At 40.1% G+C, this 121,896-nt stretch overlaps 11 protein-coding genes across 19 annotated transcripts; 3 read left to right on the top strand and 8 right to left on the bottom strand.

The window, feature by feature from the left end:
* Nucleotides 1-2,073: 2,073 nt before the first annotated feature.
* dpr10 (defective proboscis extension response 10) lies at nt 2,074-45,110 on the bottom strand. Of its 5 annotated transcripts, none has more exons than XM_036815753.3 (8): nt 45,028-45,110; nt 41,083-41,291; nt 12,282-12,493; nt 10,260-10,470; nt 8,565-8,702; nt 5,872-5,999; nt 5,221-5,389; nt 2,074-4,333 (listed from the first exon to the last, which is right to left on the bottom strand). In XM_036815753.3, the coding sequence occupies exons 2-8, from the start codon at nt 41,120-41,122 to the stop codon at nt 4,005-4,007; spliced, it is 1,227 nt and encodes a 408-aa protein (XP_036671648.3). In that variant the 5' UTR covers nt 41,123-41,291; nt 45,028-45,110; the 3' UTR covers nt 2,074-4,004. The 5 variants fall into 5 exon arrangements, with proteins under 5 accessions (XP_036671648.3, XP_016934794.3, XP_036671649.3 ...); XM_017079305.4 differs by having other exon boundaries at nt 44,939-45,104; XM_036815754.3 differs by having other exon boundaries at nt 44,943-45,104.
* Nucleotides 6,845-7,926, top strand: LOC108013437 (venom allergen-1). The gene is made up of 2 exons (XM_017079307.4): nt 6,845-7,083; nt 7,136-7,926. The coding sequence occupies exons 1-2, from the start codon at nt 6,958-6,960 to the stop codon at nt 7,751-7,753; spliced, it is 744 nt and encodes a 247-aa protein (XP_016934796.3). The 5' UTR covers nt 6,845-6,957; the 3' UTR covers nt 7,754-7,926.
* On the bottom strand, nt 23,584-24,775 carry LOC108013435 (antigen 5 like allergen Cul n 1). Its single transcript, XM_017079306.4, has 3 exons — nt 24,592-24,775; nt 24,120-24,526; nt 23,584-24,060 (listed from the first exon to the last, which is right to left on the bottom strand). Exons 1-3 carry the CDS (start codon nt 24,739-24,741, stop codon nt 23,784-23,786), a joined length of 834 nt encoding a protein of 277 aa, XP_016934795.3. The 5' UTR covers nt 24,742-24,775; the 3' UTR covers nt 23,584-23,783.
* A 5,484-nt stretch (nt 45,111-50,594) lies between the features above and the next one.
* ect (ectodermal) lies at nt 50,595-62,770 on the bottom strand. 3 transcript variants are annotated; one of them, XM_070995966.1, is made up of 8 exons: nt 62,593-62,770; nt 57,002-57,237; nt 56,601-56,753; nt 56,146-56,409; nt 55,591-55,689; nt 52,072-52,306; nt 50,985-51,618; nt 50,595-50,915 (listed from the first exon to the last, which is right to left on the bottom strand). In XM_070995966.1, exons 2-8 carry the CDS (start codon nt 57,225-57,227, stop codon nt 50,766-50,768), a joined length of 1,761 nt encoding a protein of 586 aa, XP_070852067.1. In that variant the 5' UTR covers nt 57,228-57,237; nt 62,593-62,770; the 3' UTR covers nt 50,595-50,765. The 3 variants fall into 3 exon arrangements, with proteins under 3 accessions (XP_070852067.1, XP_016935063.3, XP_065720636.2); XM_017079574.4 differs by lacking the exon at nt 62,593-62,770 and adding an exon at nt 62,356-62,509; XM_065864564.2 differs by lacking the exons at nt 55,591-55,689; nt 62,593-62,770 and adding an exon at nt 62,356-62,510.
* Nucleotides 62,771-78,214: 15,444 nt separating this feature from the next.
* LOC108012651 (uncharacterized) lies at nt 78,215-79,613 on the top strand. Its single transcript, XM_017078076.4, has 2 exons — nt 78,215-78,900; nt 79,015-79,613. Exons 1-2 carry the CDS (start codon nt 78,313-78,315, stop codon nt 79,333-79,335), a joined length of 909 nt encoding a protein of 302 aa, XP_016933565.3. The 5' UTR covers nt 78,215-78,312; the 3' UTR covers nt 79,336-79,613.
* Nucleotides 79,614-81,231: 1,618 nt separating this feature from the next.
* Nucleotides 81,232-83,082, bottom strand: LOC108012643 (insulin-like growth factor-binding protein complex acid labile subunit). Its single transcript, XM_017078067.4, has 2 exons — nt 82,409-83,082; nt 81,232-82,352 (listed from the first exon to the last, which is right to left on the bottom strand). Exons 1-2 carry the CDS (start codon nt 83,021-83,023, stop codon nt 81,363-81,365), a joined length of 1,605 nt encoding a protein of 534 aa, XP_016933556.3. The 5' UTR covers nt 83,024-83,082; the 3' UTR covers nt 81,232-81,362.
* Nucleotides 83,083-83,326: 244 nt separating this feature from the next.
* On the bottom strand, nt 83,327-84,425 carry LOC108012647 (phospholipid scramblase 1-like). Its single transcript, XM_017078073.4, has 3 exons — nt 83,925-84,425; nt 83,658-83,813; nt 83,327-83,540 (listed from the first exon to the last, which is right to left on the bottom strand). The coding sequence occupies exons 1-3, from the start codon at nt 84,423-84,425 to the stop codon at nt 83,520-83,522; spliced, it is 678 nt and encodes a 225-aa protein (XP_016933562.3). The 3' UTR covers nt 83,327-83,519.
* A 26-nt stretch (nt 84,426-84,451) lies between these two features.
* On the bottom strand, nt 84,452-85,570 carry LOC108012649 (phospholipid scramblase 1-like). Its single transcript, XM_017078074.4, has 3 exons — nt 85,009-85,570; nt 84,724-84,879; nt 84,452-84,659 (listed from the first exon to the last, which is right to left on the bottom strand). The coding sequence occupies exons 1-3, from the start codon at nt 85,435-85,437 to the stop codon at nt 84,603-84,605; spliced, it is 642 nt and encodes a 213-aa protein (XP_016933563.3). The 5' UTR covers nt 85,438-85,570; the 3' UTR covers nt 84,452-84,602.
* A 342-nt stretch (nt 85,571-85,912) lies between these two features.
* Nucleotides 85,913-91,547, bottom strand: LOC108013552 (phospholipid scramblase 1). Of its 3 annotated transcripts, XM_017079462.4 has the most exons (5): nt 91,179-91,547; nt 89,841-90,237; nt 87,083-87,573; nt 86,865-87,023; nt 85,913-86,618 (listed from the first exon to the last, which is right to left on the bottom strand). In XM_017079462.4, the coding sequence occupies exons 1-5, from the start codon at nt 91,338-91,340 to the stop codon at nt 86,559-86,561; spliced, it is 1,269 nt and encodes a 422-aa protein (XP_016934951.3). In that variant the 5' UTR covers nt 91,341-91,547; the 3' UTR covers nt 85,913-86,558. The 3 variants fall into 3 exon arrangements, with proteins under 3 accessions (XP_016934951.3, XP_016934953.2, XP_016934952.3); XM_017079464.4 differs by lacking the exons at nt 89,841-90,237; nt 91,179-91,547 and adding an exon at nt 88,506-88,858 and having other exon boundaries at nt 87,083-87,560; XM_017079463.4 differs by lacking the exons at nt 89,841-90,237; nt 91,179-91,547 and adding an exon at nt 88,506-88,796.
* Nucleotides 91,548-110,139: 18,592 nt separating this feature from the next.
* Nucleotides 110,140-111,641, top strand: LOC108012656 (importin subunit alpha-3-like). Its single transcript, XM_017078083.4, has 2 exons — nt 110,140-110,491; nt 110,547-111,641. Exons 1-2 carry the CDS (start codon nt 110,192-110,194, stop codon nt 111,558-111,560), a joined length of 1,314 nt encoding a protein of 437 aa, XP_016933572.3. The 5' UTR covers nt 110,140-110,191; the 3' UTR covers nt 111,561-111,641.
* Nucleotides 111,642-114,589: 2,948 nt separating this feature from the next.
* On the bottom strand, nt 114,590-116,827 carry Or67c (Odorant receptor 67c). The gene is made up of 4 exons (XM_017078186.4): nt 115,982-116,827; nt 115,730-115,928; nt 115,518-115,673; nt 114,590-115,462 (listed from the first exon to the last, which is right to left on the bottom strand). The coding sequence occupies exons 1-4, from the start codon at nt 116,779-116,781 to the stop codon at nt 115,403-115,405; spliced, it is 1,215 nt and encodes a 404-aa protein (XP_016933675.3). The 5' UTR covers nt 116,782-116,827; the 3' UTR covers nt 114,590-115,402.
* Nucleotides 116,828-121,896: the final 5,069 nt, after the last annotated feature.

Below are 121,896 nucleotides of genomic sequence, written 5' to 3'. Positions count from 1 at the left end.
CAGTTAAAGCTGCTTAAGTCGTAGCAAATCGATGGGAAAATCGCTTGGATGCAATTTAAATTGGCCAATGGCATTCGCTTTGACATTCGAATGGTCGAGGGGATCAGTTCGAGTAAAATAATGTACAATATTCCGGTTGGCAGCTGGAGGACAATTTTCGGCAGCTCCTGACAGGGCTTTGGTCCTGCCAGGACTCACAGCCATGTCAATAAATTATGTACTGGATTTTCGCCCGGGCTGTGTATGTGTTCTGTGCATCTGAAGCCTTAGACGTTTGATTTATGCCCAATAAGCGACTTTAAATTGCAACTTCAGCTGCAGACGTATAAATGTGTTCGGCTGACTCAAATAAAATCAAATCATACTTTCGCATTAAAAGTGTACGCGGCAATTTTGAGGGTTTCTCCACAGGAGACATACGGCACATAAAAGGCAAACGTGTTTACTTTCGTTTTTTATCTTTTTCGCCCGCCAAAGTGAAGTGAAATTCCTGGCCAAATTGCCAGAGTTTTTTCCAAAACGTTAATGTTGATCATGCGGCAAGGGGAACAGCGAGTGTAGTGTCCTTTTAGGCTGCGCAGGAATGCGACACGGGAAAAATTACGTTGACAAATGAAAATGTCACAATGATGATAATTTATTTTCCCTTTTGTCGATTGCCTTTCCTCGGACCCAACTGTGTGCCACATTCCCGGGCATTCCGGCTTTCGTCTCCACTCCGGTCGACATCTGCGACCCGAGCTATGCGCAATTAAAGGTAATATCCGACAATTGTGTTGGCGCCCTTTTGGGGAACCTTTTTTTGGCATACCATGAGTAGCGGAACTCATACGTGATATGAGGTGGGTATATGTTTGGAACTAGAAGATTGAATCTAAATTTAAAGAGGTATTTCAAAAGGTGTGTGGTCTCTATTCAACAGAAACCAATTTTTATTTTTGATTTTCTATATTTTCTATTTCCAACTTTTCTTAGTATGCTGGGATGTTTACTAGTAAGAATAGAAATATTTAATACTAGTACTTAATAGTTAGGTACCGAAAAATGGCAATAAAAAGTTTGTATTTTGAGAACAAATAATATTATTTTATTATCCTGACTAAATTTTTTATTTTATAAAACATAATTTTCTTCTTTTTTAAGAATTTTAAGGAAAATAATTTAAAGATACTTGTAAGATTTTTTATATTTTATATTAATAAATTTATTAAAGGTCTTGTTATCAACTGCTTTTGATCAGATTCTTATTCGGTTTCCCATATATCCTCATTCCCGTAAATAGGTAATATTCAAAACTTCCCCGGCAGATCCTCCGATTTATCGACTCCCACCAGTCCATCCATCTTGCAGGCCTGGCTGCGGTTCCGAAACCAAAGTATTCCAATCATCGTCGTCGTCATCTAGGGTAATACTCTCCATCCGGCTGGGGGCGGGGGAGCTTTCCGCTTCATGAGCCTTATGCGCCTTATTCGCTCCTTACGCTTTCCACTCAATGGATTCGGTGGAAAAGTGGGCTAAGGAAAGGAGAGGTCCTGGGTTGACGCGTTGTGCGCTATTAAACTTTTTGGCATGATATTACGGGCCGGCACACAAACACACACATCCATACTTACTTGTCATATAATAAACTTTTATGTTAACGGCTTTTGATGTCTTACCAAAGCGCAAACAGAGTCCTGCCACACATGGCCCACTGCTGGTCTAAGGATTCGTTGGATTCGTAGGATTCGCTGGGACAGCTGCCAGCCAGGCACTTAATGCCCATTCTTCTTGCCATCAGTTTTCCTGGCTGCCTTTTGCATTGCGGCTTTATTAGGCTGAAAAATGGAAAATGGCAAATGCCGCCCGCCCGAAAAGAAAGCGGAGAAAACTTGCAGGCCCCCGTGGTTCCGCCACCTCCGAAATTCCATTGTCTGTGGTCTTGTGCGTGTGGCCCATTAAAATTCCCAGGCTAAATGCATGAATGGCAATGGAAAATATTTGCATAAATCTTACCAGGATTCCGGTCTCAGCATGTGGTTTCCCCAATCCCCCAACCATTACCGAAATTTAAAGAAAACTCATGCTTTTGTTATACATATTTATCATTTGGATGGTAGTAACTAAAAAAACTTTATTGAAATTTTCCATACCGATTTCCATATTTACGTGGCTACTCGCTTAAAAATTAAAAACAATTTCATAATCTTTATAATGCGTTGCCATTTTGTTTGCAACAAAAGTCAACAGAGTTTGTTTTTGTTTTTTGTTTTTATTTCCGCTTTCTGCTTTTCGGCTTCTGTTATAATACTCGCTATTTTTCCCCATATTATGCTTATAACATATATTATTTTATTTGCTTAATTGCAATTATATTCATGGTTTTTTCTGTCCCGCTTATGGCAACATTAATTTACCCATTAAACATTCATTTACATGTCGCGACTAATTTTGCATGCGTTGGGTTTACACTTTTAATACCGATACATCCATGTACGTATATAAATCCATATCCATATATATATATAAAGATATATATGACTGATTCGCGCGCAGTGTGCATTATGTGTTCGTTTTAATATGTAATGTACGACTACCACACGAATACTTGAGTACAGTTTATAGTTTATTCATATGGTATATATGCAGGTTTATTTACAATTTTGATCAGTTAAACTCAGCCCCATTTAAGGGCCAGGGCTCCCAGTGCCCCATACATTTTTAAATGTGGCACAGGATGAAGGAGCCATCGCTCGGCTCGGTTTCCCGGACAAAGTCCTTCAAGACAAACCCAACCTGAACACATTCGACCGCCTTGGCGAATGGAAATGCAAATATTTTGTTGACAAGAGTGAAAAGTGACTTGCCAGTTGTGTCTTCCCCCTTTTTTCCGGAGGAACGGGCAGGGTTTGGGTGTAAAAATGCAACCGGACATGCTGAAATGGGAGCTCTAAATTTCACTGGACTAGCGGAGCAATGAACTCGTACTGGGCGTTGGTAAATGGGAACAGGAACTGCCCACATGACTTGGAGAAATTCTTCTAAATAAATTGTTAGTCCGGAAAGTCGCACTTCAAACTGAGGCGGGTTTTGGCAGGAATTTCCCATGAATTCTCCACAGTTCCCTATAGATATTGGGGGTCACCAGTGGACATGTAAATTTGTTCAAAAATTAGTTTAGGAACCTTCGAAGAAGTTCGTGTCGAAACAGTTAGCTACATTGTATCTCTAAATATTTACATTGCTTAAATGCTAGGCTATACAGAGTAACCCAAGGACAACACACAAAACAAGAACGAATCCCAATATTATTTACAACGATCTGAGTAAACTTTCGCTACGTATATACTTAAGTTCCTAATCAGGGGTCTTTTTGGAGATCTGTAGATACTTAAAAACAGTGATAAGGTGTCCCAGGCACTATTTACAAATTAAATTTCTTTTCTTATACTTATAGAACAAATAATGTGATACCTTGGGTTTTTAGAGCGAATTACTTAATTGCCTTTCCTGGGGACACCTTAAATGCTACCTCCAAATCTCTGACATTTTGAAAAGACCCCTGCTTGCCATTTTATTCACTTTAATATTCCTTTAAACACCTAGGCCTGGCTCTATAAGCAAACCACTTGAATATAGTTCTCTAATTTGATGATTCGTTCGAAATGCTTTCCATTTAGCTAAGTTCGCTAGTGTGCTGGCAAATTTACGTGAGAAGTTTATGTACATGGCTCTGATTTCCGCCTAACTAACTAATCCCCAGCCCACTTAATTAGAAACACACTTACTTACAACTTTGGTGAGGTGGAGACGAAGGAGCAACAGCAGGAGCATCTTCCATCATTAGCATAATTAGTTGGTTTTTCAGAAAGGTATTACATGCAGCTGGAGTGGAAGGACCTCAGGTGCTGCTCCTTGCAGCTCCTTGCAGCTCCTGCTGCTCCTGCAACTTCTCCCATAAATCATTTCTGCTGCATTTGGGCGCTGCATTGGCGGTGGAATTCCAACGGGGCGACATTAATTTATCACCGTGCATTCCGGCTGCCATTATTGACACGCTCCTCAGACGTCGTCGAGGGTTCCTTAGGGTCGGCTGGGGATCTTGGGCAAGATTTCTCCTGTGTCTCCCTGATTTTAGCAGGTCCTCCGCCTGCAGGACATCCACCTCCTCCTCCACCTCCACCTCCACCTCCTTGGAGCAACAGCGAGGAGCAGGCCTCCAACAAAACAAGTGCCGCCACCATTGTGCTAATTACCCTGACCGCCTGCGTGGCCTGGCCAAAGTGACAGGACCAACAGGCCAGGGCGACGGCTGCCGGGGCCGCGTTCGTTTGCATCGCCTCGGGTCGCTCGCCTGTCCGGCAAATGGCAAATGGAAAATAGAAAACGGAGAAAATGGAAAATGGTTAGAGTCGCGGGGAGAGAGGCACTAAATTTGCGCTGAATGGGTAACAATTTGTAGTTTGTCTGCCTCACAAAAAGGCTCTACATTCAGAAATAAATTTGGCAAAAGGGGAGCTACAAGAAAAATATATTTTCTACAACAACTTTAACTTTTTAAAATTAAGAACTTTTAAACTTGGGATAACTAGTTTTAAAAACTACATATTATTCAAGTACACTCTATAAAAAACCTTCTATAGATAAAGAAAATTAATCAAAAATAAATCAATATACTCACATGATTTTATTAATCTAATTGACAAAAATAAGTCTATCGAAAAAAATAAATCCAAGAATTATAACAACTTTCATAAAAAAAATCTAAGAAATGTTTCATGTTACTTAAGTTATTACAATATTAAATAAAGTAGTTACTTTGTATTTGAATGTATATTAATTAAAATAAATCTAGCAAGAGAAAAATATTAAAAATAATTAATCTCTCAAGACTTGTAAAAAACGGATGATTCTATGTTCAAGGTTTCTTAATTTTCATTTTAAAAAATTGATTATATAAAATTATTATTATTTTAATATAATTTAGACAATTTTCCCGTAAAAATATTAAGAGGGATAAAACATAAGTTTCTCTAAGTGTACTTCTGTTGTGGCCACTAGTTCATAAATTGCGCAAAAGTTGGCCCAACAAAGCGAGAACGAGATGCAAGTTTAATGCATACAAATCGAGGTCAAGCAGATGCATGAATGTATAATTCACATTATCAAACTCGAGCATCCAATTAAGGCCTTAAAGAGACCGGGACATAGAAAAGAAGCGCTACAAAAATTGAAACTCACCCTGAAGGACGTGGACGCGTATGCTGGCTATCTCCGTGTTCGAAGGATAACAGGAGTACTTGCCGGAATGCAGGAGATCCGCATCGTAAATGAGCAGAATGGATTTGGTCTCCTCCGACTTTATGGTCTTGAATTTCAGCCGACCGCCCGAAGTCTCCTCGCTGAGGACCTGTAGATGGTAAATAAAAAAACCCGTGGGTGAGTGTCGTATTAAATGCGATTTTCCCTCGTTCAAAGGAGCCAGGCTCTGTTGAGTGCTGAGCTAAATGCAAAAGCATGTTTTCTCATAATCATAAAAGCCAAAATTAAATACGTTGCGTATACGACGCGTAAACAGACGCGAGCAAACTCACACACACACTGGAGAGGTGCTCGCCCAAAGCTCATAAAAGTTAAAAACGTTTATCCTGCAGCAATTGGCTGGGCGTGGCACCGCCCCTCGGCAGATTCACCTCCCCCCCCCCCCCCCCCCCTCCCTCAACCAACCTGCCCCACTTTTGCGCTTTTTACTGCGCACAAACTCAATTATTGCAAGATAATTTGGCACCAAAAAGGAAAACCTTAAATTGGTTTTTGCCCCTCGCGTCCTGGCCTTTCCGGTTTTTTTTTTACTTATATTTTCGCTGCAAATTGATTTTAAGAGATATTTACCTTATCCTGATGATACCAGAAGATATGGGTCGGCGGCTCCGGGCTGAACTTGATGATGCAAGTGAGATTTATGGTGCTGCCCTTGTCCACGTACAGATCGGGTCCTCCCAGAATGGTGGCCGTGGGCACTGCGAATGGAGAGCGGGTTGGAGAGAGATATTACCATCCATTATGCAATCCATTTCCCATTCCCCATGCCCTTTATAAATCCGAAAATTCCCGAGCTCTGCTAATCACTGCGTTACGTCGCCTAATCAGCGCCGTTCACAGGTCCCCGAAACTCTGACGAGTTGTGAAATTGCAAAATGGTTTGTTTTCCCAATTTCCAGCAAAGCGGAGCACAGCAGAGCATAGAGCAGTGACATGTGCCCCCTGTTCCGGATCCACCCACGCCCATGTCGCCCACCTCCTGACCAGGCCAATCCGGTCCAGCTCGGCTTTTGTTGCCAATTTCCATGGCCGGTAGTTGGGAGCTGCCGTGCCAGTCAAAGTCAGCACGTTAAATAATCGATTACCGCCTGTCAGGCGGCCAGAAAACGCAAAGTTTCGAAAGGACAAGGCTGCACAAAGTTGAAGGCGACTTTAAGATGGGTAACGGCTTCATTTTATGCTACCTTGAGAGCTTTATATATATCTAACTATCTATCTTTATATCTAAACACCATACCTGACATATATGGGGTACTCCCCAAACTTTGGAATTGTTAGTAGAAAATTCAACCGACAACTTAACTAATAATAAAATAAATTATTTTATTTTATTATATCCCTTAAAAATGGTCCAAGAAACAATTATAATACGTATAAACTTAATACTACGTTGTTTTTCTGCTTAAAAATATTTTACTCATTTTTAATTTAGCATTTTATTATCCAACACTGTATAATCATTTTGCCACACTAAATGAAATGTCATTAAAAAATATTTTCTAGCAGATTAGTCATAGTTTGCTTTGCTGTGTTGCCTTTTTTTTTGTTGAACAATTTTCAATAATTTTTTTTGTGTTAATTTAATTACTTCTAGGCAATTTTGCCTTTCTCATTACTCTTAGCAGTTCACTTGTTAGTTATTAGTTCCTAACAGACATGCAACGATTGCAGTTGGCATTTTTTCTAAGCCCCCTTTTGTTCCTGAGAACCATTCTGGCCATAGACTTTTGTGGTATTAAGTCCTGCCATGACAAGCGGCATATTGGATGTGATAACAATATGGTAAGGTATTCACTTTAAAGATATTGTGCATTCTTTAAAGAACTTTTTTTAGATGTTCGATGACAGCTGCCTGCGTTTTCATAGCCTGGTCAATATGGTGTATTTTCGTGAGTACTTGCTCGGTCTTCACAATGGATATCGTCAGGAGGTGGCTAGTCATGGGTTTGTGGACCTGCCACCTGCCCAAAAGATGCCCGAGTTGGCCTGGGACAACTACCTTTCGGTGGTGGCCGAATACCATCTGAAACGCTGCCAAATGGAGCTACCCGATAACTCCTGCCTGGCCACCGATGATTTTGACGATCCTCACTTCAATTATGCCGAGGATTTCTATCCAAGACCACAGATTCGACAATCGAATGTCCGGGAAATGACAATCCTAGCCGAACAATGGCTGGATGAGCTCTACGATATGGAAGACCTATCCACGGAAAGTGCGGAAAGTGAAATCCGGAATATCATCAACGATCGGAGCACCTATATGGGCTGTGCTGCTGGCCAGGATTACGATCTGTGGAACACACACTTCATGCTCATTTGTTATTACAGTGCAGGACCTGCTCTCGAGGGAAACCTCTACGAAGAGGGCCAATTCAATGCCAGCCTTTGTCCCTTCGGAAAAAGTGATGAATACCCCGACCTTTGCAAAACACTGACCCTGACTGACTAAGTCCCAGAATCTCCTGCAAAATAAATATTGCAAAGGCTTTGGGTATAATTAAATGTGCGAACCACATGGGCCATAAATGCGAAAGGGCAGTGCTGAACTTTTGGATTTACTTATAGCTAGATGTCAGTATTCTGGTAACCAGAATTGCCTAAATTTGAGTGATAAATATGATAACTATGTGGTTAAAGAATAAAGTAAATTAAGTTTTAATTTGAAGGAAATAAAATTAAAAGCCTTAAATTATAAAACATCAAAACGAAATCCTTATGATAAAAGATAATTTCAAAAGGACACAAATATTTAATTTGCATACGTCTACCTGAAATATTTTGTTTTAATTTTCTGCATGCCATTATTTTCGAACATAAAACTTGCTTCCATTTTCATTGCAATTCCTTACTATTTTGGCCCATATGGCAATCATCTGGCTCTCAAATTGCGGCAACACTAGAGAAGCGAGACCGAGAAATTGCGAAAAGGTAGAAAATAATAGGTGGAGTAACAGTAACCGTAACAAGCTGGCAAAGTTAGTGGGTAAAAGCTTGTTGGAAAGCAATTTGTTCGTCATGAGCCAGAAAAGTGCTTGCCTGGGGCGCCCAGCACTTGACTCCGCAAACACCCCACCAATCCCCCCACAGCTGGCACGAAAAATGTAGTAAAATATTAAAAAATAATATGCATGCATGGCAGCCCTCGAGCAGACCTCTCATCTCTCCGTCTGGCACCTGGCTTTTTTTTTTTTCTCTATCTGCGGTCGGACTTGTCCCTCGGCCAAAAGGTGTGCTACGAACTCAACGGCAGTTTGACTAACCCGCAACTGTCTGAATGGGTCCAAACATCCCGGCGAACTCATCATTACTGGACTGATACACCCGATTCTCGGCTATATAGAAGGCGTCGTCGTTATAGTACTGCTGCATCATATCGCTGGTCTCCGAGTCTATTAGATCTTTTCATCACAACGTCGAATCATCGGGCGGGGGTAACCAAAAATATAAAAAAAGAAAAACAAAACAAATAATATTTGGAAACAAAAGTATAATTAGAAATGGAAAATAGAAATAGAATAGTTATAAAAAGCCACGGGCTAAACAAATCAACTAAAGTACTTTGGCGCACATAATGACAAAAATAGAAATTCACTGTCCATTATAATTAGGGGACTAAGACCACCTGCTGAATAATTTATATTATTATATTATATTATTTGGGCGGAAAAAAAAACTAAAATTTTTATTCCATCATATTGCCTTTCTAATCACGATTTCAAATTTGTTATTCAAGCTTTTTTAGCACCAGGCCCGCTTATCTGGCTCACTGAGTGCCTGTCCGTTTGATTTAGAAAAACCATAAAAATAATTCCATCAAAATAGAAATACGCTCTGTGGTCCCAGGATTAAAGAGAACGAATGTTTTTTCTGTAAAATTGAATGGCAGCGAAATGTTTTTCTTTCGCATACTGTTTTTCCTGTTATCTACACCTTAATTCCATATATAAATATGGTCGCCTGTCGATATCCATTTATGTGTGTGCGTTGCAGCTTTTTGGCAGCTCCTGACAGTCCATCAATCGGCTCACAAGAATTTCGGAAAATTCCTCTGTCATATTTACCGGAAAAGTCGCGCTCCGCTTTTATATCCTGCTGCGACGATTGCCAAGTGTGCATAATTTACACTTTTGAAAATTGCATGAATATGCAAAAACAATACTGAAAAATATGCGAAATTCCCCAAACAAACAGGACCCCCTGCCAGAGGCTCGGAATTTTTCATATCTCTTATATCTGCAGGCATATATAATACGTTTAGCGAGCTGAACCGAAAAGTGCGTGGATATCCGAGCTGCCCATAAAATATTTGTCATACACTATGAATAAAGACAAGTTCTTAAGTTCAAAAACTATATGCTGATGCTAACAGTATTTGTAAAAAATATGAAATTAATAAAAATTTCACAATATTTGAGCCTAGTATTCGATTGTAAAAAATGTTGTTTAAATTGCCTTAACCACCCAGACGCGTTTTAAGATGTCAAAATATTTATTGGATACACGTGCTTCCCATAAAAAATTTTATATACACTGTATAAATAAGCTGTTTTGTAAAAAACAGAAATATATTAAGCACCGAATTAGTAAAGTGTATATAAAGTACACAAGTACACATTAAATTTAAATTGACCAAAAACAATTTTTAAATTATTTGTGTTGAGTTACTAATTGTAGATAATATAGTTTCCAAATAATTTGTTTTACTGAAACTTATTTGTGTAATTTCTTACAAATTTAAAAAATTATTTAAATGGTAATATTGTGTTGTTTGAATTTAAATTTATTATATAAATGTTTTTAAATGTTTATTATATATTATATTGGTATACATTCTAAAACCGTTTATATTTTCATTTTATCCCTTTTCCTAATCCTAAGATCCATGTTTTTTTTAATAATTCTCTCTGATTAATACTTGTTTAACTCATTTTTACGAGTGCACAGTGGATACTCACCCACGATGTTCAGGTTGACCGAGTAGCTGCGCACGGGCTGCGTGGATATCTGGCACTCGTAGACCCCGGCGTCCCGCTGCTGGGCCCACTTGATCTGCAGGGTCCACTCGTCGATGTCCCGGTGGTATGAGGTCTGGAACCGCTGATCCGTCGTATAGGTATAGGTGCCCACGGTGAGGATGTGCAGGTCACGATGTCGTATCCAGGCGACCTGTGGGGTGGAATACTCATTAATATCCTGTTCACAGGACTTTAAAGAGCTCTGCCGACTGTAGTTTGTTCAGGGCCATTTGCCTCCACAGAAACCGCAAAATTTATGCAGTTCACAGACTAAATTTTCATACTGCCTCCAAATTAGTGTGCGGAACGCATGACAGACCCGGAAAATGATACTCCCCATCCTGCGACATTCACTCGACATTGCCCACTACATTTGATACAAATTTTTTGCATGTATTTTTCCCTTTTTTTCGGCAGTTGGAGCCTTCTTGTTTATGCGGCTAACTGTCTAACCAATAACACACACACACACAGACCGACTGAAGGACTGAAAGACGGACAGAGTCAGCCAACTGTATGGCATCCATCTGTGCAGTTCCACTTTCCTGCCCGCCAGCCTGTCTATTTCTGCCATAACAGCAAGAAAAAGGCCAAAAAAAAACCTCAAAAAAATAACGAAAAAAAGTAGGAAAGTAAACTTTAGCCCTGCCTGGCCATAAATTTAGTGTTGGCCAAAAACCGAGCACACGGCCAGTTAACTGGAGGATGTGTGTGTAGTTTACTGATTGCGGAAGCGGATTTGGCCTAGAGGAAATCCATGGGCCCCGTGACCGTGGCGAAATCGCTTAACGTAATCAACGTTTTCGAAACTGCCAGCACCTGCAAACTTTCCCAGTAAAAGACAGCCGTGAATTTGGCAAATGCGTGCAAAATATTTCCGCATTGTTTCTGCGGCAAATAAAAAAATAAAGAGGAAAAACTATAAAGGCCCCTTTTTGTTATGGCAACCAATTTAATTTTGATTGCTGAAATGCAACACTTTGTTTCGGGGCCCCGAAAAACTTGAGGGCTAACAAGCGGCTAGGAGAGACTTTAATTGGGTCGGCTGGATCAAGTGACGCCATCGTAGAAAAAAATTGGGCCTAGTACGGGCCAGTGGTCAGCACGTGTGTGTCTATGTGTCGGCTGCTGTCACGTATTACATAATAAACTGGCAGCAAATTTAATAACCCCGCTCGTTCCTTGTAGGCCGTCTAAGTGGATATTTGGTGACACATTCGCCACACTTGCGGCAGCCCCATTTTGGGAGCTCTTTGTTTATTAAATGTAAATAAAAATCAGGATTATTAATACGAAATGTTTCCGGCTGTTGTCTCCCTGTTGACTTTGTCTTCACTGAGGGAAAAGTTTTATTCTTATGTAAAATGGTATACACAAATCACTGGGGCTTGAAAATCCTGTTTAAATTTAATTTAATGTATCCAGTAAACAAAGAACAGTCGCTTTCTGAATGCATTATTTGCACTTCAGAGCTATACAAATATACTGTTGCATACTTTTAGGCACCCAAAATGGTTCTTAAAAGTTATTTAAAATCTATAGGGTCGTGTGTAGCATTCCTGGTAATTTCGTTATGTATTACAAACTTTGACTTATTATATTTTAATGAAACAAATATTAATGAACCTACAAGATAAAAATTACTCGCAATTTATTGGAGTTGGTAAAGAAACCTATATAGACTTGGAATCATTTAAAAATGTGTCTAAAAGTATGCTGTTGAAAAATGAAACACAGCAATAAGACAAATATTTTTCAGAATTTTTTTTAGACTATTCGAAATGTCACTTAATATATATATAACAATATATTTTTAATCGGAATATATTGACTAGCATGTTATATTATTGTTATAACATTAGTATTAGTATGTAACTAATACTTGTATTTAGGCACTCAAACCTGGCTTAAATCTTATTTTTTTCAGTGTAGATTTTGTGTTTCACCCCGGACGCGACTCACCGTCTTATTGCCCAGATGCTTGACACGACAACCGAGATATGCGGATTTGCCCACCAGCGATGTGATGTTCCTGGGCATCGTGAGATCAAAGTACGGCTCGTTCCACTTGTGGCCATGAGGATAATGCGAGGGGGGTGCGTGGGTGGGCTTCGCCTCGGCGTTGTTGTGGTTGTTGTTGCTCACAGATTGCCGCTGGTAGCACACGGCCAGCCCTGAAAACGAAGGAAGGAAACGGGATATGAGATACAAGTTGCAAGATACAAGATATAATACATAAGACACAAGAGAGATATATGCCGCAGATATAACTTCAAGTGCGAGAATGGCCTGCCATAAGGGCCCAAACACCTGCCGGCGAGGACACACCCCCTATTTCTCTAGGCCAAAAAGTGAAATTGGGGAAAAATAAAATAAAAATTCCCCCAAATTGGGAACTACGAACTGCACCTTAACGTCGCGTTCTTTAATTAAAGCGATGACACAACCCCAGTAATTTTTTCGTTTGTTTTTTTTACAGGATCCATTTCACGCTTTTCCCACTCTTTAAAAAAAAGAGTCACCAAGTGGCCTTCGCCTGGCTGATTTTCCAAGTGGCGACCATGTGGAGTGCCGGTTGTTGTTGTTTAGTTAGTTGCTCGCATTGCGAAAACACAGTTGTTGTTTCATTTTCATTTATGGCCTGCTGGCAGGGGTTAATTTTCTAATTACTCGACGCGACGACGACTTTCTATGACTTCGTCGTCGGTATTTGTAAAACGGCCAAAGCAAAAAGCTTTTATAGCCCACTCAAAACATCTCCGCCCCTAAAACAAAAAAATGGGAAAACATAGAACCCTTTTACGGCAAAATTGTAAAACTGTAAAACTGCAAAATTTTCATTTCCGCCTAAAAGGAATCTGGCTAACAAACAAAACAAACAACAATCTAAACGGAGTCCCAAATGGTACAGCTCATAAACTTTGCCATTTACGAAATTAGGTTGGGCTTGTAGGTGGGTGAAATATTTTAACAGTGTTTTTCTAGAAACATAAAACCAAAACAACAATCAAAAATCATAGGGTAAAGAATTTTTACAGTGTTTTACAGAAAATCAGAAACCGAAAAACACTAAGACTTATGAAAGAACTGCTTAAATTATATTTACAAGTGCCAGGGATATGTAAAAATTCCATTTCTCCGGCAATTGAATCAAGTATTTGCTTTCTGCATTCGAGATGCCAGCCATCGAAATGGAATTCTGCCACAAACCGAAGCCAAAAAAGGAAAATTCGAGGATGCTGGTGAAGGAAATGCTTTTGGTTGGAAAATGCATTCAATAGCCACCTATAATAGGCATCAGTCAATGCTCATTTCGAGAAGCTGCACAGTGGGAAAATTCCCCCTTAATTGGGAGTCTTTTAACTCATATTTAATTCTGTGTGTGACAGAAATACATTTTTTATTGAATTTTAAACACAAATTATAAGATATAAAAATAAAATAAAAATCCTTTTCCTGTGCAACTCTTCGAACTTCGGTTTGTTTCACAGGCATCTCCCGTTCGAGTGTCGTTTAGCCTGAACTTCGGTTTTCTGAAGCCAGCAACGGACCGCAGAACTTAAAGAGCTGCCAGCCGGAAGCCCGACAAGCGCTTTTCAGGGTTTTCCCCGGGGCGGGAAAGCCCCTCGGAGGCAAACACACTGCAGAAGAGTGAATGCAAATACCAGAGCTGCATTGGCATGCCGGGCATATGCGTATTGCTTTTATAAAACAGCAAATAGCAGGTGGATAGGGTGGACTCATAGAGCCGGGCCAGCCCCCCAACAAAGTCCACAGATTGTTTGTACGGACTCGTTAGCCCAGGCTTTTGTACTCGGCCCGCTTGGCCAACTCATTTATTCATGGCAGCAATTTAAGGGTGAACAAAAAAGCTGGTAAATCTGCGGGCAAATCGGAAAATGGAAATTATTCAAGGAGCGGCGGATTCATGACAAAAATCTGAGCAAAAGGTCAAGGTGCTGTCGTTGCATGAATATCGCACATCCCATCCAGTAATCGGAGTGGCACAGCTTGGGCAATAAATATTAATGTGCTGTGATAGAATTAATTTGGGGCAATAAATCAATTAGTGGGTCTGCAGGGAGTGGAGTGCAAAGGAGTCGGAGCCACATCACGTATACGCCACCGACTAAAGCGAATCGTGGCCGTTGACAATCTATGATTGATTCGCTGTGCGGGTGCAGTGGCCCCAAGGCACCGGAAGGTCCTTTAATCCAGTACACCCCTGCCCTTCCGTTTCCTGTTCATTTGCATATATGCGCATGCAACGAGTCCTTCGGGAGCCATAATGAATCATTCGAGCGGCTGCTCGGCGCTCATTTTACGCAAAATTAGCCTTGGCATCCGCCGCAGACATTGCAGCTCACCTGGTGGCATAACAATTGGAGTCCAGAACCCAGAAACCAGGTACACACGATAACGATGACGATTACGGTTGCGTTGGTTGGGCTTTTCGAGGGGGAGTTCTCGAGTCCTCCCCTCGTTGGCCACAAAACTACGGCTCAGCACTGTGGAAACAATGGCAAAGGGCTGTGAAAGGACCATAAAACGCTTAGTCCTGAACGGCCAGGATTACGAATGCATGTGTGTGCTGTCTGTTTAATGGTCTTAAGTATTTATAAAGCAAGCACTGGGCAACCGCAGCGGCAAACGTCGAACTGCTGCGCTGCCGGAAGGGTTAACGATTAATTGAAACAAAGTTGGGCTTCTCCTGTGGCGCCAGGTCAAATATGTTTGGCCGGGGTCAACGCATAATTGGGTGGTTGGGCGAAGGAAGTGGGCCAGAAGTGGGGGCGTTAAATTACATTAACTGTATTTGAGCGATTGCGGCCGGTTCACAAGGGTTCGGTCAAGTGTATTAACCATTTTAAACAACATGTCAACCAAATGTAGCTGTAATTCGTTTTTTAATTAAAAACAATTGCTATGAGGAAAATGTGACGGGAATGGAGGGCAATTAAATGGATCAATCAAAATAATACACACAGAAGCCTTAAACAAGAGCGTTTAACGACGAAAAATAGATTAAATAACATTCTAACATAATAATCTTTAATCTCAAATTTTCACTAAAAAAAAGCACATTTTTGTCTGTAACAAAGCAAAAAATTGTCCAAATATGAAATGTCATACCTCCTTGAGCTCGTATTTAAATTCCCTATCGATTGGGACTAAGACCTAAAAACTTTAATTTTTGACGATTTTTGACTAAAATTGTGATGTCACCCCTTATAAAATTTTCAAAAATTGTTCAAAATTTTTACTTGTTTTAATCTACCCGAAAGTGTTTTATATCGTTAGTTAAGGCTATTAGGAGTTCAAAACTGTGATCCTTTGAGCTGTGGCACCCATTTGAACTAATTTAAGACCAGAAAACAGAGAAAAAAACGCAATTTTTGCACAAAATCCTTTATTCGAATTTTCTTGCAAAAAAAATCAGTATTATGCCCAAAACAAAGCAATAAATTGTCCAAATATGGAATGTCATACCTCGTTGAGCTCGTATTTAAATTCCCTATCGATCAGGATTAAGACCTAACAACTTTAATTTTTGACGATTTTTGACAAAAAATTGTGATGTCACCCCTTATAAAAATTTCAAAAATTGCTCAAAATTTGTACGTGTTTTAATCTACCCGAAAGTGATTTTTATCGTTAGCTAAGGCTATTAGGAGTTCAAAACTGTGATCCTTTTAGCTCTGGCACACATTTAAACTAAATTACGACAAGAAAATAGAGAAAAAATTGCCTTTTTTGCAATAAACCCTTAATTCTAATTTTCTTCAAAAAAAAAACAGTATTTTGTCTGGAACAAAGCAACAAATTGTCCAAATATGGAATGTCATACCTCGTTGAGCTCGTATTTAAATTTCCTATCGATTAGGCTTAAAACTTAAAACTTTAATTTTTGACGATTATCGACAAAAAATTGTGATGTCACCCCTTATAAAAATTTCAAAAATTGGTCAAAATTTTAACTTGTTTTATTCTACTCGAAAGTGATGTATAACGTAAGCTAACGATATCAGGAGCGTAAAATTGTGATTCTTTTAGCTGTGGCACCCATTTTAACTTGGTTACGACAAGAAAACACAAGAAAAAGCATTTTTTACGCGACGAATCCTTAACTTGAATTTTCATGCAAAAAAAAATCTGTATATTGCCCAAAACAAAGCAATAAATTGTCCAAATATGGAATGTCATACCTCGTTGAGCTCGTATTTAAATTCCCTATCGATTAGGCTTAAAACCTAAAAACTTTAATTTTTGACGATTTTTGACAAAAAATTGTGATATTATAAAAAATTAAAAATTTGGCCCAACAAATTATTTTTTTAAGCTACCCGAAAATGATGTGGAATGTTAGCTGAAGTTATTAGGAACACTAAAATGTGCTCATTTTAGGTGAGATACCAATTTAAACTGACTTACGACAAATAATCACAGGAAAAACTAACTTTTTTGACATAGGTACTTAATCCGCAAAAAATATTCAGCTTTGCTTATGGCTTACAAGGTTTACAAGGTCATTTTAATAGGGCTTACATTTATATTGAATCAAGACTTTTTTGGCAAAGATCAACCAGGAATAACCTTGCATATTTCGATTATTATTTACCTTGATTTTATGCGGAATTGTCAGAGTGCTTTTCCCGGCCAACAATGTTAAAAATAGAACGGATTTGTGCGGAAAAAGGACACGGACCCCAACACAACTCTCTACCTCTTCATAAGGCCCCTCTAAACTCAACCCATGTCTAAATGCCAGCCGAAAGCAGATCCTGACAGACCGAAAGGAACCGAAAGCGAATGTATGAGGAGTGTGCTCATCGTGGCGTGGCAGACGAGACTTTTGTTGGACTGGCTGGGTCCTGGGTCCTGGGTCCTGGGACTCCCTGCGCCGTGCTGAATGCTACCTCAATTAAAGATAAGTATCAAAGTGCATAGTAATCAGGAGGCAGCCAGGCGAGCGACGGGCCAATGAGCAGCACACAGCCGGGGGGCCAATTCCGGGGGCAAGGACACCGAGGAGAGTGGCTGTCAAAATGATTGTCTTACATGCATTACCCTCCATCCTGGCCGAAACCATCACTCAGCCATTTTATGTGTGTGGGGAGGCGCACCTGGCGTATGCGCAATTTTTACCTGCCTGCTCGCTTCTCGCTTACTTGTTACTTGTTTTCGCTCCACTCTGAAGCTCTGGAGCCCAGAACTTTTTGTTGCACATCGTTTTTCACAACAGCCACAAAATGTAAAATTTTTGCGCCATTTTTACTGCAATTTATGCACATTGGCAGGAGGGATGGAAGGGAAAGGTTGGAAAATGGGTGGAAAAACCGAGGAAAACGAATCCGAAATCCCAGTCCTGCCGGGTACGGCCCTCTTTGGTCATTGCTTGTTAACACACCCAATGGGAGTTATTAATGTTTGCGGCGCTTTATTTACGGCTGCCAGGACTCCGGCCGTATTCAGCCTGCCCAACGAGTCGATTTTTTACGGCCGCCCAAGGATTCGAAGGATTCGCTGACAGGCAGGATGGCAGGATGGCTGGATGGCATGGAAACTTCGTCCTTCCCTTCTCTGCAGTTGATTTAAATTTGGTGTAGTTAATTTTTAACCCAATTTTTTACTCAGCGATTTTTTTATTTATGTGCACCGCCCTTTTAATGTTGCAACATTTTATTGCCGGCAGCCATGGAAAAAAGTGCCGGAGTCGTTGAGGGTTGGATATTTTTAGAAGGGGCTAACAGATATCTAGGTTTATGTTCATAAACTTTTCGGGGAGTGCCTTCCATCATTTTTAATCAGTTGAAACCTTTAACAAACATTTAATTCCACTTGCCCCGTCTCGTGTTGAACTTTCCCAGCCCGACTTGTCGCATTTTCCTCATTTTCCCTCTTGACTCTGCAAAGTTTTCCACTTCAATTTCTTGCCATGTTTCTCTCTGTGTCATTTGCAAATCAAATTGTAATTGAAGAACTTGGGTAAGTTTTTCCCATCACTGGGGGACAAAGGGGGGACTCCATTTTCCCGTACAACAATGTCGAAATGGAATGTCTTGAGCAGTAAAATATTGTTCGGGAAATTCTCGGAGAAAGTGTGGGCGTGCGTGTGTGTGTGTGTGTAGCCTGTGGCATATCGAATTTTGATTTTAATCCCGCTTGCATTTGTATGCAAATGTGGCCAGAAACTGAAACTGAATTGAAATTATTCTTTACAATTCGATTTGCTGTACCCAATGTTTGATTTGGCTTATTGGAATATATAGAGTTTTCCAGTCGGGGTTCAAAAGGGTTCACTTCTCTTCTCTATCGGATGTATGTCAATTGGTTAATACAAAAAATCAATAGAAAAGGCTTTTCCAGGAAACATAATGGTCGTCTGATTAAAAATGCATAATTGCCATGTTGAAGTCCACAGGAGAAGAACAGGAACGAAGGAAACGTCACGCATTGTCTATGTAGCATATAAATATGATGTTTACAGTGGGTATCATAAATATAGGGGTGCTGAATATTATATGAAAAACTGCTGAGAGCTTTTTAAGTCATTCATTATTCAAAGGTACAATTGTATTGTATTTTAAATTCAATGGTATTTTTTTTTTTACCTTCGAACAAAGGGCTTTTAAATGAAACTATAAATGCAATTAACTGAATTTTCATAATTGAGGGTGCTTTTCAAATATTTAAATTACCCATAATCTTGATAAGAACTAAGTTTCTAAAAGTTTTTTAATATGTACTTACTTTATAAGATAAATAATACTAAATTATAGGATCCCTTATTACATTTTAGCTACTGATTTATATGAATAGGACGATGTTTTCCGGTTCATTGGGGTTTAAAGAGCGTAATGGTCTTAAAGAGTTTCCTATTTTTATATGCTACCTTACATTCCTGACTGGGACTGTATCCACCTGTATCCTACCTGTAGTCGAAGGCGATGTGAATGACCAACCCGACATGCAAATGGCGGTGCACTTTCCGATGGCCCGACTCTAACCCACAAAGGCAACCACTTTGTGCTTCGTGCACTTTATTGCATGTTGGCCAGACTCGAGGTGGGTTGGCCATAATTCATATTTCAGCCAACCTGATGTTTATTAATGTGCCTTTGTCGTGGTGTTTATTTAAGCAATTATTGTTATTCAGCCATGTCATCCGGCGGTGGGGGGGATATCTGAAATGCTAATTAGATTGCGCAGTTGCCAGGAGTACATCCCCGTTCAATGGCCATGAATCGAATTGGAAAATGAATTATTTTTCCGACACGCAACATCAACTGTCAATTAATATTGTTATGTCAAATATCGTTACGCTTTCAATTATACTTCAATTGGACTGCATAAGCGACAAATAAATTTCGATTGGGGGGACCGAAGCCGAGGCCACTAATCGCATTATGTGAAAACATTCCTTATTTGTTTTCCATTTAGCAAAGTTTCGGCAAGAAAAAAAGCACAAAATCTCCAAAACGAGGCAAAGATAAATGTTCGAGGAGCGAATATTTTTTTAACGAAAATATTTGCGCAATTCACACATCAAACGAGAGCAAAGTTTTCATTTTTTATTTCTTTTTTTCGGGAGTGGTGTGGAGATTTTCTGTTTGATGTTGTTCAGAGGCGGAAATTGCACAAATTGTAAAGCGCCACTTTCCGGCCATTCAGCAGCGCTCTCTTTCTTTTTGGCCAACTCTGTCTCTTTCTATTTGTGTGGCAACCAATGGCCAGGCGTTAATTGAATTATGTTTGCCGCACAATTGGCCACTGCAAGTGCAACAAAATTAAAAGTGACCTCTGCACATGTTTGATCATTGGTTTAGAAGTGAAAAAAAATTGGCTAAAAAATATAGAAAATAATATTGATCCACCTGGCATTTAAATGACTGTACTGGTAGAATCGAAGCAAGTTTTATGCTCAAATGAGCTGAATAAACAGCCAATGAAATTGGCAAATAAATTAAATCAGCTGGAATCACATTTCAAACGAATCAATTAAATCAGAAATTAATCGAAATGCCCGTAGAAAAATCATGTCAGGGAATTTGTATAAATTAAACGGAAATAAAAAACATGGGTAATGCAATAATGCTGTTCAGAGCATATACTATGGGTACTTAAATTTCAGTTACGAAAAACAGAAACTTAATGTGTAATCCCATCTTTATAAGCCCTGCGTGATGAGTGGATCATGTAAATCGCATTAAGTGAACCCACTTGACATTTGCACAACCTTTATCGGGTGGTTTCGATCGCTGTTTTATTCATATCCTTGATGACCCGCACATAAGCAGGCCGAGCAGCTCATTACAAACAATCAAAAGGCAATAGGAGAGCGAGGCCAAAAATTACACAGACCACAAGGCCCATAGTTGGGGCCATAAAAGCAAATAGGCCCGAAATCCCACACTACGACTATAAGCCAATATTAACCCACACGCATGTGAAGAGAGTGCCAAAAATAAATGAAACACTAAAACTTAATTTGGTGTTTATGTGGGACAGAGAGAGGAAATCGCAGGACGAACCCTAATGACAACTGCTGTCCTTTGTCTGGCTCCTGGGAGGATTAATAAACCAAGTTCCTGGCCAAAAAGGACCGCTAATGAACTGTGCCGTTAAGATCCTGTCTATGAACTTGAGCCAGCGGCCAACGGGGCGTATGTGTGTGATGGTCGTCTGAAGTCTGTTGTGTTTTATTTTTTTGCGGCTAGTATAAATTATTTGCGCAAACAGAGCAAACATTTGGCGCTGATTGCCAAATGCCTTTGGCAATTGTTTTCGGCTGTCCTCGCCCGCCCTGGAGCCCCATAAAAAATAATGAAGAAAAATAACTTAAAGCGACGGACTATAAAATAAATGATCCGGCAATGGGATCTCGCCCATACTCATCCCCTTCCGCTCCACATTGTGTGCATAAATTTTGGGGAAATTTGTGGCCAGCCCGGCCTGCGGTCATATTATACATAAACAAAGCATATATCCGTCGTTCCGTTTGCATATCGCCTCATATATACTCGTATAGCTATATGGCCTGGCAAATTTGTCGGTCATTTGCATTTGACTTGACACACAGGGCACAAGTCCCATTCCTGTCCAAAGTTTTACTAGCCCATTTATTATGCTCCATGTATGACATTTTCGGGAACTCAAAAGGGCGAGCGGGGTAAAATCCCCGTCTAAGGATTTTGGGGAATTCCCCAAGCCCCCACACTCGGGGACAAATAAATCAAAGCCTGCTTTGCCATTTTATTGGAATTGTTGGCCAAATTCTATTTTCCCCCCACTCGCAGTGTCATCAAATGGATTTGTATTTTTAGCGCAAATTGCATAAATCAAAAGTTTTGCTTTGTCAATTTTGTTTTTATATATTTTTTTTTGCGCTCTTGTTGCCATTTTCTTTTTGGCCAAACTTTTGATTGCCTTTTAGATGTCTCCATGTCCGAGAAATAGACCATAAGTCCAAGTCCATAAGTTCGCATGCCAAGGCGAAACAACTTGAAACACTCGGAAGAGCGGAAAGAATGGGATTTTGCATGTTCCGCTGTAAGCCGCTTTGTGACTTATGAATCATAATTAAATAAATTTCCATTTAGCCTGTTGACACATCTGAGTGCTCATTAAACAGTCAAATGGCCAGCACTAAATCAGGCCAGCATTGTTTATATTGTCCGTGGCCATCCTCCGCCTTCCCAATAAAATACGCTTCCATAATTTATGCTCGCTTCCAACTAATATCATATTAACTTGTTTAAATTCAGCCACAATTTATGCAACGCATAGTCCTCCCTTGGGCCATAAATTGGCGCATTCATTTTGGTTGGGCCATCAAATCATTTTCAACAATCAAATTTGTGAAGCGTTCAGGGACGAGCAGTCCATAGAAATTCAAAGAGGCGTGTGCTTGGATTTCGAAATCACTAAATATAAAAAATATTTTATATGCCACATAATATCAGGCGGAGAGCTTTAAGACCTGCGAAACTTTTAACGACTATATTTAATCATCCGAAAAAGATATAACCATAAATTAATAGGGTATATTTATTTGGATACTCAAAATATTATTTATTTGAGAAATAGTATTCAACCGTTTAAATTCCTTCGAACCAGAAGCGGTTTCATAGGTTAATATGCACCATAAAGCTCGGAAATTAAATGACACCCTGCAAAAACCAGAAACATCCATCAAACCATAACAAAACCCAACATCGTTGTCCTGGTTGGAGAATAATTTATATCACTCTCACCACTGACGTAACAATGTACATTATTTTATTTATGCGTGTATTTATGCCTTTATGAGCCGCGCGAAATATGTTGTTGGCCATGTTAGTTTTACACGCATTTAATGAGGGCCCAGAACAACAAAACAAAAACATCACTTTAGTGATTTTAATATTCTGGCAAAATGAACAAAACGGGAAAATGCACTAAAACGTAATTAGCACAAAAAATAGTGATATAATTCAGATATATTCATACTTTTTGGCCTGATAAGTTTATAATGGTCGCTTTTCGAGGTGCTGGAAACTAATTCCAGTTGAATTTTAATTAAGCCATAATGAATGTGGACGGCATTAGCAGGAAATTAATTATCGCGGCGGAAAAAATGAACAAAAATGTTGCCTATTTTTCTCGCCTGACTTTAATGAGCCTCGGATTTGACAAAGTAACGGCATATTAAACGTAGGCCTCATCGCGGATGGACACTAAAAATAAAGCAGAGCCAAGGAAAAACATTTTCTTTTCAGCCCCGTCGAGGCAGCATTATTAATAGGCACTTAGGGATTTGAGGGAAAGCGGGGAAACGCGGATGGCGGGGTCTATATTACGAGCTGATGAAGACACGTTTTTACATTTTGTATATTGACGTTAAAATTAGATGCCAACTTGTCGTCGTCTCGTTGGCTTTTTTCTTCATACCCAAACAACGCGTATCATATTTTAGCTGCTGATGAGGACGATGATGATGTGGGGGTGGCGAAATGGGGGAAAATGTGTCTGAGTGCCTGACTCGTAGTTTCAGATTTTTTATAGCTATTTTTCGGGGGTCTAAACATTGCCTTTTCGTGGAATAATGTCACTATGATTTTTTACACTTATTCTCTTGGATAAAGAGCTTTGGACTTACAGTGTAACAAAATATTTTACTGGAATTTTCTTAGCATATTATAAATGAAAATGCTAAAAAATCCATTAACAAAAATGTGTAGTTGTAAAATATGAATAAGAGTCATACTAAATAAACACATTTTTTTCTCGCTTTCAACTTTTAATATTTATTTTTCTTGAAGTCTCTGAAAAGCCGTCATCACTGCTTTTCAGGTGTTTGTGCTAATGCGACTGTGAGATGATATATGACCACCACGCACGGTGACACAAATCAACATGTTAAATAGACTGTGAGTGCACCTCCGCCCACTCGAACCCTTTGGCTAGGTGTTATTTCTGGCACTCCTACAGCCTCCAATAGCTATTCACCTTGGGGTTCTCCTCCCGCGGAAGTTCCTGATATTTCTCGCCAGGCTTGCAAAGGGCTGGATATTTGGTATCAGAGCCCGACTGACAGCCTATGGCTTTCTCGCGGTAGATGGGCCACTCTGGAATATAGTTGCTGGCATAATTGCAGGCCAGCAAAAATTGAGGATGACCCGCGGGCTTCTCGAATCTCACGGCGGCACAGCCTACGAAAGTGTTGTTGTCACGGGCCATGACGGCAAAATTCCTAATAGAACTGGTTAGGGAAAAATAATATTAATAAGGGAACATAAACCAACTAAAAACCAAACGCACTCTCCCAGTTTTCCCTTGGGAAAACGCTGCAACTGCTCCTTCGTGATATTGGCACTCTGGTTCCACCAGCCTCCAATGGACTCCTTTATCAGACACTCATCCGTGTGATTTCCCTCTCCCTGCAGCAGGGTTATGTTAATAGAGGCTAAATTCTGACCAGAGTTGTGGAAATCAGGGGTATTGTGACAAGGATCGTGCTGCAGAACACACTGCTTCACATTCAGTGTGGCCAGATCCTCCAGTTCGGCATTCCACTGCAGTGTGGCCATGCGATCGGGTTGAGGTAAGTTCGTGACCTTACCAGCAGCAAGGACATTTCGAAGAGCATTATGCTCATCCAAGATCAGATCATGCAAACCACTGAGATTGACCAACTGGGCGTCGGCAGGACACTGTTTGCTAAACTCCTAAGGAAAATAATAATAAGACTCTTCATGGTCTTCCACTTATTAAAGAAAGTAGGGGAACTTACTCCTTTGTTTCTGCAGGCAATGTGCTTTTTCAGAACATTACACAAACTACTTTGACAGTAGTCCGTGGGCGTGGCAGTTGTGTTATCCTGGCAGTATACAACCTGAAGCAATCCAAAAAGGATGAGGGTGACTACGAATACGCTCGACATGCTGCTGCTGATTCAGTCTTTGACTGCTCGTTTTGTCAGCCAAGCTCACCCATTTTATACTGCCCAGCAATATCGGGGACAACTGTTTCCCAATCGGGCCACTTGCCACAGCTGTTTTTGCCCCTGCAACTTGATTCAAACTGAAACTGGGGCTAAGCCGGGCCAACACAAACACAGCTAGCCGTCCGTAAATGGCAAAGTTAAGAGCTGCTTGCCAAATGGGATGACACCTGCTTCGATCCTATCAATGCCAGGTGCAAAGGCCCTCCTACAGCCATCCAACCCCCGCCGACTTATGCCACTTGACATATTATCCCACTTGGCATCCCAACCAAAAACAGAAAGAAAAAAAAGGTAAAGAAAACTAAGAAATAGAAGCCAAATGAAAACGAATGCTTAAATCCAAAAAATTCCTTTCATAGTGCAATTTAAACTGCAAACATACAAAAAGAAATGGAGAGGAGTGGGCATCCATTCATGGCAAGACCAAGAAAAACATAGAAGGCAAAAGGAAAATGAGAATTCGAGAGAAAAAACCAGAGGGAAATGCCGCCATGTCCTTGTCGTTCATTTTCTACCTCAATTGAAATAGTTTTCTCCTCGGCTGCGAAATTGTTTGCTGTTGCTGCAACAGTTTTTCACTTTCATTATGGGGCAGAAGATTACGAGGGTGGCTTCAGAATATGTCTGAAAGTACTCATATTTTAATGAAAGACTTGCAGGTAGACAGTAGAGGCAGTGTTCTTAGATATTTTTTTATGATATGTATTCTTTTTGTGAAAAACTATTTGATAAATGTATAAAAAATATTTTCAAAATGTATCGCTTTGTAAATTTCATAAAAGCAGGAGTTTAATATATTCTAAAGATACTAATATTACTATTGCTTTCGATCCCCTTATAGTATCTTACCGTTTTTGAAACAGAACAAAAGATTAGCACTAAAATCTTCTGTGATCACACGATAATATGTACTCACTGATGTTTTATCCTTTATGCAGTATTGTCAACAAACCCACATTTAAATTTTAAGCCTTATGTTACCGAAATTGTGAAACTAAAATGCTCGCATATTTTCCTGAAATCCTTCGAGCAGACTCAAGTGGCATTTTCGCATCAAAAATTAAGTAGGACTGCCAACTGGTGAAGCAACTCTTGCCACATAATAACTCATTCTCTTTCACCGAGCCCGTCTTCTTTAGCCCCTTTCTCCGCTTTCTCTGTCCGCCCTCTGTTCCCCTTTCTCCGCTCTAAATATCCGGGTGTTTTTGTGTGCAACACGCAATGACAGTTCACAGCAGACAAAAGTAAGCCAAGTCCAAGTCCAAGAGTAAAAAGTGAAGAGCTGGGAGGAGGCTTTGGTCCAGATAACAGCAAAAGATTTCAGTCTTTTTGTAAACACATTTAACCATTATTATTTATTATTGCCATAGTCATTGTTGTGCCTGTAGCTGGGCAATTTCATTTCATGCTTTAGAGGGTACAAGAAACTGGAGAGCCAAAGAAAAGGCGACACACTTGAGGTGGGGAAAGTTCAACGATGGGTTGGGAAAACCAGGCAGGCTGGAGAAAGAGAAGGAAAAAAGAAAAACAGGCTAAGGTCAGCGGCTAGAGTTACCCAGTTAACTACAGGGGGAAATCCAGGGGGGGGATTGCAAGGAATCAGGTGAGCTGGTCAGGTAAAAGGCATCGGCTTACACTTGCTTTTCACTTAATTGGATTTGCCTTGGCAGCGTCTCCTTAGCCCGGCTAATAATTGCAGCTTGTAATTATTTCCAGACCCCCTTGGCCAGCTACAAGGGATTAGTGATAGGGATAGGTACAGGGATGGGAATGCACTTGCAAAATGTCAATTGGAAATTAAAACTTTCCCCGGCTTAACTTGAGCCCCTAAAATAAGGAGGAAAAACTTTCGTGTGTAAGCGCGAGACAATTTCAACTTGCTTTAATTTCCTCGCTCGCTGAAAATTTATTCACCCGTCCTTCGATCGGGTTTTTCTTTTGATTGGCATTGGGTGTGAGCAGGAAATTGAAATTCTCACACATTCGCGCTCACACATTAGGGCGGGAAGTTCGTGTAAAAAGAGCACTTGCCTTTGGCACTTTGGCAGTACATATTTGCATATTTTAAGTAAAAATTTAAGTGTTAAGGATGGAGGAAAGCTCTTCAAAATTTTCTGAGAGAATGAGTGTGCGGCACGTCAATAAAACAATGACAATGTCATTTACTCGCCAGAGTCACAGACAAAGTCTGCAGTGCTCAGTTCTTCAGTTCCTCCAGTTCCAGAGTCCTCACAAACTGCAAACTGTCACTTAAAATGCCCCACTCAAGTCGAGTCAACTCAATTCGTTTGTCCCATCGACGGGACTTGTCGGAGGCCCCAGTTTATGTCACGCATTATTAACACACGCCCCATCGGACGGGTTGCAGTGCAACGTGGCGTATGCGCAACGAAAGTTCTGAGACAGTCAGTGCGACTCGGACTGGCTGCCAAGTCGTGAGCTGATTGCTAAACGCACTGCCAACGACTGCACTCGGAGAAGTGCTTTAGATTTGAGATGAGATTGGGTTATGGCACTGCATCAAGTATTCATGTAAATGTCTAGTTTAGAAAGAGTTTCGCCATAAAGAACAAATTATCAATCATAGAGAGTTGCACTTGGAGAGATGTTTAAGAGGGTCTATATGGAACTATGACATTTAGTGCTGGAATAAAATATAATTAAAGTGATATACAACAAAATATGAAAATCTATCATATCTGTTCTATGAATGAACATATTTATAGTCCTTTCTTACTTAATAACTAACTTATGGATGTCAATATTTTGTATTCTTCTAAGTGCTAAGATATTATAATATTTTTGGATATTTTAAGTGCCTTGGAGGAATATTTAAGAATCAAGAATATAAATTAAGATTGAAACAATAGTGTATATTTTATAAATGATGACAGCAAATTATTTAACAGAAAGATGTGTCCATATTTCTTTAAAATAAAAAATGTCTTAACTGAATTTGCTTCCTAAACTTGTTCTGTAAATTTTAGTGATTTGAAATGTTTTCGGACAAACTTGGCATTTTTTCGCTCAGTGCGAATATCTGGGTATGTGTGGTTGAGATTTGTTTTCTCACACAAGAAAAAGAGGAATCAGCAGTTGAAGCAATTGGAGGAGCAGCAAAAATATTGTCCTCGCCTTGCCCGTATTTACGTTTCATTTTTTGTTTTTCCTGCCTCTTCCCTCTACCCACCCCCCTCCCCTCACCCTACCCCTCCCTGCTTTTCCGACTTTCCACCTTTTTTTGCACAACTGATTTCGTTGTCCTCCTGCGCTTATGCAATGCTTTTTGGCACGTTTCGCAATGCCCGGAACGTGTTGGTAGTTGGCCATGTGTGGCTGTGTGCGTGTGTATCTGTGTGTGTTTAACGGCTCCCAGTGTGTCTCTTTGTGTGCGTGCGTGTTTGTGGCATGCAGCTGTGCGGCACTTGCACTAATGAAAAAGTCCTGTGGTCGGTCCTTCCCACTTTGGTGGCACTTTTTGGTCAAATTCCCCACAGATTCTTTGACCAGGTGGGAAAAGGGAAAGGCTCCTTAGCAGCGCAACGAGTTCCGTTTCTTATCGAGCGGGTCTGCTAATGAAGCATCTCTCAGGAGCCCTGCTCCATCAGCCCTCGAGGTATCCACTTAGGTTCCGCCATAGGGTCTCATTTCCCCGTCTCTCTGGAGTGTTCCTCAAAAAAATTACGTTCAAGGTCACTGGCTCCTGGTTTCTGCCAGTCTTGTCAAGCATATTGATGTCATTATCCTGCCTAGGCAACAACAATAGCCCCAGCATTAGCCTAGACAATGTCGGTTTTCCTCTCGGAAAATTCCCGCCCTCCCCGGTTTCCCGTTCACCGAATGCAATCGAGGGAAACGAGGGAGACAGACACGCATCGCGGTATTTGCCACAAGCTTTTCTCCGAATGCTTGTAGTCATTCCGGGACATTAACAGTCGGAAAAAATATTCTTCTTCACTTCATAAAAACTGATAATATATGGGGTAATATTATTCTTATAGGGTTTATCAGAATCTTCGCTTTAGAATTATTACTGTCCATAGCTAAATTGACAGGAAAACTCATAGCCTAGATCTTTACTAGAATAAAGATTAACATGATAGTTATAAAGCACTTATAATCTTCTTCGAGCCTAGTTTCCTATACATACTTTCATAATATCCAAGAACGAGCATTTATAATAGATGGTAAAATTAAATATACTGATAAGTTTTGTCGAATAATAAAATAATTTTTCAGACTATTTCTTTACTCATTCAATTACTTATTAACTGGTAATAGATATATCTTTAACTAACTCTAATATTAACATTTCAAAAGAAATAGTTCATAGAGTTGTGTTTCGTTTACCACTATCAGAGAATTTCGTTATAAAATCAAATTTATTTTATTACCTTATTATTATGTATATAATGACTTGTTATCATAACAATAATATATTTTTTTAAGTGCACTAAAACACACATTCCCAGCAATCACCCCAAAAAACACAATCCCCTGGCAAAGAGTGCCAGCATGATGTCGACGTTGTCGTTGTTTCGATGTTGTCGCCGCGGTTTTTGGGGCCCCCCCCTCGTAAGCCCCCCTCCCGACGCCACTGTCTGCTGTGATTTCTTGCCAACTGATTTTGTGATATTCACAGGAACAGCACCACTTGGGTGGTTCAGGGGGAGGTATATGGCCTAGGTGGTTGGGGACCTGGGAGTCTGCTCATTAAATACGCTTTGACAATCGCAGTGCTACGCTCTGCTTATCTGATTGTGGACCAGACAGTGATGGGCCTGCCGTATAGTACCTCCTGGTTATTTCAGACCCCGCCGCTGGGTAACATGTGTGCCACCCTAATTAGCCGCTTGATCTTTAAATTCGTATCCACTATGCGACACCATGTGGCGAGGGGGAGTGAATAAATACAAGTTTATTTATATAAGCCAGCCATAAACAAGTTGATGGCGCAATGTTGAGCTCCCCCTCTGCATTTTCGCATAATTGTTATGTTGATTGCGAATTTCCAACGCAGCGAAAGTAAATTCCCCGAATGCTTGCTAAACAACACTGATGATGGCCAAATGGGGTGGACCAGAGGTGCGGCTGGGGTGGCTCGAAAAACTCGAGACGCACTTTTGACATGCAAATTTTATGCAATTTTTATGTGCTCGTTGGTGGGACGCAAAAGGGGGCCAAATGTCAAGTGTTGTTTAACCCCTTGGCGACGATGTTGTTCGTTGTTTCCGTCGCAGCTGCAATTTAATGTCGCCCCCCACTTTCCCCGCCGCTGCCTGTTGTAATTAATATAATTTCTGTTTTCATACGCATAAATTTGGAAACATTTTTCCTCTGCGTGCTGCGTGACTTTTAACGAGTGCTTGAGGGCGTTTTGTACTGCAATTTGAGCTGCAATTTTTCACACTTGACAACTGACCAATGCAACCGCCTTTCCCATTTTCCCCGCACTCTCACTTTCTGTTCTTTCATTGCTGCACTTTTTTCGTGAGCCGGAAAAGCCTTGGCAGCAACTAATTAAGAAAATATTTGCCAAGCTCTCTCGGCTGAGAGAAATTGGGTTGCTGCTGGGATTGGGACAAGAAGGTCACTTAGAAAAAATGGGGGTAAACAAATTGATTAACACAAAATCTATTGATAAATAAAGTGTTTTAAAAAATATATAAACTATTTAAATATATGGGTTTTTGTATGGTCTTAGATTTTCTTGAGCTTATATAATAATTTAAATTATAAAAAATTGTATGTAACATAACCTAACTGTCAATAAAACATTACAATTTTTCTAAAAAATATGTAATATAAATATTATTTACAATAACTGGAAATGAATATATACTTTCTTCCCTTCAATATAATGTTTGGAGCACTAAAAATGTTGTTAAACTACATAAATATTATTTTAATGCCAAGAAAATATTTCTTAAAGTGTAAAAAGGATATAGCCAAGCAGGCAGCCGGGCGAGCAATTGCCGCATTCCGTCTGCTGAGACCTGCTGCAGTTTGTATTGGTCGGGGAAAAGGCATTGGGATTGGTACACTTCTTGCACAGGATGTGCTGGCCCAGTACAATTCTCGAGAATCAACATCTTTCGGAATGGCAACATTAACTGAAGCAGAAAATTCGGCCACAACAAAATGAAATTTCTTCCAGGCTCTAACCAAAGCAATAAAGCAACCAATTGCGAACTCAAAAATCGAGAGAAGTGTTTCCTTAAGTAGAAAATAGTTTGATTTGTAGTTTCCAACGACAAGTTGGCTGAACTATCCGCAGATTAAAGACAAACCCTTTTGGAACTTGGCCAGAACCGCAAAGGACAAAAGTTTTCCGCAAAGTTTTCCTCAAAGCTAATGTACCCCAATGGGATTCCCCTTTCCAGAGTTTTTGGCCGCGGCCTCCATCGCTGCACCTCAGTTTACTCATCTTCCTTTGCCTCCACCAACCTTTCGACCTTCTCACCTCTTTTCCCCACCCTCTTTGGCAATCTTCAACTGGGTCAGGTGGGTTGGCCCAGGTGCGATTGCCCATGTGCAGATTGGGGAAAAACTGGACCCCAGATTGTTTTACCTTGATGTAATATTGATGTAGAGATCTTAAAAAAATATGGCATTATCGTGAAAGAGGATTTCAACCCTTCCGTTTTATGTAGTATATTATTTATACAAGAATACTTTCCTTCAAGAGGCTTAACTTCTTAAGAGGGATTTTATTTTTTTGGAATAAGTTGTATCTTTCAAGAAACCGTAATTGTTATATTATTACTGGGATACCCTTCTTACTTCATTTTAGAATCAACCTTTTAAAGGTTTTTTTTTATATTTTCTTTAAACAGATTATAGTGTGCTTAAAAAAAACATGATATAATAAATGTTCTCAATTTTATTTTCAGTTCAAAAACACCAAATAATGTCCTAGTACATTTTTTCTGAGTGCATCTTCCTGCTCGGACATCATCATCTAAAATCTGAAGATGAGCTGCGCCTGATGGACATTGTTCATCAACTCAGAAATGCATTTCCTTTCACTCGGTCCAGAAAAGGCCTCGAAAGTTCTCAGCCCGGTTAAGTTATTCAAAGGCGGGGACCAAAAATGAAGCCATAGTCAAGGTCTCTGGTCAGGGGGTCTTATTTGGACGGAGGCTCCTCCTTTGTGGAACATATTTTAAGGGGACCAGCTCGCCATGTTCATGCAAATTGAAGTGCGTGGATGGGGATAATGATATACACCATCACCAGCGATTGGGGCGTGTTTTTTGGAATGGGATGGATGGGATGGTTGCTAAATTCCCGGGGTGGTTTGGCCATGGCGTCAGTGTAAACAAACCTGCCACATGCAGCGCCACAAAAATTAATATTTGTATTAATAAAACCGTCGAAGGGAGATGGCAGCAGATGTGCGGTCGTAAGTGTTTACATAACATGTTTTGGATCCCAACACATTTAGTCGAGCAAACCAACTCCGAGGGGTGGAATGGGGATGGTAAATGGTAAATGGTAGGGATTCTGTGTGGCGAGCAAAGATAAAACGAGATACGTGCCAAACACCAAAACGCTTAAAATAGATTCCGAAACTTAAGCCATATAGCCGCCCCCTTTCGACGGCCAAAACATTGACCAAAAGAGGGATCGAAATCGCGCAGAAAGCGCCTGCAATTGAAGTCGTGCAGCGTACAATTCAATTAACGAAGTTTGCTCTCTTTTTTCCCCTGTCTACTACTATTTTTTTAAATTCCCATTGCGTTGGCGGTGACGTCTCAATTTTTAGCCACCGCCAACACCGCAGGCCAAAAAGGCAAAAGCGATTGGAATGTCCGTGCCGCATTTAAAAGTCAGGGGAACAAAAAGGGTAAAGATCTCTAGGAAAAATGCTCCAAACAGTGGGCATTAAGTAGGAGATTTTATTTTAGGAATTTGTATTTTAGCTTGGAGATTATTATTATAATAATACTCCTAATTCTAGTCTTGCAAAGTCAACTCTCTTAAAAAATAACTCTAAAACTATTCTTTGTGTCCATAATTTGTTTTAAATTTTCTGAATATTATTAGCTCCGGATGTTGTTCCCAATTATAAAAAATTAAATTCCAAAACTTCCTTAGTTATTGACATAAATGGTATTTTTTCCGTTTCTGCCAAACTTTGTGCATACGAAACCGCTCATTTGTTTTCTGTGGCTAAAATTTCGCACTGCAAACTTTTGCCAAAAAAGAGGAAGCAGCACGAACAAAAGCCGAGCGGCTTAAGTTGTTCATTTTTTGCCCACTTGCCGCACTCATTGCACCCATTGTGTGGCACTTCTCTTTCGCTGTTCTTTCAGCTACCCTCACTTTCGCACTCCTTAGCACCCACACCCTGGCATCCCGACACCACCCACTTTCCACCCACAACCTTGCGAATCCAATGCCACCCACCGCAATCACTCAGCCCACCAAACAACCCAGCATTCACTTGGCATTGCACTCTGGAATGGCGCCCCTGAAATGGGTATTCATGGGGTGTATAGTGTGTAGGAATTAAGAGCGAAAAGTCCAGATTCATTTTCAATATATGCAAATATAAGAAAGAGGGTCTAATAGGCTTATACAAAACGAATTTATACCACACAATGTTATCAAAAATGTTCTGGTAAAATATACATATTTGAGTATTTGAAAAAAATTGTATCCTGAATAAATATTCTAATTATAGCAGATTGAAAATCTACTTAAACCGTTCTAAAAATAGAGAACATTTTATATAATCGTATTAGCTACACATTAACATAGATATTAATATATGAAAATATAATTTCCCACGCATGTTTATGGCCATAAATCTTTTTATGAGAAAATAAACAGTTTCAACTTTTTTTTTGCTTGGTAAACAAAAACTTTTTAATGGTAATTCCAAAGTCGAGGCTTCAGAATAATCTGTTTGTCTTTTGTTTCGCTGGATTTTTTGTTGTTTCTCTGTGCATTCTACTTCAACCAATTCGCTGGAGCGAGTGTGAAATGGCATTGAAGGGAAATAAAACTTCACACCATTACCGACACCTTCTCATTCCACATCCCGCAGGATTGCTGCTGCTTAGCTATGAATGAAGTGCAATTAAGTGGATGTCGAAGGGAGTTTATAGTGGCTCACTGAGCAGAAGAACCAATGTGGATACCAGAAAGGAGGTACCAAAAAAAAGATATATATCATTTTTGGTTTGAGCAAAATTGAGGCAAATGGAAGCATATCATTTATCTTATTGAATTTGTATAATGAAATTTTTAAAAATATGATCTCAATGATATATATGATTTTTTTCTGTGCCGCAACGGAAGTAACAGTAAACATCTTCTGAATATTGATGAGTGTCCTGGAAATAGATATTGAATTTTTCGTTTGAGTGATTGAATTCTCAAGAGCCCGTTGGAGTGGGCACATATGTGGGGGCTGCCAAGTGGGTTTGTTTAAGTTCCTCGGACCTAATGAAGTCGCTCTAGTTGCAGTTGTCATGCCAGCTTATTTAAATAACTCAATTCCCGCCAACATGCTGAACAATCCAAAACGCTGCCACATATTTTAGTCGCTAATTAAGAGCAGCAGTGCAACTTCAGCTGCAATTGCACAGTTGCATAGTTGCAACTGCAGTCACGACAACTCGAGCTGCAGGCCAGGCAAATATTATTAAAATAAACTAGGACCGGACTCCCTTCTCACTCTTGGTCCAACAACTTTGTTGAACTCAGCCAAACAGTGCGTTATAAAAGTGTGCACTTAAAGGGTATTTAACTGTGGAAAGCCACATTGGAAGTGAGGAAATTAAGTCCTTCGGTTGAGGGGTTTTAACTTACTTGATGTTTTATATAAAAAGAGTGTAGCAAAAATAAATTTTAAACAAATTGTATACATTTAGTTGGGTTACTAGGTAACTTTTTATAACTTTTTAAAATACACATGTTTTAAATCCCATATAAATTAAAGAAATATATTAAAATACCAGCTTGCAATGCAGTAAGCTTTATTATTATATCATTTTTATAGGCAAAACATATTATAGAATTTTTTAGAGGTATTTTTAAAGTTGCTCTTCTTACCATTTGACTTCTTTTTACCAGACAATAATATCCTGCAACGTTGTATTTTAGTCAAGACATGTTTTTCTTTTTCTGTGGCCTTTTGCCGGAATAGTTGGAAAAGTTTAATGAGCCACTATGCTGGTCCGCTTCGTGCGAAAAACTGTCAAACATTGGGTAGCTGGCAAAAGTTGCACACACTATAATACACACATGTCTGCCACGCCCACACACTTAGTGGGCTGTCTTGGTAATGGCTTTTGGTCGGAAGAAAGTGGAAGAGAGTAGTGAAAGCGGGACGGGTCGAGGTGGCCGAGACAAAAGGCAAAGCAAAAATTTGCGGCTACAAGTTCATTTATCATTTTGCTTGAGTAATTGAAATTTCAACGTCGCCGGGCGAAGAGCAGAGTGGGGCAATCTGGAGAAGGCTAGGTGGTTCAGGGTGGTTTAGGGTGGCCCAGGGTGGCTCTGAGGAGGTGCAGGAGCAGCATCCCAGGGACTGGGAACCAGAAACCAAGTGGAGTCGGAGCCAATACATTAGACGCTTCCGCCGATGCTGCCGCCTGTCCGGACACATCTTTCGCTTTGAACTTAATGGATATGAAATACATAAAAAATGTATACATACTTCCCGACACCAGAGACTTCCTCTATAAGCATCGCACATGCAAAAAGGGAACCTCGCTCAAAGTCACCAAAAATGGCGAACGGAAATTCATTCAATGAGTCCCGCTTCTCTTCCTTTTTTTTTTTAAATCGATTGGGGATTACTTTCGGGGCATCGCTTTTCATTTTTACCTCGCTTCACATATTTATTTTTGGGCCCCTGGATCTGGATTATCCCTCGGCTCGGTCGGTTCTTAAAGCTCTTTGGGGCGTTTGCTTACGCATCGCCGCACAAATGATTTATAAGTTAGACAAAGGGCAAAAATTGAGGCAAGGCCTTCCATCGCCTTCCATGGCCTTCCATAGCTTTTCCACCTTTTGCCACCCCCCGGGCTGGCTGGCTGACACAAAAATGAAATCATTTGACCATAAACATTGAACTAAATTCAAAATCAATTTAGCGTAATAATAAAAGCCAGCCGGGCTCGAAGGGACGTTGTCCTAGAAGTCTGCTGTTGGCAATTATGTCAACAATTGACTTCAATTGCTGTTGAATGGCACAATGCCATAAGGAAAACATAATGAAAAACTGATATTCGTGATGATTTTCAAGTGCTTCGTTAGGATTAAATAGGCAATAAATAAGATACACATTTGTTCAACACTTATTGGCAGAAATGATTAAGCGGATACCCTTGGCAACGGATATACCGAAACACAAAAACTTGAGGGAAAAGTTAGAAAAGCTTAAGCAAAGCCAACTAAGAAACTGCTAAGTAAACTTCTTCTTGGGCAAAATGTGTTTTTATTTTTGCGACTCGCAGTCTGTTGACTTTAAAGTTGCAAAACTTTCGACGCTGCGATATGCATATAGTAAGGGCCCCATAAAGATGCCATGAAAGTCCTGGCCAACTCCGCCGACAAATAGCCATAAATAAGTGCCCATGGCTTCTTCGCTGTGTGTTGTGTGTGCTACCTATTGGCCATTGTTGCCCCAGAATGGCGACAACTGCAGCAGTCCGATTTGGCCTGGCCCAGAGCTTATTTATGCCACCAGTCTCAGTCCGGTTCGAAGAAGCCAAGAAAAAATGGGTAAAAAAAATGGAAAAAACGGTGGCCAAAAGTCAAGTGAATTTCCTCAGCACACAGACACAGAAAGCCATGAAATGTAGTTTGTTATGAATTTCTGCTACATCCTTTTCTCGGTTTTGGTTTGGGTTTGGCTTTTTCCCCAATTTCCCCTTTTGTATTTTTGGTATTTTTGGTTGCCAGAGAAGCGGGTCGCAAACACATCCGTAAACAATTTGTTCATGCTCCTATTCGCTTTTATTTTTCTCAGCTTTTTGTTGCCGCTACCCGATAAGCAGAATAAAGAAATGAACAGGGGTAGAATTGAAAATAGGCAACCCTATTACAAGGGATACAAATGGCAGCCCCACAAAAACAATTCAAATGAACTGCCAACCCAAAAGGGCGAAACACGAGGAGCCCTGGAATTTTTCAAGTTTTTCAAGCGCACTCTGCCCATTTAAAAAAAAAAGGGTTAAAAAGGGGCAATCAACGCTCTGGGTGGCAATTGGTAAGAAAAGGGTTTAAATGGAGCGTGAGCAAGTGGTTTCAGTATCTTGGTTGAGTTATGGCATATCGTTAATCAGTGGGCGATTATGATCCACCGGGTGGTCCATTGATTCTTTAATCTGCAAACAATTGTGATTATTATTATTCACTTCCGAAGACCACCCATTGCCCTCAAGTTATTTAATTGGATTTGCAAGTGCCAAAATTAAATTGAACAAAGCTTACCTTTTAATTAGGCAAACTATTCGGTAGCCGTAATAATACTTGCGTACTTCAGTTTTGCAAATCCATATTATTAGACATTTCATTGATATGTTATCCTTTTAGTATCGCTATGAAATTTAATTGCTAGATTAATTTGGGCAGGCAAATGTACATTCCTCTGGAATTTGATATAATGATGGTCATTTAGGCACACTTTAGAATACTAAGCCCTGGGTTATTGGATTTAAAAATAAATAACTGTACATATGAATCCATGAGATAACTAGAATTGTTTTGGAATTTAGCTTGTTATTAAGCTCTTTAATTTGATTTGTTTTATAAAACCAATAATTAAATAGCCATCACAACAATTTAAGTGTAATTAAAACATGCTGTATTGGTATATCCATTTTTTTAATGCTTTAAAATCATTTGTTTTATAATTGACTAGATTATATATATATCACTGCAATGTAACATATATCTTGATTACAAATCACTGTTTAAAATTACCTTCCAAAAGAAGTGAATTGGAAGGGAAACAGTAAATAATTGCATTAAGCTGTTGCTGTAAGTTGGAGGAAAATGGGGTGCTATGGGTGGGGGAAGATGTTTAGTCTAACTTGGCCAATTCCCGCTGGCGTTGGTGTGAGTGAGCCTTTCTTTTTCCGCGCTTGTGTGCATCTGTGTGTGGGAGCCTTTGCCTGTGTCAACGTAATTTCTCCCTGACTTTCTTTGCTCCACTTCAGCTCTCATTCTTGTTTGCCATTTCATTTCCATATGCACAAAGCAAATAGGCAAACAATTTCAAGGGGGTGGTGGCATAAAAGGGGGAAAATCGGGAAAACTGGGTGGAGTGGGGTGTTGGGTGAATGTTAATACAGACCCGATACAGTTTGGCCACCCATTTCATTGGTGGTTGTCTTGGTAGCGGGGCTGTGGCATCTTGACAGCCAACAACTCACTGCTCAGTGACACGTGTGAAATGTTATGTTCTGCGGGTTCAGGGGGCAGCAGTCGAGCGAGGGGTTTCCCGGGGTCGAATCCAAGTTTTTTGACACATACAAGGGGCGAACGATGGCAAATTGGAAAGTCAAGCCGGAGTTGACAGGATTTGCGCGCAAAACGATTTACCCGGGAAATATAGCGAATAATACAGAGAGAACCATTTGTCCTCTCTATCAATGCTAACAATTTTCTGTGGCTATTTTAAAAAATGTATATCCCTATGCTATTATATATCTTTACAAGGTAAATAAAAGGTAGCATACTTTTTCCACACACACAAAGCTTTTTTATAAGTAGGAACTGAATTTTTAATAAATGGTTTAAGTTACTAAAATTGTTATGCTTTCATTTTAATGTTAATGGTATATTAAAGTATTTGATTACTAAAATGATTCAACTAACATGCAGTACATTATGTAAAATAAATCACATTTAAAAAGAATGTATATTTTTCCCCAGTGTATTTATGTATATACATATTGTGCATTTTGCGTGTAAGCGAGTTGAACAGGAAAAGGAAAAGGAATTGGAGCAGGAGCCTTTGGAGCCGCCGCAGCAGGATAATCGACTGCCTGTCATTGTGTTTACACTAAATTTCAATTAAATTTTGAGGCCTCCTTTGACAACTGACAGAACATGGAAATCGTGGGCCCATCGGAAAGGGAATATTCAAGTATATATTTAGAGGGATCAGCGCAAGGGAAACACAATTGCCGATGCCACTTGCCACTTTTTGGCAAACGACAACAAATCTCGGCCGAAACTTTAGAGGCAATCTTATGCGGGAAAGTGAAGCCACTTTTGCTTAGCGCTTCTCAACAACAAAATGCGGAAGGGGAAATGCTAAAAAAAAGTTGAGGGAAAATGCCAGCAATCCTCCAAAGTGGGCGGGGATTTGCCAACTGGATTTAAAATGGAAATTATTTGAAGAAAACCAATTCGGTTTATTACTTTGGGGCATACGCAGCTAAGTAAAACAAGAGCAGTCGACGGTAACGCTGCCAGCAACAATAACAAACAAAGGCAGAAACAAAAAAACAAAATACTCCAAAAAGCTACAACAATAACAATAACAAAAACAACTAAGGAACAACAAAAGCAAGCGACCATAAAAATTAATGCAATAAAAACACATGGCCAAAACGGCCAGGAGCCAAAGCCCAAACAAAGGACACAAACAATGAAAAGTTGGCTGCCAGAATGGCAAAGAAATAAAGCCAAATGGATGGAGAGTGTACACTATACAGGTATAGTGTTAGGATCGATAAGTTTTTGCTTACACAGCCCTCCAGAATTGAATGACAAACATATATGTCAGAGGCAGGAAAAGCATACATTTATAAAGATCATTCGAAAAGATGTGGTGTCTTGTCAGCATAAATTTAGATATATTTGATTATATACATATAAGGAAATGTTGAAAACTTTAGAGACTAATTTAAAACAAATGCTAAACATTGAAAGATACAATCTTACATCTTCAGAATGTTTATTAGATTAGATTCTAAATGTGTTTCTAAATTTAATACTACTTTTTAGCTGAAAAAGAGTAACTATTACTTTTGTAATTTAGTTAGATATTGACCCAAAAAATAAAAGAGATGACCGTGTACTTTCCATTTAATTTCCAGAACAGCCATTCTCCATAAAAGTCTGGTGATGTCAGGAGGAGCTTAAATAGGTTAGAGGGAACAAGGATATGGGCGAAAGGCAGGCTGCCAGGAGTCCTTGGCTTTTTCTTGCCCTTTTGCTCTTTGCAGGCGGCACGCAATTAAAAGGACTTGCGACTCATAAACATTGCGCTTGAGTGGATGGCCTGGTGGTTCGTCTGCCTCAGCACCACCCAACCACCCAAACCACCCATTGAGGCACCCCAACACCACCCACAACTGTTGCTTTTCGCCTGATAGAGCTCACAGTTTGCGGCTCATAAAGTCAGAGTCTCGGGCATAATTACACTTTTCAATTATGCATAATTATGTGTAGAAAGCAATTTGTGTGTGTTTGGAGCGCGTTTAAAATTTAAAGTGCAGTGACACCAGGCACCTCTCATCCTTAACCCCTGAACGAACAGCACTCCGCACTCCATAACCCTTAACCCCACATTCCTCATTCCTCATTGGAGCTGCTGTTATGCGATATGCCCTTAAAAACGACCCCAAGCGACCAGCAAGCGACCGCATTTGTTTGCTTTGGCTCCACGTTGGTCTCTCACTTTTTACACTTGGAGAAAATATTTTAAAAATTCAGAAAATAGCTAAAAATATATTTAAGAATTTTTCTTGATTATTTTAAGAGATATGGAATTTATAAGATAACCCATAATGAATACATACAACTTGTTTACCTTAAAATAAGAATGTCCTTTTTTATAAATTTCAACATAAGGGACTATAGTAATATAATGATAACTTTTTCGTTCATACATCAATATAGTGCGGACTTTAATTAAAAATTTATAATGATATTTATAGTCTATGGTTTTGAAAGACCATTATAATCGAATCAGTTTTTTCTCCGTGTGCCATCGCTTTCACTGCTCCTGCTGCGGTTGGCAGTGGCCATGTCAGAACAGCAGCACAGGACTGCAAGGACAACGCAGCAGGCAGAAACATAAATCAGGATTTTCGCAGCCCGAACCACAAATGTTTTTAAAAGGATTCAGCGCCCGGCGAGGCGGCAACAATAACAACCTTGAGCGGGTTTCTGGGCCTATATTGTATATGTGTATATATATATATATATTGCTGATAATCTTATGCATGCTTAAGCAGGCTATATGTATGCACCATATAGGGAGGGATCCTGTGGGGAAAATGGGAGGAGGTTTTGACTTACCCGTCAGGCAGCAGAAAAGTGCCGTCCACAGGGTCAACATTTTGCGATGACCCACTCGATTTGCGGTCTCTTTTTGGCGTTGCAGCTATACCTTTTCACTTTCTCTCCAATCCTCGATTTATTCTTTTTCCTAACACTTTTTAATGTTTGCTCTGTGTCCTATCAATTCGCACTTTGTTTGCTTTGCGAGCTTTGATCTATGGCAATTTCTGTGGGCAAGATATACTTTTGTTTTGATTTTCCTTATTCACACACAACACTTTTTTGTGTCTCTGCTTCTATTAGACCCTGTTACAGAGAGAATAATTATGGATTTAAATTTAGATTAATTTTTCATATATTTTGAAAGACAATGGGTTACTTAGAAACCGGAAGTTTTTCGCCTAAGATACTAAAATAATATTTTCAGAAGCCACTGATGATTCTGAAGTATCTAAACCTTTAAAATATGTTCTAGATTGTATCCAGTCGAATATTGTTTTAAAATAATTAGGTACACTTAAGTACAGTATTTATAAGTTTAAAAAATAAATATATTTTCCTAGGTAAGTCCCAATTTTTCTCTCTGCAGCTGAGCCTGCTTCCGTTTCTCTCTTTTCGTTTCGCGTGAATTAAACACTTGCAATGACATTTAAAACACTTAATATCAATGGCAGACAATTTAATCCTTTAACGTTCGTTTGTTGAACTTTTTCAGCATTGTCCTTGTTGTTTTTCGTCCTTATTGCTGGTGTTGTTGTTGTTGTTGTTGCTGCTGTTGCACTGCAGTTGCAATTGTATTTGCTCTTTTGGCTCGTCCTAGGCCGGAATAATATTTTTTGTTGCCCTGCTCGTTTCGCATTTCCATGAACAACTTTTTATTTTCTTTCCGCCTGGAACGTACCCAAAAAGAATTGATTTTCGTCTGGGGCTAAAGAGGCTTTAAGGGGAATTTCATTTGTCCTGTTCTCGTTGTTTTCCTCCGGTTTCTGCCCTTGCTGTTATGGAACATAAATTGATTAAATTTGTGTTTTTGTCGGGGCTGATAAGCCAGATTTTGATGTAGTGCCTGGTAAGTAAAATACATTTTTAACTAAAACTTGGCAAGAAAGCATTTTCTGCTTGTCTTTACCAAGGGGTTTTTAAAAAGAAGTCTCAGAATAATTTTCCTTTATTTAAGGACCTAAAATAGAAACTGTTTCCTCTCCTTGAACACTGAAAAGTTTACACTACAAATTAGAAAGACTGGGCTTTCGGGAAACGCCCAGGCCTTCTTGCTTTGAAAAACCTACTCACATCATACAATTAATTATGGTTAATGCATAAAGCAGAATCAGTTATTGACCAAAGTCGTTCTGAGCCGCTGGTCAGCTGCCCCTGCATATTTCATGGATACCAAAAACTTCGGTGGCATGTGTCCGGTTCCAAAAATAAATCCCCGCCTCTGGGGAACCCCAAATTATGAGGAGTTTGTGGAAAACTGTTCAAAGCCGTCACGCCTCTTTTCCACATATAACCGCCTGCGGCTATTTTCAGACCTGCTGCCATCCATTTACTTTGGCATCAATCAATTGCCCAGCCCAGGGGAGAAACTTTACTGCTACTTCGGCATTTCCCTCACATCTAATTTGTTAAACATTTGCTGGGGAATTGCCTTTTTCACACGCCCCTGGAAAACGGTATATGTTTTTCTCTGGAAAAATGTTCCCCTCCCTGTGTGAAATTAATTAAAACTTAATTAATTGCAAACTTCGCTGGGTTGAATGCGACAGACACACTAATGAGAAGCGGAAAGGGACCAAGGTCCGAGTTCAAATGCAGGGCTCATTCGACATTCAGAGAAAAAAATTATAGAATACAGTACACAGAAAAACATATACAAAAATTAAGAGAGTACTAAGTAAACCACATAAGCACCATTTTGTAACCATGCACTTTAAGTAAGAGGATGCCTGGATTCAATTCATAATCATAGGAATGATAATGACTACCCCTTACTTATCATGTTAGATATATGAAGAACAACATATTTCAGAAATTAATATATGTAGTTTTTAATCTGATTGTTTGAATAAAAAAGAATTTAATTTATAACACCGTAGGTAAATCACGTAAATAAAAAAAAGGGATTCAGAAAACTTATGTTTTTTTAAAACTATAATAAGGAGATTATTATTTAAAAGACTTTTAAATACAAGAAATTCTACATTTCGAAGACTCTTAGTCTTAGTAAATCATCTCTAATTTCTTTCCTTGCAGGATCCTCACTGTGTGACTTCAATCAGAAGTAGCTGCATCTGACATGTTGTCCCTCTCGTCTCGGAATTCTCCCTGAAATCCCTCCTAGAATCCATGGCCACTTGTCACTGTTGCTTCCGTAATGGAATTAGAGAGGGGCAGGGTGCTCGGGAATGTGGGCATCAGGAGGACAAGGCCCTGGGCAAGGACTCAGGACTCGGAGACGGAGTCTGAGACTCCTGCCAACGTCAGCAGTGTCTCTGAAAAGTGTTAACGCACTCAATTGCTCTTCATCTACCCATCTCTTTCTCGGCCAACTATGCCCGTCTCTTTCCAAGTGCCCTCCTGCCTCTCTTTCTAATTGTAAGCGTCTGCATTTTGCTACTCAGCTCGGGGGCAGTGTCTGCTCTAATGCTTAGTAACTGTGATTAGGAGGCAACTTTAGTTCCGGGTGGGTTTAATTTGCCACCCACTCGTACCCTTTTTCCCCGAGGGTAATCTTAGCCTTTGTTTCTGCCGTCGTTTCTGTGTCGGTTAATTCCTGCTGTATGAATATTTTATTGAGGAAGGTTTTCTCTTTTTATCGGCAACATGGGCATTATGTGCGAGAACAAAGAAAGGAAACATTTTAATTGTGTTTGGGTATGGCAGGCGGGATTCCACATAAGCTGGTGGCCTTAAAAGTTTGGTATATCCAAAACAATAGTGCTGCAAGAAAAGGAAAACGCTGAGAGGCCAAAGTACTTGACACTTGACAAAACTTTTCCATCAACAAATGCAGTTGCGACAAGTGAAAGTTTTCCTCAAGGAAACTTGATTTTCCCCAGAAGCCACAACATCTTATCATCTTTATCCTATAAGATGTGTGTATTTCCGTTCTTTCCCCAAGCGCACATTGCGCATACGCACTGTGATCAGTCTTTGGTAAATTTCCCTGCACATTTGTTTTCCATTAATATTTTATGTGTTTTCTATTAATTTTTGTCACATTCTTTTAGTGTTTCGCCAGGGGCCGCAATATTGGATTACACAAAAAAGTCTATTAACGCTCGATATTTGTGGCAGCGATTTCTGTTTTGACGCAGATCAAAGATTCATAGTTTTCCTCCGTTTTTTATTTGGTTTTTTTGTGTTCTTTTAATTTGTTAATTTGTATTTTGGGGTCTGGGCTCCCCTAGTTCGTCTAAATATAAAACAACTTAATTTGCTGCATGCTAATGAGACGGCCAAGGGGGCGGGGCTCGAGGTCGTTGTGTGGGCGTTTAACACTTTTATAATTTGTTTGCATTCCGATACTGGTGCTCCTGCTTTTATTCTGGTCTTTTGTCGCCTGCCACAGCTGACAAGCTGCTAACACGCACTGAATTTCGTTAGATTTCTTATTACTTTCTTTTTTTTTGGTATATAATTTTTGGAGACGAAGTCGTAAAATATTCGCGTGCCGAACGCTTTTTGACTTAGCAACAGCAACAAAACAACAACAGCAGCAATAACAGTAACTGGAACAACAAAAAGCGACAAAAGGTCATTCAATTTTCGACTGCCGGCAATGGGGCAATGAGGCTTTTCCTGCGTTTTCACACGTTTTCCAAAATTTACGACCCAATTGTGCCCGCTTTTCTTATCCGTTTGCACTCACACACATTTGCCCCGAGTCACAAAAACACAGCACACGCACACACACAGTTTGGTCCGGAAAATGTCGCGCCTCACGTATTTGGGCCTCACATTTCCATCAACTTTTTATTTGGTTTTTCCACGCGCTTTTCCGCGCCTTCGCCTTTCGTTCACCGTCGATGTCGCGCTGAAACTGAAACAGAAACTGAAACTGATTTCTGCCAGCAGTGGAGCACTTTTCCGGGGGGATTTTCCGAACTCGCCCGAACCTTTATCAGCGGCGATTCGGGTTTGTTGCCTTCGTATCGGGAAAATGTCGTGGAAAAGGGGGGTGGAAAATCGTGTGCCGAGTGAAACACTCCCGCTGAATTCGCCGTATTTTATCCATGTTTTCTCTTAGCTCTTAAGCAAAATGCTCTTTCAAGGTCTAACAATAAAATGTTTCAAATAGTTTTGGATATTTGCGATTATTTTGTTAGTGCCAACTTAACGACGCCATATTATGTTCTCCAGCCAAATTAAAGCTTGTTTTACGATTCTGTTTTTAAGGGGTTAAGTTGATTCTTATGGTGGGAACTTAAAAATGAAGTTATCCGAGTTCTAAACGCTGGGGAAATTAAATGGAAATGAAAGGTAATAATTTTGTTTATGCTTATGATGGTAGGAGTGAGTAATATATAAACGTATAACAAAAGTGCATATCATTTTTTAAGGGTTTTTTTAAAGAGGTATGTTATAACCCATTTGTAGTACGTTAATCCTAACATAGCTCTTGCTCAAAATGGACAGGGTTAATCCTTTGATGACTTGGAGGTTCATTTAAATTGCCAACTTTTCTCATACTAAGATACAACAAATATTAAGTTTTATTTTAATATTTTCTACATGAATTAAGCCCCATATAGTGTTTTTCTTAAGTCAAAGAGTGATAAGTCTTAAACATTACTGCTAGCTTAATATGTTGACTAGTTATTTATTTCTTTAAAACTTTAAAATTTTTAGAAATAAATAAAAAACATGTGAGTTTGTGAATATGCCCTTAATAAATTTTTACAAAATAACTTTACTTAATATAATATTAGTAGTATGGATTGTATTCTTGCCTTATTACTATTATGCTTTATTGGGGAGTTGATAAATGCTTAATCCTATATGAAATTTTAATTTCATAGTTAAGAACTTATTTTATAAATGGGAGGAAACATTACCTCAGACAATATCTTAAGCAAGACTGACAGCCTTAGGTCAGTGTCAAAGAGCAATTTTATAGAGCCGTAAAAAGAGCGCGCATGAACTGAGATATTCCAAGTTTCTCTTACATTCTCTTCCAGTTTTTTACGGCGAATTGGATAATGTGGCCAGAAGGCAGGGATTTCAATAAAATTCACTGGAGTTGGCACAAAAAGAGCTAATGACAATATAAATTCGCATGGCGTATGGAAATGCGGGGGATCTGGCCGTGGGACTTCCCGCTCTTTAAAGGAAAAGCGGAAACGGGATGATGAAAATCGGGGGAAAATGGCGGGGAAGCCAGGCAGCTGACAGCAGTTATCGCTGGAGCGAAAGGCAGTAATTAGCGTAAATTGAGTTGGTAAAAAGCGCAAGTGTTCAAAATCCACCCACCCACTTGTGACACACCCGCCCCATTCCCTCAAAGGGCCAAAACCCCCCCACCTCCTCCCCAACCCACTTTCAGATTGGGTTGTAGTTGTCCCTTGTTTTTGTGGTTGCTGCTGCCTCTGCTGCTGTTGTTGATTATGTGGCAATTAGTTGTCGCTTTTGTGGCAAGCCGCGCGACACTTTCAATCAGAGCATCTTATTCCGACAGCCGCATAATGCCCATCCAGGTGGGGCTTACTGAGCTAATTAAACAAGCCGATTACGGGCCGACATCCCGCTGACCTTGACCACCCACCGCCCACTCTAATTCCACCTGGGTAAAGTTTGCCACAACTCCTAACCGACTCGACCCCATAACATTTCTACGGTTATCAACTTTCTGCACATATTGTCAGAGGTGTTTAAAAGTCTGGGTCACTGGTGGGTTAAGTGGGCGTTGGTGCAAAACTGGGGGCGTGGCTTTAGTGTAATGAGCAGCATTCGGCACTTGCTCGGTATTAGAAACTTTACGAAAAGGCAAAAAACCAAAAGTTTCCAATTTAGTTGCACAGAAAATATTGTTGCAGAGATTGGTTTAACATTCAAGTAGGCGAATAAAAAATGCACTTTAAAATTTATTGAAAAATAAACTGTTCAGGAATTTATTGGCAATCATAGTTAACTTTAAAATTGAGGCAAACTTTCAAGTGAGCAGATATTAAATTTATTTTTAATTTAAACTTTTGCCATAGCAAAACTCTTTGAAAGATTTCTTAAATGATTAATGGCTTTGAGTGAAGTCAAATCTTTAGTTTTTCGAGAAAATGCTAAAGTTCTTTATTTTATTTTTGTTTCTGCTTAGATCTTTACTCATTTGGCATCTTACAAAACATTTCCCTTAGCTCAACAGCCCCGGGGCAAGTGCAGTTCATTTGCTGAACTAAAATTGTATGATTTATGAAAATGTTCTACGAATATTCCTGTTCTCTCCCCACGTTTAAATAGAAGGGTGTGATTCCGCCCACATTGTAATACAATCAGGATCTGGCTTGGAATTAAATCTGCTAACCGAGTTATAGCGCTTGAGGAGGGGAGAACTGGAGATTCTGTTCTGGGGCATTGTTGCATATTCAACAATTGCATCTGCAAACCGACGAAGTAATAACAAATGCAAATTTTAAGCTCAAGAATTTTCGTTAGCAAAAATTGTATACATTTTTTTTTTGGCAAGCTCATATTTTACTTATTTGTGCTTTTTGCCTTCGGCAACAGCAGGCAAAAGTGCAAATGAGTTTTGGCCGGCCCCTTTTCCCCTGACAATTGAATTTGTTTAAATTGTTGCCTGCTGAATTTCCGAGGGAGCTGCGGAATCGTAGCCATGCATCAGCAATCAGGAAAGGGGATATCCACTAAAACTTCAAGTAGAAACACATTGTCCTCCTCGCTGAGAGCCAATATAATCAAGCGGCAGCAGCTGGCAAAAAATGATGTGGCAAAGTGTGGGTATGTGCGGGATGCACTGAGAAAAAATCTAATTAATATAAAAATTTGTCAAATTAATTTTAAAAATGTTACAAACTTAAGTTATTGGATCCCAATTTGGATGTGTGATACCTCTATGAGTTTGTGTTTGAATTCTCGTATACTCTACATTAAAAGTTTTCTTTTTGACTTGGGTCGATTTTTTCGTAATTCCAATGGATGTCAGAATGGGGTCTCAAAACTGCACTTCCAGATTCCATAACTTTAGTTATTTAAGTCCGATTTAGACGTGGGATACCTCAATGAATTTGTGGCGAAATTCCCTAATATTCTACATTTAAAGTTTTCTTTCCGACGTGGGTCCAAATTTTAACCCATTTGCATGTTCGATTTTTTCGTAATTCCAATGGATGTCAGAATGGGGTCCCAAAACTGCACTTCCAGATTCCATAACTTTAGTTATTTAAGTCCGATTTAGACGTGGGATACCTCAATGAATTTGTGGCGAAATTCCCTAATATTCTACATTTAAAGTTTCCTTTTCGACGTGGGTCCAAATTTTAACCCATTTTCATGTTCGATTTTTCCGCATTCCAATGGCATTCCGAATGGGGTCCCAAAACTGCACTTCCAGATTCCATAACTTTAGTTATTTAAGTCCGATTTAGACGTGGGATACCTCAATGAATTTGTGGCGAAATTCCCTAATATTCTACGTTTAAAGTTTTCTTTTCGACGTGGGTCCAAATTTTAACCCATTTGCATGTTCGATTTTTTCGTAATTCCAATGGATGTCAGAATGGGGTCCCAAAACTGCACTTCCAGATTCCATAACTTTAGTTATTTAAGTCCGATTTAGACGTGGGATACCTCAATGAATTTGTGGCAAAATTCCCTAATATTCTACATTTAAAGTTTCCTTTTTGACGAGGGTCCAAATTTTAACCCATTTTCATGTTTGATTTTTCCGTAATTCCAATGGATGTCAGAATGGGGACCCTAAACTGCACTTCCAGATTCCATAATTTTAATAATTGGAGTCCGATTTTGACGTGTGATACCTCTATGAGTTTGCGGTTAAATTCTCTTATGTTCTACATCAAAAGTTTTCTTTTTGACGAGGGTCAAAATTTTAACCCATTTTCATGTTCGATTTTTTCGTAATTCCAATGGCTTTCAGAATGGGGACCCAAAACAGCACTTCCATATTCCATAACTTCAGTCATTGGAGTCCGATTTTCAGGTGTGATACCTCTTTCAGTTTGTGTTCGAACCCTCTTGTATTCTTCATTAAAAGTTTTCTTTTTAATGAGGGTGAAAATTGTTACCCGATTTGTTTAACTGTATAATAGATGGTGGGGGTTTACGTGGGCAGCAGGCTGCAGGACTTGGGCACTGATGAGTTCACTTCAGTGAGCAAATGAAACGATATTGTTGTCAATTTAGGTGCAACAAAGAGCAGCAATGCGTCCCGTCCCTTTCCATCCGGCGGCAGACAAGGACAAGAACAAGACAAAACAAACAGCATGCATGATGAGCGAGAGTGAGAGCGAGAGGGCGTCATAGGGGTTACAGGATGTGGGAGGGGGAGGGGCGATAGCTGGCGTAACAACAAAAGCAAACAACAACAAATTGCATGTCCTTCCGCCTAAGGTTGCAACTTGCAACACAATATACAACGCACTCATATTTACTTTGTTCGGAGGATCCAGTTCCCAGACTCCCTATCCCTCCCCATGTCTCCGTCCCTTTCCCCCACTATCACCCCTCTCACTCGCACCTGGACCCCGACGAACTCCTCGCCCAGTTGCAACATTAATGAAAACTGCAAGCGACCTGACACAGATACGTGTGGGGTGGTGGAAAAGCGGGAAAATCGGGCTGAAAAGGGGTGAAAGGGGATTGGAAAATGGGCGGAGAAGGACACACGACCATGACTGCACCTTTATTTACAGAAAAAGGGTAGCAGGGGGCAGCTTTTCCAGAATTGGACAATATTTTTAGCCATTTTCAGTGCCTGATTTTCCTCCAGGTGATCTAGGATAATTGCCATCTAAACTGGGCTTAATGGTTTGGCAAGGGTCTGCAATTTCAGCAAACTACGTTTTAAGAAGATAACAAATAAAAGTTGCTAACATATTTGAAATGCTTTCGCAAATAAATGCTTGCAATTTTAACCGATAAAATGTATGAGGCAATAAATGAACTCAAAATGCATCAAATTTCAAACTAAATTGATAAATTCATGACTTATGAAAAATAAAAGCTGGCACAATTTGATGAACATTTCGACAAAGTAGCCTAAATAGATTTTTTATCGATACATTTCTAATTTGATTTAAGAGACTTTTTCAATTTTCTAGACAGTTTTAGGCCCCTTTTCAAATTTACATACTAAATTCCCAGCTTTGTTTAGCCATAAATACTAAAATGCAGCAAGCCCCTAAAATAAATAACATTTCCAAACCGTAGACAAGTGCTAATTGAGCTTTAATTGAATCGAAGCTTGGGAAAAATGCATCATTTAAACGCATTGCTAAGTAAGCACTGATTTCTAATTTCGGTTTTACCAATTCAGATTAAACAAAACAAAAACATTGCATAGACAGAGTTGATTTATTATCGATAGATGGGCTTGATAAATAGATGGGTAAATAAGTTAAATAAATAAATAAATTAGGCATTACAATTAGGCGTAGACTACAGCTGAGCAGAGCAGTGAGAAATGGCTTTTATCCTCGAGGACACTCCCTGGATCCTTTTTGCACTCAGAGCCTGACAACCTCGACGCCCTGAGGGGCGAACAAGGACTCGGCTGCCAATTTGAGTTTCTCGTTGACCAATTTGGCGATTTTGGGCGTGCGTCGCCACACGAATTCGCGGGTGCGGTCGTGATTGTCCTTGCTCTCCACCTCCACCTGTGCGTCAAAGGATCAAAGGTTGATTGGTCAAAGGAGAAGAGGGGAATAGGCCCACACAGCACTCACCTGCTTGGGCTGCTGCACCTTGATGGACATTAGGGTGGCCCGATCATCGAGCACACTGAACTTGATACGTCCCATCATCTCATTCGTCCTGGCCGTCGCACTCTTCACGCTCCTCACGCTGCCCTTCTTGAAGGACTTCTCCACCCGCAGGACCAAAGGACCCAGGGTGAACTTGGCCTTGATCGTGGAGTTGCGTCCCTCGGCATCGCTGATCACCTTCACATTGCCCACCCGCTTCAAGGATGCCAGTCCCGAGAGCCTGCCCTCGGCCTTCTGGAGCTTCTCCACCTGAACTCCTGACCCGGAGGCCCCAGCCTTGGTGCTCCCCGCTGGCTGATTGTAGTTGCCCGATTTCAGGCCAGCCGCCTTTTTCGTGTTTGCCTTGTTCGAGGACTTCTTTTGACCGGTTTTTGGGGACGAAACGGTGCGCGTTTCCGCCTTGGGTGACTCGGAATCGGAGGCAGGGGATGCCGGGGCTGCGGGGTCAGAGGTCACCGCCTCACTGGGCCTCTTCTCAACGGCTTTGATGCCCAGCTCGGACTGTAATTGCGTCAATTGCTCCTGCAGCTTCACCGCAGCCTCCCGAGCCGCCTGATTCGCATTGCCGGAACGAGGTTCAGAACGCGTGTTCTTCCTGCAAAGGGGACCAAATTTGAGTTGGTAAATAGGACGCAGCTTGATTGCAGTCAATGCAAGGCTTTAAGAAGATTTCAAGGAGTGTCTAAATTTGGTTTCCTTAAAAATGTAAGGTCGTAATACACAAATATACAACATAATATGCAATATAAGAAAATATTATAAAGGAAGAAACGTTTTTAAGAGCACTTTGACTCCTACATTTGTGAGATCATTTAATGGTAGTTAGGGAGTGAAATCACAATCCTTAAAAGTTTAGTTTAAAAACTTTTAATTCGAATTTTTTTTTCTATTTTAGAGTAAATGCTTTATAGTAGTGGTTGATTAAAATTGATCTCTTTGGGTATAATGAAAAGTAATAATTTTAATAATCTAATGTTAAGAGATCTTAAATCTTTTCCTATATTTAAGTTCTGAAAATTTAAAGTTATTATGACATATCAGTACTTACAGCTTCTTGTGACCTCCGACCTTGCTGTTGGTGGACTGCTTCTTGTTGGCGGCCTTGACCGTTGACCCACCGGCGGCATTTGTTGCGGCCGTGCGACCCGTGAGGTTAACCACATAGGGATCGTAATTATCGGATACAATGCGATTGATTCTCGAGAAGATGGCGTCGATGAAGTGGTTGTGGCGAGCCTGGAAAGCATCCGTGGACATATCGATGACGTTGTTCTTCAGGTCACCTGCGGGGGGTCAAAGGTCGTGGGGGAGGGGGCGGGAAAAGGGCGGCGAGGACGGAAAAATGTTCACATTAGTTCGGTTCAGCTGAAAACATTGAAAGTTCAACGCGGGGCGGGAAATTGTGGGAGTGGGCGGACATTGTGGTTTCATTTTCGTGAGAGTGAGTGTGGGTGTGATTTTCCATAGGCATTCGCTTTGTTTTCAACCTCTAATTACATTCAAGTGCAAAAGGGTGTGTGTGTGTGCATGCTGACCACAGATACACAGTAGCACACTAAGGCCCCAGTGATTATACAGTGCGTGTATTGGTGGCTGGGGTTAGCAAATAATGTTAAAAAAGAACACTAGCATTAGAGCCCCACCTCCAACAAGCAGTTAAGTTCACATTCGTGTACGTGGAAATAAAAATCCAATAACCATGGCTGAACGAGGCAATTTACAGAATTTCCCTATCATAAATCATAGACTCTTTAGTTTTTATTAATGGCGTGCTTAATCATTTGATAATTAAGTGATTTGTAGAGGCATTTTAATAGTGCAAAATAATAATTTAATATCAAGGCTTGCTCTTTTGTAAAAAAGGAATCATAACCATTAATATCATCATAAGATATTAAGATTACTATTTTTATTTTATATCCAACGTTAATTTTTCGGATTAAAAATAAATACCATAAATAAATAAGAACAACAAATTTATAAAGATGTCAGAAATTTAATTTATCTATTACTTGAATGAAATTCAAATGATATACTATGGAGTTCCTAATCATTGGCTAAACTTTGATAAATAAATTTGTTGATTAAAATAATAATGTACAACATTTTGTGGGACAAATTTAAAAAAGCAAGGCTGACCAAAAATGTTAATTGAAAGTGTCCTGTTTATTTTTCTCATTTTGGGATTACTAATTTGCTTAAGGGGATTACTAATTAGTTTAAAGGTATTTTTCAGGGAAAAACTTTAACGAAGATCCGACAAAATGCCTGGGAGCCAACTTACAGCCACTTAGTGGTCACCTAACCCCATAAATTTATTTCCGAAACTGTCACCCTCGGCGAGAGTGTGTGCAGCGATTTGCAGGACATTCCCGTCAGCCAGGACCCCAGGTCCTAATCCTTGTCTCCTCCTTATCGCGGTGGCCCATCGCCGGGGCACCTCCCCTCCGACGGGATCCCTAACCCACAAGCGGATATAATCTCACACTCGACCACCGCTGAACGTGATGAGGTACTAATGTACTTTTTGCATGTTAAACCCGCCCCACCCACAGTGGGTTCGTTAAGTACTCGCCCACGCCCATACCCGGAACAGGGTTCACTTTTAGCAGTTGCCCTTTTCTCTGGCTGTTAATTGAAGCGGGAATTTTATATTTAAAGCGGCATATTCTAAAATAGATAATTGTGTGGGCGTTGGTTGGGGTAATACCAAAGTTCTGGGGGGTAAGAAATGAACAATTACAATGTTTAAGGACCAGATCCTAACTAATTACACCTGCAGATGGGATGATACTATATATGAGGGGTTTTGGCGAGATAGCTCGGAACATTACTGTAATGACGGATGCTGCTAATGATGAGAGTGTGTGTGTGAGGAGCGACAGAGAGGGCTAGAGAGAACAGACAGAGACAGAGACATAGACAGAGACACCAGTACCTGACCTAAGGTGACGCTTGAAAGTATGCTACGAGAAATAGGAATACAAAATTTCCAATTCCACAGATTCCAATACCATTAAAAGTTGCACAAGGAATTTCATTTCGCAAATTTATTTAAGCAAATTTTCATGTTGTTTTGTGGTTTGTTCTTCATCATCTTGCTTTTGTTTTTTTTGTTTTTACAATAAATAATAAATAAATAAATAAATAAATAATAAATTATAAATTAAATGTCCTAAAACGCAAAGTTTAACAATTCTCTATTTTTCTTGTGAAATTTTGCGCTGCCTTTCAAGCGTTCAACTTTTAGCTACAATTTGTTGATGTTCTTTTAATTTGATTGAGTTATGTTTCCATATTTTTACAAAATTTGCGTTATTTACGTTTGGAAAATTATGCGAGCCGAAAAAAGATAGAGGAAAAGCCAAAGATACAAAATGTACATCTTTTGTTTCATCTAAAATGTTCAATTGTAAGCCAAATGTGTGAAAGCAAGAGATAGCGATAGTGCTTAATTGCGTGTGTAAGTGTGTGCGTGAGAGAGATAGAAATAGACAGGTCGAGAGAGACAGAGCGAGTGAGATAGGCAGTGTTTACATCATGATAACTAATTCCGAATCGGATCGATTGTTTTGTTTAATTACACAAATAAATACGAAAAAGATATTACAACTAGAAATAAATAAATTACACTAAGTGAACAATTCTTATTGCTGTGTTTTGTTGTTGTTACATCAATTTAGCTATAAATGTAGAGGGCGTGTGTGTGTGTGAGGGAGATAGAGAGAGAAAGAGATATGTGGATGTGATGGTGTGGGAAAGAGAGAGCAAGGGAAGCTTTTCTTTCAGCGATATCTCTTTCTTTTCAATTTTTCTTCTCCTTCAGCGATATCTCTTATCAAATCTTCTCTTGCTCTGCTTCTTCTCATTCTTCCGCCTTCAATTCTTCAGCGCCTTCTTCTTCTTCTACATCGTCTTCGTGTTCTCTTTGAATTCAACCATTTTTGTGCTTGGGCATTAAACATGTTGCTGTTGCAGTTGCAGTTGCAGCTGCAACTTGTGCTGCTGTTGTGCGTACAGTTGCTGTTGCAATTATTTTGTCAGGTGAAACAGTCCGTGCGTAAATAACTCAACAATTTTGCGTTTAAGGGATAAAGTGGGATGTTTTGGGGAAATTGTGCTGTTTTCGTTGTTTTGCAGATAGTTTGACTAGCACCAAACTCTCGGTAAATGCATTCCCATTTTTCAATGGATGCGTAAACATATGTACTTAACTCAGTTTTTAATAAATTATAGGATAGCGAGGGGTGGGGGAAGGATAGTCAGTGCAGGCAAAGATGCAATTGCAAAAGTCCGGATCGCGTCCTGCCCCATGGGAAAATGTTCAGAAAATTCGCTTTCCTTTTTCTACTTTTTTTTTCGTGTTTGTCTTCTGGGGCTTGTCATTCTATGTTGTGGTTTGTATGGTTGTTTTTAGGTCCCTGTCTTTAGTTGTTGTTGCGGTTGTTGGTCTTTCAGCAATTGTTTGGTTAATGCTTCAGCTCTTTTTTGGCCTTCTTGGAGGGACTTGTTGATTTCTTGGCCTTGGTTTCTTTCGTCGCCGTTTCCGACTTCGATTTGGACTCACGTGCTTCGCGGCGGGCCTCGATGATGTCATCGCCGATAATGTCATCGTCGTCATCGTCATCATCATCGTCGGCCTCCTCGTCATCGTCACCGGCGATACCTGTAATTTCACCAATTTCATCGACTCCATCATCAATATCATCATCATCATCATCGTCCTCGTCGTCCTCATCATAATCGTCATCGTCAGCATTGTCAATGTCGTTGTTATTGTTGTCGGTGCCAGTGGCAACATTCCCGGGAGCAACACCGGCAACAAGTGTCGCCGGTTGCCCCAAGGTCGCCCCACTGGCTACCAGCTTATTGTTAATGATGTGATTGTTATTGTTGTTGGTTAGAGTGTTCTTGTTGACTGTGCTTGTGACTGATGATGTCGCATGCTGAGATGAGGCCTGTGATTGCTGTTGCTGTTGCAGTTGCGTTTGCTGCTGCTGCTGCAGCCGTATGTTTGTTTGTTTCTGTTGTTCGTCAATTGCAAGGGTGCTACTTAAACTACTTGTGCCACCACTAACACCATCTACAAGTGCGTCTTCATCGTAAAAAACATTTTGTTCACCTTCGTTGTTGCTGGCGGCAGCGGCCTGCGCCGGAGCAACGGCAGCGGAAACGGACTCATCGGCGGCATTTCCGGCGGCCACGGCATCGGCGGCGTTTCCGGACTCGGCGGGCAGATCGACGCCGTCGGAGATTCCGGCACCCACAGAGGAAGCGGCAGCGGGAGCGACCTCATCCAGAGTCTGGGCGGGAGCGGCGGCCACAGCGCTCTGCTGGGCGGTGGCAGCGGGCGCCACCTCGTCATCGTCATCCTCATCATCATCATCTGGGAAAAGAAAGATATCAGTTAGATGGCCACGGATATATATATATATATATATCAATATTCAATTTATGGCACCCCGCCATATTACTTAGATTCCCGCGGAAGTATTACACAATTTTAATGTACTCATTTTTTGGCGCCCCCGGAGGGGCGGAGGCTTTTAAGACTAGTTTTAGGACCCCTTCACTTACCGCCCAGGATGTCGTCGAACAGCCTGTCCAGATAATCGTCATCATCATCATCCTCTTCTTCGTCATCATCGCTGGCTGCGGCCGCTGGAGCAGCCTGACCCTGAGGCGTGTCATCCTCCTCGTCATCATCATCGTCCTCCTCCTCATCATCATCTGAAAGTCCCGAAATCAAAAGAACTTTGTTACCCAAGGAGAAGGGAGCCACAGAGGAGAGTCACAAAAAATATGAGGTTAATAAAAGCAGGACAAATATCATTTTTGGCTGGGTGCTTGTTGCATTGCTCAGTGGTTCAGTGGTTCAGTTGTTCGGTGGTTCGAACAGTTCATACAGTGGTGCTGTGCTGGTGGTGCGGCCTGGGTGCATTCAATGATCTACAAGTGGTTGATATCTCTGGACCTACCCTCATCGTCATCGATCAGATCTCCTAGATCGGGCTCATCGTCATCATCCTCGTCGTCATCGTCATCATCATCTTCGCTGGCGGGAGCGACCGCTGGGGCCACCTCATTGTTGACCGCCTGCTGACGGGACACAGCACGCTCGCTCCTCGAAAGTCGCTGAAGGGGCGACGCCTCAATTTGCAGCAGCAACGCGCTCAGCACGCACAGCAAAATCACGAACTTCATGTTGTCAGATCTGAAAGGGATTAAAGAGGGATGGGCGATAAGAATGAGATCAATAGATCGGTGTATAATAAGATTTAGTTTGATTTATCATGGAAATTCAATGATCTTTTGATTTTTCTCACATTTTCCTAGCTCTTTGTTATAAGGTTTTCCACTAATATACTTTTACTCGAGCATTCCTTCCTTGATTATAAAGTAATAAAGGTTACCCCTATGCCTACAGAGCTCCCAAACCTCTGGATATAACTGTGCTCTGACCTCTTATACCTCCATTTTTCTCTCTGTGCAATCACTTTCTTTTTCATGACTGCGAAATCACACATTTAGTGGACAAACGTCGGTCGGCGGTGGAGTGGTCTTTCGGTCAATAAGCCAGCCACTGAAGAAAGCAGACAAAGGAACGGCGCCGTGTGAGAGTGCGAGTGTAAACATGTTTTTGAGCTACGCCTCAAAGTTGCCGCCGGCGGCGTTCACATGTCCAGTTGCTGGCACTTGACACACAGCAGCAACAGTTGCAGCAGCAACAGCATCAGCAGCAACTGCCACCTGAGCAACAACAACACCTTTTTGGACAGCTGCAGGCGCCACAATGGCAGATGATGGCTGGACGGGTCTCACTATCCCTGAACTCGCTTCGAATCGGGCAAAAACGCTTGACACGGAGTCCACAGAGGATGTCCGGCTTCAAAGGGTATTTGCAACTTCGGTGTGATGTCCTGTTGCTGCCATCGCTGGTGGCTTTTTAGTCATGACAATCAGCACGACCAACAGCCAACGGCAATGGCTCACAACCGCAGCAATTGTTGTTGCCGCTGTCGCAGTTGTTGCTGCTGCTGCTGTCGCAGCGATGTTGCTGCTGTTATTGTCGCAGTGTCAAGTGCGGCGGCTGCGGGCTTAGTGAAAGCGACTGAGACGCTGGCTGCGACGCAACATTTTCCCAAAAAACTTGTTTGCAGCAATTTGTAACTGCAACTGCTAATTGAAAAATGAGTAAATCGCTTTCTGGAAATCAAGTCCAGCGCTGATAAGCAAACGACGAAGTGGCCATAAACCAAAGTGAAAACCCAGTGACCTACTGACAGCAGCAACATTGCAACTTGCAACGTCTCAACGGATTTGAGTGCGGTTTAGTTTCGGGTTTATAGGGCTCGGCTTTTGATAAGCCGCCAAGTCGCTGTTTTATGGCGTTCCTAGTGTCTCAAGTTCTTCAAGTGGAAGACAGCCACCAGCAACATCAGCAGTTCGCCGTCGCTTAATTAAAAGTTTTACGGATCGTAGCTTCTGAGCGGTGTTTATTAAATACCGATGCTCTAGGCAAATACCTTCTGAGCCGACGAGGGGCTGTGGCATGAGAGGGGAAAGCTCTGGAAAATATGATGACATATCACCCGGGTTCAGGCAACCAAGTCTTCAGAACAGTGGGTGTTGATTACTTGGGAAACATGAGACCTAGACCAAGATTTGTTTACCAAATCTAATATACTTTGATGAAGGATATAATGGGATACTGTGATTTAGTACACAATAAAGTTCATAAGTATTTGTGAATATTTCTCAGAAACCCCAAAAGTTGAGAAGTTTTCTGATAAAATCTGTGAAAAAATAGATAAACTAAAATCCCTTCACTAAACATGAAGTTTTTTCACTGTAGCCGCCTCCATTTTCCCAAGGGCCTTCTGTTTCGAAGTACTTATAAACTCCTGCCTATTGAAGTCTTGGGGAAATTGCATTTACTTTTCACACCGTTCCCTCACTTTTCCAGCAAAGCGCCTTTATCTACCATTTCTCTCACCGAACTCGGAACATTTCACGCGTCATGCCGCAAAAAGGGCTAGAACAAGAAAGGCGAGGGGGGCTTATAAGGTTACTGGTGGGTTGGGAGGTTCTGGTGAGTGGAAAAGGTTTTGGGGTTGAAGGCTGAAGGGCAGGGCAACAATGCAATGCAAAACTTCTGACAAGCGTGGGACAGAAAGCGAGGGAGGCTATAAGTTTTTGCAGTTCTTTAGCTTTGGCAACCACTTGCTTCTCTCTCTCTTCTTCTTCTTCATCAGATTCTTCTTCTTCGTTATGGTGTTGTCTATTGTAGGGACTAACTCATATGGAACGCTGCTCCCACTATACAATATTTTAATGCCCCCATAGAAAACGCAGCTAACCGTGTGTGCATTCTACATTAATATTCATGTGCGTGATGCTGATGGAAAAGATACCGGGTTGGGGTACACAGATAGGAATTAAATAGCTTTGAGCTACGAATACTTAAAAAATTAATGTGTTTATATATACAATATTACCTTCATAGTTCTTTTAGAACTTTATAATATTGTTTTCAATGTAGTCAAAAAATAGTTGACATTAAAAATCGTGAAAAAATGATATGATACTTGAAATTATGGGCTTACATTACATATTTTTGGAATTTGTTTTTTCAAAAATATTTAAAATATTGTTTTGTGCTAGAATGGGCTGTCTCCACTCTTTTTCCCAGTGCATTTTGGCAATGTTTGCTGTGCACTTGCACGTCACATAGCCAGCAAAAATTACTTAAGCCCCACTAGGGGGAGCTCTTCGGATCGGGGGATCTGGGGGCAGAACTGGGGTAACTATTGAAGGCGGTGGCCTGAGGCGCAGCAGCTGCCACTTGACGTTGGGGTTCCTTGGCTCCGTGCATTGTCATATCAGCGTCATATCAATAAATATGCAGGCCGCACAAAAGGCCACGTGCAGACAGGATTTGCATACCCTAACCCACTGCCACGCCCCCTCTGCACCTGATTTCGCAGAGCTTCTGGGATCCTTCTTTGTTCGAGTTTGTCTCATATGTTTGCGGAGCCTTGTCTTCGCAGCTGCGTTGCAGTTAATTTTCCAAGACAATGGCCCACGAGGTGGTGTAGAAAAATAAGCTTTACACGTGCCGCCTCAACGACCACGCCCCCTTTCAAATTTACAGTAAGCGTTTTTTGGGGGGAGCAGATGCAGTTGCTCGGAGTTTTTTCGGGGGGTTTTAAATCACAGAAAAAGAAGGAAAAGGTTTCTCAGGGAGAAACACTTACTTAAGAAGTCTAGTAAAAAAAGGGTAGGCTCAACTGAATAGCAAAAAAAATATTTGTAAGAGAAAGAACCAAAACTGTGCATTGAAAATTCGGGATAGAAAAAATATTATTAGCTTAGATCAACCATTTGAAAGATAATGTCTTGAAATAATACAAATATATATAAATTTCTTTCAATTTTAAATATTCAGTAATAGAAAATTAATGTTTTATTGAATTTTCTTTGAGGATAAAATTGCTGTTGCCCCTTTTTTAAGAAATATAAGTGGCTTAGACAACATCGTTTAGTGAAAAAAACTACCTATATATTTTTCAGTGTACTGTCTACGCAAAAATGGCTGCTATCGTTCTCTCTTATGTTTTCTGCATTTTGTTTGCCCCTCCCAGCGTTTCTTTTTCGCATGCACTCGCACGTCACTTGAATTAGGACTTTGTTATCGTCACGGCGGCGCCACCTGGCGGAACAAGCTGGCACTCCCGGCCGGACAGGGGAATCCCCACCAAGATCTCCTGACTGACAGGCTGCATAAACTTGGTCATGAACTAACTACTTAGAACAGAGCAGAAAGCAACCAACAAAAGACGGAAAAATAAGAGCACTGCCGGGGAATGTGCGGAAAAGTGGAAAATGAATTGGAGCCACTCGAATTGCCAGCAGACTTTGCTCTGTTAATAGCTTGTCCTTGCTGCAAGTACATCCCCCATCCCTCGGTTCATCCGCCCCGTTGGCCCAACCCGTCCCAAGTGTGTTTTGTTTTGGCAGCAAAGTGCTGGCCAATGTAAACAGTGTAAACTATAACTTGGAACTGGAACTGGTTGGAGGTTGAGATGCTGTAGCTGCCGTAGCTGCTGGCCAGGAAACACTTAAATTAACTGCTTCAAGTCGCTCGTATCTGGGTCATCTGGGCAGAAGAAACCTGAGAGCCACAAGAGATGATTACTCAACTTGGCTCGCATCGGTTCTGTATGGTTTGGTTTGGAATGGTTTGGTTTTGGCCTGGCCTGGATGGCCTGCTCTGCTGACCGCAGAGCCCCAAACAACATCGGCAGCGCATGTGAAAATGGAGCGCATAAAAACCAGAGAAATTGCCATCGTTTTGTAGTGTATTGTACTTGGCCCTAAATTGCCGCAGATACAATTTATGACCCGGCCAGCTAAGAGTACGACTCCGGGCCCAAGTTGCCTTCCGCAGTTGAAAATCAATTAAAAGTTCTTGCCCAAGACGTTTGGCCCATTCCAAGGCTGCGCATCGCGTCGAGCTGGGCTTTATGGCCCCTTTGGGTTCGGGGAAAATCAGGGAGGAAAACCCTGGAGGGAGGAAACCGAGAAAACTAAAATGCAAACGCTCCACATTTTCCACAAAAAATAGTACAAGAGCGGAGGTTAAATGGAACAGATCGAAATCGCTGGCATGCCGCTCCACTTTCACGTACTTTTTTAGTCCAATGCTAACTTGCAAACTTGACTTTAAGGATACTCATATTTTCACACAGCAAAATCGATGATAATCCTTGGAGCTTTTTCACAGTTTTTGATACCACTGCAAATATTAGCAGAAACTATTAGGAATTTGTAGTCTTCTCTAAATGCTCTTGATATGGTTTTCTATGCGAGATGTTTTCTAGATTTCACATGTTTATAAGAAATCTTTAGTAAATCAATTAGAGAAAAGGTGCTATTTGAAATATTATTACCAAAAATAATTTGGATCTAACACCTTTAAAACGTCACAAGATAAGTGTTAGGTATTCAAACAATTAAGATTGTGAAAATTTTTAAAATGATTTATATGTTTACAGAATTCAACAGTTTTATATGAATGATAAATATTTAAATATTTTTTTAAATAGTTCATAATCCTCAGGGCTTTACATAATGGTATTGCATCCATTTTCAAAGCTAAGAAAAAATGGCAAGAATCTATACACTTAAGATAATCCTTTATTATTAAAGCCAGTATTCCAAAATAGACTTTAAATAATTATTTGAATATTAACACGAACTATTTATGAATTACGGATAATCCTTTCCGCCTTCACACAGTGTTTGTGGTATTTGTAATCCAAAGGCTAACCTTGACTAAGTATTATTCACTGATCTTGGCACAGAACCGATAACAACCGATAGTAGTGGGTATTATTTTAGACCGTTTCGTAGCGCTGCGATCTCCTCGAGTTGCCGTGAAAGACTGTCGCTGGCGAACTGCTTCTGGGATGGTTTTTAGTTTTCAGTCTTGAGCTTAAGCTTGAGGCCCCCCTTTCTTCTGCCCGATTCTTGGCCAGTGACTTTCTTTTTTACCGCCTCTCTTTACCTGTTTTGTTTTTTTTTGTTTTTGTGGCGATTCGATTCGTTTCGATTCGAGTCGATTGTGGATTCTGGCCTGAGCTTGGTTGGCTTTCCAGAGATTCGGATTCGAGTTCGGTTTTCCAACACCGCCGCGCACACAACTGTCTCGCTCGACTGACCGTCTGCAACTGATCGCTGGCAGCCAGCTCGTCTTACCAACTTACCAACCAGCCAACCTGGCTCACAAAAACCCGAAGCTCGGCCCGAAGCGTGAATTTACATTTTGGCTGCTTTCTTGGCTCTACGGCTCTCTTCGCCCGATTCTTCAATTAATTTGACGAGCTGGGCTGGCCTGGGAAAGTATTTGGCACACTAAACGGCCAGCTATAACAGTTAGCGGCTTGTCAGCGGACCGACAACCTCCAGAAAACACTCGTGAGCTATGATCTAAGAATCCACGACGGGCGAGTCTCGTTGATGGCGGGGAGGTTTTATTGCAGCTCTAAACAAATAAAAGTTTAAATGGAACAGAGCCGGGCCATGAAACCCATTTGAATTAATGCACGAATCATAAAACTCCAATTTTCAATTAGACAAATGGGAAAGCCTGACCATAAATTGGGCCAATGTGGGATTAAGTGGGGATTAAAGATGCAACCAATCTTAAAGAACTTAAATTACATGATTTTGGATTGATTCGTTGGCACCATTGGGTTAAATAAAATAAAATTAAACGTACTCAGCTTAGTAACAAACTAGCCCACTAGATATAATAGTGCTGATTCTTTATCATTTCAAGATTTGGCAAAGAAAAAAAGATTGTTTAATGTTTACACTAAGTTAGTTAATTTTGCTTATGTAAATCAGCTAGCTTTAAAATCCTGATAGTAAAGCCATATTTTTAAAATCTATTGTAGTTCCATTTCTTTTGATAACATTCTTTAAATAGTTGTTTTTGATTTCAATTATAAAGGTCTCTTTTGACGACATGCTTTTAAACTTTTTTTTTGATTCGTAGTCAAACGAAATTCTTTTTATCGACTTCCTGGGGTGCCCTCCAAACACGTAGCCACACATAAATATTTTCGCCACCTGGAGTTGCGAATCGCAGAGTGCTATATTAATATTGATTTATTCAGTCATCGTTCCGCACCCTAACCCCATTCCGCATTCTGCCCATTCCGGCCCCGAACCGATCGAAGAGTATTATGCATATATATCCCAAGTGCTAATTTCTGCTTCTGTCCAACGGACCAGCCCAATCCATTCCCGAAGTGAAATCGCAATGGGGCAGGTGGGGAAAAATGGGTAAATACGCTTTATAGAAATACATCCGATGATAAATCGAGGTGTAATTAATTCGATTCGCCCTGGCTGACTGACGTTTCATTTTCAGTGTCCGGGACGAGGAAAATTGACAGTCACTGCACTGACACTCAAAGTCCGAGCTTTCCCACATACTTGGGAAAATTGTTCGTCGTCGTCGACTGGGGGCAGCGACGTCGACTGAGGCAGCGACGCCGACCGAGGCAGCGACGGTAAACTCCAACAGTAAAACGTGTTCTACTCGTTTATGGCCAACACCACTGCCATGGCCGCTTCTTCTTGGGCAAAAGTTGTTTTTACTGTAGTGTAGCTGTCTATAACTTTCTTCTTGGCCAACTGGAGCCGCTGCCAGCCAAGTTAACTGGCTGTACGGCATAGTAAAGTCTCTCTCTCTGTTAACAGGTCAGTGGAGTTTTCTTAAACTTCCAACTTAGCCCGCTGCCGAAAGACAGAAACCGAAACCGAGTGTCTGCAGAATGTTACGAAATTTTATGTAATGTGTCGAAAAAAAAATCAAAAAACAAAAAATATGTAGTAAAAACAATCTGAAGAAAACAAAGCTCTGCTCAGTGAACAATGGCTAAACTTTCATTTCAAGGCAACAAACAGCACTCTTCGCTTGGCCAAACTTTAACTATTTCTGAGGGGAAGTCATGCCCCGAGGCAAGTTCAAAAAGCATATAATTTTACATTTTAATGGCTTAATACACTTTGACGTTTGCTCGGTTTTTGGGGTCACCCAGGTGGCCATCAAAAAAAGAAACAATCAGATCAACACTTGGTCTGCCCCATCTCTCAGGACCAATCAAAATCTTGCTTCTGCTAAATATTTCAGGGGTATTTTCCTGCTCCATTTGACTAATTAATTTCTGGCCAACTTGCTAGGATTTAGTTGCTTGGTGGGTGAATGCCAAAAGTTTTTCCGGTTTATTAATTTTGGTTGCACTTGTTGTTGTTTGGCATTTTAGTTTTCCGAGAATGCTGCCACCCGCTGAAAATCTTTGTCGGCGATTGGCAGTTCTAATTGAGAGTTTTCTCGCCTATTTGGCGCTACATACAGCGATTAATTATACATGTCGAGAGTTTTAGCGATTCGGGGGTTAGGAAAACAACTCCCGGGGAGATTTTGTTAGGAAATTGAAACTAAATTATTTATTTTATTTTTTTTAGGACGATTTTGAATAATGTTTCTACTTTGTCTATTGGAAGAAATGTAAACTCAAATATTTAAGAAAATATAGAAGTATAAGTAAATGTCACTCGAAGTGTTAAAACTAAACAATGTCCACACAAATTGCACCTTAAAAACACTAAAATATGTTATCATATACCATTATTAATATATATTTTGTAACTCCCAAAGTACAAGGCACACCTGGGTACTTAAAATATTATTCCAATTTTACTTAAGCCATAAACTCCAGTTAAAGAATTTTTCTCGTTTTATATTAAATGGTTTCAAACTTGTAATCCTCTTAATTTGTGTAAAAGTAGCAACTTCTCTCTTTCGCAGCTTTTCCCTTAGCCTTTCTCCCCTTTAACTCCTATCAGCTTATCACTAATTGCCCCATCGCGGTCCTTAACCGCTTTTCGTCCATGGAACTCCTTATTAACCCAATGATGCCCCCCGCCCAGAGTTTCGCCCACCGCCACGTACATTGTTCATTTAACGCTCGTTATTGTTCCGCCGCTCATTCAGGCAATCCAATTATCCTCACTAACCGACCTCCGTCGACAATTAAAGGCATGAAATTATTTGATTACCAACGTTTTGTCGCTGTCTCGAACGAATTTCGCGTTTCACGAGCACGAATTTTCTTTGGTTTTTCCTTAACCGAAGCCCAAACTCCACGTGTGGCTGGCTGTGAGTATTTGTGGTATTGGTGTTATGCCTGTTATAGGTGAGATTATGCATGAAAGCGCTGCTGTGTGCTTGGAATAATCAAGGCTGGCACTTTTTCAGGGGCGTGGCAAAAAGGGGGAGGCTGCTCCTCACGCGCGCCAAATGTCAATAAATTGAGAGAGTGATTGGAGGAGCCAGCCACCCCCTCCTTTCTATCACAAAAACTAATCGATTTTCAAAAGCGGCTTATAGTTAGTGGCTAATATGGCTGTTGTTGCCACCGATGTTGCTGCCGTGCCACCGATGTTGCTGCCGTGCCAATTGGTGTTGCTGCTGTGCGTACTAATGAAATGCAAAGTGCGTGCCGCTAATTTCGCTTTGTTTAAAGTGAATATATATATTGGGACGAAACATGCATGTCGCCGCAGCCAAAGCCAAAGGGAAACAATTGGACATTGCCGGGATTTGTATTTGGATTTGCGTTTGACGCCGTTGAATTTCATTTGCCCATTACATTCAATTTTTTCCAGCTGCCCTGCAATGTGGCTGCCTTTTGGTTTCGTTTTTATTTCTTTATGAATTCATTCACGTACCGCGCACAATAGGCAACTCAACTCGAACCCTCTTGACCGTTAAGTTCCTGCACGGGGAAAAATCATAGGGCCCTTGAAATACCAGGAAAATTAAGTTTTAAATAGATTCCATTATTAATAAATATAATACCTATCCTACTAAAGTTAACAGGAAATAAATGGGAATATCTATTCCAATTTATTAATCGTAATATTATGTAGCTGATGGTCCTGACAGCTAGTAGTATTAGTGGAAAAAAATTATGTATAATAATGAAGATAATGAATGATGAATTTTCATTAAAACCTCGCATTTTCCTAAGATCTAGCATACTCAATATAATGGGTTTTTTATATACATATGTAAATACATATCTTAAGCATATGACCTAACGTTAAACTATCTCCATTAATAATTTGCATATCTTCTACTGCTGTTACTACTTTTTTCTTGTAAAACTATAATCAAACAGTTACGTTAGACAGATAGTTCGGTTCTCTTTAATAAATATTTGCATTTGAATCACTGTGTCCCGAGAAGGCGCATTATGTATGCTATCATTTGCTACCAATCTATTTCAACTCACTTGGTTACAGAAATAAATCTTTAAAAGTATGTTGTATTTACTGATAGGACATGAAAAAAAGTCAACTGCAGGTATATATTTTTTCCGAGTGCCTCCAGCCTCATTTCGCATTCAATAAGCGAACGCATCCATCCATCGAACGAAAGCCAAGACAACCGAGGCAATTTCAATACAAGCGAACAAAATCAACGGCGGCAACGACGGCAACAAGAAATGGTAAATGAAAGTGCCCTCAAAAGGTTTTCTAAATTTGTACCTCCAAGTGCGCGAAGAAGAGTTTTTTCCAATTCCGTTTTTATTTTTTTCCGTTTTTACTCCGGCTTTTTTTTTGAGGTTGGGCTTAATTGTGTCGCAGTGCAGTGAGTGACTGAATGAATGACGATTGAGCGATTGAGGGACTGGCTGCAAAGAGAACTCGCCGGCTTTCAATTAGCGAAAGTCCGATATGCATATGAAGCTGGTTCTACCCAAATCGGAGTGGGCGATACAGAAGACCAGAAAGAAAAAGCTGTCATCATCGGCTGGGGATCGTTAAATCGCCCTCTAATGAGCTGCTTATGCCTAGTTTTACTTTCAGGCTAGCGGCTTCTACTTCTTCTCCAGGGCCAATAAACAATGGCCAAGGCCTATACAAAGTTGGACAAGAAACAAGTGGTACACTGGGAAATATTTAAGGCGTTAATCTTGGTATCCTGGGAATGTTACGAGTAAAGTAAAATATAATATGTGAACTTCAAAAGTATCGACTATTAATACAATATTATAAATATTCATTACTTACAAATCTAAAAATATTTATATATGCAACCTAAGATTAGGATATGAAATATATAAAAGTATGGAGATAACCCAAAATTTATTATGTTTTGTTCAATGTTTTTACTTAAAGAATACCGAAAAATAAGTCTTATTTTACGGAGTATCTATTTTTATAGATCTGAAGTTTAAGATTGGTTTTTCTAAACTTTTGACAATATAATTATTGCTAATAAAAATTAATTTTGGGAAATACATATGTAATTTTTAAAAGTTCTCGAAATTGGAATATTTTATATGGGTTAATTCAAAGTGAAATTTCTCACAGTGCACCCGACTGAGAGCGGAATTCAGCTCTCGCACAGGAAGGGAAAGCTGCCGACGTTGCTGAGCATCCGAGTGTGTGTGCCTCGGTCTTGTTTTACGGCTCCAAAGAAAAGCAAAAGTCTGAGGCACATTATGGCCAGAAATTGACATTCTTTGCCGTCCCGCCCCGCCCCCAAAGCCGCCCGCCCCTTGGCCGACAATCCGCCGGCAGCATCAGCAACACATCGACAACAATTCGAACAACAAAATAAGAGAAGAAAAAAAAAACCGAAAAAAACTGGCTCCAGGCACTTTCTCTTTCTTTCACTGGCGATAACGGATGGCTAAAGGAGGGCGGGGGTGTTACCAAAAGGGGGTGGCCAAAAGGGAAGCACACACAATCATCGACAAACAGCCACAACAAATAGAAAAACAACATGGGCAATCGGAGTAAATAGACCAATTGCTCTTGTTGTTGCCCCAAAGCAATTTATAATTTATTTATGCCGCTAACACACACACACGCACACACACAGAAACAGGCGTTTCATCTTGGTAATTGACACTTTAAGGCATTGAAATGTGGGCGTGGCTCACAAGTGACAACTACATTAACAAAATACCATTTACGCTCATAAAACTGTCAAATTGAAGTGTCGACTTGGCCAACACGCAACATCACAGAGATGATGAGGAGGTGGCTAGGGGAGAGAAGAGGGGAGGGGGTTTTGGCCAAATCAACGTCACTCAAAACTCACATGAAGCAGGCTGTGAAAATCGCTCAGCTCAGCCAAAATGTTGAAGTTTATAACCCGGGGCATTTTAATGTTGTTGCAGTATGTGTAATGGTGAGATGGCTTTAATAGATAGTCAGATAAGATGTGAAATTGATTTTAAATTAAATTTTAATAAAGAACAAAACTACTGTCCCCTTCTTGACCAAGTTATGTGGAAAGAACCTTGAGGAGAAAAGGACAAAATGTAGATTGTGATATTTATTTTGCCAGGAAATGTTCATATTAATCAAGTATGAGGTCTTTTGAATGTTGGCCTTACGAACTAAATTATATATAAGCAACTTATTCAGTCATTAAATTTATTTATATTTGTTTCTTACTATTTTTGTCAAATTTTTGTAGTTATTTAATTAATAAGAAAAACAAGCTTAAATAATTATAAAGGAATTTAGGTCATTTAACTTTACAATAAACGGATTTTAATTAATAATAGTTCCTAATCCGATTGTATATATTTCAAATGGTTAAAGTAAAGCAAGTAAAAGCTCAAAGGATTAAATCTTACAACATTCATTTAAAGGAATCAGAAACTTGTAATGCTCTTCTTGGGTGGAAAAGAAAATCCCTTCGAGTTAACTTTGCAAAGACTACAATGATTGGCACGCTTTGAAACATTGCATATTACAGACAGACGGTTTCCGCTTGCCAGGCAAAAGTTTAATTGGTATCTTTCATCTCTTGTTGAGCCATAAAACTTGCTTCTGTATTGAATTTCCCCCCAAAAACACTTCATATAAGTATAAGCCCTCCCATACCTTTTATTTATTTGTTCCACATCAGCTTCTCAAGAACAGAAACAAGCTAGCCAAATATTTTATTACAACAGTTATGGGAAACAATGAACCAGACATTTAATAGAACATGGACATAGTTCACGCTTATAACTTTCTCCCTTATCAAACATCGAAAATTGCTCAAATAAAGTCGAAAATTTGGCATTTACTATGTGTCAGACGGCGGGGAATGTGAAGTTTTGCGGAATTCCAGTGCGACTTATGCTGACTAATTTAATGTTTTCGCTTTAACAACCATTTTAGTCACAATATTTTGGACAAAAATCAATGCAAACGTCTGTATTCGCTAATGAAACCGCAAGTTTTCGGTAGCCAAACTTTGTGGGGGGAAACTGGATTGCGTTTCCAATCAATAAATCAGCACAGCTTCAGCTTCAGCCCATCGAAGGCTTCCCAACGCCCTTGTCCCTTATCAAATTCAATCAGAAAACGTAATAAATATGCAAATTTCGGCCTGGTCGTGTAAAATTACTGGTACATGGCAAAATTTCGATTATCCTGCAGATAGGTGGGTCATTGTGTCCCACCGAAAATAATACCTCTGATGCGAATTTAATGGCCATATGGCGGAGAGACTTTAGTTTGCCATCAAAGTATTGTTATAGAAAAACGTGACTCAACTGGCTGCACATTGCGCAATGGTAGAAATTCGTCGAGCTTCATTGAATTATGCAAGCCAATGCAGAGGCACTTAACACTCACGTTTAATTAAAGCCACTTTCTTTTCACACATCCGACTTTTGGCGCACAGTTTGTTTTCAGTGTTGCGTGTGCTGGGCATTAAATAATGTCATTTGAATTAACACCCAACGGCGGTGGCATTAGCATAAGTTGTAGCCTACTCTCGGGCGAAAGGTGAAAAAATAAACTTTTGGGGAGGGGGTAGAAATTCAGGAAAAATCTGTGAAAATTGGCTGGGACGTTTTGACGTTGGCATGGCCACTCAATGTCTGTCTCGACCGCGTTGTTAATAAGGTAAATATTTGCCGGGCATTTCGGGGTGCTTAAAAACACCCAGCGCACACACACACAAATCTGTGCCCTAAGGACCATAAATACAGGCAACCTGAGCCCCGATTTTTATTCCGAAGCGAGAAATTTAATTTGCATTCGAAATGCAAATTCTCGCTTTGCCCAACTTGACAGCTGCTTGGGTCTGTTCATTTCGGTGTTTTCTTCTAATTGGATGACTCTGGTTTTGGTCAGTTGCATTTCACAAACGAAACTAGAACCTGTTCGGTAGCAGGAAAGTCGGAGTAGAAGTTGGATGTGAATACGGGGCAAGTGAAAGGTTTCGGGCAAATGTCTGAAATCAAATGTCAAATCCACATTGACTTGACGTCTAGTGAACCGGGCCTAACCTTCCAGACCCCAGCAGACCTGCTGTCGGCCCTCTTCCTCTCTAGATGCACTGAAAGAAAAAAGCGAATATGTATTTTGTTTAATATTACCATTAACATTTATTGAGAATTTTGTAACTACAGGTAATTTTTCGTGATAATACCATGGGCTTTTTAAAGTAATTCGCTCTCTTAATAAAGTATATGATTCATATCTTCGTATTTCTCTTGCTCATTCAAAGAAAATGGAACCTTATGATCCTTAAATTCAGAACTAGATCGGTCCATATCTAAAAAGGCATAATATTATTAACAGTTCCATATAAAATAAAACAATATGCCCACATTTAAAACAAGAACATTATATATACCTACAATAACTTGATAATAATAATTATTAGAAAACATTTTAGGTTTAAATTGTAGGAAAAATACAATAGGTTAAATAAAATTTAAGTATATTTGAATTATTTGTCTGCTTTTACGATAACAAGTCTTTAAACTATAAACAAAAAAAAGTATATATTATATAATAAAGTGAATCTTTATACATAGGAAAATTGCGTCATTACCATAAATAATATTTAATCATATTTTTTCTGTGGGGCACATTTCAATGTTCTTCCAATTTCTGCTACCATTTCACCCCCCAATTTCTCCCAGTGCAGCAATCTCTTTTACCTGTGTCTTTGCCAAGTCTTTTCCTTACGCTTCTCTGGCTGCTTATTGCCTGGGGGCTAAGCTGAGATCTTTGAGGATTTGTTTGTTGGCCTGTCTTGGTCCTGGCTGGTCCTTTCTGCTTTCCATCTCGTGGTCTGCTGGTCGCAAAGGAAACCCAACTTCCGGACGCAAATTCGATTTTCGTCGCATTTTTTGTTGATTCCAATTCAATTTTCCCGGCGTTTAAGCACGGTAAACAATAATTAGATGTGCCCACTGTAGTGTGCGGCACTATAGGTATATATGCATGTTTGGGCATCTGTGAAATGGAGCTTGGCCCTCGGTCCTCAGGTTCCCTCGGCAAATGCAGCCTGTTTTGCGGTGGAGGTTGCGGTTTTTGCCCGACCGCATCTTTAACGATGAGATTTTGGTCAGGGCACTTCGATTTGCGCAAAGTGCAGATTCAGTAAAATTAAATTGGATTTCCATTGTGACGAACTGGACAGCAGGCCAGAGAAATTTGCGGTCACTCGGCTGGCATATCTTTCACTTTCAGGGGCGGGGAGAACCTTGGACCTTGGCATCTTCGACTGTTCCACAAACTCGGGTTCAACTTGCTGCTGGCCAGTTTTGCTAATGTTTTTTTAAACGCTGCCATTGTCGGTGGCTCGTGGCTATATGTATATATATCGTTATATATATATCAGGGAAGTAGGGAAGTTGGGAAGCAGCACAATGGGAACTTCGATGGGGATTTGCGGTCGGAACTCTGCGGGATATCACAATGGATGAATGGATTTATAAACCATTGTGCATTAAAGATAATAATTGTTGGTTAGAAAAATTGTTGCAACTTGGCAGTGCGAAGTTTGTTATTCTTTGCTTGGCTTAAAAAAGGTTATTGGGTTTTAGTGCGTCACAACAATTTTCCGTATTAAATGGTAGCAAAATATTTAATATTTAGATAAAAATTATACCCATAAAAAATTTCAACAAATATTTCACAGTACCTCAATAAGAGCCCACATAATTTCTCCCCATTGAAGCACTTAATTCCCTTCGATAAGTAATTGTAAAATGTTATTCTTTTGAAATAAGCCAGTGGCGCCTTTTTCCTTTGAGTACTTGAGTGTGGCATCCATTTTGCGACAGGCCATTCTTTAATGATTATTCCTGCAGCCCCATTTCACTTATCGATAATCGCCCTATTGTGCCCGATAGGCAGAGGCTCCTTGTGGAATTGAGCAATTGCATGGAAACGCAATTATTCGGTGTATTCACTTTGAGAAATTCCCGCACTCCGTCTGTCTGGCTCCCAATCGCCCAATTTCAATCCCAATCATAATTATTATTGATCGCGTTTCAATTTATTGATGCGTTTTTTTTATATTTTATCCTTTAGCGTCCAAGCTGGCCATATTGTCAACGCATCGCATTTGTATTGTTGATGATTTTTCAAATGCGCTTAATGACACCGGGACTGATTCTCCTGCTTCGGCTGGCTTTACCCACTTTCTGACTCGCTTTTCCACTCTTATATGCACCCTACCTCATATCATTTATCCTGGGCACTCAGAGAAATTTTAATGTCTTAAAATAATATTTATGAGAAATTTAAATAAATAAAATTAAAATGCCATTTTAGATTGAATGATGTTTAAGTTATTTAAAAAAATCATCCATGATCACAAAAAAAAGAGTTATTATTTTTCTTTTCTTTACTTTTTCTATACTCAATTATTTTTAAATTATTACTAGATTTACCTAATAATCCAAAATTTACAAATTTCTAATTGCAAATTGGGTCAACTTTAAATGTAAATACTAAATAACATTTTTATTATATTATTTTTCCATGTAAATAAAACATAAATATTACTAAATTGTAGTTTTAATGCCCAATTAACCTACAAATTCCCATCATAGCTTATTTAATATTCCTATTTATTCGTTTTTCCCCTGTGCATCTCATTATCCCTTAAAACAGTTGGCTGCTGATTGAAGCTTCTCGCAATGCATATGAAATGGTAATTACGCATACGCCGCGTTGTTCCAGCGGAAAACGGGAAGTCAGCCGGGAATGAAATCGAAGTGCCAGCGCCACTTATTGCCGCTCATTTATCTTATTAATAGCTCCGAGCCGGTGGCACAATTTATCAATCGGCTAAAAACCCGAATTTACTTAGCTTTGTACTGCCATGCTGCTTTTGTCATTTCTATAATCGACTGGAAGACTCGATGGCATCGATTTGGCCCAAAGTTGTCGAAGTCCTGGAGGAGCTACGAGTTTTGACAGTCGCCTTTGGTCTAGACAATGTAATTGTCGACAGCAGCAAATCGAGTATCCATTTGGGAGTGGGATTTCAGGACCTCCTAATGGCTTTTGTGGCGGTAAATCAACCGAGTCGGCATAAATCACCATGACCAAGAATCCCGATTCATATGTTGCGGCTTTTAAATCACAAGGTGTCAGCCTGAAAAAATACCCCTCAGTCTATTTTTGATGAGGGTAAAAGTGAATGAAAGTAAAAGTGGAACTATGGCAAACAAATGGGAATACAAAGGGGGGGCAATCGGAATGTTGGGCTAACCAGGACACAGGTCGCAGGATGGTTTGTTTATTTATTTATTTGAAGTGTCCGACCAGTCGGCCGACCACTTGTCACCGACTTGATTTATAAACATTTGCATATCACAGGAGTCTTCTATTTTTATAGCCCCCTCGGTCTGCAGTATCCTTTCGCTCACTTTATTGTTGCCCAATTAGGCGGAGCCATAAATTCCCGGCTGGATTCAGGGAGAGGAGGCCAAGGAAAACGAACTTCTGCAGTGCCGTTAATTAAAAAGTTTTTTAACAAGTTAATTGAAATAGATCTCGATTGGAGTTTTTATTGATATTTGGCTGACGTTTGGCATTTGCCGCTTGCGAAACGGAACGAAGCGAAACTAAATAATTAGTTTGCTGGCCTCTTTTGGGGCAAACTTTCTGTGCCACTTGAAGCTCGAAAGCCCGAAGTTGGTGGCAGTGGAGCGGCGTTTTGGCCAAGGAGCCAAACTGTTTGCAAACAACTCGAGCACCAGCCACTCACTCGTCGGGGCGAAAACTTAACACATTATGAGTCCCGGGCTTTGACTTTCTCCCCTCTAAAAAAAAAAAACATCGGAAAAAAGGAGGAAAACCAATGCATTTGACATTTACGCCGGAGCAACAGCTGCTACATAAATTAAAAAATGTAGCAAGCAGGCCCAAAGCCAAAGCCAATACAAATAAAAGAGCAATAACAACCGTGACAGGAGCAACTTGTATTTGAGGGGACCTCTGACCCCCTTAAAACCCCTGCTAGTCCCCCTCTTGAGCCCCCGGGAGAGCCGGGCATAAATAATATGTACAAAAGAAAGTTTTTGTCAAAGCGCCCCAAGTGGCACTCGCAGCTCACCCTTTTTCCAGATAAGTCTGCCGAACGCGATTGGGGGACCCAGTCAGGAAATCAATAATGATTTGGCCTAGCCATCGGCTGAAAATCGGATGCAGTCCATCTGGTACATCGCAGACTGTTTTATGCCCTTTGATTTGCAACTAACTTGTATTCCTAAATATTTGGTAATTTCATTAAAACGGGGTTTATAGTTTGCTAACCTGTTGCTTGATAAACTCAAGGATAACTTAGGTAAATGTATAACCACCTTTCAAAACAAGCTTCGTTTGGAGGTAAACACACGCTTATCAGGGATTTAGTGGTATAGAATTAAGTTTAAACGTTTGAAAAAGTATGCAGCCTGACCTTTACAAATATAATGAAATTTATTTAATGTTAAGACTTGTTTTGTAATTTAGTACACTTAATTTATACAAACAATATTTATTTAAGACTAGATAACTTTTTGAATTTATAGAAAAAACGCAATTAACTTCTACTGTCTGAAATTAGTGGGGAATACGTTTTTGATATAGGAAACTATGTTGTTAATTTCAGAAAGTATCTTATTATACAAAAACATATATAGCAATAAGGCATCTCAAAATAAGAGCTTTAATTTCCTTTACAATTTTTCTGTTTAAGTAAATTCCTGTGACTCCTAGAAGGCGCTCCTCGTGTTTTTTCGATTTCCAGGAATTCCGAACTCCAGTTCCGACTTTTTAAGCCCAAATTCCGACGGACTTTTGCACCTCTTTGAATTTCCTCAGCAAGTACTTCCCGGGCAGAGGATCCTTTCACACTGAGCCTGTCACCCGGCGATGCGATACATTCCCCTTTCGAAGATGAAATGACAACCTGGGCGGACAATATGTCCGGGAGTCATTAAAAAGTTGCCACAATCCCCGCGGTAAGGGTAAAATTAAGCGAGCCATTTGAATGGCAACCATGGCGACAACGTCGAGAGCAAAAGACTTGGACGGTCATCAAAGTAAAGTGTTTTCCAACTTTTCTTTTCTCTGGTTTTCCTCCTGATGCTACTGCTTTTCCCTGTATTTTCTCGGTTTTTTTTTATTTGTTGCTGCCTGTATTGGATTGTTCTGAAACTTTGCGCAGCTGCTCCTGCGGCGCTTGTTATTGTTGTTATTTACTATTAAAGTTGGCAGGATCGTAAACAGCTTGCGGCAGGGGGGGATTGGGGGAAATCAAAGGGGGGAGATAGTTGCCCCTTTGAAACGGCCATGGTGATTGGCAATTGGCAATTGGACTATTGGCTTTGCAGGCTACAATTTTGCAATTTCCGGCTCCATGTGGGCTTAGCTATATTACCAATTAAAGTTATTCAATTGCCGCGCAAAAGTTAAAAGGTTGCACTAATTTCATTTCGCCCCCCCGAAAAACCCAAAAAACCAGTAAATACGCAATGCACATACATATCTATTTTATGCCACCGTTTATTGTTTGGCCCAGAAATAACAGCAACTGCTGGTTGTGGGCTTTTGCATGTTTAATGCATCTAATCAACATTAAGCCATGTTTTGGCAGGGAATGTGGTCGGTACTCCTCCCCCCGAAAATCCCCCCTCTGTTCCATTGTGTTCGTGGGTCAACCGCCACCACCGCCCCCAAAAGCCCCAAAAAGATACAAAATTCAGTTGCAGATACATCTCTGTTGTTGCCGCTGTTGCTGTCACATTTACATAATTTCATTTGCAACACATGCTGGGCATTTCTCCACCACCCCAAACGCCCGCGGCAAATTATTACACGCTTTTATTAACAAAAATTATGCTCGACTGTTGATTTGCAACGTCATCGGAGTGGTCGTGGTTCTCTATCCTTCTGCCCCCGAGTCCGCATGAATATTCATCACGTAATATCAGGGGCCTATAAATAGATGCATCCTGGCAGCAGGACTCGCGAGCAGGATTCAGGAGGTGGTCACAGGATCAGGGAGCAACGACCGCAGGCTCTTCCATTAATTAAGTTCTGATTTTTTCTCCTTTATTTGCTTTTCTGCACGGGCATAGTGCGTAGAGGAAGGACAGTGACGGGTAAAATATGAATTAAAGGGGTATATTAACATGTATGTATATGTATAAATTAGGATTAAAAAACCTTAAATGTATAAAGTATTTTATTTGTGATTACAACTATTAAATTATATTATTTGTAGATTGGCATACAAAATGTATTGACTGGAATAATTAATGCAAATGTAAAGTGTATCACCATTATTTATTTTCAGACAAAGAAAAACCATTAGGCCTTTTATATGCAAGATGTTTTTGTCTGTAAAATATTTCTTTAAAATCTATAGAATTTGAAAATGTTTTCGATGAATAAAATATTAAACTGAAAGTGTTGAAACTCGAGATCTTATATTAAAGAACCCCTTTTATTTAGCCCCTGACCAAAGAGAGGATAGCAGCGATGACGATGCCAATGACAGCGATACACGAGCCACTCAATCTTGTTGAGTAAGCGCCACTAATTTGTTTTTAAGGTCAGCTGGGTCACTACTCCCACCCACCTTCTCCACCCACCGCCCACCGCCCACCACTTTGCATACTTTATTGACCGCATCAAGGATATGGTTGTGTGTGTGTGTGTGTGTCGGCCAGGAGCCCAACCACAAATACGCTTTTAAGAGGCATTTCCAGGACGAAGGCAGCGGCACTGGTGACCTGGTGCAGCTTCTATCCCACAGACTTGCCCCTGCAATTTGGCTATTAAAAATCATTAGCAGCTCGGAATTTACCCCCTTTAGGGCAAATTTGAGGTGTGTGCCCTCTTTCGGAGCAGTTTCTCATCTGCATGCAACATTGTTGCAGCTGCATACTTTGTGGCACTACGGCCAGGCATTTTCATTAAAACGAGGAAGGCGAAAATGCCAAAACTGGAAACAAAGATCTTAACGTCCTCGTAATAAGAAGTTATTCTTTGCTTCAGGCTTTACGAACATTGAAGAAATTGAGGAGCCATTAAAATAATGTGTCAAGAAAACTTCATTTAAGCTGTTCTTTCTCTTCATTTTATTAATAGATTCTTAAGAAAGTTTATGTTTGTCTTGTGAAAAGAATTCAATATTTAAAATTAAAGTTTATAATTTGTAGACAACAAAAATATTGGTTTTTGCTATAAACTACGATTTACAAAATACTTTGTATGCTACTTATAATATTGCAATATTTTAAAATTTATAAAATATATTATACTAATATCTAATTTTTCAGAGTAGTCCCTGACTTTTTGGTTCTTTTCCTGGGAAGAAATACATTTATTAATTTCACACATATTATACAGATAGTAATAGACCAACAAAGTAGCTCAGCAAACGCAAATAAAGATGGACTGCAAGGCTCCTGGACTTCCTGAATTTGAAAGTGGCTCAGAGCTGACCCACTGCAGCATCTCCGCTCTGGATGACACCTCGATCCAGGAGCAGAACTCCTCCTCGGATGTGGAATTGTCAAAGGCCTTTGATCAACTGGAGAATATGAAGCAGCGGGCGCTATATTTGAGAAGTCTCCTTATTAGCCCCTTGCAGTCGAATAAAACTGATTGCGATCCTGAGATTGACCAACAGAAATTGGAAATCGAGCTGGGCGGATCGGAAAACAGCGAAATGAGGGAGGTTCAGCAGGAAACCGCTCGGGCTTACCAGCAGATCAACGAAGTGGGTCGCCGGCTCAAGGACTCCAAGGAAAGTCTGACCAGACTGGACCAGAAGGTCCAGAGAAACATTCGATGCGCCAGGAAGCTGTCCAAGCGGATGCTAGAGGTGCCCAAGTGGCAGGAGGAGCTGAAACACCACACGGGATTGTGCCTGGAGCGGTACAGTGACCTTGACATTTCGCGGGGCAACTACCTCGAGTACAGTGACAACTATGTGAGACGCACCCAAACTAACATGAAGTACAGTTGCGCTTCAAAGGTAAGTTATTTTGAAAGAAACTTTTTTACGATTTATAAAAAAATACCATTTGTAGGAATATTTTTGCAAATAAATATTAATATACCTCTATATTTGTATCTATCCCATCCCAAGGTTCCCATTGTTTGCTACAAGCGGGACTACACCGACTTGCAGAACGCCTTGAGTAGGACCCGGAAATTGCTGCTGCACTGCCATGAAACCCTGGTGAAGCACACCCAGACTCTGGAGGAAGCCATGACTTCGGAAAAGGACAAAAAGCTGCTTCCATCGATCTCGGAGATGTCGCTGCTGCTGGAGCAGAACAGCCAGGTGACCAAGCCCAGGAGGTCCAGTGTGAAGGTCCGAAGATCCTTTAAGTTCGCCTGGGCTGCTCCTCTGCCAAAGCAGGAGAAGCACTGGCTGTCCATCAAGGATTCCGAAAGTGATAATTAAAAGTGCAGCTAACCGCAAAAATGCCAATGTTTCTAATTTGAAGTGCAATCTAGTTACCCATTTTTTGGGGGCCATTATGCGCCTACTGACAGGCCGAATAAAACACACAATGACCGGGCTAATTGTGCAAAAATGTTTTGGCAAATATTTTGTTAACAAATTTTGCGGCCATTTAAGCCACAGAAATGCAATTAGCCGTGAACGTAATTAACCAAACAAAATGTAAATGCCAGTGCAGTGGCCACTACAACTAAAATTAAAAAAAGAAAAGTGAATTGAAAACCACCTGGCGGATGTGCACAAAATTTGAATTTGAATTTGAATATATTTTAGAGAATATTGAGGGGTTGTGAACTGGGGGGAAATTGATGGCCAGCATGTCTTTGACACCTCGATGGAGCTTCATTTCAGGTTGACAAGGGTTCAGAATTTCGATGGCCTGGGGAATGTCCCCGGGGAGGGAGCAACAGGTTTTGTCATGAACGAAACTCCTGCCATCCTGAAATTTCAGTTATGAAATTGGGCAAACAACAGGCGGAGCCAAGTTTGTTGCCAAATTAATTGAAAGGGGCGCTGTCCGCAGGACTCCTTTTGGTTTTCCTTTCCATGAAGTTTTCACCTTTCACCTCTCACCTTTGACAGGACACTTAATTCATCTAGCGAATGTAAAACCAAAAATTTAATTTAATTACTGGTCTCCGAGTGTTCGAGTCGCTTTAAGTCCCCTCAGGAATAAAACTTTTATGGCAGCTGTTGAGCAAGGATACGCCGTGTTACGCCCTTTATGGCCGTAATTGCGCATTGACTGCACATGTCCTGGTTGCCAACTTCCCGGGTCCATTGTCCTTTTGTTGCCCGTTTGCATACCTGGAATACTTGTGCTCGACTTGCTCTGACCCTGCGGCCTATTCATATAGTTGAATGCAAATTAGAGGGCCAAGTTGCGGAGAGCCAAGACCTGGGAAACTTGTTTTGCAATGGTGAAACCCACCCATTCATAACTCCCTTATTATCCCCACACTGTCTCAGCGTTTTCCAATTCATTTTGCAAACACCTGCCAAACTTATCCCATTCACTAGCCCCTGCCATCCATCAATCAATCAATCGTTTGCGGTTAGAACAAAAAAGTTTATCTGCAAACAAATTGGAAATTTTAATAAAAATTCTTGCGCTAAATTACGCTCAACAATCAAATCCCCACCTTTGCCAGTTGGAATTCCCAAGCCCCCGTCATTGTCATTGTCCAACTGTTCGCCTAAGTGGTGTTAAGTATTTGAAAATCTCTGCTTCGGTTTTCCGCCCCAAGCCAACCCCCTTTTCCCCGCCCATCGCATGCCTTCCGTTTTATTGTTTTACGACAGTTGGCCAAATACTTTGGCTAGCTAAAAGTTTTGCCCTCATGGTCATCCAATTGTCTGTGATTTACGGAGGCTTCTCCAAGGATCCTGCGGCGGACGTCCAGTTCTAGTCCAGTCCAGTCAGTCAGCGGAGCGGAGCGGAACCCACAACAGAAACTGCACTCCAGCATTTAGTGGATATTGATTTATTGCTTCCCAACTAACTGGCGAGACAAATGCGTTCTAAAATCAGGAGTACGAATGAATTTTCCACCATGATTTATAAGGAAAATATGTTTTAGGGCAGGGTGATAAAAAAAATATAAAATTCATATTAAAGCCGATTTGATAAACATTCAGTTAACATGGAAAACCATGGCCTTTACAAAACTGTGCACTGATAAACGAAATAGTAAATACAAGGACTTCATTTTAAATGTAAATACTTTTCGCTTTGCGGTTTTTATTCATTTTTATTCAACTTAAAGATTTAAAAAATATATCTATCTATATTAAATAAAATCGTGCAATGTAATTTTTCATTGAATTATATTACTTTTAAATGGAATTCTCATGAAGTCCCAATCGAATATTACTTATTAAAAGTATGTTTTAAGAGTATATATTTACGTTCTCTTAAGACAGTTATTTCAGAAATCAAATTCTCGTTAAAGGTTTATAAAAGTATGTTAAATCTTCTCATAGCTCTCGACGATGCCCTGAGCCCTAACTTCTTGAAGGACCCTCGAACACTTATCCATGGGCGTGACCACGCAGAGGGGTTTCTTTCCACTGAAATAAGCACTACTGGGACGGGCGTAGGCAACCTGATGTACATTCAACCAGGAGGTGATCTCGTCCAGACACAGACATTGCCAGGGGTTTCCCTCCAGACTGATGTGTTGCAATTGCCTAAGACTTTCCGATGACTTCAGATCCGGCAAAAAGGAGAGCCTATTGTTGTTGATCTCCAGGTGAGTAAGGCGCTCGAAGGTGTCCAGAACTTCAGTCTCGATCTCCTCCAGACGATTCTCGCCGATCGTGAGCCACTGCAATTTTCGGAGGGGTGCAAACATACGAAGATCCAGGCTGATCAACTTGTTCCTCCTCAGCCTGAGTTCCTTGATAAAGGGCAGAGAAGAAAGGGCCAGGGGATGCAGCTCCGCCATAAAGTTGTTACTCAAATCCAGATAGGTAAGGTTACGAAGAATACTTCTCCCAAAAACCCACATGTCCAATTTTTTTATGTTGTTTCTACTTAAATCCAATCTCTCCAAGGCCGTAAGATTAGCAAACACATCTTCGGGAAGAATCTTGATTTTGTTGCCGTGCAGCTGAAGAGATTGCAAAGAACTCAGACCTAGAAAAGCCCTCGGATGGATCCGGTTTATCTGGTTGAGCCACAGATTGAGGGTTCTTAGCTTACTGAGTCTGCAAAAAACGGAATCCTCCAGGACTTTGACATTATTCGAGCTGTAATCAAGCAACTCAAGTGGAGCTACTTCTCCAGGAGTCATGAAAAGAGTTCTCTTGATCTCATATAGATTATTGTTGGATACGTTTAAAACCCGCAGATTAGGCAGGGCATTAAATATACCCATGTCCAGGGTCTCCAGCCAATTGCTATGCAGATGCAGTTCCTCCAATTTGGGCAATCCCCGCAGGCGACACCATTGAAACTGAGGGAATTGAAAGGTTACATCATGACTTCTAAGATAAGTTATAAAGAACTTACATCTCTCACATTGTTGTTACTTATAGACAGGTATCGCAGGTTTGCATTCTCACCCAAGGTTACGTTCTCCTGCTCGTTGGTGGTTAGATCCAGAAATACCAGCTTTTTCAGATCCTTAAAGGCATCGGGTTCTATCTCCGCTATCAGGTTGTTGGAAAAGTTGGCATACTCCAGATTGGTCAAGCCACTCATAAGTATGGCGGTAATGATCTGTATATCATTGAAGCTCACATCTATATTGATAAGTTGCGATTTGTTCGGAAAGTGCTGAGCCTGCATCTCCTCCAATTGGCAGTGGGTGAGATTCAGCTCCTGCAAGTCTTTAAAGTCACGCAGTCCCCTTTCGCCCAGAGTTACGCCCCCGGTTTCAGATAGATCTAAATGCAAAAGCCTGGAAAGTCCTGGTAATTCCCCATCTTCGGCTCTTTCAATTCCAGTGTGCTCATTCACCACCTTTACACTTCTCCAATTTTCTCCTACATATCGACTCAGTTGCTCGAAGCTCTCGATTTCCCGACAGAGATGACTTCCTTTTCCCAGATCCTCGCACTCCTGCAGATCCTTGCCCAACACTCCGGACAGAAGCAGAGCGATCAGAATTCGCAACGCCTGCATTTTAGTAACTAAACTTAAACCTTAACTTGTGGCGAGTGCACTGCGTTAATTTGTGTTTATTTTTAATCAGGACAAACTCGTTCTAGAGTTCTCTTGAGGAGCCGGTTTTGATGTACAATAACCGAAATCAGCTGATGAGTTAGTGATGGTCTCAGTTAAATCGAACACAATGCTTTTCTCAGCTGAATTATAAATTATCTAAATATAAAATTATTTATTTAACCATCTTCGAATGGCACTGTTGACAATTTTATTGGTAAAAATTACATATTAAGACCAAGGAAATCGCTCTAGAGTTCAAACTTAAACCAATTTCAACCCTATATTTGGGGTAATTTCTCAATCAGATATACAATTTATTTTTAAGCGATGAACAAACACATACAGGATTTGGAAATCGCAGTCTTACTGAGTAGGTACAACTTCTTTAGGTAAGTTTAGACATATATAATAATATTAAATCACAATAGATCCAAGGGCTTTACTTATTTATGCTTCATTCATGGAAGATAGCATCCTAAGGGCGAACAAGAATGCAATTTCATAAAGGTTATAAGTTATTAACTATGAAGTAACGAGTCTAGAATGATACTTTGGAAAATTCTTTGAAAAAATACATCAATAAAACACTTACTATGTAAAATACCGTGGCCAGAAAAAGCGCCTTGGTGCGTATATCAGCATCCTTAAACTCAACTTTAAAGTTGTCTGCATTTGTGAACACTTCTTGAAAGAATCCGGCATATTTTTTTAGAATCTTGCCGACAACTTTATGATTGCGATCCTCGATCTGCGGAAAAGTAGGTATACATGGCTTACTGCTTTAATGCAAGAGTAAATATAGAAGCTGATGATGATTTAGGAAAAGAGAAGAGAAAACGGTAGAGCCTCGGTAACTCACTTTAAATTTGTTGTCTTTAAAGGAGCTGTAAGGTATGACCTTGTACAGAAGCGCTTCCTTGGGATCATGGATCTCCATGTGATCCCAGCAACAGCCCTCGTGGTACCTAACCCAACCGATCTTATTTCCGGGTGGGACGAAGACGTCCAACTTGGGTCCCTCGCAACATTCGTGATGCTTGGCCTTGGACACGACCATGAGGTCCTTTTTCGAGGCGTTTATCACCCTGATCGTCATGTTATATTTGGATCCAAATTCACGCGTCCAAAATCCATTGTCCTGGACGGCGTAGAGAATCGGTTGGTCTTTCGGCGAACTCTTAATGGCATATCTTCGGTTACTAGAAAATCCCAAGAAAACCTCCCCATAGTCAACTTTCTGATAAATCATAACACTATCTAGGTTGACCAAGCAGTCCAGTCCCAGGGTCTCCGCCATCGCAGATATTTGTATTTTCGGATCAACAAAGAAATAATACAATACCAATAATTTTTTTGACATTTCCTTTAAAGAACACTAGGCTCGCAACAAATTGTAAAAATATATTTCACTAAACTGACACCGACTTTTTTTACAATTATTTTACCCTATGATATTTTAAGTAAAGACTCCATTTAAACATTATTTAAAATTTACACAACAATTCACAATAGTTGTATAACGTAACCGAAAATAAGATTAATATACTACTCCTATTACTTTTCGTGCACGTGATCTTTCATAGAATAAGCCGTCCTGTAGGTAAAACATAAAATAATTCATTATGCATTAACTAATACAACTGATCTGAAATACTAACAAGAAAGAAGACGGTGCCCAGTAAAATCGTCTTTGTGCGATTATCCAAACCCTTGAAATTCACTTTAAAGTCATCGGCACCCGTATACATTTCTTTGAATGCTCCGGTAATTATCTTTTCGATTTGAGCTACTTCCTTTTTCTTAGCATCGACCACCTGCGGAAGATATATCTTAAGTGGCATGTAAGAAGTAAACAGAATGCCCAAGTAACTAAAATCGTTTTCTTTAGCTGTTTAAAGTAAGGATGCAGGATGTTAAAAGTAAAAATGTATCAGAAAACCTACATGGTATAAACTGCCTCCTCCGCAACAGCCGCCCGGAGCATTGATAACGTACTCCACCTCACTGTCCTTGTTTTTCAGGACGTGCAGAGTGCGGGGACAGGCCATGCTGTGCAGCTTGACGATGGCGATCATGTTTCCGGGTGGTGCGTATACCTCAATTCGGGGCTGCTTAAAGTAGGCGTCCGGCCTCGGCGAGTCCACGTGCATCACCTGAGTCATCCCCTTGGTCATGACCTTTATGGTGAAAAAATAATTTGGCCTAATTTGGCGATCCGCGAACTTATTATCCTGCACGGCATAGAGGATCGCATCCGCCTTTGGATTACTGCGAACGGAGTACTTTCTATTGCTGCTGAAGCTGGTGAAGAACTCCATTGCATCTATGTTCTGGTTGACTACGATACTGTCTAGGTTGGCCAGGCAGTCCATCGATAGTTAATAAGCAGCTTCGTTTTATCACCTCAAAACTGGTAATTTATTTTATTTGAAAAAACCAAAACGTTCTAAGACAAGTTCTTTTAAATTCCTGTCAAAGAGTTATCGTTCAAGGCCTGTTGATAGGGTGAACTAACATCTGAGTTAAAATTTCCCAACTAAACCATCTAATTCTCAAAGGCGCAACAAAAAAAATTAAGGCTTGGAAAGGTTGGAAAGAATTGCACTAAATCCCATAAAACGGAAGTACTGATCCGCCGGATATTCATTTTTAAGTTCTTTCAATACCCATTTTAATACATTTCGATTGAAATACTTAAAAAACATTGGCGGCTGGACTTCTGAGGAACTGGCTTACGAGCATTATGGAAGCAATTTCGTTCTCCAAACGTACGTAAGATCTTACTCAAAACATTTAATTAGTCAATAAAATATTGTATATATGCTAAATTAATTAAAATGCGATTCCTGACTTTTTGGACTTTTTATATATTTTTTTTTATGATTTATTTATAATAGTAAATAAAAAGAAAAGAAACATTTCTTTTGTAATACAAGTAGGGGTATATATAGATTTCCTGACAGCTTAACAATAAACATTGGTATATATGTTTCTATACATAAGACACTCAAAAATACAGTTTAAAGTACATGGTTTAACAACGAATAGTTCGTTCGTTAGTTTTTGCTTCAGTGTGCATCGTTATAAATTCATGATCGAAGCAGATTTGTCGTTGAATATAATTCGTTGATGAGGCGAAATATTAAAAAATGCTTCAAACCTTAAAGTTAGTTTTATATATCCTGGCAATGACCCGTTGAAGGAAGCCTGAGTTTAATAGGTTTGATTTTCAGTTTGTTTTCACAAGGAGTTCAATTACTCGATTCCATTTTCATCAATAAGCATTTGGTACAGAAGACTAGTAAGCGACAGTTCACAGGGAAGATATTTGGATAAAGCGGCAACTCAAAATAATGTACAACAACTAAAAGTCTCAATTGCAATCGCCACAATCGCCGCAATCGTCACAATTGCAATCGCAGCAATCGTCACAATCGGCACAACATCCACCCACTACGCATAAATCATCGCCATACAAGCCACCACAGGATCTCTATAACATGCCGGGTCTATCGGTTTCTTGGTTTGCAGACTTCTCGAAGAACATGGCATCCTGTGGGCAAAAAAACATATCATTAGCTTAAGTATCTGTTATGGATTAGGGACCTATGCTGGGCTAGCCTACTCAAACTAAGCTGGAGGGTTTGATGGGCTGGGGAATACACATTACCTCAGCACCAACGAAATCTGCGCTGCAGACGTCTCAACAGCTTGAACCGATAAAAATGAACACTATACAACTGATTGGCAGGAGCCAACGATGGTTACTACATAATTCAGAAATAAAAAAGCCACTTACAATCAGGAATGTGGCGCCCAGCAGAACGGCCTTCATGCGCACATCCAGGTCCAGGGGGAAACTGATGCCAAAGAAGTCGGCATCCGTGAAAATTTCCCGTGCCAGGCCCGACCACTGCTTCGAAATCTTGCCTACCTTTTCGCCCGTGAGCGAAACAACCTAAAATACAAGAATTATCCATAAGATATAGTACTTATAAAATGATATCCCACACATACATTGAACTCAACGTCGCCGCATAGCGAAAAGGTGCAGAAGGGTCCTTCGATGCGCATCACCGTGTCGCCCAGGTGATTGAGGATCCTGAAAGAGGGCGAGCAGATGGACCACTCCTGCTCGATGGTGCCGATGACATTGCCGGGCGGTGCCGACACCTCGATGCTCTGCAGGCAGCAGGGAAACAGGCAGGAGGAGCAGGCCAGCGGCCGGTGCATGTGGATGACCTCCTGTTGGAAGTTGTCGAAGACCCGCATGTCGAAGGGACGCGAAGGACCGCAGCAGTTGCGGGTGCAGCAGTCATTGTCCTCCGCCGCGAAGTAGACCTTCTGTCCCAGGGCGTTTTTGATCGTGAACTTGTTGTTGGTCTCGAAGCCGGTGAAGGCTTCGAGCAGCTCGACCTTCTGCTTAACTAAAAGCTGGTCGATAGTCGTAAGGTACTCCAATCCGCGCGGACAGTTCGGAATTCCGGTAGGTATACTCATCCAGTCTCCTGAAAGAATATCAGTTATTAACATACATTTCTAAAAGGCATATAATTTTGTAAATAACCTTACAAAGTAGTACAAAATAGTTTATATTTGCTAAATCAAATTATTTAAATATTATGATGTCCTTCAGTAAAATGGTGATTAAACAATGCTATTAAGGTGAATTTAAAAATAACACCTTATATTAACTTATAATGGAATGTTTTCTTAACTTAGACTTCTTATAATCTTTTCTGGTAAATTGAATTAGTGCACACAAAAGGGCATCTTGTTGAGCTCGTTCAGTGGCCAGTGTGTCAATTGGTCAATGTCACCGACACAATTGCTCGGCCTTTCTAATTGAAGGCATCACAATGGAGCAGACCCCCTCTGAATATCCCATAGATAACCCCCAGCCACAAGCTATTACGCTAGTTCGTGCATCGAGGCTCTTGTATCTAATCTAGGAAGATTTACTTTATCACGGGCTCTAAAGATAAGCGTGCCAATAAATATTTAATTTCACAATGCAAGGAAACCTTGAAATGATTTACATAATTGTGATATTTTTAGGTAGTAACAGAGTGCTCTTAAGTTTTTTGCACCCAATCACAGAAGATTATTGTACGGTTCAAGAAATATATGTTCCTGAACATAAGGACCTGTTAATAAAATGAAAATTGATATTATAAAAGAATTATAATATTTTTAGGTACCTAATGAAATTAAAATTCGTTGTAATTTTAAAAGGATAGTACTTTGCAACTATGATCAAAACATACTTTTTATATGTTCTGCTATTCATTTCTTGAAAAATTAAGTTGTTACGTGCTACTTTAAAACTTCTGAAGGGTATTTCCTTGTTGTACTATAATCGAACTTATGTTCTTAAGCTTTTCCCAGCGGTCTTATATCCCTACACTTCCTAGTCTAGACCACACTGTGACCTCCTCACCTTCTGTCCTCGTCGCTGATGTAGAACTCGTAGCCCTTTCGCTTGGCCGACTTATTCAGCCGCATGGTGTGCCTGAGTTTTTTAGGCAGTGGCTTGTTAGCCTCCCGGCAGACCAGTTGCCTCAGGGTCTGGGACCTCGAGCAGATCTGGCTGTACTGGCTGTAGAGAGAGTGCCAGATGATGCGCAGCACCTTCGACCCACTCCTCACACCCCTGCTATGGGGATCCTCCGAGTTTCCCCGATTCTCGCCACTCAGATCCAGCGTGGAAACGCAATTCGCTGGGTTTTCGGTGGACATTTTCTAGACACGACACGACCAACTGCTCTGCTGCACAGAGATGAACTAACTGCTCGTCGGGGAAAAATCAACGCCATCCATGGCGACGGGTGTTTTAAATGCCGCTTTGTATTATTTTATTGGTTCAATTAGGGCGGTTGCTCCGCATTCCGATAAGCGCCAAAGATCTGCCTGGGTTTTCTGAGCATTTCGGACGGATCCGACGCACGTGTAAACAAAAACACAGAGATAATAATACAAACGGTCCAAAAACCTGAAAGTATCTAACACTCTTCAAAGTGACTAAGTAAATATTTGCACCCCACTTTGCATTTGGGCACCCTTTGTTCTCCACCGATCTGGCCGGAATACCTCTATCTGGGATGCTGGGTTCAGTGGATGCACCCTGAGAAATCTCAAGACAACTGATTGGACATTATCTCAATCGCAGGGCAATGACACATGGAGCACACAAGATGCGCTTTGTTTTAATTTAGCGGTTAACGTAGTGAGATTATATAAGATGTAAAGTCAGTTATGAAAAGCAAGAAAATTGATAAGAACCAGGAAGCAAAAACCCATTAAAACCTGGTGATCCAAAACCTTTCTCTAAGTAGTGCTATTATCAGAAATATTTCAAAGTACATAGCGTAGTCACAATATGTTTGAATATTGCTTAGAACAGTAGTATGTATAACAATATTGCAAATGTCTATATATAAATCAATCTTATCAAATGGCAATAGAGATGAGTACTAAGTTTCAACAGAACTTGAGTCATCAAGGTTCGACTGAACATTAAGCTTATCAGAACTTACAAAATAAACCATATTATGTATATACCTTTTAACATATCTCTTGACTCGAAACATTCTTATCAATTCTCATAAAATCCGAGAACAGGGGGTGCCGCAGAAATCGCTTACCTCTGAATTTGTGTAGAATTCTACGGCTATTTCTGTGATTTCTGTCGCACATCCCATACATTTTGTTGTATACCCCAGCCTATCACTTTATATGATCCTAAGTTTTAAATATATTATTCTAGATTACTTGCCTGCTGGTCCGCCCTGCGGAGGTTGCATTCCCGGACCCATTCCTGGACCCATTCCTGGACCCATTCCCGGCTGCGTGACAATGGGCTGTTGGGGCTGCCCCGGTGGATATCCTCCGAAGGCATGTGGAGGTCCTGCCGGACCCGGTTGATAGCCCCCGAATGCTTGTGGAGGACCTCCTGGACCAGCGGGACCCGGTGGATAGCCACCGAATGCTTGTGGAGGTCCTCCTGGTCCCGCCGGTCCCGGGGGATATCCCCCATAGGGTTGGGGCGGTGGTCCTCCTCCTCCACCACCCACATAGGGTGGCTGTCCGGCTCCATAGGGCGGGGTCTCTCCGTACGGGGGCATCTGGGGAACTGGCGCGTAACCGGCTTGCTGAGGACCTGGCGTAAAGCCCTGTAACGATCGACAGTTGGACGACGAATGAGACGAAGTTTTTTATTGAGGGGCGTTGTGGTAGGTTTTCAATGGCATGACGTGGAGCCTAAAAGCTGTACTTATCAACATGTTTTCTCCCAAGTGGGTTTCAGAAACGCAAATTAAGATACATAAAAAAATGAATCGGACTAAATGAAACGGCCAATTTATTATGTTTCTTTATTTTGGTGGGTTTATTATATTTTAAATAAAAATTTCATAGAAGTAAATATTTTTACTAATATGTTTTAAAATTATAATTAATTCGAAATGTAAAGTTAGGAAAATATTTTTTTGAGTGTATGAAAAAGAGTACAACTATTGAGTCAATAGTAATGACGCTCTATTTGTTTACAATTTGAGCTTTCACACTGAAAAAAAGCCGCCTTCAATTCAAATTTTGTTAGTATAAATCACCACCGTTGTCAGTGATTTTTAAAAATTTATTATGAAGTGTTTTAAAATGCTACAAGTTTTAGTCGGATGAGACCTAAAAAGACGCGGCGGCTCTCAATATTGATGAGTAATATATTATCTTTACTGAACGGGAAAAACTCGAGGTTCCTTTATTTAGCGTTTAAGAGTAATTCAAAAATCCCCATTTCATTTCAGAAGCAATTGCATTTCGACTTGCTTATCCAGTCGGCATTACTGGTTTATTCCCAGTTGTTTAAGGGGACAAAAAACATTTGTTTTTATTTATCTACCCGCTGATTCCCCGCATTCGCAAGCAAATATAATGAATCTCTTTCAGTTCTCAGCAAACTGAGTGTGTGATTATGGTTTATAAATAAGCAAATACCAACTGGCATGACGTCATTGTTGGCGTGTGTGTGAGCAAGAGGCACCCCCTAGAGCACCCACCTCCACCTCCCCTTAGATATTATAATCACCGAAGAAGGGACATTTTTGGAACTCACGTAATTCATGGGCGGCGGCGGTTGCTGTTGACCGGGGCCCGGTGGATAGGGGGAGCCACTCGGCGGGGGGTAACCGAATCCCTCGGCGGGAGGGGCGTTGGGCTGGAATCCCGATCCGAAACCGGGAGGGGCGTAACCGCCCTGATTAACGTTACTCTTCATTTTCCGGGGCTTCCCTGGCTTTTCCGACTTTTCCTGCTCTGCTTCTGCTGTCCGCGTGCTCTGTTGTTGTTGCACTGGAGCAGTGTTGTTGCGGCCACGCCCCCAACGAAATCGCAACAATGTTGCTTTTGTTTTGAAAGCACAGTATTTTAAATAGTTTCCAATAAAATGAAATTCGCTCAATCAGGTGGCTTTCGAAGAGTGACTGTAATTGGTTACCCAAAAATTACCGTCTTTATAATATACTGACTTAGCTGATACACACTCCTCCCAGCCAATACACCCACCTGACGTAGAGGAGACAAACACCAAAGTTTAGATCATATCTGCAATGTACTAAAAGTCAGGACACACACCGCCAAAGTAAAATGTAATGTAAGGTTAACAACATTCTGATTGGAAAATTAAAGTCTTCCGCAGTAAAGACTCAAACCACATTTTAAAATTGCTGCTTCTCTAACAGCACTGTTAACAGCATTAACAGCACTAACAGAAATGTTAGAAAAATCGTAACATTTATGTTAGAAAACGTTACATCTTAACATTTCATGAAGAGGAAGAACCTATGGCGCCTTTATTCAAACATTTTCAATTTTGTTTACTTCTATAAAATTGACAGCACAGAGAACGGGAACGAGAAAAAAAAGAAAGAAAAATAATTTAAGAATTTGTTAAATTTGACAGCAAACTAAGATTCAAAATGATGATGAACTATCAGCTTGGAAAATAAATAAGGAAAGGAAACTAATGCCACAAAAATGTCTTAACCAACTTTATAATTTCCTTATATGCTTGTAGGTTGCTATTTTCAAAGCGTTTTCGGATACTTTGCTGTTTATAAAAGACTACGTGTCTAAGGTAATTGGATGTTTTGTATTGGCTCTTAATAACTTTGTACAAAATTATTTATAAATCCATGACGTTATCACTTAAATTAGTAAATGTTGTAATACCCCAACAGTTTTAGACATTATTAAATAAAAATAAAATAAGGTTGATTTTAGAAAATCTGAGAAATCCATTTTGTATACCACAGCCCACATTTTTTCTAATGCGCAAATTTCCCTTGTGAGGGTGCGCCTCCCTTACATTTACAGGGTGCGACAGAGAGGGGCAGAGAGGGTGTGGGGGAGAAAGGGAGAGAGGAATAGAGAGGGCGTCGTAGTTAGCGCGCATAAAAAATGGCGGTTTCCGACGCAAGTAAAACGTACAAAACAAATGAGAAAAAAATGAGACCAAAAAGAAAAAAAAAACGTGGCAGGGTGAGCCGACTGCCGTTGGAGCGAAAGAGACAGGCTGCTGAAATTGTGGAAAAAAATGCTAAAAACTGTGTATATAGAAAAAAACTGCGAGCAGAATTCCACCCCATGGTCATGGACATCCAGCAGACGTCCCACCCTCACACACACCAGTGTAATTACCCATACAAATGCAGGAAGAAATGGAGGAATCGTCATCAACGTCATCAACGGGGTGGGAGGTCCACCCACACGCAGAGCAAAACCTCATTTTATCCTTGACATCACGATAATATGTATAATGATAATCTATATAAAAAAACATATATCTAAATATTCAAGACACTGTTTTTTTTTAAATATACTAAACATTTCTGAGGCATTAAAAATTATCTCGTATTCTCCTGAACTAAAATCTAACTCATTACCAAGAAAAAATAATACAATTATTTTATACTTTGATAAGGTCAAATTCGTCAATATTATTATTTCATATATCTATTGGAACATAAAAAACATTTTATTCCATTTAATTAGGTAAAGTTTTAGGATTTTAAAAGTAATAATGTCAAATAAAATATAAACAAGTTAATAAAACTAAAAGTTAATAGTCCAAATTATGTGATATAAGAAATCCGGACCTCCTAAAATTATTTTAATAGTTAAATAGGGAAAAATGATTCCATTTTATAGTCCTTGGTAAAATAGTATCAGGTAAATTAAAATGTATTTTCTTTCTGTGCAGGGCGTATTCAGTGGATTTAGAGGGGTCCTGGAGAAGGACTCATCAGGGCCAGGGAAGAAATCCTGAAATGAGCGCTTAATGCGCCATATAACGCGATATTTGTGCCTGTGTGGGTGAGTTTAGCACATTCAATTAGTTGACTTTGCAGCAAATGCAGAATGCGAAAATAAAACAACCGACTGGGAACGGGAATAAAGAATGGAAATAAGAGCGGGAACATATTTGCGGTTGGCAACCGGCCAAAGGGACAAAAGCCTGGCTCAGCAGTGCCGCAATTGTTGCCAAGCCAGCCCCCCTCATGGCCACCCCCTTTGGCCCCACCCATGACCTTTGCCATGGCCGCCGGTGAACGGTTCAGTGCAGGAGAGGCCCTCAAAAAATCAGGCAGGCGGCAAGCAGCGAGCATAATGCAATGGTAAACAGCCATGCGGGTCCCGACCTTGCCCCCTACACTGCAAGAAAATCAAAGAGTAAGCACAAGGTGAATTACGTTAAAATAAGGCATGTCAAAAATATATCACTCATTTTTAAAATCACGAAAATTTGATTATATATTTATATTTTATTTATTTGTTTAGACAATGGATCATTTATATTTTGTTTTATATTAATTTTATATTATTTACTATTTATATTTTGATATCCAGTATTAAAAAATAAAATACATATTACTACTTTGACTACATTTCTTGTAGTCCACTTAAAACTTTTAAAGTCCTGGATCGAGTTTCGTTTGAGCCCTGCAAAGCGCCTCATTAGCCGTCGCTTCGTCCTTAAAGCTGCTGGCGAAGAACAAATTCAGGCATTATAATGCTGGACTGAACTTTCTGCTCGACTATCTCTAGAGGCGATCTAATTTATGGCCCTGTCCTTCAGACAGAAATCGAAAGGAGTTGAGCCTGCGACCATAAATCAAGTTTCAGAGATGCGATCAAGTAGACTTCTAATGTCCCGATCGATCAAAGCTTCCTTGCCACGCGGCAAAATGAGAATCGCGTTGCAGCTGCTGTTGAGAATCCAGGAACCAATCAATCAATCATTGTTTAAAACAAGAAAGTCCAACAAATAAATAAACAATATTGCTAGGAATAGAAAAAAATATAGAGTGATGATTTAAAGTGGGATTATGTTTGGATTAAATATGATTAAATGTGTAAAATTTGTCACCGATTATTTGACATATAATCTGACTTCTTTTGTTTATGTAAATCCATCTTAAATATAGATGCTTAAGTAAAAATCATAATCAATCTAAGTTAATATCAATATATTTAACATTATTATTGAACTTAATTTACCCTGTTTGATATGGGGAAATATGGAACTTTATAAAAAGTCAATCGGCAAATTGATTTGTTAATTTTCTAAATTTAAGCTTAGTAAAATATCGAAAAAACAATAATTTGATTACTTCAATAAAATATAAAAATTAATTTAATATCTCTACAAAAAATATAACTTTTTTATTTAAGTATTATTATCGTATTTTTCTAAGAAAATACATTAGACGGCCAATAAAGCGAACTACTTGCTAATAAATTTCAGCATTTTAGAGTCTGTAATAAGCTGTACAAAATATATGGCTTCCCGAATCAGGCAAATCTTGACCATTTAACCATATTCACATTGCGTCGGGTCAGTTAAGCGTGGGAACACACACATCCCCGTTGCGAAAAATGAGACGAAAAAATGTGTCAATGCCGCGAAGGGGGAATCGCAAGTTGCAACTGCCACTGCCACTGCATTTGGTCAATGGTCGATGGTCGATGGCCAGTTGCTGGCCGTCCTTTTGGCCAGCTGCATCAGCATCGAGTGCACATGTGCATATGCCAAATGCAATCACGATGTCGCGATTTCCAAAACGAATGACAGGAAGTGCCGAGCCACAGATACAAAAAGAGTTAAAAGTTAAGAGGGGGCAGTTCACACACCTGGCTCAAAGCAATTCACCTTGCGTGGGTCAGTTACCAAGTTCAAAAACGGAATGGCAAAAGGGCGAAAGTGTTTCCCGGCTAATTGCTTAATTACGATCCACGGACAAGCAGGGAAAACTGGGTCAGAAAAGCCGGCGGAAAAAGGGTTGTGCGGCGAAATCTTAATGAGTTTTCATTCCGGCCCAGCCCTCCCTCCGCTCGTCCTTCGGAATGTTTTCCAATTAAAAGCACAATGACCCTTTTCCCGGGGCCCTATGCTAATGAGACCGGCACGCACTTTACTTTTAGCCTGGTCCGGTTTGGTCCTTGCAAATTAATTACCAAGTGTTGAACTTGAACTTGCCGTCTGACCGTTTTTAAAGCTGGCTAAAAATCAATAAAGGGATTTTTAGCGGGCCGATGGATTCAAAAGGGGGTGAGAAAGGGGTGGACCTTGTCTGGTCGCCACATGTCATGGCCAAAGATTTAAATCAGAACCGACAGCCGTGTGTTTTTTGCCCGATTTTTCTTCCCCTTTTTTGAACCCTTTTCGGCGGCGCTTTGTCCTGGCCGAGTGGCTCAACCCTTTCTGGTTTTTTTCTCTCTCCTTTTCGGCAGGACGCTGGGCAGGACTTTGACAGGATGCTGGTCGCTGGCACACGGTAATTGCTTATTTAAGCGCGCGCCTTTATCCTTCAACGGGATATGCAAACAGGGCAGCGCCGAGGAGCGGAAAATAAATTTGAAAAAAGCAAAATGCGAAACAAAGGCCAAGCAAATGCCCCGTGTAATTACAGGAGCGGGAAAGGGGCGGGGCGGGGCAGCTGTCTAGCCGGACCATCCAAAGGAATATCCAGGATGCAGGACTCTGGATTCAGGATTCAGTATTCAGTAGCATCCCGAAATGAACTGCAAATCAAGCTCCGGCCAGGGGGAAAGGGTTCGAGGGTAGTAGCGAACCACGGGTCACCGTGCGTGCATATTAAAAATGTTTACCAACGAATTTTTAGGCTGTCTGCACACTAAAAAATAAATGTGGTAATATATTTTAAATTTAAAAATTAGGAGAAAATTCAGGGCCAGTATAAACTTTTTTTTCAGAATTACTCCCATCCCATTTTATAAATTCAACATTCTTAAGTACCAATCTATATTTATGTTTGATTGAGGTTTTAGTTTCATACTTTCAGATTTGGAACCGTTTACTTTAGGTTTGTCAAATTAAATGTTGAATTGCCATTTCATAATAATTCCATTAATATATTTAAAGATGTTAATAGTTAAATAAAATTCCAAAATTATTCATTTCATTTCTGTTCCTTTTTTTAAATGTAACAAAGTATATTATAATATTTGAGAAAATAGAATGTACTTAAATCAAAAAGTTTTTATAACTTGGTACCTAAAAATGTAATAAAATCGTAAATTATTTTGACCGCCTGATAGGATCCCGATTTTTTCCCCAGTGTAACCCAAAGGGTTAAGGCCACTCGCGGGCAGCTCTCCTTGTGCAGTGAACTGCGAGAACCTGGTCTCCCTCCGAAATCGAGCAGCTGTCGCTATCTAGTCTGGCCTATCGCCATCTCGAAATCTGAACGGGTCAGGGGTCATCCCGCTCGAAGGGGTGGCTCCGATCGATCTGCCTGCCCTTCTGGGGTTTTCACAGACTATCGCGCTTCGGACTTCGATGGCGGATTAGATGGTGAGTTGCAGAGGGGCTAAAAAAACATACGGACAGCTGGCCAGCAATCCGAACAACTTTTGTTAACAACTCAATAAGTAACAATTGCAGAAAAAGCTGCCACAAGACTGTCCGTCCATAAATTATAACGAGTTGTCTTTGGTTGGTGCACTAGAAAAAATACATTTAATTAGTGGGATAGCTTATTGTCATGGGATCAGTAATGAATGATTGATAATATATCATATAATAAATGTATTTGAAATTTAAAAAACTAGTTAATTTGATGAAGAAAAATTCTGAGCTTGGGATATAAGAGATATTAATCTAATTTCTAATATGTTGTTTATTAGGAAATAACTCCCAACTATTATATTTCTTCAGTGTGGCCGACTTGATTGGTCCGACGATCGGTTAATGGTTAGGGTCCCGCATGTTGGGGCATTTTTCAGCCTTAATGACACTAAACGAAGGTGGACGACGACATGAGCTGGATATATACATATGTATGAATATATAACCTGACGGCCAGAGAGGGCAAATCTCCATACGACTGCCACAAGAAATAACTGAAATTATTGTCAATTAATTACAAGCGACTGGGGCTGGTCTTTGACGCGTTTGACAGACGGTAGGAGTTGTCCATAAATAGCAGGCGTGTGACGTTCTCTCGGCATTTCTCAGGTGCTGATTTGATCAGGGGAGTACATCATAGGGGGCTAAATAAATTTTGGATTACTAAACATTTCATATTCAATATTATAAAATTAAAAAAATTTGCAACAGAATGATACGCTTATGAAATAAAGCAACACAAAACATTAAAAATAAAATTAAAAGGGGCATTGTATCAATTTACTCTGTAGTTTTATGGTATTCAGCTTATCAAATATTGCTTTATTTTCCTAAAAATAAAACACAAATATAAATGTTTAATCTTTTATAATCCCCTTTGCACCCACTGCCTCTGGTTTTTCTGCACTTGCCTCTGCCAGTGGCCTTTACCAACGTGGCTAAGCTGCCTAAATGGCTCAAAGCGTTTTCAGCAGACATTTGCATAGACCAAGAGCCGAGAACCCAGTTGCCACAACAATTGCTGGCATGTGAGCGGCGATTGAGGTAATAAACGTATGTAATAATAATGAATTTTAATGTCGCGCATTAACAATTCTTGCATTTTAATTGGTCCACCCAAACGCTGGTGACTGGCTCTCAGTCTGGATCCCAATCCGCATCCGAATCCAAAGCCATGTGGGCCGGCATAAATTGTCGCTGTTGATATGATTTAGTGACATGGAACAATGCACTGGAATTTATGGCAAAGGCTCCCCAATGCATTTAAGCGGATTATGTCAGAGTTCTGCGGTTCGGCGTGTAAATAAAATTCAGCTGTAATTTGTCAGCAAACATGACAAAATCGGCTAACTCATTTTTTCTGCCGCGACCATTCGAATGTTCAGAAAATGTTAATGAATGCACAAATCATTCGAAAATGTTGCTCTCCGTAGGAAAAAAGAACGGGAGGCGTATCCACAACAATCGATAAGCGGCAAACTGGGGGCGTTACCAATACTATTTTAAGGGGATGGGGTTCGAGATCTATAAATTGGGTCCAAGGCGGTGGCCAGCACTTCCATTAGGGAATCTGCTCAATCAGTGTCAACGATAAACTAATTTTTATTGCCCGACGGTGGGACGATCTGAGTTGGAATACTCTTTGCATAGAAAATCGGGAGCTTCAGTATGCTAGTCGCTGCGAAATTATTATTTGTAATTATCGTGTAAAAATTTATGATACTATATGTAAACTATAAAATGTAAATATTTTCCTTAAAGTAATTGAAAAATAAGTCAGTGATAAGTATTTTTTATTAGAAATCTAAAGATCCCATAGTCATGAACTTTGGCAATAAACAATATCCAACTATACGGTTTAACCGTTCTTTTATGATACGGTCACGAGGTATAATAAAAATCAATAAAGCAGTACAGTAATCTTAAATATTCAGTACGTACTTTATTACCTTTTTATTGGTTGTAACAGGGTATTTCAAAAGCATCTTCATTTACCCCAATCCCACACGTATTTTCATTGCCCTGGATTTTGCAATGCTTTGCCTTTTGGCCAGGTCATAAAAGTTTTTTATTTGCGATGGCGCTACAAGCAATGGGTGGATCTTCATTAGCGCTAAAATGGTTTTCCAATTTGTAGCCACCGGCATAACTTAGGTGCACCTTGCACCGCCCAAGCCATTCGGTTTCTCGACCACCAGTCTTGTGTACGCACCTCCAGAAAACAAGAGATGCCAAGATAGTTGTACTGTAGTATATAGTTATAGTATAGATACTACATTTTTTTAGCAGTTTTGTATTGTAAAATAATATTATTATACTTTACTTCTATTAATTATGGTCTTAGAGAAGGGTTCTTAATAACCAGTTGGAATATCCCCTAAATATTTACTAACTGAAATCAATCTATATCATAGTAAATTTAAGAGTTGACTACTTATTATCTAATAATTATTATTTTTACTGTTTTAATTGACTATATCCTAGCCAACAATTCTAAACTCCCATTGTAAAATATTTCTGATTTTGTATTTTTCAAGAAATGTATCATTATTTTACATATTTTTGAATCAGATTATATCATCAATATAGTATTAGCCTTAGGCTTTGTAGCCAGAAAATAGCCAGCCAGCTTGCACTGCTGGCAATCTTCAGTGGAATTATGGACTTCAGGGCGATCGCCCCGGTTGGACTTTGTTTATGAAGTCGTAAAGAGGAGTCCCCTCCATCTTTTCCTCTGGTCTTTCACTCCGGCCTTTCCCCTCAGGTGGGACGAGGCTTTTATCCAGCAGCAAGTGCATCAGCATCAGCATCAGCATCTGTCACATGCAATTAGAAGTGCGCACCACACACTAATTAACTGCAAGGCGGCCTCCGCTCACCTTTTGAAGTGAAAAGAGCCCCCCTTTGGAGCATCCTTATAATGTCGCAGCGCCACTCGAGGATTTCCCCGAGGCAGGGACACAGCAGTTTGTCAACAGGAGACACGCGAAATGAAAAGAAATTGCCACTGTCTGCTGTTGGTTTGCTTTTTACGCCTGGCAGCGGGAAAAAAGGGGGAAAATTCAGAGGGAAAATGGAGAAAAAAGAGGGAAACGCCAAGGAAACGCAGCCATCTGCACGAATTGTAATTGAAAAGATTTCCCTTGAAGGAATTACAAGAGCGTGGCGCGAGGATCCCTACCAGTTTTCCTCACTTTCCCCCATCCCTTTTCCCCGGAGAAAGCTACGAATTTAATAAGGACACCCGCGGCGAGTTTATATTGTACTTTGTGTGAAAAATAATAGTTTTCTAACCAGACTGAATTGGCCAGCGGCGATGGGAGAATTTTCGGATGCTGCGCTGTCGGTGGGGTGCAAAAGTTGGCTTGCAAATAATTTTATTAACCGGAAAATATTCGCCAAGGCGACGGAACGAAATGCCCTCAAAAATGCGGCATAATGAAGAAATATTTATCAGTGAGGCAAAGCCAAATGGAATTTAACAGCCAGGCTTAAAGGCATTTTCATTTAGACCTTACCCCCACCACAGAATCCATTCATCCCGCACTCTTCGCCTTTCTCTCACTTTCTGCGGTTTGCAAATGTGGCATTGGCAAATGGAAAAGCTGAGGCATTTTTTAATGAAATCCCTGAAGGGGAGTCAGCCACAAGAACTCTCAGATGAGCTGCAAGGTGCAAAAAGTGCACTTTTCTGGGATTCGAAACATTAATTAAAAGGTTAAGAACCAGAGATATCTCTTAAAATAGTAATTAATTTAAAACAGTATTATATGAATTTTTTTTTTCATAGGTACCAAGCATTTACGTTGTATAAATTCATTTTAGTTGAATATCAAATGATTGACATTCAAAAATAAGTAAGAGAGTTCATTTTTTATAACTTCTTTTCTATTTCATTATGTCATATACTTCTTTATAACTTAGGAACATTTTATATTTTCCAATGCTTTTTCTTAAGTACATTTAATAATACATACACTAAAAAAATTAAATAAAAATTTCTTAAATTTTTCAGAGGTAAGGTTAACTCAACCTGTGTTCTGGAAAGGTTAATTTCCGGATTGTAGGGTTCTCTCTTTACTCTTTGGTGACTGTACATTTATTTCTATTTTGCCGGTTTTCCCCGCTGAGCTTTTTGGCTGAAACGAACTTCTTCTGGTTGGTTTGCCTGCGTCTGCGGCATTTTCATTTGGCATCCGCGCCACAAAAGGGTCAAAAAAAGGGCGGAGGCGGAAAACCCTCGGGAGGCGCCAATGAACTCAGGTGGCAAATTAAAGTATTAAAATAATTACTTGGCTGCCACAGACAATGCAATTATGAGCAGCAAATTGTGGCGATGGGCGGGGAAACCCCTAGGGGTGATAATTTCCCGAAACCCCCGACCTTTTCTTCCCTAATGAGAGTATCAACAATCAATATACCAATCAATAAGAACCGCACAATCGATCAGTGCAACAACAGTAGCCGAAATTGTAGTAGCAACAACAGCAGCTAAGTGAGCATTGATCGAACCCCGAACCCCGACCCCTGAACCCTTAGCCCTGACTTTTGTGCCAGGGGTGAGACCCAGCAGGGGTGCAACCCCTCACAGTTTTTTTTTGGTTTTTTGTATTTTAGCGGAGGAGAAAAAGGTTAATAGGCTTACTTTTTTGTCGTCCACTTTTGTTTATTGTAAAATTTGCTCAAGCACTTGAAACTGACAATTTTGTGACTCTGCTTTATTGACTTCCTACCGTCAAAATCCCATTTGTTTGTCAATAAATTTTGCAAAAAATCTATGAAACGAGAGGGAGGAAAATAGATATGGAAGAAATCCTCCTGTTGCTATTTTTTCGTTACATTTTTTTTCGACTCTGGTTGATTGATGTTCTCACATTGCCAAACAGATTAATGTGGTTTCAAGTTAGTGGAAGATTTTGATGGATGCTGATGAAGTTGTCTAGGCGAGGAAATGTACCGGAAAATGTCCTTAATTGGTGGATAGTTGATGGTTTCCCAGTGTCTATTAATCAAACAAATTGGGAAATAAATAAATGAGGTTTATGTTTTGGAACAAGTAGATGAAAATGGTATAAGTGGTCAATTTGTTGATAAATGAATTATATGTTTTCCTTGAGGATGAAAAAATCTGTTGTTTTATACATATTTATTATTGGTTTGTTAATCCGAAATTTAAAGACAGTATTTAAAGAAACCCAAAACTATCTAGTTAAAGTGATCAAAATCAAATCATTTATTATCTGCAATTGTTAAAATCTTTATTATTGGAAAATTGTTAAAAAAACGTGTATATAAACAAAAATTTTCCTTTATAGATATGGCTTTAAAAGCACAATACTATCGATAGGGCTTATTCCTCTTCTTATTCTTACAGAAATTGCACCTTTCCTTAAATACACTAGTTCTCGCCATTAAATCTAACTTAATCCCCGAGCATTTATCCAAATTCGTTTCACCCGATTGGGAGTTCCACTCGAACGGAGCGTGCATTAAAATCCGATTTTTGGTGCGCTACTTTGAGTCAAAATTTATAACACTAAATGCAGCCGACAGCTTGTCAGTGGCAATGCGCTTTTAAGCTAACAAGCGTGAGCAAAGCGAGGCGAAACAACAAAGACACCAACAGGCCAGAATCCATTTACATTAAAATTTATAGAGCATAAAGTGAGCGCTTTTTTATTTTAATTTCATTTCATTTCCAGTGAACAGCGCCCGTTAAGGAGGACACAAAAAATTGTTACAGTTTGACTATAAAATTACAAATTTTCTGTTTTTTTCTTCCTTTTCGGGTCCTTTTATTGTTAAAAGAGAATATGTCAGCATGTGATTCCAAAAGGACAAAAAAAACAAACTACGAAAAAAATCGGAAAAAAAGATTTTAATAAAAAGCGACCGGAAATTATGTGCGTAAGGAAGAGAAGGGGATGGGGAGGAAACCGTTGCCATGAGGTATATATATTCACCTATATAGACCATAAGTACGCAGCACAATATTGTTGTCAGGGAGAGCGTTTTTTTCGGCATTTTCTCTTGTTTTTTTATTTGGTGTTGTGTTCCTCACTATTTTAATTTTTCCGCGTCGCTTTCTGTGCGGCACGAACAATTGAATTATTTCAGTACGTGGAAAAAACGAGGGGTGGGCATTTGCCCATTAGCCGAGTGCCACCCCACGATCATCGCAGAACCCAGAACACAGGACTCAGGACCCAGGAGGAACCCCTCCTCATCAACGCCTCACCGAAAAGGATAAAAAATCCTCAAAAAAAGTGAATAAACGGATTCTGGAAAAAAATTTGTAACAAAAGTTGTACGACGTGACTGTTGGCAACTTTCTCGTTTTTTTTACATTCTATTATAATTTTTTTTGTTACAAATTTTTAGACGACTTGATTGGAATGTCAGATAAAGTCAAATGGATTTCAGCGTAAATTAAGTTGCCACAAAAATGGAGAACTTCACCCAGCTGCTGGTAGGAGTTTGGTTTGCGATAAAATCCAAGTTGCTTCAGACAATCGATTAAATAAAAATTTAACGTAGAACATTAGAGAAATCAACCACAAGCTCATATAGGTATCACACGTTAAAATCAGACTCCAATAACTAAAGTTATGGAATCGAGAAGTGCACTTTTGGGTCTCCATTCGGAAAGCCATTGAAATTACAAAATAATCAAACATGAAAATGGATTAAAATTTTGACCCTCGTCAAAGAGAAATCTTTAAATGTAGAGCAATAGAGAATTCCACCACAAAATCATAGAGGTATCACACTTCAAGATCGGACTCCCATAACAAAAGTTATGAAATCTGGAAGTGCACTTTTTGGTCACCATTCTGACAGCCATTGGAATTACGGAATAATTGAACATGAAAATGGGTTAAAATTTGGACCCTCGTCAAAAAGAAAACTTTAAATGTAGATCATTAGAGAATTCCACCACAAACTCATAGAGGTATCACACTTCAAGATCGGACTCCCATAACAAAAGTTATGAAATCTGGAAGTGCACCTTTGGGTCACTATTCTAAAGGCCATTGTAATTACGGAAATCTAACATGAAAATGGGTTAAAATTTGGACCCTCGTCAAAAAGAAATCTTTAAATGTAGATCGTTAGAGAATTCCACCACAAACTCATAGAGGTATCACACTTCAAGATCGGACTCCCATAACAAAAGTTATGAAATCTGAAAGTGCACTTTTGGGTCCCCATTCTGAAAGCGATTGGAATTACGGAAAAATCGAACATGAAAATGGGTTAAAATTTGGACCCTCGTCAAAAAGAAAACTTTAAATGTAGATCATTAGAGAATTCCACCACAAACTCATAGAGGTGTCACACTTCAAGATCAGACTCCCATAACAAAAGTTATGAAATCTGGAAGTGCACCTTTGGGTCACCATTCTGAAAGCCATTGGAATTACGGAAATCTAACATGAAAATGGGTTAAAATTTGGACCCTCGTCAAAAAAAAATCTTTAAATGTAGATCGTTAGAGAATTCCACCACAAACTCATAGAGGTATCACACTTCAAGATCAGACTCCCATAACAAAAGTTATGAAATCTGAAAGTGCACTTTTGGGTCACCATTCTGACAGCCATTGGAATTACGGAATAATTGAACATGAAAATGGGTTAAAATTTGGACCCTCGTAAAAAGAAAACTTTAAATGTAGATCATTAGAGAACTCCACCACAAACTCATTGAGGTATCACACTTCAAGATCGGACTCCCATAACAAAAGTTATGAAATCTGAAAGTGCACCCTTGGGTCACCATAATGAAAGCCATTGGAATTACGGAAATCTAACATGAAAATGGGTTAAAATTTGGACCCTCGTCAAAAAGAAATCTTTAAATGTAGATCGTTAGAGAATTCCACCACAAACTCATAGAGGTATCACACTTCAAGATCGGACTCCCATAACAAAAGTTATGAAATCTGAAAGTGCACTTTTGGGTCCCCATTCTGAAAGCGATTATAATTACGGAAAAATCGAACATGAAAATGGGTTAAAATTTGGACCCTCGTCAAAAAGAAAACTTTAAATGTAGATCATTAGAGAATTCCACCACAAGCTCATAGAGGTATCGCACTTCAAGATCGGACTCCCATAACAAAAGTTATGAAATCTGGAAGTGCACTTTTGGGTCACCATTCTGAAAGCGATTATAATTACGGAAAAATCGAACATGAAAATGGGTTAAAATTTGGACCCTCGTCGAAAAGAAAACTTTAAATGTAGATCATTAGAGAATTCCACCACAAGCTCATAGAGGTATCACACTTCAAGATCGGACTCCCATAACAAAAGTTATGAAATCTGGAAGTGCACTTTTGGGTCACCATTCTGAAAGCCATTGGAATTACGGAAAAATCAAACATGCAAATGGGTTAAAATTTGGAAACTCGTCAAAAAGAAAACTTTAAATGTAGATTATTAGAGAATTCCACCACAAACTCATAGAGGTATCACACTTCAAGATCGGACTCCCATAACAAAAGTTATGAAATCTGGAAGTGCACTTTTGGGTCACCATTCTGAAAGCCATTGGAATTACGGAAAAATCAAACATGCACATGGGTTAAAATTTGGAAACTCGTCAAAAAGAAAACTTTAAATGTAGATTATTAGAGAATTCCACCACAAACTCATAGAGGTATCACACTTCAAGATCGGACTCCCATAACAAAAGTTATGAAATCTGGAAGTGCACTTTTTGGTCACCATTACGGAAAAATCGAACATGAAAATGGGTTAAAATTTGGACCCTCGACAAAAAGAAAACTTTAAATGTAGATCATTAGAGAATTCCACCACAAGCTCATAGAGGTATCACACTTCAAGATCGGACTCCCATAACAAAAGTTATGAAATCTGAAAGTGCACTTTTGGGTCCCCATTCTGAAAGCGATTATAATTACGGAAAAATCGAACATGAAAATGGGTTAAAATTTGGACCCTCGTCGAAAAGAAAACTTTAAATGTAGATCATTAGAGAATTCCACCACAAGCTCATAGAGGTATCACACTTCAAGATCGGACTCCCATAACAAAAGTTATGAAATCTGGAAGTGCACTTTTGGGTCACCATTCTGAAAGCCATTGGAATTACGGAAAAATCAAACATGCAAATGGGTTAAAATTTGGAAACTCGTCAAAAAGAAAACTTTAAATGTAGATTATTAGAGAATTCCACCACAAACTCATAGAGGTATCACACTTCAAGATCGGACTCCCATAACAAAAGTTATGAAATCTGGAAGTGCACTTTTGGGTCACCATTCTGAAAGCCATTGGAATTACGGAAAAATCCAACATGAAAATGGGTTAAAATTTGGACCCTCGTCAAAAAGAATTCTTTAAATGTAGATCATTAGAGAATTCCACAACAAACTCATAGAGGTATCCCACGTCGAAATCGGATTCCAATAACTAAAGTTACGGAATCTGGAAGTGCAGTTTTGGGTCCGCATTCTGAAAGTCATTGGAATTACGCAAAAAGCAAACTTGAAAATGGGTTAAAATTTTTACCCTCGTCTTACAGAAAAATTGTAATGTAGAACATTGCTTAATGCAATCACAATTCTATAAAGACATCTCACGTACAAATCGGTATTCAATTACTAAAGATATGGAATCTAAAAGGCAGCCTTGTGTTTCGATTCTGGAAGACGTTGGAAATACGGAAAGACGGAACATGATCGGTCTTCGGTCTGATTCGATATTTCTTTCCTTTAATCCCTGATCCTTACCTTTAAGCTTTTAGCTTTATATGGGTTGGCTGCACAAAAAATTATAACAGTAAATGATATGAAACCGGTTCGACCGGTTACCTTGTCGAATTATTGTGGTATTTTTTATGAAAATATTTGAGCCATTTCGCTTATGAATATCCCGGGAAAGGGAATAAATTAAACCCCTTTTCGGGATGCAGCTGGACAAGTTTCGGGTGAATTCAGGTAGGAATTAAATTAAAATCGCTGGAAGTAGGGGAAGTAGAGCAGCATCCTCTGGACCCTTGACACAATCGCAATCGGAATGGGAATCCCAAACACGGAAAATAGAAAATATGGAACAGAGATGATCGCCACATTGTGAGAACACAATCGGCGAACGCCAGTCACCAACCGATCTCCATTCATTACGCGGCATTCATCTTTCACCTTTTTTTTTGTATTTCGTTGATTTCACCCTTTCACCAAACCGCGTTGACAAAACTGTTGCCTTAGCTCGTAATGCCGCATTATCCTTCGGCTGGGATTGTGTCCTGTGAAGTGACATTCCATCTCATTTGAATATTGCCGCCGCCGTCGTTTCCCACGATTTATGCTTATGATTTGCCAGCGGTCCTTTTCTTGGCTCTCCACTCGACAGTCCTTAACCCAGCCAAGGACTCTATGCTAATGCAGTTGCCATAAATTCGCTTCCTTCGGTGGTCCTGGGCTACAGGTTCGCTTGCCAGCGAATGTGTGTTCCCCTCGAAACTCATATTCGAATGAGGTCCTTTGTCTGGCCCGTAATTGTCGTAGAAATTATTTACACATTTTTAATTGGCACTCAAGTGGTCGGGCACCTCCTGCTGATAGCTCGCTCTTTCTTCACAAATCGATTGCTTAGACTTCCTCATTAGTGACAAAAGCCTGTTTAATCTATCTTGAGGCTGCTTTGAAGCTACAAGTTTCAGTGAGTAAACAATACAATATATAAAGATTTTTGTCCATCCAAATAAATGTATCTCATTCGCAAATTCACTAAGTTCATATTAAATTTTAATATTACAACAGTTACAATCTGGGTTATGGTTTAAGTAACTGCCTGTACTAAAGACTCTTAGCTAGTTTCTGAATGTATTTTAGTATTTTAATAAAAACTAGAAATGCATTTTTGAATTTATTTTTTAAAAATCGGATTTTGTAAAATCAATTTCAGGGGGTATAAATGTGTTGCAAGTCGGAGATTTATGAAGTTAAGATTCTTAAACTACATTTTTTAACATAAAAAACTTTATGTTCTATAATTCCTATATTAAATTTAGAAAATCCGCCTTTGGCCTTCGCGTAAAATAGCAATTTTTAAACCTGTTCATTACCACTTTACTGCGGCACTGAAATGATCTACCTTTGGTCCCTTTGAGTGCCACTTTGAGGCGGCACTTTTGACCTAGTCCTTTAATTCGGAACCGCCTCCGATTGATTGTCCCATCGTTTGAGGGGCACTTGTGGGGTTTGGGGCGTCGTGGAAGCCCCATAGAGTATCATTTGCTTTGCTGGCTAAAAAAAAAGTAATTATGCCGACTAAGAGCTTCATCAGACATCCCATTATGCGGCCTGCACTCGACACAAGCACACATGCCTCCGTGGTGGAAACAAAAGCTGGGTGGGCTGCGGGCTACCTTTGTGCGAACCACAGCGGCCCCGCCCCCTTCGACGCCCACCGCCCAACGCCCAACGCCCCCTTTTCAACGTCATCATAAATGTTTGCATATGAAGTGCAGGGCGACGGAAAGAAAAGGGGGTGTGGCATGCACTTGAGTTGAGGCATTGAAAAGAGGAGAAAAACCTTGCGTTGGGATTAAAAATGCAGCGCATTGAATTTGCACAGCCTCCGCAATTCGCCCTGCCCCCTTTTTTTTCCACCGCCTCCATTTGCAACAAATAATGATGCACTTGAAAAACCCTCTCTGTGTGTGTGTGTGTTTGTGCAAAACAACAGCGGTAGAAGTTGCAAAAAAAAGAAGAAATATATCATTAAAAGCTTCCCCTACCCTATACGAAATCCCTGGCTCCTTCGTCCTGGAACATCGCTTTATTAGAGCCAAAGAACCAAGAGAGAGCCGCTCCTTGCCGACATCCATGCCATTAATATTTCATTTAACGCTGCAATTGTCCCAGGAGTAATGCCATCCACGACCACGCCCCCTGCTTACACCTACCTACGCCCCTAAATAGCCTTAAAATGTTTAATTCATTTTATGCGATTTCGTTCAGCTCGGGTTTTAATTATGAGCGGAGAGACCAGTGCTGACGCCGCCTCGAGTGGATAGTCAGCCGCAGAGGGGGCAGAGTTCACCGGGAAATGCACCGGAAAAAGTGCATTAGGATACATTTAAAAAATAAGAAAATATTGGATAAAATGATAAGGAAATAGCTTGATATCAAGAACTTGCTTTATTGAAGCATATATGGTTGGTAAAGAAAATAGAAAAGAAAAAAGTATATAATAGTATTAAAGTTCTCTATTTAATTTAGTAACATTAATATGACATTATTTGTACATTTGGGTAAACTAGTTTATAGTTAGTTTTTTCTTTATAATTAAGTTGCTTTAAATTCATCCTAAATAAACTGCTATAACAATGATATTTTTGCTATCTATATCTAATTATTAATAAAGTGTTATCAACACAATAAAGCTTACAATCTTTACAAATATTTTAATCATAAGTGCGTTGATCTTTCCAAACTAGTATATACTTTTTCCAGTGCATTTGTGTAGATGCCAGTCAACTGACTTGTGTAATTTGTGCATAAGTTTCATTTACTTTGGGGGCGACATAATCTTCAGTTGCTTGCTCCGCCCCACGGCTAATGTCGTCTATGGTTGCTTTTCTGCTCCATCTCCAGCTCCTTCTGATCCTGCAACTCCTTCTGAACCCCCCAACCATCTGGATCCCTGGGCATCCACTTTTCCAGGCAGTGTCAGCTCTCTGGGCTCGAAAAAATTGTCTCAATGGCCTTGCCCGGTCTGGTTTGGTCTGTGATTATGCACTTGACGTGCATAAAGCTGAATTTTAATTACGAGTAAATATTTAAACCATTAAGCTCGAAAAGTATGCTGCAGGCTAAGCAAAGGACATTGGAGGAGGTGGAGGTGTCCAAGTGGACCTCGTTGGGTTTTCCCGAGCAGTTATGCTATTTCTGAGAAAATTAGAACGCACTTGAGGACAAGTTACAAGAGCCAAAAACTTAATTATATCCATAATGACATAACGTATGGCATAACACTTAGTTTGGGGTCTTGTAGTAATGACTTACTAATATTTTTCAGATTTGTATTAAATAAGATAGACAAGATTTTTCAAACTTAATAACATAATGAGCCATGTTTTTTAAGTAAAAATAGGACTTCCTTGTCAAATTCGACATATTACAAGACAAACACATATATAGCACACATAGTTAAAGACAGAAAATGAAGACGGATAGTTCGATGAACCAAGATGAAGTAAAGCAGGTTGCAGCTTATAAGAACCTGACGAAGGTCATCCAGTCAGCTGCCGATGCTACTTATCCAGAGCTCAAGTTGACCGCCGTCAGGGAACTTAACACTCTGCTTTCCTTGGAGAGTCCACCCATTGATGAACTGATCCAAAATGGCATACTGCCCATCCTGGTGGACTGCCTCAAGGAAAACAGCCATGTAAACCTACAAGTTGAGGCTGCCTGGGCCTTGACCAACATGACCTCTGGAAACTCTGAACAAACCATCCAAGTAACTGGAACTCATCTGTTTTATAAGCCTGTATATATTTCTCAGTCCTTTTTAGGTGGTGGCCGCTGGTACTGTACCATTTTTTCTGGAATTTCTTAAATCAAAAAATCTGGATACTTATGAACCTGCCCTTTGGGCTTTGGGCAACATTATAGGCGATGGTCCCTTGCTGCGGGAATTTGTCATCAGAATGGGCGTGGTTCAGCCTCTGGTCTCTTTTACTCAGTGGAATGTGCCATCTCCGATCCTTTACAATGTGGCCTTGGTAATTGGCAATCTATGCCGAAGCTATTGCTATTCAACGATATCAACAGAAACTGTCCTGCAGATCCTGCCGGCCCTCGAAGTGCTCATCAGTCACGAGGACTTGGACATCTTGAAGTGCGCTTTGTGGGCCATCGCTTTTTTGGCCGACGGTGGAAAGGAACTCATTCAAATGGTAATAGAAAGTGGAATGCTGCCTAAATTGATATCCTTCATGGGTCACAAGGAGATCAAGATACAATCTCCTGCCCTGCGAGTAGTGGGAAATATTCTGAAAGGAACTGATGAGCAGTGTCAAATGGTTTTGAACCACGATCCGTTTTCCCATTTCCCATCGGAGGGCTTTTGTTCTAACAAGAACATCTTAGAGGAGGAGTTTCGGTTCCTCTGCAGTGTGACTTCCTGTAACCATGTTTGGGTGCAGGCTATCATCGATGTAGGTTTGATTTCCAAAATCATAGAGATGTTGAATTGCGGTGGATTGCTGGACTACGTGGCTGCCAAGGCTATAAGTAATCTTACCAAGCATTGCACTGAAAATCAGATGATAACTTTAATCAGGCAAGGTGTCCTTAAACCCTTCTGCGATGTCCTAACTGGCCAATTTGAGGAGACTACCAAGACAGTGCTATGTGGCCTAAGCAATATGCTTAAGATGGCCCATACCCATGCAGATGAGCTGGCCAAATCCATATATGATTGTGGGGGATTGGCTAAAATTGAAGAGCTCCAGACCCACGAGAGCGTTGAGATCTATGAGGCAGCTCAACAAATCATTGAACTTTACTTTGGCGATGATAGTTAAACCAGCTTTAATTTTATTTTATGTAAATTCTTTAAATTTCTACTCGAGACTTTTTAAATAAACAAATCCCAGTAAATACCATTTGTACTTTTCAAACTTTTCCCATAAATACACATTTTTTTCGGTTTGCTTTGTTAATTCTCTGATTAATTTGAACAAGAACAACGAGAAATATTTTATTAATTGTTAAACCTCTGGTGGGGGGCACTCAATTAAAAGTTTCAACGTCGAACAGCAGACGAGTGTCGATAACAGTGGCGCTCAAAAGTGTGTGTACATGGGTAATCAATGCAAATAAACGGGAATCACTCATCGATCGATGGTAATAAATAGAGGAAAAAATGCGAGAAACAAACGAGCAAACAGTCGGCACAACTTTTCAACAAAGCCATAAAAAATGGCGGAAAAATAATTCCATTTTCAGGGTAGGTGGGAGGACCTCTGTATTTCTTTTTTTCTGCAGCTTGTTGTTAGCTGTTTGCCTGCTGCCTGCTGATTATGTGTATTTGCATGCTAAAGCAGTTGTCCTGCGGTCCCCGCCCCCCTTGAGGTCCTTGTCCAGTAATGGTCGAAAGTGCCACCCACCTCTCGGCCAACCACCCATCACTCCCCTCCTGTCTACGCGTTGTTAACGTAATTTCCATAAAACATTTTGTTACTTATTTATCTTAATTAAAATAAATTTACATTTTTCTAATTTAAGAGCGCGACGGAGGAAAAGCAACTACGTCAACTAGTCAGTCGTGGCCCCCTTCCCCCAAAACCCCCCAGAATTTTCCACCCCTGCTTTTCTTGTCTCAGGCATTAGAGAGCGACATTTTCTTAACAAGCCAAAAGGACATTTGCTGTCCTATGGGGGAAAATGGCCAGCCATCGCGCACAAAGGTTCAGGACGAAACACAACAAGGAAGGCATAGGAAAAGCGGGAAAAGGCGATGCAAAAAAAGCTGGAAAAACTCAGCGTAATGGAAAGTTGCCTGGACTCTTCGCTTGGATCTCATTAGCGCCGGTTGCCACGAGACTGAGTCTTAAACTCGGAACGAGGAGACTCTGAGAAATCCCAGGTCCTGGGACCTTGGCAAGAGGACAAAATTAAAAGCTGATGAGCCCGAATGCTCGGCAAAATAAAAAGATTTCTCAACGTATTTGCGTATTTTGTATCAGGCATTTTTTCCACTCCCCCCAGTTTTATAAATGTTTGCCTTGATGGGCGAAAATGCGAAAGGAAATATGAGCTGCAAATGGAGTGGACGCGATGGGCAGGAAAGAATGTTCGATAAAAGGACAACAACCATTGGCTGTTCGACGAGAACAGATACATTGATAGAAGGACAACAATGCTGATAATTTGCCTAGTTGATTGAAATTAAAATCCAATGGGACAACTTCAAGACCTTAGCATTGCAAACTACTTGAAATATCTTTATATTGTGTTTTATTAAAAGCACTTAAGTATTTGTAATTAACATTACTAGGTTGTCGTCTTGGTTTCTGAACCGCAATTCGGTTAAACACTTTTTATTTTTCAAGTTATAAATAGTACTTTATCTAAACTTATATATAAGGTTCTTTAATTATATTGAAAAACAGCTTTAGTTATCGATCAAAGATCTTTGATCCTTTAGGTCTTTCTGCCTTATACGATCCATCCCCAGTACAGTTGCCTCTGCGATGACTAATCATTAGCCTGCATTAGCCGCCTTGTTGGCCCTGTACAGTGAGCCCGCAATCCGGGCATAAACAAGGCAAATCGGCAATAAATCAAAAATCAATACAGTCAACGCCATTTTGTAATCGCTGTGGGGGTTTGAAAAGCGTCAACCGAAACCAATACAAAGGCCATAAGTAGAATCCATGCTGGCCCTCTCGCTCACTCTCGATCTATCCATCTCTGTCTGTCCTGTCTCCGCTGGCTGACAAGAAATGTTAGAAAAGAAACAAGCCAAAGAAATCGAGGCTGGGGGCTAAAAAACAGCATCCACCCGCCAGGACGAAGTCCTGAAGGAAGGGGAGGAGTCAAGCCAAGGGAAGCTTGAAAAGAAACAGAGCTGGAAAAATAAAAAAAGGAAGAAAATAAAAAGTAAACTCAAAGCAAACGAGACTAAAATTATAAAAATTGCCCTCCTGGTGGTTCAGAGTGTGCCTGTGCCCCCCATCCAAAGTTCCATCCTGCTGCTCCTGCTGACGATGATGATGATGGTGATGGTGATGGTGATGAGGATGATGGCGATAAGGAGGAGGAGGAGGAGGAGGAGGAGGAGGAGGACCTAGAGCAGGACCAAAACGAAACGAACGCGATTCCAATACGGGACATCAACGTCACTGAGGGTGGATGGTCCGAGTTTCGGTTCGGGTTTGAGTCCATGTCCTGGGGGTGGTACATAAGGACCTCTCCTTTATATGCAGGAGCCATTATATACACACAGGCACTCGCTCCTTCGCCTTGTGTACACACTATATAGCAATGGCCCGCAGCGTCAATGGACCAAAATAATAACGACTAACGGCCTGTTAAGGGAAAATGCAACGAACTGTTGGCGAGGGGGTGGGGTTGGTTGCGGGGCGGGGGGACGAAGGAGCGGTGGGTGGTTGGGGGCTGGGTGGCCAAGGTTTTTTAAGTGGTCGCGCGTGACGTGCACGTCGGCGGAGTACACTGAGAAAACAACAAAATTTATGCCACTTCGAATTTGGAAAACTGAATGATTTTAAAGGTGTACAAAAATTGTAAACCAATAAATTAAGATAACTTTTAAAAGAAAAAAACATTATATCGTCATTCATTAAATGTTCTGATTGAATATAATCAATGTTGGTTAATATTTTGCTAATATAACCTATTAACTGGGAAATATATATTTTTTAATTTGAAGTAAAATTTCTTTCTTTAACGTAACGTTTTTTTATGCTTATAAAAAAACATAGGCATTAACAAAAATGCTTTGTATAAACTTGATAATTTCAGCAATATTTGTACCCGAAACTATCCAAATAGGAGGGCTTTAAGCAAGGATTAATGATTTAAAAAATTCTTCAGAACCACTCTAAAGTCCTATCCCTTTTTCTCAGTGTATAGGGCGGTGGAGTGTTCGAAAGCTGGGATATGGAGAGCATCTCCTGCTGACGTGGTATTTGCCAGCTCCGACTCTGATCGGTTGGCCGCCATGGCAAAACAAATTTTTATACCACCCCCGCCCACTTATTTGCACACAAAACTCTTGTTACTAGCTGCCATTATGATTTTGAAAAGCCATTGCCATTCCACCCACCCTCACTCTCGACCATTTTTTTTTTACACCCACTCCGCTTCATTTTTGCTCATTGAAAAACTGTGAAATTTTATAATAAGCATTTTTTTGTTGGTTGTTGCTGCCAGATTATTGTCGATGATTGTGATTGCGTTTTATGTTGTTCCTTTTATTACCAGGTCAGAACGGGGGTCTTTTTTTCGTAGGCGGATGGGGAGCCCCATTTGCTGCTTTTATTTGCGTCCCCGTTCTTGGCGTTCTTTTTTGTGGACTGTGCTGTAATATTCCTTTTGAAAAAAATTATTATTTTGTTTGCCTCGTGTGCCTCTCTACTGTTGCCGGATTTTTGTGCTCGGCCAGGCGCTATTGGTCTCCATTTAAGCTTATTAATTTTAAATGCGATTTTTAATTAAATATTATCAAAGCGTGTCGAGGGCGTCATTAAGTTCGAAAGCTTCTGATGTAGCGATTGGCGTTGCATTGCAGGGAAGAGCTGTGTAGGGTAGATATTTGAAGAGATGTTAAAAATCCCTTTTTACAAATCGATTCACACCAAGTGGGCGATTTGAGAAGCGCGGAGAGGGGCGCTTTGAGTAATCAATTATCGCTGTATGTGGTTCTTAGTAAGGCAAAGAATTGATACGACATGCTGATAACCTGGGAAAAAGTGGGTATAGTATAAAATTGTACAAATATTTTCAGTTTTTAAAACCTTCATATAGGTAACCAAAGATATGGGTGGAAAAGTGGGGGGCCTAATTGAAGCTGGCTTCTGACTTCGCATAATCAGCAGCTTTAGCATGCTGCAGTAGGTTTTGCTGCACTGAAACCACTTCTGATTGTAGGCAGCATCTCCCACTCTCAAGCTCTAAAATGGATATTGATATGGTAGGAATAATATTTAATATATTACCTTAAACTCACCGCAGCAATTAAAGAGTCTCCATAGTAGCACACCATAAAAACCTGCACCATTGAGGTCATCAAAAAAATGCAGTAAATAATAATGACCTCTACAGTGGATTCGGTGACCTGAAAAGCGATGAAGCAAATCTGCATAGAGGCCATCAGGAAATTTAGCAGAAGGGAGAAGCTATATAGATCGTTGACATGTTCGCAGAGTCTAGGGAAAAATATATTAATAATTAGAATCCTAATGAGAGATATTTCTCTTACTTGAGGCACTTGTCGTGATATCTTATAATATAAATGAGGAACTCTTTGTTCTCTTTGTCCTCCTCCGGTTTACAGGGATGCTCCTCCAACCTCATAGATATGTAGTTAAAGTGCATGCAAATCTGGGTAATGACAACGACAAGCAAGAGATCGGCGCATAGAAAAGCTATACCCGCTAGATAGGCTCCATGGGCTATATCCCAGTACATGATCCAGTAAACCAAATTACTGCTTGTAGCATCAAAGGGAAACCAGATGAGGAAACCAAAATTCCGATCAAAGGTCTCGTAGCCCAGAAAATTAAATTTCACAGAGGCTTTAATAGCCGGATAAAAGGAAAAAGTAGTCGTATATGCCAGGCACAGAAAGGTGAAAATATTTATCACACGCTTCATGGTCTTCTCAAAGTCAGACATTCTGTATTCCTTCTGCTTTTTAAGGCTTTTTGGATGCATTTCCTCCAGGTCATCGAGCAGCATAATCAATGTTTTCTTGCCTTTCACCATGGCGGCTTGCTTGAAGTCAGACACTAGGGAAAATCCAATGCAGGGAGCCACTGCAATGGCCAAACGAATGGTCTCAAAGTCCTGAATTGATTTGTAGAAAAACACCAGTTCACCGATGACCAGCAGATTGAAGTTGATAAAACCCGCATATAGATAGATCTTGAGCAGCAGGGATTTCAATGGATTGGTGGAGCGATGGGCGTAGATATCCTCTCCAATGGTCCGGTAAAACTGCACTGGCACTCTCATCAACTCCATAAAGGTCCTGGGTGAATTTTCCTCTGGCTTTTCCATTTTATACTTAAGTTTTGTTTTATTAACTTTACCGAGAAATTTCGAACTGGAACTGTTTGTGGTCAGTCCTTCGCGTTGGTCTTATATAGTGGGCGGCTGTGGGCGTGTCTGACAAGTTTTTTCTGCCCCATCATGTCGCGCCTTGAAAAGTGTTGATAATTGTGCCTAAACTTTTAACTAACCAATGTAATTAGCTGTGAACTTTTCTCACTCTGTGGAACCAGCTGAAAAGGTTCTCAAAAGGAGGAAATCAGGGGACTGGTGAAACAGGACTCGACCTTCACCAGCTGCTAATCAACATGAATTGCAACAAAAGATGTCTCCATCTTGCCACCTGCGATAATTAAGCGATACACTGAACAAATAATTATAGGATATTAAATATAATATTTAAAAAAAATTATACAACAAATGTGAATAGAAATGTAAGGAGTTCATTATAATATTTTGTGTATTTATGAACTTTTTATTAACGACTTTACCTAAAGATCTAAGAGGGGCTTAATTTTTAAACGTTTAGCTATTAAATATTATTTGTATAATTGTTATCTGTATTGTTATTTGGGTTGTAGTTTAGTTTATTTGTTATATTTTATTTTCTTATGGAAGCCTTTAAAATTTATCAATTCCGACATAAAGCAACTTAAATTAATCACTACTAATTGAATGGAAATTCGTTAGATTTTTTCCCGCCTGCCTCTGTAACAAAGGGCCAGAAAGGTGTGGCATTGGACAAGCACTGCTCTACTCTGGATCATAATGAATGTGTTGAATGAAATGAAAATAATTTTTCTTGTTATCCTGCCTCCCCAGGAGCACAAATTGAGCGGAAAATAACTAATAAAGTCGGACGTGGACGGAGGCCATGAATAAAATGCAAGGCTCCCAGGCATTTTGCCAAGATTATGGGTGGTTTAATGTGGGTGGGAAAATGGTGGAAACTCAACCAGCCATGGACCATTAGAGGGAAGGAGGGGATGGGTGGTCAGGAGGAAGCCTTCTCCGGGCACGTGCAAAATGGCAGCTCAAATTGAAATGCTGCCGATGCCACAATGGGTAATTTTCATTTCAATTTTCACAGTTTTCACCCCCCATCCCGCTGGTCTGACAATTTTTTGCTCATTTGCAGTTTGCATTTGAGAATTGAACTTGTGCCCGGAGCGAACAATGATGTTTCAGATGATGATGGAGAATCTCTTTAGGATTTTTTTCCCGCTCGCCATCGAAGGAAAACTTTATCCCGTCAGCTGCGTGTGGCAAGAAAAAGTTTGGGAAATGTAGAAAATGTTTGCATCATATTGAAAACTCTTAACATTCTTCGTCGCTTACGTTGCCATGGTCCCTCGAAAGTTTCTGTATTTAATAATATGGGGGAAATGGCAAGGAATCTGTCGGTTGTCTCACTGCAAAGTTTGCTGAATTTTTATAGAAAAATATATTGTCACTATATGCCCAAGTTATGGTTTGAGTATGGAAACCTCTAGGGAAAACAAACAAAAGAAAATCATTTAGTCAGTTCATTAATAAGATTTGTGATATGACAAAATAAAATTATTACCGATCTTAATAATACATTTTAATAATTTATAATAAGCACAAATTTTATGATAGGACATATGAAAATAAATAAATGCTTTCATTGTTTTATAAATATTTTATTTTATTAGATTTAGCGCCTATCACACGATATGTGTTTCGACATGCCATTTTGCTCATCCAGCATTAATACATTTTCCTTTATTCTGTTTAATTACTAGCTTCGATTAATTAGCACAGCTGCCAGAAATGGAAAACACATACCATACATTTATACATATACGTTTTTTAGCTCAACTTGTTACGACTCAATTATACTCCCCTCGATTCCTTTTGAGTTGAGCTCCTTTATTTACTTTGAGTGTTTATATTTAAGGGGTAATTTTGAGTTAGGGGTGACTTTGAGTATAAGTTTGAGTTTGAGTTTGAGTGTAAATATTTTCACGTTTTTGCTTTGCGATGTTGTGCTATGTTTTCCACCCCTTTTTGAGTTGTTTCTATGTTTTTTCCCCTCTCTAAAAACCATTCCCACTTGAAATGTGTCTGTGCTAAAGGAATGGGAACAGTTTATCCTGCCAATAGAGGGCGCTGGTAAGGTGTTCAAGGATATGCAAATTAAATCTAGGACCTTATTCTTATCTATTGAAACAGATTTATTTGATAGTTTCTGAAACAGGCGCCAGGTGTCGTTTGTTTGATATTTTATTATTTATTTTTGTATAACATAGCGAATTTATTATATTTTTCATATTGATCTGGTTTTTTAAGTTATATTTTATTAATATGTTGAAACATTTCTGTCCATTTTAAGGACCTCATTTGAATCCTTTTTCACTTTTCTGCAACTCAATTTCATTTTTTTTTTGTTTCACAGCAGCATTTTGAAGAGCTGCACTTAAGCGCAGATTTTAATTACTTTCCGGCCGACTGGCAACGGAAGGAACGGAACACAAAAAGATCCTTGGCAGGGGGTTTCCATTTGTTCATGAAGGGGGGTGTGTATCCTTTTTGCAACATTTAGAGAATGCATTTATCTGACGGACCCTTGGAGCCGAGAATCTGGCATCTGAATTAGCCGCTCGCCTTTGTCGCAAAAAGGAGGCAAAAAAGAAAAGAGTCCGCCTCAAGTGCAGGAGAAGAAAGAGAAGAAAGGCTGCGACTGTGACACATGTGTGTGCCAAAAGGAAGGGGGTGGGGAGTCAGGGAGGGGCCAAGGAAACGCTGGGCAAGTGCACTTAGCAGCTTGTAGACGCCCCAGTTGACATTGCCACACGCACACCAGCGTGTCTGCCACTTGGGGGTTGTTTTCTTCGAGCCATAAAAAATTCGCACATGAGCGAAACACACACACACTTACTTGGCGAGACAATGGCGCTGGCAAAAAAATAAGAGGAGGGGCTGAGTATGGTAGGAGGGGTTATGGGGTGAGGAACCTGCCTCGAAGTGGTTGCTTGCAACCCTGCTGCAATTTTCAAATGGCCCAAACGCTCAAGGCGCAACAACAGCAACGACATGTCCATGTCCTGGCCGCTTTTGTTACAGTCCTCGCTCGCAGGACCCCTTTGCACCTCCCCTGCCCCCATTTCCGATCCCCCTTGCCACGTCCATGTGCGTCCCCCCCACTCGTGTAATCACAAACATGCTACAAAAGCCAGAAACAGGCTCAAGTTAATGACTTGGCAACATGGTGAGAACGCAGCGAGAACAGAACGAGGATGCACTTCGCAAAGGACATGCACTGAAATTGTTGCTGATCCTATCATTATAGAATATATATTTTGAAACTAGGAGAAAATGGTGAAAATCGGTTCGGAATATATAGAAAACCAAATGTATTAAGTAAGTAAGTATTATAAAATGTAAATACAATAGCTATTTAAGATATATTAGGCTAGCAATCTCTAAACATGTTTTATCTTTATATCCTTAAATTATATAAATATTTGTATTGTAACAAAGTGAGCCAAGCGCATATCTGTAAATTATAAAAATTTATTTTTTTTTCTATAACTCTAATAATTTAAATACCTCAGACTTAATAAAATATGCCTGATTAGCTAGTAAGGTACTAATTCAAATAAGAATTAATAAGACAATAAATCAAAACATTTTTCCCAGTGCAACTGCAGATGAAGTTGAATTCAAAGCTGTATCTGGAGATGGATGTGGGATATGCACCTGCATTTTATTGCATCCTGCCGGAGGGCCGAGACAATGGGGCCTTTGTCTTTGTCTAGGCCCGTCTATCCCATCCCATTCAGCCATCCAGCTGTTGGCCAAGAACAATTCCCATTTCGCGGAGTCAAAGTCGCGATGATCTTGATAGCTAATTGAGCTGGGACAGCTGGGCAGGAATTTGTCCCCGAATGGTTTACCATATTGGATAGAGAGGTTTCGCAATGCCGCGCTGTAGCCATCCATAACCCTCATGCCCCCAATCCCTGCTGCATTTATCCATCTCCTGGGGGTGTCACGCATGCGCCTTTGTCACCCGTCCGAGCCACGTCAACACTTCGAATGTTCCTGGCCATTTTTGGGCAAATAACTTGCTCAGCCGCGGATCCCGTTAGCGCGGACGGCCTAAAGAGTTGTCATTCAGTTGTCGCCGCAGACCACCGTTGGAGATGATGTCGCGTCTCCATCTGTCTCTGGTTTTTTTGTTGCCTCCTGGTAAACAAAAAAAAGGCAAAGGAGCTCCAAGTTTGTCTCCTCAGCTTTGCGGCGTGTTGTCGTCTGCAAATTGTTCGCGTCGCTATTATCCAGGGGCATCAATCTCCCGGCAATTGACAGGCCTGCTCCACTGAAAAACAGCCTTTTTATGGCCAAGACGAAATTATTTACTCAGGCCAGAGCCACCGCCACCGCCACCGCAATTGTCAATCTGGGAATTGTGCCCCCCCCTTTTTTCGGCCTGCCCCCGGTTTTATGGCAATTTGATTGGTTGGCAGTTTCTCTGTAAATTGCTGCAAGTCTGCCTTTTGTCTCGTCGCTTAATTTAATTTGTATTTCGGCTCTGGCGCATTTATGGTTAGTTGGCGGTCCTGACTTGATTTTTTCCCCCTGACTGATTGACGGAATTGAGAGGTGGGAAGTGACAGGATTGTCAGGAGTGTCGGCACAGGCTGACTGCATGTAAATGCTGGTAGGGTTAATTGCTGATCAAGTAAATTTTTGTCTTGAAAGGGAATGTGGTAATTTCGAAAAAAAGACAAAATATATTTTGGATTGAACATGATAATATCATAATATTTTACTTTATTTAAAAGCCAGATTTAACAAAACTTTACCGGTTCTTGTACAAGTTTTAAAAGCTAAATCAGATTAATGCATACAATGTTTTTATCATTTTAGAACTTCAGTAATTACTGATGATGTCTTTATTTTATTAGCTTAAGGCCTCAATAAAAAATAATAATTCTTTTAAAATTATTACAAATTTCCCATTGAGTTGCGATTAGAATATTTTTTATATTTTTTGGGAAAAACTGTGTAAATATAAATAAATAGTCTAAATAAATTTGAATTTTTTAGATGTTGCTAATTTTATTCTTTTACAAAGAACATGTATTTTCTGGTTAG

Source organism: Drosophila suzukii, chromosome 3 (assembly GCF_043229965.1).
Source record: "Drosophila suzukii chromosome 3, CBGP_Dsuzu_IsoJpt1.0, whole genome shotgun sequence".
NCBI classification, from domain to species: domain Eukaryota; kingdom Metazoa; phylum Arthropoda; class Insecta; order Diptera; family Drosophilidae; genus Drosophila; species Drosophila suzukii.
Note: the sequence above shows the minus strand (reverse complement) of the source record. Positions and strands in the feature narration are given on the sequence as shown.

Excerpts from the sequence above, each read along its gene's own strand:
- LOC108012651 (XM_017078076.4), top strand. The coding sequence starts at position 78,313 with ATGGACTGCAAGGCTCCTGGACTTCCTGAATTTGAAAGTGGCTCAGAG. Across the intron at positions 78,901-79,014 it reads AGTACAGTTGCGCTTCAAAG|GTTCCCATTGTTTGCTACAA; the intron begins GTAAGTTATTTT and ends TCCCATCCCAAG.
- ect (XM_070995966.1), bottom strand. The coding sequence starts at position 57,227 with ATGAAGTTCGTGATTTTGCTGTGCGTGCTGAGCGCGTTGCTGCTGCAA. Across the intron at positions 56,754-57,001 it reads TCTGATCGATGACGATGAGG|ATGATGATGAGGAGGAGGAC; the intron begins GTAGGTCCAGAG and ends CGGGACTTTCAG. Across the intron at positions 52,307-55,590 it reads CGAGGCCCGCCGCGAAGCAC|GTGACCTGAAGAACAACGTC; the intron begins GTGAGTCCAAAT and ends GACCCCCCGCAG.
- LOC108013437 (XM_017079307.4), top strand. The coding sequence starts at position 6,958 with ATGCAACGATTGCAGTTGGCATTTTTTCTAAGCCCCCTTTTGTTCCTG. Across the intron at positions 7,084-7,135 it reads TTGGATGTGATAACAATATG|ATGTTCGATGACAGCTGCCT; the intron begins GTAAGGTATTCA and ends AACTTTTTTTAG.
- LOC108012643 (XM_017078067.4), bottom strand. The coding sequence starts at position 83,023 with ATGCAGGCGTTGCGAATTCTGATCGCTCTGCTTCTGTCCGGAGTGTTG. Across the intron at positions 82,353-82,408 it reads GTAACAACAATGTGAGAGAT|TTTCAATGGTGTCGCCTGCG; the intron begins GTAAGTTCTTTA and ends CAATTCCCTCAG.
- LOC108012647 (XM_017078073.4), bottom strand. The coding sequence starts at position 84,425 with ATGTCAAAAAAATTATTGGTATTGTATTATTTCTTTGTTGATCCGAAA. Across the intron at positions 83,814-83,924 it reads TTAAAGACAACAAATTTAAA|ATCGAGGATCGCAATCATAA; the intron begins GTGAGTTACCGA and ends ACTTTTCCGCAG. Across the intron at positions 83,541-83,657 it reads TGGCCACGGTATTTTACATA|GATGCTATCTTCCATGAATG; the intron begins GTAAGTGTTTTA and ends GTTCGCCCTTAG.
- LOC108013435 (XM_017079306.4), bottom strand. The coding sequence starts at position 24,741 with ATGTCGAGCGTATTCGTAGTCACCCTCATCCTTTTTGGATTGCTTCAG. Across the intron at positions 24,527-24,591 it reads TTGCCTGCAGAAACAAAGGA|GAGTTTAGCAAACAGTGTCC; the intron begins GTAAGTTCCCCT and ends TATTTTCCTTAG. Across the intron at positions 24,061-24,119 it reads CCCAAGGGAAAACTGGGAGA|TTCTATTAGGAATTTTGCCG; the intron begins GTGCGTTTGGTT and ends TTCCCTAACCAG.
- LOC108012649 (XM_017078074.4), bottom strand. The coding sequence starts at position 85,437 with ATGGACTGCCTGGCCAACCTAGACAGTATCGTAGTCAACCAGAACATA. Across the intron at positions 84,880-85,008 it reads GAGGAGGCAGTTTATACCAT|GTGGTCGATGCTAAGAAAAA; the intron begins GTAGGTTTTCTG and ends TATCTTCCGCAG. Across the intron at positions 84,660-84,723 it reads TGGGCACCGTCTTCTTTCTT|GACGGCTTATTCTATGAAAG; the intron begins GTTAGTATTTCA and ends TTTTACCTACAG.
- LOC108012656 (XM_017078083.4), top strand. The coding sequence starts at position 110,192 with ATGAAGACGGATAGTTCGATGAACCAAGATGAAGTAAAGCAGGTTGCA. Across the intron at positions 110,492-110,546 it reads ACTCTGAACAAACCATCCAA|GTGGTGGCCGCTGGTACTGT; the intron begins GTAACTGGAACT and ends AGTCCTTTTTAG.
- LOC108013552 (XM_017079462.4), bottom strand. The coding sequence starts at position 91,340 with ATGAAGAGTAACGTTAATCAGGGCGGTTACGCCCCTCCCGGTTTCGGA. Across the intron at positions 87,024-87,082 it reads GCGGCGACGTTGAGTTCAAT|GTTGTTTCGCTCACGGGCGA; the intron begins GTATGTGTGGGA and ends CTTGTATTTTAG. Across the intron at positions 86,619-86,864 it reads TGGGCGCCACATTCCTGATT|GATGCCATGTTCTTCGAGAA; the intron begins GTAAGTGGCTTT and ends TTTTGCCCACAG.
- dpr10 (XM_036815753.3), bottom strand. The coding sequence starts at position 41,122 with ATGTTGACCCTGTGGACGGCACTTTTCTGCTGCCTGACGG. Across the intron at positions 10,471-12,281 it reads AGCATCTGGGCAATAAGACG|GTCGCCTGGATACGACATCG; the intron begins GTGAGTCGCGTC and ends TCCACCCCACAG. Across the intron at positions 8,703-10,259 it reads GGTCAACCTGAACATCGTGG|ATCTAATAGACTCGGAGACC; the intron begins GTGAGTATCCAC and ends TGTGATGAAAAG.
- Or67c (XM_017078186.4), bottom strand. The coding sequence starts at position 116,781 with ATGGAAAAGCCAGAGGAAAATTCACCCAGGACCTTTATGGAGTTGATG. Across the intron at positions 115,929-115,981 it reads TATCACGACAAGTGCCTCAA|ACTCTGCGAACATGTCAACG; the intron begins GTAAGAGAAATA and ends ATTTTTCCCTAG. Across the intron at positions 115,463-115,517 it reads CTTTGGTTACCTATATGAAG|GTTATCAGCATGTCGTATCA; the intron begins GTTTTAAAAACT and ends ACTTTTTCCCAG.